We start from the raw sequence: 144179 nt of genomic DNA, 5'->3' as shown, positions 1-144179 counted from the left end.
AGCTTGCAGAGGAGGGCCGGGCCGGGCCGCACCAGCTCCGGCCTCCTTTCGTTTCCTTGGCTCATTTCAGCCTGCGGTCGCAGGTTCTGCCCAGCCAGATAGCTCCCGTCCTCTTATTTTGTCTGGATTTCACTTTAAACCAACCCCACATTGCGTATCCGAGTATCTATTTGAGAAGGACGCGCAGAACCCCCGGAGCTCGCCGCAGACTGGGGGGCTGGGGCGGGACGCGGCTCTGCGCGTCGCCGTCGCCGCGCTCCTTCTGCCCGAGCTGCGCCCGCCTCGCGCCGCGGCCCGTGCGTCCCCCCGCGGGCGCGCGGCTCAGCCCTGCGCCTGGGCCGAGGCGACCGCACCGGGCCCTCGCGGCTCGCTGCCTCCCCCACTAGCCGGCTTCTGGAGAAAGGGGCGCGTGGCCTGGATTTTATTTATGCCTCGCAGAGCTTACCGCAGGGCCCGGCACTGTCCGGGGCTCTTTACAAGTGAACCCGTTTAATCCTCTTTTACACCTCCGAGTTCTGCGGAGGAAACAGATGAAGACTTCATCTTAAGCCCACAGAGGAGGAGTAACTTGTCCAAGGTCACACGGCTGGTCAGAGCCAGAGCTTGGTTTTAAACCCGGGCAACCTGGCCCCAGAGCCTGAGGGCATAATGCCATTCCATGCCCAGCTCAGCGGTGGCAAAGAATAGGTGCCGAGAGATGTTTGTCAATTGATTAAACAGCACAGTGATGACAGTAGCTAACAATTCTTGGAAGATTTCTGTGATGTGCCAGGCAGACTCTGAGCAGGAGAGGAATCTCAGCGGGGGTGAGGGGTGGCAGTCTGGCCCCCTTGCCCCACTCTGCCGCTTCTTAGAGGGGCACTTACCCCAGAGCATGGTGAGCAGTGAGGAGACCTCACAGGCTGGACACCCAGGGCCACCCTGGGCTGCACACCCTGCTTGCGCCCACAGCTGCATGGCACAACGGTACGGATTATTGCCTAACATCTGTGGCGCTGACTTAGTGCCAGGCCCAGGGCTAAATGCTGACCCTGCAACTCTCATTCTGTCATTTTCCAAGGAGGAAATTGAAACTGAGAGAAGTTAAAAACATCCCCCACCTAAGGCCACTCCAGTAGTGTGGAGTGGGGGAATCTGTGCTTGAATCCAGATGGTTCCACGAGAGCCCTGGCTCTTTAACCCACTCTCCGCAGTTCCCTGAAGACAAAATCTGCCTTGAAGCCGGGACAAACCCAAACCCCTGCCTGGCCCAGCTCCCTCAAATTGGGTTCCCCAGGGACAAGGCCTGCAAAACTGCATTTGTAACCAGCTGATTCCCATCATTTGGCAAGCTGGAGAACCACAACTCAACCTGCAGCTCACAGAGGCCCCAGACCCCGGGGGCTCCAGCTCCTAAGGGCCTGGGAGAAAACGGAGTCAGGTTTCCCCTCTCCAGAGCCTGCCGTCTGCCCCAGGGTCTCCCTGTGCTTGCCACGATCCAGTGGCTGTGGCCCTGCAGGCTCAGGGAGTAAAGGCAGAGGAGAGAGTGGAAGGGTAGAGGCTGGGGGTTGAGAGAGGGACTCTGGGACACACCTGTCCTTGCCAGAGGGACCACAAAGCCCTCCCTGGGGCCTCTGGAGCCCAGGTCCCGCCAGGGCTGCCTTGGAGAGAAGAGGAATTTGGAGAGATTATTCAGAAGGTCCGTTTGTTCTGCCAGATCCCAAACTCTGCCCTGGGCTCCCACAGGAAGGGGAGTAGGGACGACCAGCCCCATGGGGCCACAGCCTCTCTGCGTGAGCTCACCAAAGCCTCACTGTTCCATTGGGGACTACACTTCACTGAAAGAAGGGAGGGAGGCTTGAAAAGGGTTTGGCACTTGCTCTGTTCCTATGGTTAGGAAACTTCCAAGTCGAGTCCTAACACCAAATTCTCTTCTTTCCAGTCCACTCCCCAACTACCCCCACCTGTCCTGAACTCCAGCTTGGCAGAAATCTCACTTGGTTCACATTAGCTCTGGCCACCCTCACCTCCCTCCTGTGTCCTCAGCCTTTCGGGGGAGATCTTTAAAATAATCAGCCCCGTGGAAAGGAGTTCTCATTGTCAGTGAATGCAACTGTTGTTGTTCACTATCGCTCTTATGTGGGCTTCGTACACCCTGCAGTCTCAACAATAGAACACGTGTCTTGCTGACGACCTTAGTTTGGCTTTCTTCTTACAAATTAAAAAGACTAGTTCCCCTTCTGGCCAACTCCAGGCAACTATGATTCTTAATTATCATCATATTCGTGCTCACTGGTGGCTACTCGACTGCTTGTCTCCATCAGGATTCCCTAACCACCTACTGTAAATACCTCAAAAGCCTTTTGGAAAGATTCAAGGTTTAAAACATGTAAATAGAAAAATGATGGTTTAAAATGTCCCTGAATGTTTTATAAGGTCAGCATAATCTCAAAGTGCTAATAGTTCATTTGTGTATGCCGTACCTTCACAAGCTGATTAGAAAACTCATGTATAAGTGTAGAGGTCTAAGAATAGCCAAGACATTCTTAAGTAAGGAAAATGAGGTGGTTGAGGGGGTTCTTTCCCTATCAGACAACAAGGCATGTGAACCTGTGGTAGTTAACACAGTGTGATACTGGCACAAGGCAGACCAATGACCAATGGAACAGAATAAGGTGCCCAAAGCCAGAACCATGCATACACAGTCCACAACAGAGGTATTTTTCAGGATCAGTGGAGAAAGGGTGGACTTTTCTACAAATGGGTTTCCATAAGACAAAAACCAAATAAGATTAGATCTCTACCTCACACCATTCACAAAACCAAATCAAAGTTAATTAAAGATCCACCTGTGAAAGACAAAACTATATAACATTTAAGAGACAATGAAGGAAAATATTTTTATGACCTTATGGTAGGAAAGGGTTAAACATGACACCAAAAAGCACACAGTTTAAAGGAAAAGACATTAACATTTAAAACCTATCCTCCTCAAGACATCGCACATAGAGTGAAAAGACAAGTCAAGCCACACAGGTGAGAGAAGATATTTGCAATACATACAGCCAACAAAGCAGTAGTATCCAGAATATATAATGAAATCCTAGGACTCTTCCTTGCATAGCACTCTAGCCCCTCTGGCTTTCTTGCTGTTAGTTGCACAAGCCTAGACATTCCTGTCTCAGGGCCTTTGCATTGGTTATTCCCTTTACTTGAAATGCCCTTACCCCAATTATCTGCCTGGTGAATGCCTCATCTGTTTCTAGTCTTTACTCAAATGTTGCCTTATCATGAGGCCCATTCTGAGTACACTACTTTAAATTGCACACCCACACATGTACTCCTGGAAGCCCCTATTCTGCTCTGTTGCTGTTTTTGCTTTAGCCTGTATGATTTTCTAACATACTGTTTTGTTTGGTGATGTATCCCAAGCACCAAGAAGATGCCTGGCACTTTTGATGGTGAATGAATGAATGAAAACAAATTACCCAAAGGGAAAAAGTGGGCAAGAGAAATGAATAGGAATTTCATGGGAAAGGAAGTACAAATGGCCCTAAAATGTATTAAAACATTGTCAATCTGCCGGGCGTGGTGGCTCACGCTTGTAATCCTAGCACTTTGGGAGGCCGAGGCGGGCAGATTGCTCAAGGTCAGGAGTTCAAAACCAGCCTGGAAACCAGCCTAAGCGAGACCCCGTCTCTACCAAAAATAGAAATAAATTAATTGACCAACTAAAAATATATATACAAAAAATTAGCCGGGCATGGTGGCGCATGCCTGTAGTCCCAGCTACTCGGGAGGCTGAGGCAGTAGGATCGCTGAGCCCCGGAGATTGAGGTTGCTGTGAGCCAGGCTGATGCCACGGCACTCACTCTAGCCTGGGGAACAAAGTGAGACTCTGTCTCAAAAAAAAAAAAAAAAAAAAAAAAAAAAAACATTGTCAATCTATTCATTACTTAGAAAAACAAAAACTCATAAGATAATATACTTCACCCACCAGATTGGCAAAACTTAGTCATCACTACCAGGAATTGGGAGAGAGTAGGCATTCATGGGAACTCATCTTGTAGGGGTGTAACTGGGTACCAAGACTTTGGCACAACTTAGTAGAGTTGAATATGAGCCTGCCCTAGATCCAGCAATTCCACTTCTAGAAATATCCACCAGGGATATTCTTGTATATGTGTACCTGAAGATACATGTAACTCTGTCGAAAACAGCCTTGCATGTCATAGTATGGAGTGGAAATAACCCAGTTGCCTAACAGTGGGATGAATAATTAATTTGTAGGAAATTCACACTGTGGAATATTAGACAGCAGTGAAAATGAAGGTACCACAGCCACACTCATCAACATGAATCAATCTCAAAGATGAATCAATGCTGGAAAGTGAATATGGGATATAGGCAATATGATTGCTTTTACATAATGGTCAAAATAGGCCAAACAAAATGCTGTATTAATCAGGAAGGTGCACCTAGGTGTCAAAACTATAAAGAAAAATAAGGGAATGATTAACTGAAAATTCAGACAGTGGTTGCCTCTGGGGGAGAGAAATAGGAATGCAGTGGGAAGCACTTTGGGGGGGCACGGTCATGACCTATGTCGTGGTCCGGATGAAGGGCATGGGTTCTCATGGGTTCATTTTATTATTCTTTAAACTATACATATGCATGCTCTTTATTTTATTATTTAACTTTTTAATTTAGGTATAGCTTACACAGTAAAGTGCATAAATCTTAAATGTTCAGCCCAACTTAATTTTACAAATTGTAATATTCTTTTCTGTATGTATGTAGCCTGTTTTACTGCACAATTTTAACATGCATCAATCATGGCACTTCACAACTTTGTCTTAGAATCAGAAGTCTCCACCGAAGATATATTTTAAAGGGAAAGAAAGCAAGGTGAAAACTGTGCTTCTGGTATGACCCCAGTTATTTTAAAACAATCTATACTTGTAAATTATAACACCTGACATATGAATACTTCATGTTTTGTAATCACCACCTTTCTAGCTATCAAATATTTTTTATTTATTTATTTTGGGACAGGGTCTCGCTGTGTCACCCAGGCTGGAGTACAGTGGTGCAATCATAGCTCACTGCAGCCTCAAATTCCTGGGCTCAAGAGATCCTCCTGTCTCAGCCTCTCAAGTAGCTAGGACAATAGGCATGTGCCACCATGCCTGGTTAATTTATTTTATTAATATTTTTATAGAGACACGTTGATCAGGCTAGTCTTGTACTCCTGGCCTCAAGCAGTCCTCCCACGTCAGCCTCCCAAAGTGCTGAGATTACAGGTGTGAACCACCACGCCCGGCCTCAAATATGATTTAGACTGCTGTGTGCTGGGCCCCTTAAAGGCATATGCCCATTTGGAATATGCCCAAAGGAATATTCCCAATAATTCCATGAGATGGATCCAGGTACTGTTTAAACTGAGGAAACTGAGATAAAGTGAGTCACCTGAGTCAGGAAGCCTGAGACCCCAAATAAGACCAGATTTAGATCTCCCTCCCTGCTTTGTGGGTGTTCATGCCGTCACACCCACATGACCTGGGCAGGGGCTGGTGGAGGGAGGCCGTGGAAAGGGAACACGCCGGCATGTGTCTGGCCAGCGGTGATCTTGAAATGTATACCCAGAGAATCCCCTTAAGACCTCGAATAATTCAAGCCTGATTCGCCAGAGTATTACACGGAAAGTACAGGTCACGTGATGTCACATTTACACTCAAAGGGAAATGACCCTTTTGGTATTGCACTACTTCAAAAGGCTATGATTGAAATTTATAAACAATACTGAATATAAACTCTAATTTCTCTATATTCCATGTCTTCTGCAATGAGCGTCAGAAACAAGATCAAAGTTGAAAAATATAAGTATATGGAGAGAGGGCTGTACGTGGAAGATCTTTCACTGAGAGGCCTGGAAACTAGACGTCAGGGCCCGAGGAGAGAAGCCACCGCTTTATCCTTCAGGGAAACTGTGGTGCCGTTGCTCAGTGTCTCCATAGCAAGGGCGGAAGGTCCATGAGGGCAGGGACTGTCTGGACAGCTCCCGGCGTGATGTGGACTCAGCGTTGATCACGTGTGCTCAGTCTCGGTTTCCTCGCCATAGCCGTGATGCTGAGCCCCGGCAGAAACGTGATCTCCAGGCGGCTGCCCCAGGAGTCGGGTCAGCTGGTCTTCCAGGGAGAGGCCCCAGAAATCAGGCTGACCCACTGGGTTTGGGCAACACTGCTTATTGTGCTGAAACCTGGAAGAATATTTTGGGGTGTGACTCCTGCTTCCAGGGACTTCAGCCTTAACTCTCCTGGAGGCGGGGATGTCCGGCCTTGGGCACGCCCAACAGAAACGGTCTTTCAGAGGAAGGGGAGGAGACTGAGTTTCAGGAGAGTAGTTCAAAAAGAAAAACAACAACCAAAAACTGCACCAGGCCCTCTATGTCTGAGTATTCACTAAGCAAATCATTTGGCCTAGTTTCTGCAGGAAAATAAATGTTCTCATAAAATAAAAAAATCGCTAATGAGCTGACCACTTAAGAAAGTTGGCTTCGCTTAAACAGCAATTCCATGCCTAGGTACATACCCGAGAGAAACGCTTGCAAGTGTGTACTAGGAGATCATCTTAGCCACAGCCATTCACCCAAGGTGCTTGTCCCAAGTAGCCTCCCGTGACAGTCCCTCAGCACAGTCAGCTCCACAGAGCCACACAGCTGTCAGATGAAACCAATCTCGTAAAAGATGCAGGATTTCAATTTTTAAATGGGCAAACAACTAAAATAGACATCTCTGTAAAGAAACTATACAAAACAGCCAATAAGCACACGAAAAGATGCTGAACATCACTAGTCATCAGGGAAATGCAGATCAAAACTGCAATGAGATACCACTTCACATCCATTAGGATGGCTACTATCAAAACAACAGAAAATAGGAAGTGTTGGTGAGGATGTAAAGAAATTGGAACCCTTGTGTATTGCTGATGAGAGTAAAATGGCGCAGCTTCTGCAGATAATACTATGGCAAATCCTCAGATACTGAGATATAGAATAACCACATCATCCAGCAATTACACTTCTAAGTATATTCCCAAAAGAATTGAAAGCAGAGACTTGAACACATAGTCGTATACCCATGTTCACAGCAGCATTGTTTGCAATAGCCAAGAGGTGGAAACACCCCAAGTATCCGTCACCAGATGCATGTATGGATAAACAAAATGTGCTATATCATACAACAGAATATTATTCAGCCTTAAAAAGAAAAGAAAGCCTACCACATGCAACAATGTGGATGAAACTTGAAGACATTATGCTAATTAAATATGCCAGACAAAATAAATACTGTATGATTCCACTTATATGAGGTACCTGGAGTAGTCAAATTCATGCAGCCAGAAAATAGAAGGGTGTTTGCCAGAGGACGGGAGGAAGAGGGGAGAGGGAGTTTTTTTTGTTGTTGTTGTTGTTGTTTTTGAGACAGAGTCTCACTTGTTGCCCAGGCTATAGTGAGTGCCATGGCATCAGCCTAGCTCACAGCAACCTCAAACTCCTGGGCTCAAGCAATCCTCCTGCCTCAGCCTCCCGAGTAGCTGGGACTACAGGCATGTGCCACCATGCCCGGCTAATTTTTTTTTATATATATATATATTAGTTGGCCAATTAATTTCTTTCTATTTATAGTAGAGACAGGGTCTCACTCTTGCTCAGGCTGGTTTCGAACTCCTGACCTCGAGCAATCCGCCCGCCTCAGCCTCCCAGAGTGCTAGGATTACAGGTGTGAGCCACCGCGCCCGGCTGATGGAGTTATTTTTTTTAACAGGTCTGGAGTTTCAATTTGGAAAGATGGAAAGAATTCTGGAGGTGGATGGAGGTGATGGTTGCACAACAGTGTGAATGTACCTAATGCTACTGAACTGTACACTTGCAAGTGGTTAAAATGGCCAATTTTATATCATGTATATTTACCCACAATTTTTAAAAAAATAAATCTCAAAATTAAAAAAAAAAGCAACAAGATGCAGGATTTCAGGAAGCTGAGAAAAGTATTTGGTTATACCCAAGGCAACAGCAGCTGAGACCTGGCAGGGTGAGCCCAGTTATTTGGAAAGAGGGAAAAGTGAAGACAGGAGACATGGTCCATGGGGAATGACAGAGTATCCAGAGTGGAGCGCCATCTTGCGAAGATGGAGGAAGGTCGCAGACACACGACCTATATGACAGGTCTGTGACAGTGAGCGTGAAGACGTCTTGTGCTGTGATAGAACATTGTCAGGGAAATTGTACTCCATGTGCCTAATCAACTCGTAATCCACTTTTGTTCCTTTTAAGAGTTAATACATTCATAAATATATTTATAACCAAATTTATGGAATAAAATAATTTACTCAAATTTTCATCCTTATTTTCACATTCCATGGCCTTCCCCACCTCACCCCCACCCTGACCACTGTGCTCGGAAAACAAGGGCTTCTGGTTTGTGACATAGTAAAAATCCACTAGGCCAGGGGTTCTCAAACATTTTTGTCTCAGGAACCCTTTTGACTTTTTAAAAATTATTGAGGGCCACAAAGAGCTTTTGTTTTGGTGGATTATATGTCTTTAGATTGATCATATTAAAAGTTAAAAGTGAGAATCTTTAAAATAGTTATTATATCATTTAAAAATTGTAATAACCCTATTATGTGAAGTCTGAGATGGAAGAACAAATGAAGAACAAGAAAGATGATGTGTTAATAAGGAAGTGGAAACACCCCAAGGATCCATCACCAAGTTAACAAGAAAGAAAGATGTGTTAATAAAGAAGTCAGCAAATGTAAATAAACCTTGCTAGTGAAATGTAGGGTTAAAAAGGGGGAAATTAGAATGAAAATACCAGACAATAAATTGCAATTCAAGAGGAGTTAAATGGAGTTAAAGTGTGTGAGACTCCAGAAAGAGGGTGGAGGTTTTGATTCATTGTAGATTTTTCTAGAAATGTGAATATTTCTTGGTCTAGCTGGCCATTGCATGAGTGTGTTACTTTATTACTCTAAATAAAAATGTGAATATGTGTCTTTGCCTCATTCTGTATGTATATCTAACAGTTAAAAAAATGTTTATAAAATTTTTACAAAGCACCAAAGGACATACAAAGTGAGAACTTCCAGAGGTACCTTATGCGTAAACAAGCAAATAGAGCTCTTTTTCTTCTTTGCCCTTTTTGCATAATACCAGATTTTAGTCGTACTGTTCTGCACTTTGCTTTTTTTACTGAATGTTTTTGGAGATGGCACCAGATCAGTTTACAAAGAGTGCCCCATTCTTTTTATTCTAACTACATAATATTTCACTGCATGGATGTACCATCATTTATTTAACTAATTCCTTGTTTACGAATATCAAGATGTTTCCAACGTTTTGTTTTGTAAATGATGCTACAATGAATAACTAGTAATGACATTTTGTATGATTACAAGTGCATCTATAGGGTAGATTATTTGAGATTTTTAATGATGATATTCTGCAATAGTGCCTCAAAAAATTTGTTTTACTCTGGCAACTCTCATATTAACACAAAACATCTCTTCATCATGTGCTTCAAGAGGGTCTTTCAAGTTATGCCTACAAAAGCGTATGTTTCATAATGACAGAGTATTATAAGGCCACATTTTGAGGTTTTTAAATTTGTAATATCTTTGATCATTTATCTACAGTTATAAGAAATGAGGCCGGGCGCTGTGGCTCACGCCTGTAATCCTAGCTCTTGGGAGGCTGAGGTGGGAAGATTGCTCAAGGTCAGGAGTTCAAAACCAGCCTGAGCAAGAGCGAGACCCCGTCTCTACTATAAATAGAAAGAAATTAATTGGCCAACTGATATATATATAAAAAATTAGCCGGGCATGGTGGCACATGCCTGTAGTCCCAGCTACTCGGGAGGCTGAGGCAGAAGGATCACTCAAGCCCAGGAGTTCGAGGTTGCTGTGAGCTAGGCTGACGCCACGGCACTCACTCTAGCCTGGACAACAAAGTGAGACTCTGTCTCAAAAAAAAAAAAAAAGAAATGAAATGGTACTGGCTTAAGGCGCTACAGTAGCAGATGACAGAGCCTCACTCTGGCTAAGGACACAAAAAAGAGGAATTCATTGAGCAGAGCTCACTCAATCCAGAGAGGGGGATCCAGACAGTAAGACTCAGGAGGCACAGAGTCAGCACAGCCCAGAGGCCTCCCTGGGGGAAGGGTTCACCACCGTCCTCTCTACGGGGCACCATTAAAGTCACTTGCGCTAGTGACCTCAGCCTCCGAAGCTCCACTGGTGGCCAGGTAACCAGGAGAGAGAGGCTGAGGGGCTTAGCTTGGGTCCGGTGCTCCCCCTGGAGCAAGCAGCTGGGCCAGAGCGGGGCGCGGGCCAGCTGGGCACTGGAGCTGTTCCCTGCCACTCAGTGACTGCCACCACCAAGTGGAGTGTGGGGAGCCGAAGGAGAGGCTGGCAGGGACAGTGCTTTCTTCTTAAAAAACAAAAGTGCTGGCCGGGCGCGGTGGCTCACGCCTGTAATCCTAGCTCTCTGGGAGGCTGAGCCGGGCAGATCGCTCAAGGTCAGGAGTTCGAAACCAGCCTGAGCAACAGCGAGACCACATCTCTACTATAAATAGAAAGAAATTGATTGGCCAACTAATATATATAGAAAAATTAGCTGGGCATGGTGGCGCATGCCTGTAGTCCCAGCTACTTGGGAGGCTGAGGCAGGAGGATTGCTTGAGCCCAGGAGTTTGAGGTTGCTGTGAGCTAGGCTGACGCCATGGCACTCACTCTAGCCTGGGCAACAAAGCGAGACTGTCTCAAAAAAAAAACAAAAACAAAAACAAAAGTGCTCAAATGCAAAACACTGACGATAACAAGTGCTGGCAAGGATGCGGCGCAACCTAGCCCGGGTGCAGAGTGGCGCGTCCGCCTGGAAGACAGGCGGGCAGTTTCTTGCAGACGAAGCCTGCTCCTGCCGCACAGCCCAGCGGCACGCTTCTTGGCATTCACCCTAGGCGTTGACAATTGTCCCTACAGAGACCTGCATACAGGTGTTTACAGCAGCTTTATTCATAATTGCCAAAAATGAAAAGCAACCGGGACACCCTTCAGTAGGCAGGTGGGTAAATAAACTGCGGCACCTCCGGACGATGGACTATTACTCAGCACTAAAAATAAAGGAGCTACCAAGCCATAGAGAGACAGGGAGGAACCCTAAATGCACATTACTAAGTGAGAGAAGCCGTCTGAAAAGGCCACACACTGCATGACATCATGGAAAAGGTGACACTGCGGAGACAGCAAAGGTCAGTGGCGGCCAGAGGCTGAGGGGAGGGCGGGAGCTGGTGGCACTCGGGGGTTTAGGGCACCGAAATTATCTTGTGTGACACTGTGATGGTGGACACAGGTCCCTGTACATTTCTCCACACCCACGAAACACACAGCACCAAGAGTGACCCTAATGCAGCCACAGCTCCGGACTTTGGGAGACGATGATGTGCCCATGCGTGTCCGTGACTGTCACAGACCTCCGCTCTGCCGGGCGGCGGGGGGCGGTGTCGGGCTGTGGGAGCTCCCTGTTCTTTCTGGTCAACTTTGCTGCGAACCTAAGACTGCTCCAAGGAAGCCTAGTTTAAAAAACAAAAAGTGTTCCTTATTACGAAATGAGTACATTTTATTGCAGCAAATGTAAAAAACGCAGAGAAGCAAAAATTGCCCATGATGCCACTCAGAGAGAACCAGGCAACGTTTTTCCCTTTCAGTGTTTTTTCTAGGATATGCCTTTTTTCTTTTTTTAAAATTTTCTTTTTCTTCTATTTTTTTAATTTTTTTTCTCTTTACTACATAGTAGGTATCAAAAAGGATATGCTTTTTTTTTTCTTTTTTTAAAGAAAAAAATGAAAACCAGGCTTGTCCTTTTGCTTAACGGTGTGTCCTCAATGTCTTGGGGAGTCCGGAGCCCAACGCTGGTCTCAAACCCCAGCTCTGCCACTAACGGCCGTATGGCCTGGGGCAGCCTACTTAACTGAGCCTCAGTTTCCTCAAGCGTAAAAAGGGGATAATAACAGTACCTAGCTCTTCAGGTTGTAGGGGGGATCAAATGAGTTATTTAAAGTGCATCAAATGTGCCTGGCATATAGCAAGTGCTCACTCTTGTCATCTTTCCATGACAATGTTCCTCTATAACATGATGGGACCATTTTTATCAGCTGAATGCAATTCCCTCATTCAGATATAGCATAATTTGTTTGACTCTTTCCCTAACCTAAAACATTTGGAGCCCTTTGGTTTCTCTTACAATCAGTGCGTGATGAGCAATTTTATGGCCACTATGAAGTAGAATTGATGGGCACAGTTTGGGGACCGGAGCTCTGTGTTGCCATGTTGCCCTGGAGACCGTAGTGCCGGGTAATGCGTCCCCGAGCAGGGGGAGGCCCCTGCACCATCCGGGGCATCAGCACCTGTGAATACATTTCATCTGGACCCACCTGGCAAGCAGCAGTCACCGTGACTCCTCACTGTTTGCAAGTCATCCTTCCAGCAACTTCTTTTCACCTGGCTCCTGGGGCCCCCTCAGTCTGCGCCAAGTGAGGGATGGAAGCCAAACCACTCTCTGCCACACCCTAGAGTCCTTGTGCCCCTCCTCACCCCCCCCTTTTTTCTCTGAGATGGATCTCATATATTGCCCAGACTAGCCTCAAACTCCTGGGCTCGAGCCATCCTCCCGCCTCAGGATCCCGAGTAGCTGGGACTACAGGTGTGTGTCACCACGCCTGGCTCCCTCTGCTCTTTAAATCCAGGCCTGAATCCTCTTGAAAACTTCTCCCAAAAAACAAAGACCAAAGAAAATACTCTTCCATGTTCCAACCAACTGACACGCTCCAGCATCAACTCTGGTTTTTATCATAATAAGACCCTCTACGTTGACAACTAATGCTATCTTATCGCACATGTGTGCCAATAAATGGGGTGGGGGCAAGGTTGTTTTCTTCACGCTGTGACAACAGCTCCCAGCGGGGAGGTGCCCCTTGCCGTGGCCCAGGGGCTGCTGTGGCCCTCGTGCTGGGTGAGGAGGCCTTCCGCCTTCAGCCCACCTGTGCCAGGGGTCACACGGGGACTTTCCATGCCGTTGGGGGCCTCTTGGACTCCACACAAACATCCCATGGGGCATGTATTATCATTTCCTATTAAAATTTTCTTCTATTTTGATAAAATATACATAACATAAAATATACCATTTAATCATTTTTAAGTGTACAATCAGTGGCACTAAGCAAACCTACAATGTTGTATAAATGTTACCACTATCCATTCCAGAAAGTCTGTACCCATTAAAAAATAACTCCCATTCTCTCCTCCCCTGTAGCCGCCATGCTACTTTCTGTCTCCGTCACACAGCACTTGTCCTTTAGCGTCTGGCTTGTTTCACCGAGCGTAATGTTTTCAAGGTTCATCCACGTTGTTGCATGTGGCCTAGTCTCCTTCCTTTCAATGGCTGAGTAATAGTCTGTTATAAGAATCAACCACATTTTGTTTGTCGGTTCCCCTGTTGATGGCCACATGGGTAGTTCCACCCTTTGCCTGCTGTGACAATGCTGCCAGGCACACTGCTGTGCCGGCGTCTGTTTCAGTCCCTGCTTGCCATTCCTTGGGTACGTACCCAGGAGCGGAATTGTTGGATCATATGGTAATCCTGTGCTTCCCTTTTGGAGGATGCTGTTCTTATTTTACAGATAAGAAACCCGTGGTGGCTCAGGAAGGTGAGGGACTGGCTGTACTCCAGAGTGGGGTGCGGACTCAAACCCAGGCCTGTCTCTCGGGAACCCACGCTGTATCTAGCACACCCCATGTCTCAGAGCTGAGAGGTGGGGCTGAGATGTGGACACGTGCACGGGGCAGGTGTCAGTGGATCCAGTTCGGTGACTTCTAAACGACATCGCACATCTGTTCACTCTTTTCTATTTCCACTGCCACTGCCCTGGCCCAAGCCACTTTCGGGTCTCGTGGGGAGTCCAGACACAGGCTCTAGTCTCTCTGCTCCCCTCTGCCCCCTCCAGCAGGTGGAATCTTACAAAGACACAAATCAGGCTTGGCGTGGTGGCTCACGCCTGTAATCCTAGCACTCTGGGAGGCCGAGGCAGGTGGACCACTTGAGGTCAGGAGTTCGAGACCAACCTGAGCAAGAGCGAGACCCTGTCTCTACTAAAAAAAATAGAAAGAAATTAGCTGGACAACTAAAGATCTATATAGAAAAAATTAGCCAGGCATGGTGGCACATGCACAGGCTACTCGGGAGGCTGAGGCAAGAGGATTGCTTGAGCCCAGGAGTCTGAGGTTGCTGTGAGCTAGGCTGACACCACAGCACTCTAGCAGGCGCAACAGAGCAAGACTCCATCTCAAAAAAAAAAAAAAAAGACACAAATCAGATGGAATAAGGTCACTCCCCTGATTAAAGCCCTTTTGTGACTTTTCCTAAAACTTAGGGCCACAGTCCGGGGTGCGCTGGTGCAGCCCCTGTCTGCATCAGCTTTACCTGAGACCATCCCCTTCCTGCAGGAGGGACAAGGATCTGCGGTCTGTACCCTGAACCAGTGAAGTCTCTTCCTGCCCCAGGGCCTTGGCCTGTGTCTTCCCTTTGCTGGGAGCCCCTTCCACGCCCTCGCTGCCTGACTGGCCCCTTCTCAGCCTCCAGCGGCGAGGCCCACCTTCACCTCCTCTGTAACTCCCACCCCGGCATTCCATGATTCCCAGATAACAGTGGGCATCTACCTTCACATCCACCTTTCACAAAGGAGGAGCCTAAGGCTGCCTGGGCCGCCAGCCACCTTGGGGTGGAGGGAAGACGGGGAGGGGTGACAGCTCTTGCCTCAACCTGGCTGAGACCCCAGCCCTTCCCTGTCCCCTCCAGTCCACTCAGCTGTCTCAGAGGAGCAGATTTCTGAAGTCAGACCTGACCAGGTCTCACCCTGCTTAAATTCTGGGCTCCCTGCTGCCCTCAAAGTTAAGCCAAGCACTGAAGCTGCTTGAGCTTGCCACTCTCCGTCCCCAGGCTCTATGTCCCTCACCCCCTACCACACCCTGGGCCCTTGTACCCAGCAACTACAGCGGGTCTATAGACAGTTTCTACTGCACAGCAGGTCAGGGAAGCAAAAGTGTCATTAAGAACCTGACTCAAGTATCCTCCCCGCCTAGCGCCATCCCTCCCCACCCCCAAGTCCAGGCATTAATCTCGTGTATGTCTTTGTGAGTCTGCTGACAAGTGTCTGATAAGCTGGTGCCAATACCGTGCAAATCGAGGGCAAAATGAGAAGATGAGTCTTGGAAAAGTTGCAGGAGGTCATGAAGTCAAGGACCATGGCATCAGAGAACCTGTGGATCCCAACTCAGTCATGGGAGTGGCCAACCGTCAATGAAGAGAAAAACCACAGGGAGAATGCTGAGAAACAGGCAGGTTCATACCAGAATGAGGTAACACCCCGGAGGAGAAAGAGGCTCCAGGAACCTTAGTACCTGCACTCTGAAATCAAATGCAAAGTGCAGGCGTGGCCTGAAGAATGACACCTTTCCCCAAATCAACATTGGACTCCGTTTTGATTTGTTATAAGGATTATAACCCTACTGTAAACATAAAAACTTTTGTTGACTGTAAGACAAATTTGTTTTCATAATTTTTCATTTCATTTTCTTCAAGACAAGGTCCCAAACTAATCTCCCCTCCCCCAAATTTGTTTTTACCTTTTGGACTCCATTTATTTTAAATTGCTCCTTTTCTGGCATAAGTTTTCCTTGGAAAATAATGCTCCCCCGTTCTCATTGTCTCAAGGATAGAACTTTCTCTGACATACACTCATACACTTCTGTTTGCATTTCCCCTTTCTACACTGAACTCCTATTCATCCATCAAGGTGCACAACATATGGCCCACCGTTTCTGAAAAGCAACCCTCATTGTTGGAGAATTGATTTTGTAACATGGCAATTACCGATGTATCTGATTCCTCTCTTGTCCCCAGTGCAATGCAGAACACACAACATAGGAGATGCTCACATGCAATGAGTGAATGAGTGACTAGTGAATGAATGAAGCCCGTGTGTAGGAAGCAGCACAGCTGCAAATTCACAATCTCCCATATTTCTTTTCTGTAGCTGTCATGGTATTTGTAAATCATGTTCTGATTCTGTCTCTGCTGCTAAATTGTGAGCTCCATGGGCAACCATAGTGTTGGCACACTCACCCTGCACAAAGCCTGTCTCACCGCAGGACCAAATATGTACTGCCTTGGCCAGGCTCGGTGGCTCACGCCTGTAACCCTAGCACTCTGGGAGACCAAGGCGGCAGGATGGCTTGAGCTCAGGAGTTTGAGACCAGCCTGAGCAAGGGTGAGACCCCATCTCTGCTATAAATAGAAAGAAATTAGCCAAACAACTAAAAATAGAACAAATTAGCCGGGCATCGTGGCATGTGCCTGTAGTCCCAGCTACTTGGGAAGCTGAGGCAGTAGGATGGCTTGAGCCCAGGAGTTTGAGGTTGCTGCGGGCTAGGCTGATGCCACGGCACTCTAGCCCAGGCAAGAGAGTGAGACTCTGTCTCAAAAAATAAATAAGGGGCCGGGCGCTGTGGCTCACGCCTGTAATCCTAGCTCTTGGGAGGCCGAGGCGGGCGGATTGCTCAAGGTCAGGAGTTCGAAACCAGCCTGAGCAAGAGCGAGACCCCGTCTCTACTATAAATAGAAAGAAATTAATTGGCCAACTGATATATATATAAAAAAAAAAATTAGCCGGGCATGGTGGCACATGCCTGTAGTCCCAGCTACCAGGGAGGCTGAGGCAGAAGGATCACTCGAGCCCAGGAGTTTGAGGTTGCTGTGAGCTAGGCTGACGCCACGGCACTCACTCTAACCTGGGCAACAAAGGGAGACTCTGTCTCAAAAAAAAAAAAAAATAAAAAAAAATAAAAAAAAAAAAAAAAATAAATAAGGCCGGGCGCGGTGGCTCACGCCTGTAATCCTAGCACTCTGGGAGGCCGAGGCGGGCGGATTGCTCAAGGTCAGGAGTTCGAAACCACCCTGAGCAAGAGCGAGACCCCGTCTCTACTATAAATAGAAACATATTAATTGGCCAACTAACATATATATAGAAAAAATTAGCCAGGCATGGTGGCGCATGCCTGTAGTCCCAGCTACTCGGGAGGCTGAGGCAGGAGGATTGCTTGAGCCCAGGAGTTAGTTTGAGGTTGCTGTGAGCGAGGCTGACGCCATGGCACTCACTCTAGCCTGGGCAACAAAGCGAGACTCTGTCTCAAAAAAAAAAAATAAATAAATAAATTAATTAATTAATTAATTAAAAAATTAAAAAATAACTGCCTTAATGAAAGGATGGATTTATTTATTCTGAGTTTTGATATAAAAAATGCATTTCTGGAGACAGAATTTTTAAAAATGTGCCTGTTTGTAATTTACTTGTCACCTTTTCAAATTCTCCTCCTCTGCTCCTCCCTGGCAGTCCTGAAATGTGTTCGATACATATTTATTAAACATTCACAGGGCACTGGGGACCTGACAGTGAGAAAGGTCCCTATCATTGTGAATCTTAGGTTCTGGCAGGGGAACAGACAACAAACAGATAAACAAATACATAAAATAAGACCACTGGAAATAGTCATAAGTGCTGAGAAGAAAATTCAGCTGGCTGATGTGACAGAAGGAACCGGGTGTGGGGGGTGGGCTGCGTTTAGGCTGAGCGGTCTGGCAAAGCCACTCAGTGGAGTGATGTTTGAGTTAATTGCTGAACCATTACACAGAACGGCCATGGAAAGATCTAGGGAAGAGAGTTCAAGACAGAGGGAGCAGCTTGTGCAAAGGCCCTCAGGCTGGTATGGCCTTAACACGTTCAAGAAACAAGAAGTGTGGCTGGAGCTTAGTGAGCACTTGGTGGCTGGTGGGAGGGCGGAAGAATATGACATTTGTAGGCCTGGGTGGATGGATTCGTGGGTCCTAGGTCTCCACTCCCCTAAGAGCACTCACACCCATACATAGACTTCCCTGCCCCCGCCCTTGACTGGGGCTTGCCCGTGGCACTTGCTTTGGTGCATAGGATATAAGCAAGTGTGACCCAGGCAGAGGCCTGACACATGCTTTCATGGTGGTTTGCTCTCTTGGGCTCCTGCCGTCACCGCGGGAAGAACCGCTTTGCCAGCCGCAGGTGCAGAGCAGATGAAGACGCGGGAACAGGCCTGGACCGAGCCGGCAACGTCGGCGGACCGGAAGATGTGTGAAAGAGAAAGACTGGTGGCTGTGAGCCGCCGGACCGAGGGGAGGGCTGTTCCACAGAGTTTTCGTGGACATAGTTCACCGACGCAAAGTCACGGTAGGAAGTTGGGGTTCTCTCTCAAGGGGCATGAGAAGCCAGCCACACGAATGCGGCGTCTGATGACCCTTAGCTCTGACATCTCCATAGCACATGTGGTGGGCAGGAGGGCGGGTCATACTCTACTTGTTCTTTTAGGGGACAGGGGCCATGATTTCATTTCCCCACTGTGAAGCAGGTTCACGGTGCACAAGCTGGCTACCAACCCATCTCAGCCTGATGAGACAGAGCACACCCACAAACTGTCTGAAGCGGATTCGTTGCTCATGGATTGGCAGCAAGGGACATCAGAGTTTAGGATTCGCTGTGAGCCCGTCCCCCAAGAGTCAGGAAAGCTGCCGAGAAGCACGGAATCTCACCTGTGCGTGCACCACCCGCACTGCCGCTGAGGGACCCTGTCAGGCAGCCTGCGCGGGGTTTTACGCCCTGGGGCGAGGTGACACACGGGGCTGGCACACTGAGGGACATCCTGTTTCTCCAGGAGCACTGGAACAGAGCCTGGCGCGTTCCCAGCACATTGGACAATTATTGTTGAGAACTACAAGTGAGAAAGGAGAGGGAACTGTCCTGCTCCCATCCCGGAGAGTTAGCCTGGCTGTGTGACCTGCGGGTAGGAAGTAACGGTAGTGTGTCACTTCCATGGAAGCCATTAGCCAGAACACGCCCCACCTCTCGGTTTCCCTCTGCCAGGGCAAGACGAGTCTCTTCATCCTTTCCACTTCTCTCCACTTCCGCTGCTCCCTCCCTGGTCCAGGCTGCTGGCATCTCCTGCCTGCACGACCACAGCCACCTCCCAGCCGGCCTTGTCCTCTCACGCTTGCTCCCTGTGTTAGGCAGAATGACGGCCTCTGCTGACGTCCACACCCTACCCTAGAACCTGTGAACGTGCTGCTTTATTTGCAGGGAAAGCTTTTGCGGATACGATTAGGTTAAGAGTGGAGGTGGGGGAATATTCCAGCTTACCCGGGTGGGCCCAATGTCGTCACAAAGCGCCAGCCATTGTGTCTCTCTTAAGAGACAGGAGGGTCTGGGTCCGAGCAGGGCTGCAACGGCGGCAGAGGTTGGAGCCGCGGCGGGCCGCAGCCTCTAGGAACAGAAAAGGGCAGGAAGAGGTTCTCCCTGGAGCCCCCAGAAGGAATGCAGCCCTTGCGCTCAGGACTTCTGACTTCCAGAACTGCAAGATAATGCATTTGAATTGTTTCAGGCCACTAAATGTGTAGTGACAGAAAACAAATGCACCTCCCTGCAGTCTCTTCTCCACTGGGCGGGCACTGACCTTCTGCAAACCGGAAGTGGATGCCGTCACTTCCCTGCACAAGGCCCTGCAGGTTCCCAGTTGCTTATAGCGGATTCTGAACTCTTTCCCCAGCAACGACGCCCTCCCCAGCCCCATCGGCCACTGCTGGTCACCAGCTCCAGCCACAGTGGCCTTTTCTCGGCTCCTTCCCGTGGATCTCGTCCTTCTGCTACACTTAGCCTGTCCCTCCCCCTCCCCCCAGGACTCAGCTTAAATGCTGCTTCTCAGAGAGGAGGTTCCTGAGCCCTAGTCTTTCCTGAGCCTTCTACCCCATCACAGCCCGTGACTACACACCTGCAGGGTCATTGGTGTGTCACCTTCCCTTCTAGACTGTGAGCACCGCGGAGGGAGAGACTATGTCATGACAGTTAATCCCTCTCGAGCAGGTACCAAGCGTCAGGCTGCACTTGCAGCATCACATTGAACCCACAGACAATGCCATTCATCCCTTCATTTTGCAGACAAGGCCCAGAATCGTAGCCCACAGGACACAGAGGGGAGGGTGGAGCCGGGGCTGGCCCCAGGCAGGCGGCGCTCAGAGCCCAGACTCTACCCACTGGACTCCAAAGCCTCCATGCGGTCCCCACTGCCTGGCACACAGCAGGCGCTCTAGATACGCAGGGAATGATGGGTGTCGTGTAGAGGTGCAGTTCCAAGGCTGGGGACGTGGTGTTTCTTACGGGAAGGGTGGCGATGCAAGAACACAGCCACTTGGTTGAGATAAAACACAAATGAAAATCAAAAGATAACAACATCAAACCATTTGGGGCTATCTGTGGCCCAACCGCCCGTCTGCTCCCTGTGCCACCCGTCCCCATTAAGCGCATAGCTCAAGGAGTTTTGTCTTGTTAGAGCTGAAACCAAGTCCCTCCTTAATAGTGTTTACAGATGAGGATGGAGCCCCCGGGGAACGAGAGCTTTAAACCTGACAGTGTTTCCCCTCAAGGAAATGAACTTGGTCCTGCAGGAATCATCTTCAAAGGCAGAGGACCTGGGTTAAGCACGGCATTTAGAAAAAGCTAATTGTGCCCCACCCCCACCAATCAGAGGGGCCTGCTCCACACAGCTGTCCCGGCTGTGGGCTGAAATCAAGATGCTGGAATTCACCCTCGCTGCTCTTTCATCCCGCAGCTCTGGGGCCTGCGGTCCCGAGTCAGGTGCGGCTGAGCCAGGGGCTGTGGCGGGTGAGGCCTCGCAAGCAATTAGCCCCCAGGCCTAGACACTTTTTATGTTCCTAATCTTTTTACCAGAAACACTACAGGTTTTGTCCCGAGCTGTGCTGGGGAGGAACGTCACCCTCTCGGGGCACTGGAAGTCGTGTTCTCACCGCCAAGGCTCCATTTGAGAATCGCCCCACTCTGTATTAACAAGTTCCAGAAACCACCAGGCTACTAGGGAAATGAGCAGACTGACAGCGCACCCACAGACAGCAGGTGAAGAATGTGGCAACAAATGCAAAAAAGATAAGTTGGACTTAATCAAAATTAAAAACTTTTGTGGATCAAGTGAACTATCAATGGAATGAAAAGGCAACCTATGAAACCGGACAAAATATCTGCAAATCAGATATCTGAGAAGTGATCGGCATCTACAATATATAAAGAATTCCTACAATTCAGCACAATTAAAAAGAAACCTGACTTTAAAAAGGGCAAAGGACTTGAATAGACATTTCTCCACAGAAGACATGCAAATGGCCAATAAGCTCATGAAATGATGTCAACATCACTAGTCACTAGGGAAACACAAATCAGAGCCACAGTGGGGTACCATTTTATACCCATTAGGATAGCTACTAAGAGAGGAAGAGAAAAAGAGAGGAAAGAAAGGAAGAAAGGAAGAAAGGAAGGAAGGAAGGAAGGAAGGAAGGAAGGAAGGAAGGAAGAAAGAAAGAAAGAAAGAAAGAAAGAAAGAAAGAAAGAAAGAAAGAAAGAAAGAAAGAAAGAGAAAGGAAGGAAGGAAGGAGGAAGGGAAGGAAGAGAGGGAAAAGAAAAGAGAGGGAGGGAGGAAGGAAGGAAGGAAGAGAAAGAAAGAGGAAGGGAGGGAGGGAAAGAGAAAGAAAAGAACATGTATCAGGCAGGCAGTAGAGAAACTGGCACCCTTGTGCCTTGCTGGGGGGCATGTAAAACGGTAGCTGCTATGGAAAAACTTAGAGTAATTCCTCAAAAAATGACAGAGTAACCATATGATCCAGAATTCCAGCTCTAGGTGTATGCCCAAAAGAAGTGAAGCAGGGGCTTGAGCAGACACTTGTGCACCGACGTTAACAGCATCATTCACAAGAGCCCAAAGGTGGAAGCAGCCCGAGCATGTGTTGATGGATGAATGAATAAATAAAATGCAGTATATACATACAATGAAATATTCAGCCATAAAAGGCAGGAAATTTTGACACATGCTAAAACATGGAGGAACTTTGAAGACATTATGCTAAGTGAAGTAAGCCATTCCCCAAAAGACAGATACTCTATGATTCCACTTATATGTGGTACCTAGAACAGTCAAGTTCATGTAGGCTTGAAGTATAATGGAAGGGCGGTTTCTAGGGCCTGGAGCGAGGAGGGAAAGGGAGTTAGTGTGTGATGGGCGCACAGTTTTAGTTTGGGAAGATGGAAAAGTTCTGGAGATGGACGGTGGTGATGGTTGCTCAACAGGGAACTTCACTGCACCAAATGCCAGAGAACTGTACATGTGAAAATGGCTAAAATGAAAATTTTTGTTGTATATATCTTATCACAATAAAAAAGAAAGAATTGTCCACCGAGTGATTGAACCATAGGATCACCCTTGGCATCAATCATTCTCCTCTGCAACCCCAGCAGTGACCCGGAGAGGGCCGTGGAATTCCGTGGATTCACATCCTTGCTACTGTGGTCTGTTGATTACAAGATGGCCCTGATTACCTGCTCTCCCATCCCCATGCCCTTCTAGAGCGTGGCTTTGCTGCTCCTCCCAGGAAGAAGTAGAGTCTATTTCTTCACCCCTGGAACCGGGGTCGGCCTTGTGACTGTGTTCACCAGTAGGGTGTGGTGGAAGAGCCCATGTGCCAATTTTGAGCGTAGTCAAGACACCTTGATTCTGCTTGCTGTCCTGGCACCCTGGCGCAGTCTTTAGAACAAGCCAGAGTTAGCCTGCTGGAGGGTGAGAGACTATGTGGAAGAGAGCCCAGGTATGGCAGCTGAGGTCACTGTAGACCAGCCGACAGCTGGCCTGTCCCCAGACACAGCAAGAGGCCCACCAAGATCAGCAGAGCTTGCGTGGACAACACGGATATGCATGAGTAGGCTCTGTCTAGGCCAGAAAAACTGCCCAGTTGACCTGTAAACTCAAGAGCAATGGCAGATGCCTACTGGTTTACACCACAGTGGTTTGTCATGTAGCAATGGCAACCTGATACAATATACTTCTCATCCATCCCCTCATCGTTATCACTGCTAATAACCTACTTTGGGCCTTGTTTTTTTTTTGTTGTTTTGTTTTGTTTTTTTTTGAGACAGAGTCTCACTTTGTTGCCCTGGCTAGAGTGAGTGCCGTGGCGTCAGCCTAGCTCACAGCAACCTCAAACTCCTGGGCTCAAGCGATCCTCCTGCCTCAGCCTCCCGAGTAGCTGGGACTACAGGCATGCACCACCATGCCCGGCTAATTTTTTGTATATATATTTTTAGCTGGTCAATTAATTTCTTTCTATTTTTAGTAGAGACGGGGTCTCGCTCAGGCTGGTTTCGAACTCCCAACCTCAAGCAATCCGCCCGCCTCGGCCTCCCAGAGTGCTAGGATCACAGGCGTGAGCCACCACGCCCGGCCTTGGGCTTTGTTTAATTTGTGCATTTTTCTTTATTAATTCCTACTTCTGTGTGAATTAAGCTTATTCTTTATCCTCTTGAGTTGGAACTATGGAATATTGATTTTATTTTTTATTTAATTTTTATATATTTTTTGAGACTGTGTCCCACTCTGTCACCCCAGCTAGGGTGCAGTGGCATCATCATAGCTCACTGCAACCTTAAACTCCTGGGCTCAAGCCATCCTCCTGCCTCAGCCTTCCAAGTAGCTGGGCCTCTAGGTATGCACCACCACACTGGGCTAATTTTTCTTTTTTTTTTTGTAGAGATGAGGTCTCACTATGTTGCCCAGGCTGGTCTTGAACTCCTGATCTCAAGCAATTCTCCTGCCTCAGCCTCCCAAGGTGCTAGGATTACAGGTGTGAGCTACTGTGCTCAGCTGGAATATGGACTTTAGTTTGTTAATTATATGATTCCAATCTTCTATATATTTTTTGTCTACTCTGTTAGACAATACCAAGAAAGTTTTGTTAAAGTCTTTCATGACAATTATGACTTTTGCCAAATTGTTTTTGTATTTCTAACAATGTTTCATATTATTGATTTAATGGCTTGTTCTTTGGCACATAAAGATTTATAAATGTTACATACTCATTTATTTATGTCCCAACTTACTAGGTGCCCGACAAGCACTTTATATCAGTTAATTAGTGTCCCATTTTATAAGTGGGGGAGGTAAGGCACAGAGAAGGTAAGTAAACTTCCATGGTCACACAGGTTGGAAGTAGCAAAGCTGGGATTTGAACCCAGGCAGTCTGGCTCCAGAGCCTGCCTCTTAACAACTACATGACATTGTCTCTTGTTGTGGTAGATGCTATTAGTATTTATCCAAATAAGCTTTGTTTAGCTTTGCTCTGTATTGCCTTGAATCTAGTTTGTCTGATATTAATGTGGTGACACCAGGACTCAATTTGTGTGCATTTCCCTGGTGTCTTGGCCCAGTTTCTCAGACGGCAGAGCCAAGGCAAGAGCTCACCGCGACTGCTCTGCAGTAGGATAGCAGGGCAGCAGGAGCGGGCAGAGGGGAGGAGGCCAGGCAGGAGAGGAGCCCACGTGGAGGTGGGTTCCCGAGCCGCGCAGCCTGGTGTCCGGCACACCCGTGCGCGGGCCTGGGGGAGCCGTCCCCCAAGGCCGTGTGCACGACTGCTTCCCCGGCCAGCCAGCGCGGCGGGCAGGAAGGGCCGGAAATGATCTGCCAGCCCCCACCTCCCTTAGGTGGGGGGTTTGCCCACGAGGGAGGACTATCCTGCATTTCCAGGTATGGCATGGTGGGACCGGGCGGCCCCTCGGCATTCGCACCTCACGGCAGCGGGGAAGCCCTAGGGCCGGAGGTGGGAGGCGCGGGCGGGCCCGGGCTGCGCCGTCCGGCTGTGCCCGCGTGAACTTGGACGGCACTCACGGGGCGGGGGGCACAGCAGGGGCTGGGGTGACCTAAGACAGGTGAGGCGCGTGAGATGCCCGCCCCACCTGCTGTCACCCGTCTCCACCTTCAATTTCCCATGCCCTTTGATCAGCGGCCCCCAACCTTTTGGCACCAGGGACCGGTTTCATGGAAGACAATTTTTCCACGGACCCGGGCTCGGGGGTGGAGTGTCGTGGGTTAGGGGGACATGGTGCCGAGCTCAGGCGGTGATGCGTGGCCCATTTCCTAACAGGCCACAAACTGGTACCAGGCCACGGCCCAAGGGTTGAGGGCAGCAGGCTTCGATGATCTGTCACCGTGTTTATTATTTATAAGGGACTTTGTGGACAGACGGGGCTAGAACAGCCCCGAGGAAGGGAGCAGACCACCACAGCGGGAGTGCCAGCAGCCGAGGAGCAGGGCCAGGCCGGCCTGCGCGACGAAGAGCAGTCCCTGGGCCTGTGCACAGTCTGTGTGTTTGGGAAGTGACTTAAATGGGCACTAGGAAAATCGGGCATACGGGGCGACGTTGCAGTTATGGGATAAAAGCTGCTTTCCCCTAGACTCCGAGGTTATAAATCTGGACCGAAGTGTCCGGCTGTCACTCCAAGGAGCCTCAGAACAGCTCCATCCGCACGGCGAGTGGGTGACGTCCTCCCTCTGAGGGCAAAGGGTGGGCCCTGAGCCAAGCGCCCCCCCAGCGCCCAGCCCCTCAAGCTGCTTGCAGAGAGGATCCCCTCCCCCACTGTGTCGCCCCGTCCCTAACAGCCACACCCTGGCCTGGCCTGTCAGCTGACCTTTAGGATTTTTATCCTTAAATGGGGCTGGAAAGCCTCCTCAGGCAGGCTGTGGGCAGCGAGGGACTTGGTGTGCGCAAACGCCGGCCAGCGCCCGCAAGCGCCAAGCACAGAGAGGAATAAGAAACCACAACCGACAGGCCCGCGGCGGGCCCGCCTCCTGCCGCGTCGTGTCTGCCGTGTGCACTCACCACTTGTGTTGTACTGACTTTATGTTTTTCTTCAAGTTCACGTTAATGGACTCACTGCTTCTACTCACCTGACCCTACACAATAATATCTACGGGATCATGGCTTTGATATGCCAGCAATTTTTCCCAAAGCACTTGAAAAAGAGTACAAAACTGCATGAAAGTCACATGCCTCCTGTGTATGTCTCTCGTCCCCGGGGCTGGGGGATCCTGCCCTGGGCGATGCTGCCTCCACTCAGCCACTCAACCGAGCTCCAGTTCAGCTTCTGGGCGGGGTGGCGATGCCTCTGGGTACGTTGCCATAGGTCAGGCACGGGGCCCTTCAGTGACCTTGACGTCCCACCTTGAGCTGCTCAGGCGGCAGCTGTTTGGGCAAGGAGGGGGCGTCGTCTCTGTGGCTGCTGGGCTGCGTTAGGCGCCGCCGAAGCCAGCTTTTCCTGAGAGGGATGAGCCTTAGGCGAGCAACTGCCGGCTCAGGGCCAGCATCCCCCAACCGTCCCTGGCCCGTACCGTGGAGCCCCTTCCAATAGCACTGCCAGCTGTGCGTCACAGACAGCCGCAGTGCTGGACTCGGTCTGGCCTCTCTGTCCGCACGGCCACCACTCCCTGCTCCGGCTCCATCGCCTCCCGCCAGCCGGGACACCCGTCTCTCGCCCTCCAACCCACTCTCCACACTGTTTTTGTTTTTTTTTTTTTTGAGACAGAGTCTTGCTTTGTTGCCCAGGCTAGAGTGAGTGCCGTGGAGTCAGCCTAGCTCACAGCAACCTCAATCTCCTGGGCTCAAGCAATCCTCCTCCCTCGGCCTCTCGAGTAGCTGGGACTACAGCATGCAACACCATGCCCCGCTAATTTTTTCTATATATATGTTAGTTGGCCAATTAATTTCTTTCTATTTTTAGTAGAGACGGGGTCTTGCTCTTGCTCAGGCTGGTTTCGAACTCCTGACCTTGAGCAATCCTCTCACCTCGGCCTCCCAGAGTGCTAGGATTACAGGCGTGAGCCACCGCGCCCGGCCTCTCCACCCTGTTTTGAAAACACAAATCTCTACCCTGATGATCCCATCCAGAATGCTGGCATGCCTCTGTCACTAGAGCCTTGGTGCTAAACTGTTTTGGTTTGGGCCACACAGGGTTAATTTTTTTCAAAATGAACACAATGTATACGATTTTCATGAGTATTTATGAACAACTGCAAAGATTATGAAGATCATACCAGGAGCCCAGAAACTGGCGGCCGGCCCGGCGCTCTGGGCGGGCTCTGGGCCGGTCTGGACCGGCTTCTCTTCCGTCCTCCGTCGTCTTGGCTCCAGGCGGCCGGGCTTGTGCTGGACCCACTGCTGTACGGAGGACCCGATCCACCGCCAGGCCCCCGGACCCAGCCCTTCCTTCTGAGGGCTCCGGGTGGGGCTCTCTCGGGAGGCTCTGTGCTGCCCCGCTGTCGGCGCTAAATCTGAAAATCTATATTATGAAACTCTCGCAAAACTGGGCTATCTGCCCAAGGAAGGGGCTCACGTTCCCACGTGGCTGCAATTCGAGAAGCCGAGTAGCAGCTTGACCTAAGGCACCTGCACCCCAGCTCCGCACAGGCCCCACGGCTCCCGGCTACTCCCCAACAGCAAGGGCGCCAGAGTCAGGAACAGAGGAAGGAGTGTGGCGTGCACAGCTCGCAAAGTTGGGAAATCTAAAGATAGAAGGAGAGGGTCCTGTGCTCCAGGAACAGGAAAGAATGCTGCATGTTTTTTGGTAAAAAGAAGCACGCAGCCTGCCTTACTCCTCCCCGTGGCCTGCCTGGCCCCTGCCTTTGGGTTGCAGCCCCCCATCTGGGGATAAAAATCTAAACTCTGCAGGGTATAAGGAATTTGCATGATGCAATGCCTAGGATAAAAGTTAGGCTGCTGTAACAAAGAGTCACCAAACTAGAATGACTTAAACAAATTAGAAGTGTATCTCTTTCATGTAAAGTTTGTTGCAGTTTGTGGCTGGATGGTGTTGGGAATCCAGCTCTTCACGTCGTGTTCTGCAACTCATTCCTAACGTGTGGCAGCCACCTCCTGGTCTGAGATGGCTCCCCCATCCCATCCACATTCCAGCCAGTGGGACTAGGAACGGGGCACTCTTGTTCCTTAAAGGTCACAATCCAGAACTTTCATTCATAGCATTATCTGAAATAGTCACTTGACCATACCTACCTAGCTGCAAGGGAAGCTGACAAATGTATTAAACAGGTTTAATTGTATACACGTTCATATCCATTTGCAAATAAGTTGCCATATAAGGAGAAGAAAATGAGCAATCTCTGCCATGGGACTGGTGACCCCACTCGTCCCTGCAGCCTCATCTCCCACCTGTCTGCCTCCAGAAGTTTACTCCTTGGCAGCACCTAGTTGTGGTTCCCCAGCAGCCAGCTCTGTCTCACCTCTGTGCCTTAGCATATGCCATTCCCTCTATGTGGAATGCCCTTCCCTTATTGCCTGGTAAGCCCTCCTCATGCTTTGAGTCTCAGGGCAACGGATGCCTCTTCTATCATGCCTCTGCCACCTGCCCCAGCTGAGCTCAGCATTCCTTCTCCTGGGCTCATTGTACACCTGGCAGGAGCTCAGACTTTGGGCCAGACAGCCTACATGGTGTCCCAACTCTCACACAGCCATGTGACCTGGGACCAGTTGATTAGCTTCTCTGGACCTCACTGCTCTCATCTGTAAAATGGGACTATTAGAACTTACATCCCAGGGCCATTAAGACAATTAAATGAGAAAAAGAAGTAAAGCTCTTAGCATAGTGCTTTAGGCACATAGTAGGTGCTCAATAAATACCAGCTGTTACCATCACTATCCGTTGGGTAATTATTCTGCGTCTAGTCCTGTGCCAAGGACAAAGAATCCAGCAATCAATAAGGGTCCGATTGGAGCTCGTGCTGTGGAGGGGTGTGTGGTGCATCAGTTTACCATTCCAACATACTCGTTCTCTTCCCCTCACTTCCATGAGCAGAGCGTGTATTTCCGCCCTTGGTGCTGGGCTCAGCCATGTGGCTTGGGGTGTTGGCAGTTACGTGGCAGCAGGGCCGGGATGGTGCTTGCAGGGCTGGGCCTGTGTCCCTCAACTTCTGCCTGCCCGTGAGGACGGTGGCCGGGCCAGCCTGCTGGTGCTAAGAGGCGGGAGAGACCCGTGGAGCGGAGCCCGCCGACCCGCGAAGCCACAGGGCACGCTTAATGCTCAGCGCCGTGTGTCACCCAGGGCCCTGCTGCCGCCGTTGTGCGGCATTGTCGCGCCATGGCTAACTGACACCCATAGGAAGAATCATAAACACGTGTGTAACATGACATGGCAAACACCGTCACAGCACCAATGACCGCTGGAGAAGCAGAACATGAACCTGGCGGCCTGTGCCCTCCCTCTCCCCCTGCTTGCTCCCTGCCCTCCTCCCTGCCCCAGCGCCGGCAGACACTCAGAGAACGGGGAGGTCCAGCAGCGAGTCCCCGTTGGAGGCCCAGCACCGGCTCTAAGGCGTCTCCTCCCAGGGCCGGTCAGCCTTCCCTGACATCTTCACAGTGTCCTCACCCAGGGTCCACACACGTTCTCCACTCGGGCCTGGGCCACATGAAGTCTGTTCCCGTCCCCAAATGCCACTGGCCCAGCCCAGCAGTCACTACCCTCTTATTTCCCAAGAGTGCAGCCCTGGGGCGCGGGGCCTGGTCACATCCTACGGCCACAAGGAAGCAGGGCGCGAGGCTGGCCAGTCCTGGAGCAAGAAGCCCCGGTGGGGCAGACGGGGACCTGCTGTCTGGGGGAGACAGGGGTGGCACAGGGAGGTCCTCTTCTGGACGAGACCAGGGGTGGCTGCAAAAGCGCTGGCTTTAGCACCCCTGGCCTAGGTTCTCCTCAGCTCTGCCGCCGCGAGGCCTTGTGCACCTCGCTCCTCCCCTCCAGGCTTTCACGTCCTCGACTGTCACAGGGGACTCATGAAGCCGTGTGCCCTGTCGCTGGAGGTATACAAGGGGGTAAGGCAGGTTCTCAACGAATGTCGCTCCCTGCCCACCTTGCCCGAGGGTCTCAGCCGCAAGCAGGCAACTAGGCCGGAGGCAACTGCAGACTGAGCCCAAAGCCGGGATTCCCGGGCCCCCGCAGGCGGTGCGGCTGGGGGCCGAGGGCGGAGTGGTCAGGGCGCAGGCTGTGGACGCGGCAGCCCCGCGCTCTGCCTGCCAGCCGCAGGGCCTTGGCACCACACTCCACGCACTGAGCCCCTGGCTCCTCTCGCGCATCACGGGACGACGATGGTCCCGCCGAGCACGGCTGCTGCGAGTGGCCAGTGCCACGGGGTGCACCCACCCAACGGTGGCCGGAAAGGTTTGGGAACGCTGAATGGGGTTTGCACGCTGTGGTCTGGACAGAAAGATGCCGTAGCGCTTGCTGTGCTGTTCCTCGGCCAGCAACCGGCCGTGTGGCTGTTTCTCCCAAGGAGCGCTGCCAGGCGCAGGTCCGTCTACTCCGCTCGCTGTCCCTGGGCACCGCGGCCTCGTTCAGGGCGCCAGAACGAGCAGGCGCGGCGGGCCAGGCGGCCTGGAAAGGGGCTTGACAAGCTCGTTCCGTCAGACTCGACCACCCCCCGCGGGAAGGGCCGGCGGGCTGCTGCTTTCATGTGGTTCTATATTTGCCTCGCACCGGCTGCCTGTCGCCGGGTGTGCGCTGATCCCTGCCCCGCGCCCCCGGCTGCCGGGCGCCCTTATCACTGGACATGGCGCTTTATCTCCCGGCTCGGCCCAGGCGGCATTTCGCTTTCAGTGGAAACCTCCACAAGTCAAACTTCACATGCTTTGTACGGACGGGCTGGGGCTGCAGCCGCTTCCCCGTCCCCTCGGCTTCGGTCTCTGTCCCGCCACCGCGCTCAAAGGGAGCTTGCTAAAAACTTTCTTCCTGCCAGCAAGTCACTCTCCTTTCATTCATTCATTCATTCATTCGCTGGATGTTTATTGGGACATTGTGCTGGGTGCTGGGCATATAAGAGCTAGTAAGATATATAAGAATCCCGCCCGTCCTGGAGATTATAGTGCAAGCATAATGCCATGTGGTCAAGAGTGCTACCATATGAAGAGAGATGCAGAAAGAAAACAAAAGGGGGCCACCTTCAGGTGGGGCAGTAAGCTCATGGCTCAGTTGATGCACTGGGGACCCCCTTAGGTCCCCCAGGTGGGGCAGGGTGGGAGCCCCCTACCCTGGTAACCTAGTGAATTCCCCCCGCTCAGTGTCACCCATGTCCCGTTGGCTGGGAAGTCTTTGCTTAGTATCCTGGGGACAGATCCTGGTCTGAGGGTGTCTGTCATCCAAGCTGTTACAGGTCGCACTGTGTCCCTCATAAAGATATGTTGAAGTCCTAACACCCAGTACCTCAGAATGTGACCTTAAGTTAAGATGAGGTCATTGGCTGGGTGTGGGGGCTCATTCCTGTAATCCCAGCACTTTGGGAAGCCAAGGTAGGAGGATCACTTGAGCCCAGGAGTTTGAGACCAGCCTGAGCAACACGGTAATACCCTGTCTCTAAAAGAAATAAATATAATAATAATAATAATAAAAGATATGTGCTCATTAGTGTGAGTCCTAATCCAATATAACTGGTGTCTTTTAAAAAAAAAAAAATTGGACACAGAGGCAGACCTGCACAGAGAAAAGACACAGGAGGGAAGGTGGCCTGTGACAACAGAGGCAGAGATTGGAGTGACGCACCTACAAGCCAGGCAATGCCAGGGTTTGCCAGCAGCCACAGGAGCCAGGAGAAAGGCGAGCCATGGGTTCTCCCCAAGAGCCCCTGGAGCAAGTGTGGCCCTGCTGACACCTTGACTTCAGCCTTCTGGCTTCCAGAACTCTGAGACAATATTTTCTGTTGTGCTGAGACATGTAGTTTTTGGTACTTTGTTATGTGCAGTCCTAGGAAACTAACACAGAAGCTCTCAGGCGGATGCAGAACACCTGATGTCGCTTTCTGATTGGCTGCGAAAAAACGCAACGTCGCATGAACTGAATCAGCTAGCGCCGGATCAGCAGATCCTCTCCCTGAACACACGCCCCGTGGGAGGCGATTCCTTCACGCACCGGCGCGTACTGAGCGACTCCCGCGCGCAGGCTCTGTGCTGCGTGCTGGGGACGCACCTGGAGCCCGGGAGGCAGGCCGGCGCCAGGCCCGGGCCAGGGGCGGCATGTCTAGGGCGTGTGCAGTCCTGGAGGGGCATTTGTGGGTGAGACCAGCCCAGAGCAGGGAGGGGAGGACCCACTGCCCCTGAGGGACAAAGCTGGGTACGTCAGGGAGGCCCGGGCAGCCCTTCCTACGCTCCCGCTGAGCTGGCCAACAGCTTGCTCCCCGGACGGGCACAACACAATACGTACGTGAGGCTTCTGCCTCAAGAACCAAGTCCCGTTCCCGCAGCCTGGCCTCCCAGGGCTTGTCCCAGGTGATGGTAGTTGCAGTTGGGATGTCCCCGAACTCTCCATTCATATCTACCAAGGTGCTACTGCTCTCATCCACGTGTCACAAAGGGCTCACTCAGAGCCACCAGACAGTGTCCTGTTTGCACTGTGCAGTGTCCTTGCCCCAGGTCCCTCCACCCCTCATTACGCCCCATTCTCGCATTGTCATCGGATGCCCTGCCCAGAGGAAAGCATCAGTGATCTCTGCCTTCCTCGGGTCACTGGCGACATTCCAGTTATCTAATGCTGTGTGACAAACCACCCTAAACTCAGTGGCATAATACAGCTACCATTTTCGCCTTTTGTGGATCAATCACTCAGACGAGGCACCGTGCGGATGGCTTGTTCCTACTCCACAATGCCCGCAGCCTCCACCGGGAAGACCGGGATGGCGGGCGCTGGAACTGTCTGGAGGCTTCTTCACCCACTTATCTCGTGCCTGGCCCGAGATGACTCAAAGACTGGGCTCCCCTGGACCTGTCCTCATGTGGCCTCTCCACGTGGCTTGGGCTTCCTTCCTGCACGGCAGCCTCAAGGGAAGCTGGACTTGTTACATGACAGCCCAGGACTCAAAGGGCAAGAGTTGCAGCAGCAAACCGGGAAGAAGCTGTTTAGCCTTTTGTGGTCGTCTTGGAAGCTGTGTGACATCACGCTGTTGTACCCTATTGGTCAAAGCAGTCTGCAAAGCAGTCCCAAGCCCTTCCAGATTCAAGGAGAGGGACTTTGAGGGCAAGGGACATAGACATAGACTCATACTCCACAGGAGGAAGGTCTAAAACCATCACAGTTGATTACTAGTAGGAAACCAGACTTCCCTCAGATCTGGTTTGGGGGTGCACCTCCCTGACTGCCCACACTCAGCCCTCCCGTCACGTACGGGACGAGGCCCAAACCCTCCGCATGAAAATCAACGTCCTTCACGGCCGGGTCCCCGCCTGCCTTCCCGCCTTTTCCTCTGGCTCTCTGAGCGCCCCCAACGGCCCAACACGCTCACACGGGCTGCCACCCACCGCCACGCTGTGGCCCTGGGGACCGTGGCCTGCAGAGGGACACTCTTTTCTTACCAAAGATGCATGGAGGCTGGTAGCGTCCAGAATTCTTCTTCCAGAAGTTCAGAGATCCCCACGGGGACGCTGAAAGCCCATCTGGAGCTCTGGGGTTTCGGCTGAAGGATGCCTCCCCTTGTCCTCCACGGAAGGTTCCGCCATCTGCCCCCCTCCCCGGCGCTGCTCCCCGCAGGCCGCACTGCGCCCAGCTGGGGCTCCCAGGCCCGGCAGACGGAGGGGCCCTACGTGCAGGAACCACAGCTGCTTGGATTCTCCAGGGTCTCACCCAAACTCGTAACCACTCACAGAGTAGTGTCGGCCCTTGAAAGGGCCACCTCTGAAGCCAGCAGTAGGGCACCGACTGGCCTCCAAGGCAGGGACCTGCAAGGGCCACTCTGTTCACAGAACCCACGGCCCCTGCCCGGAGGACTGGAGGGGTGACCAGAGGACTGCACTCCTGCTGGCAAGGACCTCTGACCCCCACCAAAACAGATGACGAGGGACCCAGGGGACTGGAGGTCCGGGAACAAAGCCCCTTCTCGTCTCAGTTGACGAGCTGTAGCCAGTTCTCTCCTTCCTCCCTCCCTCCATGCCTTCGCTCATCCCTTTGCTCCTTCAGTTGTTCAGCACGTATTCACTAAGAGTCCGCCTTACACAAGGCCCTGCTGGGCTTGGCCCTGGAGGTTACCAGGTGACCAGGACAAGCCCCCGCCCCGTCCTACAATCATCTGAGCAGCCTGAGTCCATGTCCTGGCCCTGCCACTTCCTAGCCGGTGTGGAGATACGTCTATGTCAAATCTCTGGCTCTCGTGACTATGTCCTTATTTGGAGAAAGCGTCTTTGTAGATATAAGTTAAGGATCCTCAGATGAGATCATGGATTATCTAGGTGAGCCCTAAATCCGATGACAAGTGTCCTCATAAGGGACACACAGCGGGAGATTCGAGACACCCAGAGAAGGAGACCAAGTGAACGTGGAGGCAGAGACTGGAGTGACATGGCCACCAACCATGGGACTCCAGGAGCCACCAGGAGCTGGGAGAGGCCAGGAAGGATCCACCCTCAGAGCCTTAGGAGGGAGACGGCCCTGCTGACCCCTTGACTTCTCACTCCCGACCTCCAGAACTACAGGACAACACACTGGTGTTCGAGCCACGCGGGTCGCGGTAATTTGTTACGGCAGCCACAGGTACCTATGCCACGGGACAAGCCTCGCACCTTCCCAAGGCGTGCAGTGGAGACGGGCCACCTGCGGCCCGGCGAGGATGGGCAACAGTGCGAGGAGGGGGTGGCCGGCCCAGCTGGCGTGTGGGGAGCACAGGAAGTGCCTGGGCTGGTTCGCTCTGAAGGAACCTGGCTCTCCAGGAGTTTCTAAGTGGGGCCCTGAAACGGCAAGACATGGAGTGGATTCTGACACCGGTCAGAGATTTCAAGGGGCCGCTGGTGCCACTGCCACCCGCGGGGCATTATTTGAAGGTCTTTGGGCTCCTGGATAAGAATGAATTCTACAGGGATCAGACAGATCACATTCCTGGTCACGTAAGGTAAATAGCGGGAGCGTGTGCTTAGTAGGCTTGTCCCCTGAATGGGGCTCGGTGAATCGAGCCCAAATAAACCACATCCCAGTGTCCAGTTGTGAGGACGTCTTTTTAAAATTATATTCATCTGCAGTAACTCCTAATGTGTAGGGTTCTTAAAAAAATTTTGTTTGGAAATAATTATAGACTCACAGGAAGTTGCAAAAATAGTGTGTAGGGTTCTGCAACTCTTCATCCAGCTTCCCCCAACAGTGGCATCTTAGACGGTTGTAGTCCAGCGTGGGGAGGAAATTGATGTGTTTGATACTGTGAGCTAGACTACCGACCTGTTCCATTCTCTCCAGTGTTTACACACATTCGACTGTGTGTGTGTGTGTGTGTGTGTGTGTGTGTGTGTGTGTGTGTGATTCTATGTAATTCTATCCTGTGGATAGATTTGTGTAGTCACCACCAGAACCAAGACACAGACCCATTCCTTCCTCACATAGGGACTCCTCGTGCCACCCCTCTGTAGTCGCACCCTTCCACACCCTTGTCCCCTGGCAACCATTAATCTGTCCTCCATCTCGGTAGCTTTGTCATTTCGAGACTGTTACAGAGATGGACTCCTATGGTACGTAACTTTTTGAGACTGGCCTTTTTCTCTCAGCACCATTCCCTGAGCTCCACCCAAGTCATGACACAGATCAGCAGCTGGATCCTTTCTATTGTTGAGTAGTGTTCCATCGTGTGGATGTCTCAGTTTATTTAATCATTCACTTGTTGGACATTCGAGCTGCTATGAACATTCGTGTATAGGCGTTTGTGTGACACAAATTTTCATTTTGCTAGGATGAATACCCAAGGGAATGCTTAATTTGAAGCTGCTCTGCTATCTGGCATGGCTCTGCTAAGAAGTTACTGCATGCAAAGACTTCAGAATGATTTATGTTTTAAGGAACCACGTAGTCAGTCACTTTTCTAAAGGGAAATCATCTTGTTCTAACATTGGTTTTGTAAATGGTACCTCTATATAGAATTCTCCTGTGAAAGAATATTCAGGTGTCAATTTTAGCCAAGGGATAATCTAGGTATTCTCGCAACCCAACTGAAAAGTAGAGAAGAGATAGGCATTGTACTGCCATTCCATGTAAAATGACGTGGAAATCAGTGATTTAATTCTGCCACGTCTGAACTATATTGGCGGCCTACCTGTGGGCTTTCAGTGGGATGCCCGAGAGGGATACAGAAGATAGGACCAAGCAGTGTGGCAGTCCTCCATTAGAAGGATGACAATGACAAGGGTCCAGGAGTTTGGATTTCTAGACCACACTTACGAATGAAATAGTTCAGACATACTATGAGGTATACAGCAGTCTCACCATTGAAAATGGCAGTTACACTAGGAGCAGTGGCTCACGCCTGTAATCCCAGCACTGGGAGGCTGAGGCAGGAGGATTGCTTGAGGCCAGGAGTCCAAGACCAGCCTGGGCAACATCATGAGACCCTGTCTCTACAAATCATATATAAAAAATATTAGCCAGGCACAGTGGCGAGCACCTGTAGTCCCAGCTACTCGGGAGGCTGGAGGGTCACTTGAGCTCAAGAGTTCGAGGCTGCAGTGAGCTATGATTATGCCACTGCACTCCAGCCTGAGCAACAGAGTGAGACTCTATCTCTAAAAACAAGAAAAAAGAAAAAAAAATGGTAGCTTCTATGATAAACTGCTTAAACAAGAGGAGTTTTAGGCATGTCCCTATGGGGCTTAGTGAAAAAATTCACCACATCTTCAAATTATATAATTCTGGATAAATAATACAATACAAAGAGTAGAAAATATAGTTGATGTGAAATTTGAATAAAATATTTCAAAAAATCTTAATGAGAATTTATTTCCATAAACGTAACTTTTACGTCAGACTCGGGACTTGTGGCCACTGCAACCCCCCTGCGTTACCGATGAGAACTTCAAATTCTTAATAATCGTCATTGCCAAGAAGAAATTTTGCTGTCGCAAGCCAAGGGGATGTTTGAAAATTTATAATGGATGAAATTACATGTAGATAATCACCCTTTCTTTCCTTAGCAATCATGAGGTAGGAACTTCTTGACATTTCTAATCCACTTCAATTCCTCACACTGTGCATGTCCGAGTGACGGTGACGCTCTAACCTGTAGCACACCTGTGCGTGGCTGCAGCGGTTGCCTGCAGGGGGCGCAGTTGCCCTGAAGGGGGCACATGAGCCTCACAGGAGCATCTGTGTAGGGACTCAAGGCGGCAGCCTGGAGCTGGGCTGCCCAAGCACCTGCTGCCTCCGTCCCTCCCAACGCCACAGGCCCCACCTTGGGCTGTCCCCGCTGCTCGTGAGCACCTGACACACAAGCCTCCATGGCCCTTTCCCCAACCAGGCAGCAGGACACTCGGCAGCTGGTTCCTGTCCTCCACATCCAGGTGGCGGCTCCTCGTTGGCTGCAGCCAGGACCCCGTCCAGGTCAGGGCGTGCTGCTGAGGCTCAGGTGCTCCCGAGGCCATCAGGGCACCTGCTGGAATGAGGACGGTCTGGCTGCACTGGGACCAGTTGGAAGCTGCAGGAATGACCCCCCAGGACAGACGGAGGCCTGAGGTCAGCAGAGGCTGATGTAGAAGTGGGGGCCTTGGAGACTGAGCAGTGAGAAGAGATGAAGACGAAGGAGACAGGAAGAGGTTGAGTTTCTGGCTTGGGCACGGGGCTGGGTAGCCGGGGGGGGGGCGGGGGGGGAGGGAAGCTTCCAGGTGATAATCAGGTTGCAACCGAAACAGGGAATGCAGACGGTAGAACTCCCGTGGGGTTGGTCAAAGCTTTGATGTCCAGCTTCTTTATTCTTGGTCACTGGCCCTATTCAAGTAGGCATCCTTCACTGATCTCTGTGCCCAGGTGGCACCTGGTCTTGGGTGACAGTCCCATGGTGGAGCCAGGAGCAACGTTAATGTCAAAAAGGCCAAATCCCAGATTTGGGAGCAAGGTTTATTCCAGTTCCCAGTCAAAAAACTGGTGGTCTGGGCATGGTGGCGCACGCCTGGAATCCCAGCTACTCTGGAGGCTGAGGTGGGAGGATCGCTTGAGGACAGGAGTTTGAGGTTGCTGTGAGCTAGGCTGATGCCACGGCACTCACTCTAGCCTGGGCAACAGAGTGAAACCTCATCGTTATAAAAAGATTTAAAAAAATAACTGGAGATAAAAGTAAGCCACAGGAGCCAACGTCCTGCACTGGGGCCTTGGCAGAAAGAGCTCTGGATGGGAACTTTTATGCTTTGACCAGACTGGTGTGTGCGGCTCTTCTCTGGGAGCCTTGATGGGGAGGACGGCTCCTGCCAGCTCTGCCCCTCTTAATCTTTCCCTCCTCAAATTGGGCACACGGGGGCTACCGTAATAAACTTTGAGTTCCAAGGGACAGAAACCCAAAGTAAAAGAAGTTAATTTTTGGCTGACCTAAATAGCAACACCAGAAACGTGGCTGGTTTCAGGCATGGCTGGATCCAGAGGCTCACATTATGTGACTAGGATGCTGTCTCCCTGCCCCTCTGTCTCTCAGCTCTGCTCTCCTCTGGGACAGGCCTCCCCAGAGGTGGCCCCCCAGTAGCTTCAGGATCCCTTCCTGCCAGCTTGGTGTCCCCAGAGAAAGAGAATGCTTTTTTCCTCAGAATTCCAGCAAACATCCCAGGCTTGATGCTCGGTGGCTTGGGTCATGTAAGCCGGTCACTCCGACCCTGGCTGTCCAGGCCACATCTCCAACCCTGGCACTGGGGCTTGGGTCGGCTCCATCCTGCCCACTGAGTCGGCGAGAGGTGCGTCCTTAAAGGGTATGGGGGAAGGGGTGCGGGGCAGACAGGCACGGGAGATGCCCACCACGGGGCATCTGCCCCTCAACCCCGAGGCCGGGGCGAGGGACATCCCTCCCCTGTCCGAGGGAAGGAAGCGAGGGTCCCTCTCGCAGGCCGTCCGCTGCCATAGCCGAGCAAGCTCATCTCTGCCTAGCTAGGCCCACTTCCCCATCTCAAAAGGAAGGAGGGAACGCTGGCTGCTCAGGCCCCTTACACTCTGCCTCCCACCGTCCCACCAGGCGAGGAGTTGCTGTGAGGCATGGGGGAGGAAGCCGTTTGGAAGGTGCTAAAATGCATGAGAAAAAGCATCACCACGGGAGAGGCATCTCCACGCCAGAAGGGGCCGGAAGTAAGTGCTGTCAGACGCTGAATCGTCAGCATTATGGGCACAGGAGCACCCCTGCTGTTCCCTTTCCAGGTCCGGGGGTCAGAAAGTGGTTGCTAATCTGCGTTTGGCTGCCACGCTGACCTGCCGCGTCCCTGGGGCCCGGGGACTGACCGTGCATTTGTTCCTGAGAGCGGCGGGCGGCAGTGCCGAAACTCGCTGCGCAGAAGCGCTTGAAGCCGGCGTAGCACGGCAGTGAGATGGAAACGGGACAGAGGAAGCTTGCCGTCCTGCAGAAATCCATTCTCCAGAAGGGAGATGTTTGCAACCTCTTTTCTCACCTGCTGTGTCCTCCGGGTGAGTCGGCACTCCAGGTGGGAGGAAGCTGGGAGCTCTTGGAAATGCTTTTCTGCCTGCGAAACACTAAGGTGTGAGCTTCCGAACCTGAGGACGGCTTGTCTGAGTCTAATTTGCTATTTTCCCCCTTTCCTGTCGCTTGACACAGCCAACTCTGGCTACTCTAAACACCTGCAAACAGCCTAAGTGTCCACCCGGGGGGGGGGGGCAACCAAATACGCTCCACTCATCAGGTTCAGCAAATATGAATTGAACACCTATCATGTGCCAGGAGTTATCTCTGGGTAGTGGGTTTTCAGGTGATCTTTTTTCCTTCTATAGAATTTTTGAGTGTTCCAAATTTTCTAAAATGAGCACATAACACTTCTATCATCAGAAAAAAACCCTGATCTCATTCAATAAGGACAAAATCAACAAAAGGAACCCGTATTCTGAGAGTGGTGTGGTAGTATGTTCCAGTTATCGAGTGCTGCATAACAAATCGCTCCCAAACTTAATAGCATCAAAGAACAACATTCGTTCATTATTATTCTCTCTCATGGTTCTGGGGATTGGCTGGGCTCAGCTGGGCGCTTCTTCCTTGTGGTCTCTCACACAGTTGCGTGTGATGGTGGCTGGCGCAGGAGTCGTTGCGAAGACTTCCTACTCACGTGCCTGCCGTTTGATGCTGGACCTCAGCTGGGCTAGAACACAGGCAACTGGCCTCCCTGTGCGGCCCGGGCTTCCTCACAGCATGCTGGCTGGGTCCCAAGAGCAAGTGTCCCGAGAGAGAGCCCGGTGGAGTTGCCTTATCCCCTGGTCTCGGATACCACACAGCGTCACCGCCACCAGCCTATTATTGAGAGCAAGTCACTAACGTCGATCCATATTCAAGGGGAGAGTACTTAGACTCCACTTTTGGATGGAGGAATGTCAAAAAATTTGCAAACACCATTTAAAAGGAACACATGGTGTTTTACTGCAGGAAGGTTCCCAAGAACCCCAGCGGCACTGACAGTACCCAGCCATCCGACCCACCGCCTCCTCAGTCCCGGTTGTGTGTCTTCGCAGCACTGAGCTGCACCTTGGACCCTCTGCCCTCGGCAGAAGACCTGCTATCCCCATGAGAGGGAAGCCAGGTCAGCAGATGCCCCCTCTGACTGCCCTTAGAGCTGAACTTGAAGCTCCTTCCTGTGGTGACCCCTCCAATGGGTGAGGAGTCACTCCCCTCCGTGACCTGCCGGCCCGTCCTTCTTGTCCTTGCTCCCCCTGGCCCGCGCGTGCTTGCCGTGTCTTAGGTTTCTTCCCCCTAAATCCATCCGTCCCTCCAGCCTGGGATGGGGAGAACACTCAGAAGCTTGTTGCAATCGTCAGCCAAGGTCAAATCGGGACAGCAGCAAACGGGAAGGCTAAAGAAAAGTTCCTTTGGGGAACAGAGTGGTCATCCCCCTGGAGGGGAAGGTATGGGGGACGAGCGAGGCTCAGATGCCACTGTGAGGGTTCCAGCTTCGCCCCGTGCCCTTCCCCGGGGTCTTTCTTACTAGGTCTGAGAGCTGACTCCCTCTGTCCTCCTAAGTCCCAGAGCGCCCCACGGCCACGCTCCGGCCCTGCGGAGGCTGAGAAGTCGAAGCTGCTCTCGAGACGCGGAGACGGCAGGAGGGCGGGCAGAGTCCCTGAGGTGGGACCCGGCCCAGCGCTGTCCGGGCTCCGCCACTCTCCCTTTAACCTGAGAGCCCTCTAGGAGGTCTCCAGAAATTCTCTCCCACCGAAAAAACTGTATTGCAGCAAAACTACATAACATAGTATTTATTTACTGCCCCCAGTAGACAGACTTTAGTACAGAGAATGCGTCAAAGCGCGATTGGGAGGCCAAAAGGCAAGCCGAAGTGAATGCTGAGTGAGGCGACGCAGAGAGGGCAACACAGAGAGGGCGACACAGAGAGGGCGACACAGAGAGGGCGACACAGAGAAGGGGACACAGAGAGGGAGACGCAGAGAGGGGGACACAGAGAGGGCGACACAGAGAAGGGGACACAGAGAGGGAGACACAGAGAGGGCGACACAGAGAGGGCGACACAGAGAGGGCGACACAGAGAGGGCGACACAGAGAAGGGGACACAGAGAGGGAGACACAGAGAGGGCAAGCGCAGGGGGCAGCTGCCGCCGGTGAACAGAGGCGAGGAGCCGGGTCACGAGGACCCCGTGGGTGGCGCCTGGGGAGGGGCACTGCCTGGCTGGTGCCGGTGCCTGTGAGGAACATCTCGGGGCCGGTTCTGAGAATGTGAGAACAAACTGGAAACCAGAACCAATTGCAGCTGCAAAGTTGGGCATCTTCACCATTTTAAAGTGTGCAGCCCAGTAGTCCAGTGCACTCGCATTGCCGCGAAGCCATCCCCACCACCGTCCACAGAACTCTTTTATTTATTTATTCATTCATTTATTTTTTGAGATAGAGTCAGTGGTGCGATCACAGCTCACAGCAGCCTCAACTCCTGGGCTCAAGCGATCCTCCTGTCTCAGCCTCCTGAGTAGCTGAGACCACAGGTGTGTGCTACCATGCCCGGCTAATTATTTATTTATTTTTTTAGAGACGGGGTAAGCCCGGGTCGGTCTCAAACTCTTGGCCTCAAGCGATCCTCCCACTTCAGCCTCCCAAAGTGCTGGGATTACAGGCATGACCCACTGTGCCCACCATACAGAATTCTTCATACTTGCAAAACTGAAACTCTGTATCCATTAAATGCTGACGCCCCATTCTCCCCTGCCCCAGCCCCGGGTAACCCCTATTGTACTTTCTGTTGCTATGACTTAGACCTGTGGTCCCCAGCCCCGACCCCGTCCATGGAAAATTAGTCTTCCATGAAACTATGACGCTTAGGAACGGGTGGGGGTGGGGGCCGCACAGCAGGCGTGAGCGGCGGTGAGCCAGCGAGGCTTCATCTGTATCTACAGCCGCTCCCATCGCCCGCCTCCCCCCCTGAGCTCCGCCGTCGCCCCCACATCCATGGAAAAATTGTCTCCTGTGAAGCCAGTCCCTGGCGCCGGAAAGACTGGGGACCACAACTCACACTGCTCCAGACACCTCACATAGGTGGGACTATGCAGTGTTTGTCCTTTCGTAGCTGGCCTAGTTCACCTGGCACAGTGTTTCCAAGGTTCACTATGTTGTAGCGTGTAGGGTCACAGTTTTCTTCCTTTTTAAGGCTGAATACTATTCCACCGTGTGGGGCGCACACACGGCCGCTTCCGCTGGGCCGCCGTGGACGCTGCCGCTGCGAGCACGGAGTGCAAGTGCGCGCCTGGTCTAGTCTCTGCTTCCAGTCCGTCGGGGTGCATCCCAAGAGGAATTGCTGGAACTTTCATAATTCTGGGTTTTTGTAGGAATGGCCGCCCTGCCCGCACATCCTTCCGTGCTCTGTGAGGCGCAGGTCTCCCGCCGGCCCGGCTCTGGAGCTGCCCACGGATTAGGCCACGGACGCGCCTCCCCTCGCCGCCCGCCCGCCTCCCACCCACCGAGACTGCCGTGGGCGTCAGCCGGGCACCCGTCTGACTGCTGTCAGCCCTCTCCGCTGCCCTCGGCCTCCTGGGCCTCTCCTGACCCTTGAGCCACGGAGCTTCCCTCCTCCCGCTTGCCTGCTGGGCCGCCTGCCCGGCTCCCTCTCGGGTTAGTCCCTGCCTTCCAGCCCCTTCTCTCTGCCCCAGAGGTAGCTGCAGAGCCTTTCTCTGCCCCCACACTCTCCGCAAGAGACCCCATCCCCGCAGGCCCTGGCTGGGCCCTGCAGGTGCGGACACCTCCCCACCCCCACCCCAGGCCCGCAGGGTGGCGTTAGGGACCAGCTAGCTGAGGGCCCGCTGGGGGGGGGGGACCACAGCGTCCTCTCTCGACCCTCCCCACAGCCTGTGAGGGAGGCACTTGCCCCTATCTGGTTTGCTTTATTTTTGTATTTGCCTATTTGTTAGCTTATTTGAACAAAATAATGCGTGTATCCATGATCGCTGTGACACATCACCCCTCCAGCCCACCTCCCCAGAGAGCACCACTGACGTCAAGTGGCTTCACGTCCTGCAGCCCACCTGACACACTTACACACGTGTGCACATGCACCCATATGGAAACGTGCAGCTTCGTTTCAAATGTGTACGACTTTACATAAATTGCTTCATTCTTGAAATCTGGTCCTGTGTTCACGTTGCCATGTGCCCCGCAGGGCTTACCCCTGCTGCACAGACAGCCCCTCCTGCCGTCCCCTCTGCCATCCCTACACTAGGGATGTCTCCACAAGTGTTGAAGGACTCCCCAGTGTCCCCAATTAACGGACATCTAAGCCGTGTCCAACTTTGTGCCAGTATACCATCGCACGTGCCTCTCCTGGCGCAGGTGCAGACATTTCTTTGGACAGACGCCTGGAAGTGGAATTGGTGAAAAGAATGCACACTGTATATCTCAGTAGTTCTTGCCAAAGTGTCCTTCTTAGAAGTGATATCAGTTTATCCTCACCTAGAGGAGAATGAGGGTGACAGATGTCACTCTCTAGCTGAACAATGGCTGTGACGGCTTGCAAAAATCTTTACCCAAATGCACTATTCACTCTGATGAAGGCACCAGCAAAGACACGGAGGCTGTGCAGGAGTCTAGGGGCAAGGGTGCGGAGTGGCTCTCACGTCTCAAGTCTTCAGGGTGGGGCCGGGCGCAGTGGCTCAGCCTGTTATCCTAGCACTCTGGGAGTCTGAGGTGGGAGGATTGCTTGAGCTCAAGACTTTGAGACCAGCTTGAGCAAAAGTGAGACCCCATCTCTACTAAACATGGAAAAATTAGCCGGGCATGGTGGTGCGTACCTGTAGTCTCAGCTACTCAGGAGGCTGAGGCAGGAGGATTGCTTGAGGCCAGGAGTTGGAGGTTGCTGTGAACTACGATCGGGCCACTGTACTCCAGCCTGTGTGACAGAGTGAGTGAGACCCCGTCTCTAAAATAAAGAGAAAGAAGGTACTAGAAAACACCTAAATATCCATCAGTAGAGAACAGAGCAAGTCATTTACCGTGTGTCCGCACAGTGGAACGGTACGCAGGCATTTGAAAGAATGAGGCAGCCCTGGGGGGAAATGGAAGATTTGGTTCACCAAGACACATTGATAACAATGCAAAACTGTATTCGCAGGATTCTTCCATTCGTATGATTTTATCTACTTATACGTGTAAATATATTTATACATCTATATAAACTCGCACATGCATACTTGAATATAGCGGCAAAATATTTAACATTGGGTAGGGAAGGGCATCGCCATTTACAAAGATGCCGGCAGATAAACTATGCTGCTGCATCCCAGCTGAATGCTAAACCCGCGTCTGTGAATATATAAGAACATTTTGGAAGGAGCTATAGGAAGCTGATGGCAGTGGCTGTGTACTAACTATGAAGCTTTCGACTGAAAATAGAGATTATGCCCAACTGATACTCAACGATCAAATCAACAATAAGAAACCAATCCCCCCCCATGGGCAAAATATTTGAAAAGACACATCTTAGCCCATTCTTCAGGCTGCTACAACAAAATGCCATAAACTGAGTAGCTTATAAACAACAGAAATTTATTTCTCACAGTTCTGGAGGCCAGGATGGTCAAGGTCAAGGCACTGACAGGTTTGGTGTCTGGGGAGGGCCCCTCCTAGTTCACGGACGGCGCCATCTCCTTGTGTCCTCACGTGGTGGAAGGGACGATGAGTCTCTCTCGGGCCTCTTTTTTTTTTTTTTTTTAACTGAAAGAGTTGACAATTTTATTTTCACATTTCACAATACAAATGAAGACTGCCCTTTTTTTGGTTCTACTTCTTCCCTTCAAAACTATTCTCTCTTTGATAGCAAGGGGGAGCAAATTTTCCTTATGTAAAGAAAACACCCAGAGTCACAGCACCATGATCTCCTGGTGAAGCAGAACAAGTAATATAAAACTGACATAAAGAGACCTCCCTCTATCCTTATCTGTCTGGTCGAGTCTTTCCTGGCCGAGTGGGCACCATCATGGGACGGGCGGGAGGTCTCATCATTGGGGGCCCAGGCATCATTGGCATGTGACCTCCCATGGGTGGCCTCATTCCAGGAGCAGGTCCCACTGGCATCATCCCAGGAGGAGGAGGGCCCATCATTGGCATCATGGGAGGGCCCCCATATGGGGTGCTGGCATCATGCCAGGGCGAGGAGGACCGGGAAGACTGGGGGGAGGTGGAATCATCGCCCCTGCAGGAGGAGGAGCAGAGAACGGAGTAGGAGGTATTTTTCCTTGTTGAAATGCAGCCGTTGTTTTGTCAATCAGGCTCTGGGCCTGCTCTTCCATCCATTTCTGGTAGTAGTCTTTCACATTTTCTTTGTGTTTCCTACCACTGCAGTGTGTCTTTCTCACAGATGGAGAATCATGGGTGAGGTACGTATCGCAGTAGTCACAATAAAACTTGGGCATGTTCTCTCCAGGCCATTGGCTACTCCGTTCTCTCGGGTCTCTTTTTAAGGGCACTAATCCCATTCACGATGGCTCCACTACCATGGCCTAATCACCTCCCAAAGGCCACCTACTAATACCATCATTTTGGTAGGGTTTCAACATATGAATCTGGGTAGGGCACAACACTCAGACCATAGCAAGACACTTCACCAAAGAAGACGTGTGGATGCAAATAAGCACGTAACATCATTAGTAGTTAGGAAATGCAAATCAAAACCACAATAAATACCACTACATATCCACCAGAATGGCTAAAATTTAAAAGGCTAACCATACCAGTCCGTAAGGATGTACAGTAACTGGAACTGTCTCACTCTGCTGGTGGGACTGTGAATGATGTGACATTTTTGAAAACAGTTCGGGAGTTGTGGTTTTTTGTTTTTGTTTGTTTTTGGGGTTTTTTTGTGTGTGAAAGGGTGTCAGGGAGTGAGAAGGGGAGTCAATTTCTTTCTTTCTCTCTCTCTCTCTCTCTCTCTCTCTTTCTCTCTTTCTTTCTTTCCTCAGTCTCACTGTGTCAGCCTGGGTAGAGTGCAGTGCATCATCATAGCTCACTGCTGCCTCCAACTCCTGGGCTCAAGCGATCCTCCTGCCTCAGCCTCCTGAGTAGCTGAGACTACAGGCAGGCGCAATGACACCCAGCTAATTGGGAGTTTCTTAAAAAGTTAAACATACACTTATCATATGACCCAACCAATACACTTCTAGATATTTTACTCAATAAAAACAAAAACATAGGTCCAAAGACTTGTTCATGAATGTTCCTATGAGTTTTACTTGTAGTAGCAAAAACTAGACATAACACAAATGTCCATCAACAGGTGAATAAAGAAACTGATATAGTCATGTAATGAAATGCCACTCAGCAAGAAAAAGGAATGAATTATTGATAAACTCAACAACATAAATGAACCTCAAATAATCACAAAGAAAGAAGCCACACCCCAAAGCTGGTATGTACTGTATGATCCGCGTACATGACATGATAAAAAAGTCAACTAGCCTGTAGTGATAGGGAGCAGGTCTGGGGGCTCCCAGAGCCTGTGGGACCGTGGGGGACCGTGGGGGCAAACTGGTTCCAAAGGTGCCAAGAACACTTTGGGGAGTAGTGGATAGGCTCATTCTCTTGATTGTGGTTCACATACGTCAAAACTCATCAAATTGTACAGTTTAATTATGTAAAGTTTATTACACAAAAATTGAATCTCAGTAAATGTATTCTTTTTTTTTTTTTTGAGACAGAGTCTCGCTTTGTTGCCCAGGCTAGAGTGAGTGCCGTGGCATCAGCCTAGCTCACAGCAACCTCAAACTCCTGGCTCAAGCAATCCTCCTGCCTCAGCCTCCCAAGTAGCTGGGACTACAGGCATTCGCCACCATGCCCGGCTAAGTTTTTGTATATATATTAGTTGGCCAATTAATTTCTTTCTATTTATAGTGGAGATGGGGTCTCGCTCTTGCTCAGGCTGGTTTTGAACTTCTGACCTCGAGCAATCCGCCCACCTCGGCCTCCCAGAGAGCTAGGATTACAGGCGTGAGCCACCGCGCCCGGCCAGTAAATGTATTCTTAAAAGCAAAAAAAGAGGCTGGGCATGGTGGCTCACGCCTGTAATCCTAGCACTCTGGAAGGCTGAGGTGGGAGGACTGCTTGAGGTCAGGAGTTCAAGACCAACTTGGGTAGGAGTGAGACCTGTCTCTACTAAAAACAGAAAAATTAGCCGGGCATGGGGGTGCGTGCCTGTAGTCCCAGCTACTCAGGAAGCCGAGGCAGGAGGATTGCTTGAGCCCAGGGTTTTGAGGCTGCGGTGAGCTATGATGACACCACAGCACTCTAGCCAGGGCGACAGAGAGAGACTGACTGCACACACACACACACACACACACACACACACCCCCCTAATATGTACAGTACAATCCCACTTTTATTGAAGAAGGTGGGTTACAAGGAAGAAAGGAGAAAAAGATATAATAATCCACCCCCAACTGTTGACAATTTTCTCTAGATGAGATTGTGGCTTCTTCGTTTATCTTTTGGGGGAAGAGTTTGTTTTGGTCAAACATATTTCCTAATTTTTCTGTAATTAATTAAATGCCTTAATTTTTTTTCTTATCACGAAAGCAACTGCGCAGTAAAAAGAAAAAAGAAAAGAAAATCCACCATAATGACAGCAGTAGGCTCCCTGATACAAACGAAGCATCCCCAAGGCCTCACAGATGGGGCTGAAACCCAAGCAGAGCGGGGGCCGCCAGGAGCCGGCTGCACCTGCGGGTCACCAGCCCGGTCGCGCATCCCTCGTCCCTCCTCCTCCCTCCTCCTCCTCCCTCCTCCTGCTCCAGGCTTCGGCCCTCGTCCCTGGTCCCTCCTCCTCCCTCCTCCTCCTCCCTCCTCCTCCTCCCTCCTCCCTCCTCCTGCTCCCGGCTTCGGCCCTCCTCCCTCGTCCCTCCTCCTCCTCCCTCCTCCCTCTTCCCTCCTCCCCCCCCCCCGCCCTCGTCCTGTGGTTGGTGGAAGAGTGCCGGGCACGTGACCGGGCCTGACCCATCGGGACGCCCGGCCTCCCGCCCGGGGACCCTCCAGAGGTGGCCCTGGGGACTTTCGGGAACTCTCAGGAGCGTGCTCTGCTTTCCTCCGTCCGAGCGAGCGCACGTGAGCCCGGGGCTGTCGCACGGAGGGGAGACCTGCCCCTGGAGCGGGGACGCAGCCCCAGCACCCCGCAGACGGCCGTGGCCAAGCGTGCCCGAGGCCCGCTGCTCCTGGCCTGCCCACGGCGCGGCCGGAATCCCCCCGCTTCTGGGACAGCCCTGTCCTGACCCGCCATCCCGCCGGCCGGCAGGCCCCTCGCACGGGGCGCCCCAGGCCCTCCGTTTACTGCCATACGCTTGCTGGGGCGTCCGCTTTAAGGCGGAGAGGCCGGTCCCTGTGACCCTAGAGCTTCGGGGGCCTCACTCTTCTTGCTGCTGAGAGAACCCCAGGCACTCTGCAGCTCAACTGCCTGGCTTCAAAGCCCAGATCCACCAGTAACTAGCTGTGTGACCTTGGGTAAGTGTCTTGACCTCTCTGGGTCTCAGCTGCCGCAGCTGTAATAACACTACCCACCTCATGGAATTCCTGGATTAAGTGAAACAGTGCACAGTCTCTGGCACATAATAAGCACTCAGTAAATTTATTAATGTCATCATCACATACTTAAACACACGACCAGATTTTGCTATTGGATCTCATTCATCATTGCTTATCATTAATTCTATTTTCAGTATCATCTGTTTCTAAGCTGTGCAAAAGAGTTGTCACTTTGGGCTCCCCAGGGTCCCTGGGGCCTCCTCTAAGGCACCTCCCACCCTCTACTGTATCCGTGTGGCTTCGGGTCAGTCCCCAGGAGCTGCTGGTCCTGCAAGGCAGGCGGGATCTCGCCCTCCTGTCCCAGCCCCAGCCGAGCGTCTCGGTGAGACTTGGGGTTGTGTGGGTGGCAGTCAGGAAGGACGCCAGGAACCTGCTGCGCCTGACAACGCCTGCCCTCTCGCTCCTCTAACCCTTGGTCCTGCACCCTGTTCAGGTAGAGGAGGGACGTCATGGAAGAGCTGTTTTGTGCAAACCAAGAACACCTTTCCTAGGAATTATAAAATTTGTCAGGAGCACTCTTATATTTCATACCAGTAAAGCTATCAGATTAAAGCTGATTAGCCGTTTGCAAGTTTTCAGTCCATATTCATTTGCTACTCCATGGGTTTCTTGTGTCTAAGAGCTCTCTTGGCCAGCAAACAAGTTTGCAGGGGAAAGGGGGAGAGCAGAGATTTAAGAACAATATAAAAGGAGAAAATTTCACATTGAGCTAACTTTACCCATTAACTTTCTTTTTTCCATGGGTTATTGGGAAAGATGGCCAACTTGCGTGGCCCACTCTCAGCCCTTTGCTACTTGAGAAACTCTTCCCCATCCTGGAGTCCTGACTCCTGCCAACCCCAGTCCCCTTCTTTATCTAAGTGCTGTTTTTGTAAAGTTCAGACCCAAAGAGAAAGGGGAATGAGGCCATTTCCCTTTTGTTCTAGAAAGAATGTGGCAGCCTGTGGGGGTCAGTGTGGGAGGGGCGCTGTGTGAGCTCTTGGTGTATGTTTTGTCCTTCGATCCTCCTAGCACTGCTAAGAGGTCGGGACTGCGAGGCTGTCCCCGAGTTGCACATGACAACAGAGGGGACAACAGAGGAGGCCATCCCTTGCCTAGGGCATAAGGCCAGGGAGAGTACAGTGGGAACCCTGGCTTCTCTGCCACCAAAGGCTTTGCCCATGGCACTTTGGCCCATTCCAGATGCAAGTTGAAGGCCAGGCACAGTGGCTCATGCCTGTAATCCTAGCACTCTGGGAGGCTGAGGTGGGAGGATTGCTCAAGGTCAGGAGTTCGAGACCAGCCTGAGCAAAAGCAAGACCCCATCTCTGCTAAAAATAGAAAAATTACCCAGGCATCTTGGTGGGTACCTGAAGTCCCAGCTCCTCAGGAGGCTGAAGCAGGAGGATGGCTTGAACACAGGAGTTGGAGGTTGCAGTGAGCTATGATGACACCACTGTACTCTACCTGGAGCAACAGAGCAAGACTCTCAAAAAAAAAAAAAAAGAATGAAAGAAAGAAAAGATGCAAGTTGACCAATACCGTGACCCTGGGGCTCCCCGTGTGTTGGCTGGGCCTGCTGTTGGGGACTGGAGGGACAAGGGGGTGATAACACTCACCCCTCACCCCCAGGCTGAGCCCTTCATTCCTGACAACACTGCAGAGACTCCTGTCTACTATCTCTTAGATTAGCCACAGCTATTTTTATCCCACCCTCGCCTAGGGAAGAAACCCAGCTTGGGCACACCCTCTGGCAGGGCCCCCCGGGAGACCACCATTAGCCAAGGAAAAACGCAGAACTTATTTTACTGTCTTTTTCATAATATAGCCTCTTTTCTCCTTAGAAGCATCTCCAAATCGAGTCGCCCTGCGATGCTGCCTCCCGAGGGGCATTTGGGGCCATCTGAATGCACCGACAATGTACCGACCCCTTTGGGGACAGTGTTGGCATGAATCTGTTGAAATGAAGTGAAGTCTCATCTCCTGGTTTGGTGGGAAGGAGGTTTCAAGGTCATGGGCTTGGAGAAGGGAGAGGGGACCCAGGAGGCAGGAAATGCGGAGTGTGCTCAGGAGGCCCGGAGTGTGCTCAGGAGGCCTGGGGAAGGGCCAGGCTGGGGGCGGGCGGGAGTGGCCAGGACCCTGGAGGCTGGGGAGCCTCAGAGACAGGGCGTGGGGACGGCGAGGGTCCGGAGCTCACGGAGAAGTCTGCCCCACAGACACGCCGAAGCTGCGGGACTGGCGACCTCGGCGGCTCGAGGGAACATGCAGAGGGAGCAGGAGCTGCGCCCATTATGGCTGCAGAGCCCGCGAGCCAAGAAGGCGGGGAGTTGCCAGAGGAGAGGGAAACCAAGAGAGTGTGGTGCCACAAAGCCAGGCAGGTTTCTGGAAGAATCAGTGTCCAGCAGGGCCAACGGCTGCTGCCAGGCGAGGTAAGCGGGAGTGAAGACGTCCTCCACAGCCTGAGGTAACTGGGACCTGCCCCTGCCACCCTGGCTTCCTTGCATTCCTTGAATATGCCAGTCTGCCTCCGCCTGGACCTCCGCCCTGCGCCCGCCCCTGCTCCAGCCTCCCCCTGGGACCAGCCTGGCCACTCTGCTTAAGACTGCAGACTCCCGGCTCCTACACCCACACCTCCACTCATCTCCACTCTCCCCGAACACTGATGTTCTAACATCATGAACGACTTATTTAGTACGTTGATTGTTTATCATCTGCCCACCCTCCCCCAAATACCGTATGCTCCATGGCGCCAGGGAATCTTTGTTTTGTTCACTGCGTCTAACACAAATGCCTGGCACAGAGTTGGTGCTCAGTGATTACTTTTTTTTTTTTTGGTAGAGACAGGGTTTTGTCATGTTCAGGTTGGTCTCGAACTCCTGGCCTCAAGAGATCCTCCCACTTTGACTTCCCTAAGTGCTAGGAGTAAATATTTCTTTCTTTCTTTCTTTTTTTTTTTTTGAGACAGTCTCATTCTCTTGCCTGGGCTAGAGTCCTGTGGCGTCAGCCCAGCTCACGGCAACCTCAAACTCCTGGGTTCAAGCGATCCTCCTGCCTCAGCCTCCCAAGTAGCTGGGACTACAGGCATGCACCACCATGCCTGGCTAATTTTTTCTATTTTTGTTTGGCTAATTTCTTTCTATTTATAGTAGAGACAGGGTCTTGTTCTTGTTGAGGCTGGTCTCTAACTCCTGAGCTCAAGTTCCTCCCGCCTCCCAGAGTGCTAGAATTACAGGCGTGAGCTACCACGCCTGGCCCTAGGAGTAAATATTTCTTGAATGAAAGAGTTCTTGATGGCTGCTCTATAATTTTAATTCCTTGACTGTCAGCTAATGAAAATGTAGCACATGAGCCTGACTTATTAAGAGTGAAAATTAAAGCCACTTCTGAAACATATTTCAAAAACAAAATATAGGTAAGCCTCATACATTTATGTTTTTTTAAAATTTGCTATCTTTTAAAAAATATATTCACGTGAGCATTTCCAATGGACTGGTGGAATTAACCACACCCAAGCCAGACTGCAGAGCGAGTGCGGACACTGCCCCCTCACGGCTGAGCGAGGGGGCTGCTCTCTGCACAGCCCGGCTGCGAGGACAGCCCCGGGGCTGGTGGGGGTTGCAAGGCACTGTGTTATCAAAGACATTTCAAAATGGGTCAGATTTGACCCTATTTTAAGCAGAAGGCAAGTAAAAGAGGACTAAAGTGTCAAAGCATTTTTAGGGAGTACAGAGCCCCTGAGTTTCCCTATTTCGAGGAGGATGTTGACAATTAGCGGGAAGTAGTAAAGAAAAATGTTAAGACATGAAAATCCTCACGTGACAACATCCATCTGCTGCACGTACAGCTGGAATCTGAGTGGGAATTTCCCATCTGTGCCTTAGTCTCAGCTTTAATTTGACTATAAATAAGACACATGTGCGCACAAATTGCACTTGAGTGTCTTTTTGGAGCCAAGAATTGTTTAAGGATGATATATAGCTAGAAACTAGAAACTGTGTGTGTGTGTGTGCACACTTTAATTTGGATTACTCAGCAGGCTAGTCTGAGGGGTGCAGTCTGTTATACTTGGTCCCATGATGATCTGTCACTTCGAAATTGAGTCACTCTTGACAGCCTCTGCTCAGGCAGGTCTATACAGAGCTGCCATGCCTGGCCAGCTTTTCCTGAGGCCCTCTGGCTGTTTGTTGCAGGAAACCTCAGGGCCCAGAGCCCTGGGGGTGGCAGCATTTGGGAAGGCCATCATAAGGAACTACACTTGCTACTTTATAATCTCTTTTGATTCAAGTTGACTCTACAAGGGTCTCTATGAACTATCACCTCCACTTTACAGATGAGGAAACTGAGGCTTAGCAACATAAGGTTACTTGCCCGTGGTCATGTGCTCCATTCACAGCAGAGCCAAGACTCAAAACCAAGTGTTTGAGCCAAGGTTCAAAGTCCACATTCTTTTTACTTTCCCTTCTGCCTCCACAGGGTCCCTCCCAGGTCCTTAGGGGTTATAAATAGTGGGGGAGGTGGGGTTTCAAGCTCCAGGACAGCCAGGCCTTAGGCCAGAAGACACTAACACTTCCAGGGCCGGCCTAGCTGGGTCCTAGTCCTCTGTCATCAATAGAACTCAGGCCCACATGGGCCTTAGCTTCTCACTAGCTTCTCCTTCCTTGGTTATACTCGGCTCTGGACCTCAGAGAGAAGGCTTAGCCAGCCCGAGTCACGACACGCCTGGACCTGGCCAGACTGCCGTGTAGAGGAGCAAGGCATCCCGCGCAGCCTCTTCAGGTGCTGGTGTGCACACTCCCAAAGCGGCTGCACTCTCCTTCCTAACAGTCCGCGAGATCTTGTTTCTGTTGCTCCCTGAGGAAGGAGCCAGTCTGGTTTTGCCAGTGTACTTGTAATGCTCAGCAGTGTCTGTAACACTCTGTGAGGCAGCTGCTTAATAATTCTTTGTTGAGTAAATAACTAAATAACCAAGTTAATGTCCTACAAATCTGGACATCAAGAGAAGAGGCACAAACAGTCCCAGACGGATACCTTATAAAACCAAATGCATTTTATTCTGTTAAATACAATCAAGTTTATTCAAACTCATGGCCAACCAATGGCCATGAGTTTTCGTCATCCTTCTTCCCAACTCTTCTTTCTTCCCTCCACCAGATCTGGCACTGAAGGGCTCAGAGGGACAGGGAGAGAGGAAGATCCCATCCTGGCTGCTGGGCTCTGAGTGCTCCACGCGGCAGCACCCACAGTGCACGAGGGGCTCCTGTGTCCTGACGGCGTCCCAGTGACAGGCCTGCGCGTTGCTCGGCCCGCCCTTCACAAGCCCCTTGCAGAAACCGGGCCACTGCCCTCCCGCCTGACCTGCTGAGCCACGGGCGCGAGCGCGGCTGGGGCTGGCCTGGCGGCCAGGCTGGCGCACGGGAGCTGGACGGACCCTGACACAGGAGCTGGAAGAGCCAAGCTGGCAGCTCTGGGGTCTCACAAAAAAGGAAAGAGCCGCTTTTTCACAATATAGAGGACTGTAGCAAGAAACAGGGCCAGAGCAAGGAAGATGAGAAGCTTGTCCGTCAGCTCCCGGCGGTTGTATTTGGTGATGAGCTTCCGGCCCAGCTGGATGGTCCCGGACATGGACTTAAATTCTTCATTCGCGTCCAGGATTGTTCGTGAAGAATTGACTGAAACAAGAGGGAGGGGCCTGACTCAGACTGTGCAGCACAAAAGCCAAAGGCCTTGCCCCGCAGGCCAGGCGGCCAAGCACAGCCTGCATTCCCAGCGCGCCTCCAGGCCAGGGCCCAGCCTGTGAGCCGAGACCAACCGGAGGGCAGAGGGGAGGAACGACCACCAAGGGGAGGCTCACCAAGGGGAGGCTCACCAAGGGGAGGCTCATCAAGGGGAGGCTCACCAAGGGGAGGCTCCCAGGTCCACCAGCCCCAGGCTGAGGCGGGCTGTCTGGGAGTCCTCAATCGCGGATGTCACTAGGGACAAGGTCCGACAAGGCCCGCGTGCTGCACCCCCACCTCAGCTCTCTGAAGCAGACCGTGCTGCTGAGAAGAGCCTCCAAGCCACAAAACCACCAGGCCTCACAGGCAGGCCCCGAGAGGCCTGTGCTGGGGCGGCAGCCAGGGGGCAGCAGTGCTCCCCTCGGAGCTAGACGTCAGCCAGTCAGACCCACTCTTTGCAGGAGCCCGAAGGTCAGGGTGGGCTGGGCCCTGCCGCAGCCCTCACACATACCTGTCCTTCAGTCCTTCAGGCTTGGGACACAGGCTGTAGCTTCAAAGATGTGACACCTGTGTGACACCTAAGGAAGGGCCCATGTCCCTTATGGGATCATTGTGCCCAAGGTCAAATGTATTTGCAAGTATAGGTTTCTGGGCCTGATACTTGGGGTAGGTTTACCCGGCAAGCTTCCCCTACAAAGCATAATAGGGTATCATCAGAACATCCAGAATAAGATACGTTAAGTGAAAAGGCAAAGTGTAAAAGGGCACATGTGAAATGTTTCCACTTATGTAAGAAGGGGGAGATAAATAATATTCCACCTGCCTATGCTGTATAAGCTTGGAGGATCTCAGAAGGATATAAAAGAAATAGGTCACAGTGGGTGCCTCTGGGAGTGGACAAGTCAAGGGTCAGAACAGAGTGTTGTCTTGTGTCCCTTGTGTACTGTCCAGAGCTGTCCTGGCCAATAAGACCAGGTGGCTCGTGAGCATGTAAAACGTGGTTAATCTAAATGGAGATAGATGTCTGTGACTATAAAACACATGCAAGATTTCAAAGGCTTAATATGAGGGGAGAAGAGGTATGTCATATATTCCAATAATTTTTAATATTAACTGCACATTGAAATTATAATATTTTATACAATGGCCCAATGGGTTAAACAAAATATAATATTAAAATCAATTTATGTTTCTTTTTCCTCTTTTTAATGTGCCTACTAGAAATGTGACGCATGGGGCTCCCATTATGTTTCTACTGGACAGCGCTTGGCTACAGGTTTTTTCATTAGCCATGTTATATGTGCTACCTCTTCACAAAATTAAAAGCTAGTAAGTAAATGAAATAAATTACCAGAGGAAACACAGCAATAAAAATGACAGATAAAACAGGAAAACAAACATTCACAGAACAAGAATCCCTCCTGGCCCTCTTGCTCCATGCCTGCTGCCATTTCAAAACCCGGAGTAAAATAAGAACTTGTTAAGTGAAAACCTAACAGACCTTTCCTTCTAAACTTTATTACTATGAAGAATTTTGAACCATCACCACAGTAGCCAGCACATCACGAGATGCCATGTGCCCATCACCTGTCCCTAAGAACCACCAACCCCGTCATCCTAGCCCCCACTCCACACAACTCCCCCACTCCTACGATTTTGCAGCAAATTCTAGGCATCGTATCTCTAATAGGTTTTTTTTTCTTTTAAACTGTAGTCCTTATAGGCCTTTAAATCCAGCTGAATTTGGGGACATAAAGAAAGGATTAAGAACTGCACTTTCCCCTTTCTTCAATAGCTATTTCTTCTAAAAGTGTGCCCCGAGAACAACCCTCCCATTGGGGGCCCCTTATCACCCCAGAAAGCACCAGCATTTGTGTCTCCTCATCGCTAGAGGGGTGTCCTGTCACCCACATCAGAGCACCAAAGCGGAGACTCAAAGGCCATGTTGTCTCATTCTTTCTCCTTCCCGAGGCCCTGCCGTGCGCAGGCGTACCCGGAGGCGGCGGCTGGCTGGTTCTGGGCCTGAAAGCTCAGCTAACTGCAAACACAAGGTGTGGCCGGGGGTTACTTGCTTGCTTTCCTTTGCTCTGGCTGTTTGAATGGTGCACTGAGAAAAAAGTGGTTCAGAATTACAGATAATTGCTAGGGGTGATGATGGTATTATAGTTATGGGATTATTTTTGGTTTTTTCCCCAAAGAGTCCCTTATCTTTTAGACAGACTAGCTGAGATATTTGCTTCAAAATAATCTGCTTCAAAATAATCCAGATGGGGTAATGGGGTGAGGGTAGAACTGAAACTCACTCACTGGCCATGAGCTAATAGTGCTGAAGTGGGTGACACGTTCAGGGACTCAAGACACCATGCTCACTACTTTGTCTATGTGTGAAATTTTCCAAAAGCATTTCAAGGAGTAAACGCTGTTTTCTACACGGAAGGGCCCTGGCGAGGGCTGCGTGCGTCTCTTCTGTGTCACAAGCCAGATGCTCTCAGTCTCTCCCATAGCTCCTGACGGGGATCTTTTAAAAGGAACTCACAGGAAGAATAACGACTGGGGGTATGACTGTAAACCAAGGTCCTAGCAGTCTTACCAGCAGCTGACACTAAACTGCTCCTGGGGTGACAATTACCAAACCTGCCTGGCCATACGGGGCCCGAGCCCTCACTGAACGTTAGAATCCCAGGCCCCCTGGCCAGCCTGCTGACACCCTCTCTCCGGGAGAGGCCTGAGGGTCTCTGCTCTTCACATGAGCCCCCGGGAATGCGTCCACTGGGAAATGCTGCCAGGCTATGGGGTCATCTAGTACAATAAAAGAGGAACAAAAGCAGCACATTCCCACTCCAGGTAAGAACCAGCTGTCAAGCTGAGTCGAGTGAGAAGCCAGAGTTGGTGAGCTTCGGCTGGGCAGCGGGGGGATGCCCAGGGTGGAGGGGGCTGGCGAGGGCTCTGGAGCCAGTGCCTCTGGGAGAGCTTCCTACTCCAGGCCTGGCTTTACCTAGAGTCTGCATGGCCTCCTCGCTCTGCTGGACCTGCTGCGACATCATCCTGCTGATCCCCATGAGGCTCTCTGTGATGGTGCTGGATGTCTGGGCCAAGCTTTCTTTGGTGGTTTTCCTAAAAGTCCAGAGGAGGGGGAGGAGGAATGTCAACAAAAGCCTCACTGCAAGCAGGCCCCATATTCAAACGAGAGTCCAGTTTTTACCTATCAAAGTGGTGCAGATATTTTAAATGACCATAGTCAATACTGTTAACAGCAAGGGCGTGCTCAGCCCCATACTCTTGCACCTGCTAGTAGGAATATAAACCAATGCTACCTTTTGTAAAGCAATTTGCCAATATAGATCAGGAGCCTTAGAAATGTTCATTCCTTTGACCCAATAATCTCATCCCTGGGAATCTCTCCAAAGGAAATATCCAAAATGTGGATAAAGCCTTTATGTTCTAAGATATGCCCTGGTGTATTATTAACAATACTGAAAAACTAGAAATGCAAATACACAGGGGATTGTACTAACATACAATCAACATACTATGCACTGTTTAGGTTTAAAAAATGGGCAAGCTGTGTGCTGAAAGAATAGGATACTAAATTTTATATATGATATGATTTTGACTTTGTGAAAAATATGGAAGAAGAAAAAATGAGGAAATAATATGCCAAAATGCTCACAAGTAATAATACTACAGCTTATTTTCACTTTGTAATTCATACTTTTCTTTATTTTACCAATTTACTACAAATAAGTATGCATTTCATTCAAACCTCAAAAAAGTTTATTTAGATAATAAAATTAAATATCAAACTAAAAACAAGTGGAGGTTTCCTGCTATGGGTTTTACATCTTGCCAGTTGTTATCTGTTCTATTATCAAAGCCCAGAAAGACAAAAGAACAGGTACCTTTGCCTTAAGAGCTCTCCTCCCCGGAGAAGTTCTGCTTTCTCTAGATTGTCGATTGCAATTTTGCAAGTGAGATTAGCTTTCCTCCATGAGGTCTGATTGCTGGAATCAGAAGGGTCGCGGGTAAGTTTCTGTCGACTCCCCGAGCTCCTTAGTTCTAATCACTGCAGTTCCTTCCAGCAAAGGAGCAATAGGGAAGGCCCCCCAGGTGTAGCCCGCAGACTCTACCCCACCTCCTGCCACTTCCTCCTCTTGGTGCCCAGCAACTGCCCTCGCTCAGACCCGACACCACTCAACTGGACCTGGAGGCCATTTCGGGATGCTCTGTGGCTGTCCCTCTCCCCTCATGGCCACTCCCTGTGCACAGCCCCACAAGGGCTCCAGACTTAAGGGCAGCATCCAGACTTCCCAGCTGGGCACACGTGTCCTGGCTGGTGCTGTTACTTAAGAACTATGACTCACTCATCTCTGTATCTCCAGTACCTACAGCATCGTTCCTGGCCCCTCAGCTGCTGGATTAGTATATGTGGTAGGAAGTAAAGCAGATCACAAAAAGCCAATTATTCTCAATATTTCTTCAAGGTTTGTTGTTCTTTACATACTACAGACCAGTCGTGAACAACACAAACATATTGTATTAGCAGGGCCCTGACTGACGTGGTTTATTTAATACTCTTTACCTAAGCTCCCTTGTGAGTGACCACTGAAATGTAATAGCTAGCTCCCTGGGTTTAGCAATGCAGCCTTTGTCAATAAATTATAAAAAAGCTAACTGCGTCCCTCTGAGAATCATACCCATGCTCCAGAACTCTTATGCAGCCGGCTTAAACCAATTGTGCCAATCCCTGGAAATACTCTAAAATTAGAACAGAGTACATGAGCTGACAGGGTGGTCTTCTAATAGCACCTTTATGCTGAAGGTCCTTAAATGGGCTCTCTGATGCCTAAACAGCATGTGCTCTGCTAGTTCACACTTGCCATTCTAAAAGAATCAATTACATTCTCAAACTGTTTGCAAGGGAGTCCTGTGGGGCCCTGGGATGCAGGGTGGAGGAGCGGCAGCGTCTGCCTGGACAGGGCTCACGTTTACTGGGGAGAGAGACAAGCAGACAGATGCTTCGTGTATGGTGTGACAAGCACAACGACCAGGCAAGCACAACACAGCTGACAAAGTACTAATTTCACCACTTTATCTCCTCTGCCTGTAACTCCCACTTCATGGATGGCCATTCCCAGCTCTAAACCCATGCTCGGCTGAGTGTCTTTATGACTTACTGTGCCTTATACAAGGGCTCCTCTGTACTCGGTGTTTATAATCTGAGTACGCCTGGTGGCTCAGAAAAGCAAAAGCCATCATAATACAAAGTGATCGCTAATGAGCCAGGCACTGGAACATCGCCTGCCACTCACTCGGCCTCTCTCCTGACACTGGGCTCACCGGGCCGTGTCTTGGCCACACAGCGGCTGTCAGGGAGGATGGCGCTGTGGAAGTGCTCAGAAGCACAGCACAAATGCAGATCTGGCTGAGGTGGACCAATGAACAGGGGCAAAGAACTGTGGCGATGATAAGAATGAGGAAGAGAATGATCTGGACTCCAGACAACCGGGAAAGCTGATGGAGCCCTTAGATGTATTTGGAGCAACAACTTTCTTTATAATTAGGTACAAAAAGTCAAATGTGATGACAGTAAAGATACTATTTCATGTTGTCAGGCAATTCTGTTGGAAAAGTTATACCTCTCCCAATTCAGTATCAAGAAACAGCATAACTTCAGGCCGAGTGTGGTTCCTCACCCTGGATTGCTCAAGGTCAGGAGTTCAAGACCATCCTGAGCAAGAGTGAGAGCCTGTCTCTACTAAAAATAGAAACAAATTAGCTGGACAACTAAAAATATATAGAAAAAATTAGCCGGGCATAGTGGTCCCAGCTACTCGGGAGGCTGAGGCAGGAGGATTGCTTGAGCCCAGGAGTTTGAGGTTGCTGTGAGCTAGGCTGACGCCACGGCACTCTAGCAGAGGACAGAAAAAAAAGTCTGTCTCAAAAAAAAAGGAATGGGGCCGGGCGCTGTGGCTCACGCCTGTAATCCTAGCTCTTGGGAGGCCGAGGCGGGCGGATTGCTCAAGGTCAGGAGTTCAAAACCAGCCTGAGCAAGAGCGAGACCCCATCTCTACTATAAATAGAAAGAAATTAATTGGCCAACTAAAATATATATACAGAAAAAATTAGCTGATGCTACGGCACTCACTCTAGCCTGTGCAACAAAGCGAGACTCTGTCTCAAAAAATAAATAAATAAATAAATAAATAAAATAAAAATATAAAATACAGCACAATGTTAAATATGCTTCTGTAAACTATGCACAGCTCCACCTGCCCACAGGGGCCCTGTTTATCCCTGCCCCACTGCCCCGATTTAAGAATTACTGATCTAAAGAGAACATTCCGCCTGTGTATAAATGATATAATTAAGTACCCATTAAACCAGGTTTATTAGGCAAACACACGCACAGGCTTCACAGGGAACAAGTGACCCAGCAGAGGCCACTGGCAGGAGGCCAGGCCCTGCCTACCTGAGCATCTGCTTTTTGTGATTCTCTACTTCCTGGAGTAGAAGTTGCTTCTCTGACTCTTTGTCTTGCTCTTTAGCTGACTGCTCAAGATCCTGTGCAGAAAAAGAGCTCTATGTTAAAATGATTTTAAACACCAATATGAAAACAGAAAAGCACTTCTATTTCTGGCAAAGGCGTACAATAGCACTTGAAGCACCCTTTGAAAACAGAACACCTAGGAATGCTAGGTAACATATAACACACATCCTTTTAAATATATAGCTACATCTGCAACAAAGAATCCCTAGGGCATAAAAGGGAGAAAGGAACTGAGAGCCAGAGCAGTCAGCCTACGAGTGAGGCATGGCTGCCCAGTAGTGGGAGTTGCTGCTCTTATAATCCAGAGCATGCCAGAAAAGAAAAAAAAAATGACAAAATACTAGCCCACTGATCCCACACTTAGATATCATGGGACTACCAAACTGCTGTATGGGGAAGGGGAGGGGGGTATATTCACACCTAATGGGTGTGGTGTGCACTGTCTGGGGGATGGACACGCTTGAAGCTCTGACTCAAGTGGGGCAAACGCAATATATGTAACCTAAACATTTGTAACCCTGTAATATGCTAAAATAAAATAAACAATAAAAACCCTACTGTATGTTTCCACATAGTCACTCTCAACTTCATTAGCAACAAGGTTTGAGAGATCATATAGGAATAGAAAAATGAACCCTCAAGCCATCTGAGGCTGAGCCCAAAAACTGGAACTGAGAATGACACAAATCCAGGACTCAAAAAAAGGTTATGCCCTTAGGGAAAAGTTCTAGGAAAATGTCTGTCCATCAGCAGAGCAAAAATACCTTATATTTCTGCTTTAGGCTCTGGATAAGATGAGTTAAAAAAAAGAAATCTCCCCTGAGAATTTATAAACAGGGAGCTGCCCTCACACTGATCTGGGGTTCAGTTTATCTTCTCTGAGTCGCTCAAGAAACTCCATGAAGAAAAATTGACATAAATAGTGTTCTCAGGCTAGTGATCAGCCCAGGAGACCTGGCAGAAGCAAAGACCTCTGAGAGACTCATCCTCCACCCAGGCTGCACAAAGTCCCACAGGTAAGGTCTGCTGAAGATGAATGCTCACAGTCCAAAATAACCAAACACCAAGGAAACGATCCACCTCGAGTGAGAGTCGGCAGACATAACCAGTAGTATTAAACCTCCAAGAACTTCAGATAATGGAATTATCAGACTATAATAAAGATTTCTTTGTTTATAAAAAAAGTCAAGTCTCACGTCATATTTTTTTCTTTACAAATTAAAACAGGTTCCAACTCTAATCAAGCTATTGATCTAAAACATCACTGTATTTGCTCATTTAGATATTAATTTATTTACTTATATACTATTTGCACATACTGGTCTGGAACAAATGTGTATATCTACCATTTCAGAAGATCAGAGATGACTTTCCATTTATGTCTCTAAATATTGCTGAGGTAGAGAGCAAAAAAACAATCAACTGTGAATTAGAAAACTTTTGCAAATGTATTCAGTTAATTATTCATATAAAATCTATATTCCCTACTAGAATGTAAACTGATGAATAAGCAGAGCTTTATTTAGTGCTATTCACTATGGATATCCCTTGTGCCTGGCACATATTAGGCACAGAATCACTGAAAGGAAGAATGGATGCAAGGGAAGAAGGGAAGGAGGAATGAAGGAGAAATGTACAATTTTCTCAGGAAAGGTTGCCTGGAAGCTCTGTCACAAAGAGCCAGTGATAGTTCTGGAGAGAAGAAAGCGGGTAGAATAGTTCTCAAATGCCAGTTTGAGAATCATATATGCAAAAGCAGACACACAGATACTTACAGACAATCAATGCCCAACATTTACTATGTGTAAAACAAAATATTTTGAGGATGAGGCCAATTTTCTGCCAGTATCACACGATCTTGCTACCAATACACAAAAATACATTGGCATAAAAGTTAAAAACATCAAACAAATAGAAATCTTGTATTTATTTCCAGGTATAAAAAGAGTATATAAGGCCAGGCACAGTGGCTCATGCCTATAATCCTAGCACTCTGGGAGGCCGGGGCAGATGGATCATTTGAGCTCAGGAGTTTGAGACCAGCCTGAGCAAGAGCGAGACCCCGTCTCTACTAAAAAAATAGAAAGAAATTAGCTGGACAACGGAAAACATATAGAAAAAATTAGCCAGCCATGGTGGCACATGCCTATAGTCCCAACTACTCGAGAGGCCGAGGCAGGAGGATTGCTTGAGCCCAGGAGTTTGAGGTTGCTGTGAGCTAGACTGACACCATGGTACTCTAGCCAGGGATGGGGTTATTCATTTGCTGACCATGTGCTTATTAGGTCCTTACTAGGTGCCAGGAATACCTCAGCTCAAGGTGTTGACATTATTGGGGATGTGGGGGCAAAATAATATATATGTAAATGTACTGGTAAGGTAATTTTAATTAGCGAAGGAAATAAACACTGGGTGAGCACCCCGATACTTAAACAAAAGAACAGAGAAACACTCACACTGAAGGTGGTAGGTGTAGTTGGAGAGTTGAAGTCATACTAAGTTGAAGAAAGGTCTTTTTGGGAATAAGTTAGCTTTAAAAAGCAAAAAACTGTGGGAGCAGTCCAAATAAATGCCCTTTGATAGAGAATTGGCTAAAAAAAGATTACAGCTATTTAAAAAGAATGAGGAAGGTCTCTAATTACTGATATGGAAAGATTTCCAATACATACTGTTAAGTTTTAAAAAGCTGTGTTTCATGCCGGTGCAGTGACTCACACCTGTAATCCTAGCACTCTGGGAGGCGGAGGCAGGAGGATCACTTGAGGTCAGGAGTTCAACACCAGCCTGAGCAATAGCGAGAACCCATCTCTACAAAAAATAGGAAAAATTAGCTGGGGGTGGTGGTGCACACCTGTGGTACCAGCTACTTGGGAGGCTGAGGCAGGATGGCTGGAGCCTGGGAGTTTGAGGTTGTAGTGAGCTATGATGATGCCACCGCACCCTAGAACAGGCAAAAGAGCAAGACTCTGTCTCAAAACAAAAAAGCCTTGTTTTAGTATGCTACCTTTTAGATGAGAATTGGGGAAGAAATAACAAAATATATTTGTCTCTTAAAATATGTGAGTAGAGAAACTCTGGAAAGATACATTAGTAACAAAAGTGGTTACCTGTTTGGAAGAGGGGAACAGAGAACAAAAAAGAGACATAACTGAGATTTTTCACTGTATGTCTGTATTTACATACACATTTATCAAACATGTAAAAGTAACATCCTCCCCAAAACAAAAAATTGAAATGATTAAATCAGTGCTGGAGATGGAGGCCGAAAGAGATCAGCTAGGTATGGTGACACTGCTGAAAGTCTATAGTTAACTCCTATAGCAAAAACTGCACATTTTCAAAACTGCCCTTGAAAATCGCTTAGGAAGCCAACACATAGGACATAGACACACTGTTGCACAGGTGTCCAACTGGCCAGCTTTTCTACCAGCTTTGAAACAGACTATCTTCTTCTGTTAAGCAACAATAGAGTTGTTGGCCAGCTTTTGAAGTCATGTTATATGAAAAGCACAAGTCTTTAAACCCCAGTACCATATGCAATGAGATCAGGCACCCCAAGACCCATCCAGGGATAGGCAGATTCATGACACCCATCTCTCCCTCACTACTTCTCATTCTCTAGTGTTTGGGATTTTTTTGTTTTAAGAGACAGGGTCTCACTTTGTTACGTAGGCTGCAGTGCAGTGGCCTGATTGTAGCTCACTATCGCCTCAAACACCTGGGCTCAAGAGATCTTCCCACCTCAGCCTCTGAAGTAGCTAGAGCCACCGGCATGTGCCACCATGCCCAGCTAATTTTTAGAATCTTTTCAGAGATGGCTATGTTGCCCAGGCTGTCTCAAATTCCTGGGCTCCAGCAATCCTTCCCTGTCTGCCTCCTGAGTTACTAGGATTATAGGTGTGAGCCACTGTGCCTGGCTCTCTAGTGTGTTTGGAGATGGCTCACATACCACAGTTGAATTCAGGTGTATTAAACATGCACATGATGTGACTCTTGACTACAGAAACAGAAAGGAAGATGCTAGGCAAAGTGACAGCATGAGAAAAACCCAGGAGACACTGGTGATGGATTGAGGTGAAAATGAGTGAACAGGCTGGAGAGGGTGGCAGAGAAGAGAAAGCAGTTGAACTGGCCTCAGGGTTTCAAATATTTCAGGAATATGGCTGGGCCTAGTGCAGTGGTGTTTACAACTAATTGATCACAACCAGTTACAGATTCCTTTGTTCCTTCTCCACTCCCACTGCTTCACTTGACTAGCCTTAAAAAAAAATCCCAAAGATAATGGTATTCCTGTCATCCACTTGTTGACACAGCTGACAGTATTCTGTATTCAAAAGTTTCTCATTGTTACCTGATAAACAGGTTAGTACAAAGTCACCCTTGCTGTCTAAAAATGTTTGCTACTCCCTCCAGCTGGTATCTGAAAAAAACTGGACAGCTCTAAAAGCAGAGGCTATAACCAGGACTGAGCCCCCTTTACTGTTACCCATTCTCAGCATCTCAGATCTGGGAATACCCACCTGTATTCTGTAACGTAACTGTTGAAATTTCTCTTTCACTTTAGTATTCAGTTCGGTAAGTGCACTTAAAGGTCCCGAACAATCACGGATATCCTAGGAGACATTGAAGAGATGAGAGGCCTTTCTCGAGGCAATGAAATGAAATGACACCATGTGTACAGTAAGACTGGCCTACTGACTGTAACTCATCCTGATCTTTGCTATTCACCTCTGCAACACAAGCAAAACCATTATCATTTACATTTTTACATGCCTCTTTAATGTTAAGCAGATAATTTCTGCCTTGACCTACCTTTTAGTTCCTAAATTTGAACAATACATATCACCTGGCCAGTGTGAAAAGCGTAAAACAGCTTGTAAGTCCAACAGAATGAACATGCAAAAGTGATACTATAACTTTAGAACTTTAGATCCTTTAGATTTAATATCTGATGCTTAAATACCTGGAATCAAATGAAAAGATTAATTTCTTCAGTCTGATTTTACAAACCATCAGTTATAAATCAGAGTGTTTACAGAAATGTTTAAGGGTAGATTTAGAATTTGTTGCAGGACATTCAGAATTACTAGTGCTGGGTTTCAGAACAGGCTCTGGAGCCTGACTATGTGGATTCAAATCCTGGCTATAGCAACTTATTAGCTGTGTAACCTCTTAAAAAAGTTACTTAAGTTCTCTGTGCCTGTTTCCTTATCATATTACCTACCTCATGGATCATATATGTAGGTAAAGCACTTAGCAGAGCAGCTAGAACACAGTTTGAATGCAATATATCTAGTTCTAGTCAATCTTCCCCATCAGCAATCACAAGAATGCAAATGTTAGAAAAAGTACAAAAAGGGACCTAAGCAATTTAGATTATGTGAAAAGGTAATTTCATTTATATGAATCCTACGTTTATTTTTCTAGAATTTTTGTAGTTTATGTGTCAGAGAAGTGAAGTTCAAGAAGTTTAAATGTTTGCATCAAGTTTCTTCACTTGTTCTCTGGCTTATTCATTAACCCACATTTCTTTGCATCATATGATAAAACACTAATTTGGTTTATTCTGCACCTGGTTTATCTGCACCTATTTTCCTTTCCTTTCCTTTTTGGCAAACTTTGTCACAAACTCTGAGTCTCCATCTAAGGTTTAGTGACATCTGTTGGAAATGGAAATGATTTACTTTTAAAAACCAAGGTTTAAAACTCTTGGTTTCTTTTTGCTAAACTCATGGAACCATTTCTACATTCCTAACACTGTCTAGGCAAACTGATTTATTGCACTTCTGCCTTTAAATACCTTAAGGCAAAGCACTTTACTTTCCCTGTCTGTTAAAAGGAACAGAGACTCTTAAGGTGCTTTTCCTGGACTGAGTTTCCCAGTCCGGGTCCTGGTTTTGCCACTGCCTGACTTCTGACTTTGGCCTTGGTGCTTTACTCGATGTCCTCACGTACAAAAACACAACTGCGGTCTAGGTTACGTTCACTTTACCCGATCCCTCCAGTGCCAGGTGGCCTTGGGAGCTAGCGGAGCTGTCTGGCAGGGGGCTGGGTTCATGGCCAGCGGGACTCTACCAGGTGATGAGGAAGGTGTCAGAAGGCGGTGCCAAGTAGGATGACAGGTAGCTTGTGAGGTGGTTCACGGGCGGGGCGACAGCCGGGTTGTGGGTGGGAGGGACAAAGCGGGGCCACGAAAAGGTGGCCGGGTTAGGAGCGGTGGACAGCGAGGTGCTCTGGAGAAGGGGCACCCAGATGGAGGATCAAAGCCAGCAGTCACGGGGGCAGGACCAACTGGGGACAAGAGGGTAAATGGTCATGGGGCGGGGCCAACGGCCTGGGAGACCAAGTGGGGAAAGTTCAGGAGTGAGTCCGCCGAGCTCACAGGCCAGCGGAGCTTGGGTTAGGGCTGCTGGAGCCCGGCAGGGGTCCCGGGAATCATTACCTGGATAAGCGCCTTCACCTCCAGGTCGAATTTGACAATTTCTTGGTTACAGATCCGGACGTGGACATCTTGGGGAGCCGCCATGTTGGGGACGCCGGCTACGGGCAGCGGCGGGGCCCAAACTAAAACGCATTTTCGCACCGCCTTCTTTTTGTCCCCCCCCTCCGTCTCGGGCCAGCGCCCCCTACAGACCGGTGTAAATGGCAAGCGAGGGTCACTGCGCCGAGTTGTGGCCACTTTCTCTGACACGTGGCGGGAAATCAGCCTCTCCTCTTGGTTTGGTCCTGATAAAACGGAAAGGAAGAGAAGAGGGAATATTAAGAAGGGTTGGGCCGATCGGGCGCGGTGGCTCACGCCTAGCACTCTGGGAGGCCGAGGCGGGCGGATTGCTCGAGGTCAGGAGTTCGAAACCAGCCTGAGCTCCTGAGCAAGAGTGAGACCCGTCTCTGCTATAAATAGAAAGAAATTAGTTGGCTAATATATATGGAAAAAATTAGCCGGGCATGGTGGTGCATGCCGGTAGTCCCAGCTACTTGGGATCACTTGAGCCCAGGAGTTTGAGGTTGCTGTGAGCTAGGCTGATGCCATGGCACTCACTGTAGCTTGGGCAACAAAGCGAGACTGTCTCAAAATAATAAGAAAGAATGCTTAACAGTGATCTCTTTCCACCTTCCACCTATCAGTGATTCTAATGACTACAAATTTTTTGCATAGAAAAGGACTGGAAGAAAAGTATCAATTGGGAAGTCTCTGGAAGGTGCAATCAACAATTGTTTATGTTTCTTTAAACTCTTTTATTTTATATTTTCTACAGTGAATATAAATTGTGAAGAAGAGAAAATGATAAAACTTTTTTGTTGTTGCTAATGTATGGAATTCAAGACAGGTCACTAGAGCGTCTCCTATCGGTTCAACACATGGTCCAAGGGCTCTTTCTGAAACAGAACTGATCAAGTCACCAGCCTGCATCCATCCCTTCTATGGCTCCTGGCAGCTCCCTTTTGTGTACAAATGGATTTGTTAAAACTACCTCACTGGTGTAGTTTTTTTGTTTTTTTTTATTTTAGTGTATCATGGGGGTACAAGTGTTAAGGTTACATATATTGCCCATGCCTCCCCTCCCCCCACTGGTGTAGTTTTGATGGAGTCATATCATTTTGATGGAAATGTCATAGCAAAGTCTCAACAAGGGGTGGCTCTTTCATTTTATTTTTATTAAATAGTCCAAGTTTCTTGGCTTGTCCTCAAGGCCATCAGTCACCTCATGTCAACATGCCCCCTTCCTGGATTCCTTAAGCTCTTTCCTTGGAATGTGGCGTTTCCTCTTCCTAGAACGTTTCCTCACACACCCCTAACCCATCTGCATTTGTTCAGGTCACTTCCTTGAGCATACATTGTGAGGACCTGAATGCCTAGCTATAGCTATGTTCATCTCTCTTAATCCTCACAACCACCCTTGAAATTAGGACTAATGTAGTTTTACAGATCAGGAGATAGGGTGAAAGTAAATTAAAACCAAACAACCCTACTCCAGAGTTACCCAAATTGGAAGGGAGAGAACCTGAACTGAAAGCCACCTCTTCCCTTAAAAACCCAATGGCTCCTTGTGTGTGTTGTACAAGCAGGGCTATGTGCTCACCTATCTGTGTTCCTTTAGCAGTCTGCACATTTAAGGTGTTCATCATCCCACTGCACCTAATAATGAGGCTTCTGCTCAGGCTTCAATCCTGCTCTGGAGCCCACTTCACATCTCTGTGCCTTAGTCTTTTCAGAGGCTAACTGGTGATAACCAATGGCACCCAATTCAGTGTCTGTTGGAAGATTAAATGAGATAATACATGAAAAGGACCAAGCACAGTCTGATAACATGGCATGTGCTAAGAATTCAATGCCTATTAGCTGCTATTATATTACTAGCCAACATTTTGGGAAAACTTATGTGCCAGGCACTTTGTACTAAGTGCTTTATGTGCGTTATCCCTCTTAACTCTCACAACTCTATGAAGTAAAAAACAAGGCAGGGAGGAATAATGACTTGCCCAGAGCAAATGGAGTTTCCAGGTCTAAGGATGTATGGTTCTTAAAATTCTGACATAACTGCCAGAATACTCTTCATAGGGCCATGTCAATGTGCACTCCCACCAGCAACATGGGCCAAATGCCCATTTCCCATGACCTTGCCAATGCAGTGTGTTAATAAATACTGGGATTTTTGTTCATCTGATTAGGTGAAAAATGCCTTATCTTATTTTGCATTTCTCTTACCATGAATGAGGTTGAGGGTCTCTTCCTATGTTTCAGAGATATTTGTATTTACTTTATTGTTTGCTCATTTTTTTCTATCAGTCTGTTGGTCTTTTTCATACCAGTTTCTAGGAGTTCTTTATATATTAGGCACATTATCCCTTAGAGATGAGTTGCAAAGCTTTTTTTGTAAAGTATATAGAATTTTGACTTGGCTTATAGTGTTTTAGCCTTAAAGATTTAAACATTTTTGTTTTACAATTTATCAATGTTCTTTTCTGATTCCCAGATTTGAGGACCAAGTTAGAAAGGTCTGCCCCACTTCCAGATATTTAAACAAATTGTTCACATTTCCTTCTAGTGTTTTTATGTTGTCTTTTAACATTTAGATCTTTATCCATTTTGAAATATTTATCAGCTTATGGTGTAAGCCATAGAACCAACCTTACTTTTTCCAGGTTACCTAGTTGTTCCAACACTATTTACTGAAGAGTACACCTTTTTCTTACTGGGTCTGAATGCCACATTTACTGTACTAAATTGTCATATATATTTGAGTCTATTTGTATACTTTCTATTCTGCTTTACTGGCCTGTCAATTCATGCACCCAAAAGGGTATTACTGGTACTATAGTACTATTGGAATAGGTTATCTTGAGAAGTGGATAACTACCTAGGTAAGCAAGAGAGAAGGAGCAGAGAAAGAAACGCAAAAACAAGAGGCAAACAATTCGGAACCTTTTCATCTTTTTTTATTTTAAATTACAAAGGATGTTGCATACACTGATGAATCTGTATCTGACTAGAAGTGCTGAGGGGTTGGAAGGTGACAGAAAACAAAGGCAACATTTGCATTGCCTTTCTTCTGAAATGAAAAACTGCACAACTATTAACCAACATTTAATAGAATAATTTTTAAACAGCTCATGCGTCAACAAGATAAAATTCTTTCTAGACAAGAGACAAGACTGAATCCAATAAAAAGTGTCATCGCTCCAGTTAGGAGGGAAAGGAAAAAAAAAAACAAAACTACAGAATATTTAATGATAGCATTACAAACAGGATCCTATGCAGCTATGCAAAAGAGGTTGCCACATCATATGAACAAATGCTTTAAATTCTTGCCCTTCCGCTCTTCTCTTGTGACTTCTGTGCTGTCAGCCCCAGTATCACTGTTAACCATAAATGCTAAGCTATAGGACAAATCCTAGGGAAAGAAGGTAAAAAAGCAGGCAGTGGAATACAGTGTCATAAAAATGTGGTGGAAAGGCAGATACAGTACACACACACACACACACTTCTGTTATTTGGTTCCGAAAAAAACAAAGGGCGAAGGGCAAGACACAGTAATCAGTCCCGCTCCTATCTACCCAGAATTTGATTAACTACACCATCATGTGTTTACATTGTTATGAAAGAGGCAAACCTAGTTCACCCAAACTTGGCACACTGAAATATCCAACTCTGATATTCTTCATTAGTCACCAAGTCTTCAATTCCAAAATACTATTTGGAAGTAGTTTTAAGGTTCTATCCCCTCACTACTACTTCCAAACCTCTCTTTTCTAAACAAAAATGGCAATTTGGCATAGTTCCGTTTCTAGGTGTAATTTCTACAATTTCAGTCAGTTTGCTGAGCATGAGGACTATGCTTCAACACATAATCCCACGTGCCTATGGAAGTGTATAACTTTCAGTAGTACATTTTCATCATCTTTCCCAACATGCTTATTCCTTAAAACGAAACAACCATTCCTACAGTTGACATTCATTGTTACATCCCAATGTGTTTGAAATATTAAAAAAAACATGGAGTCATCTTCTCGTAATGCCCTTATTAAGATTACAAAGATTACAAAAGAATCCACAAGTATTACGGCACTGTGTGAGACTTATTTGTCATGATCCGAGGGAAGAACAAGACTGCAGTTCTGTGCAAAGTTGTGGAAACGGCCTCAGTTCCATGGGAAATGGTATTCCACAATAGACTTCACTAGAAGGATAATTGAAACCTTTAACACTGAAAGCATGATTCAATGCATTCTCAAAATTCAAGTTTCAAGATTTGGAGAGATGCTAACATTCTGTTACATAACTAACTAGAAAATATTTGAACAGAATTTTAGGAAGACTATATAAAGAAAGGGAACATAAGTTTTTGTTAATTCCTGCTGAAGGCAACTTGAATTCATTTCTTAGAACATTAACTAAATCTTAGCAGCTAAAAATTTTTTAATGTATGGAATAAAGAAAAGCACATCCATTCTTGACATTTTGGTGAATAAACTAACAGCTTTATTAATGAAGGCAAACATCAGATCATTTTATGAATATTATATATAAAAAAAGAAATCCAAACTAACAGCATTGTATTTCAAAAGTACTGTACTTCTGTTTCTTTTAAAGAGACTTGTCATCTGTTTTATAAAACAAACAAAATGGGTACTCTTCTCCTAAAAAATTCTGGAAAAATGAAATAGTCAATTTCAAGCTAATGAACTGAACACATCTTTCTTTAAATGCAGACTATTGCTAGGAAGCAAATCAAGTCAAGCATCAGAAAGAAGATGTATGACAAATTCATGAAAGTCAGAGAAAAGGGATGTAGTGAAATTACTGCTTATCTTTCCCCCTCATATTCAAAGACCATTCAAAAACTGGTCTTTCGTACAAATATAAAATAACTATAAAGAGAGGGAATTTACAACAATACCCATCTGAAATCCTTCATGATGCTTTTGTTATAGTTCTGATTCTCTTACCAAAAAGGTCAAAGTTAAAGATTTAGGAAGTGGAAGGGAATGAAGACATTTAGTTTTAAATGTACAAGTAAGGCACAATATAAAGCCACATCATAATCTGTCATGAAGGATATAGGAAAGGACAAGAATCATACATGGTACAGCAGAACAAGCAATCATACTGACTGAAAAAGTGTGGCACCCAATTCAAGACTCAGACAAGATCTTTACAAGAGCAACTGGACAGCATGCTTTCATGTGGAGACAAACTCTATAAAGAATCCAGTGTATCTGAAACTAGGAAGAAAGTTTTTTGTTTTTAAATCATAGTAGTACTAGAGTCAAAGTTTATAATTGCTTTTGGAACAATGGGTTTATTTGAGGTGAATTCACAATGCCTTTACTTAAAGTAAGAGTCTGGACTTCATTATGAGTTATCTGTATACCATGTATGAACACAGAAAACCTTTAGAGAGCTCTTCTCTAATGATCTTCACCCAAAAATACATGCCACAATTTTCAAAAACAGAACATGTACAATTGTTGGGGTTTTTACATTACCCTTGTAAGATCTGTTTGTGTGATACACTAAACGTATATATTTTAATGACAATAGAGGAAGCAGATTATTACTGGCATTAAAGTACAACCATTTCTAGACGGTTTTAAATGCCACAGAGTCCCCTGGTTAAAATGTAAAGCTGCACAGCTTGCCTATGTCATCTTTATGAAAAAGTTAAAACAGCAAGAGGATTTAACTTTCACTCTACATTTTACTGCCAGGTTTTTATTTAGATCAAGTATCGCTGCAGCATTCTGACCAGCCCAGATTTAGCAGCAAATGGCAGGAATCATATAAAATGCAATTTTTTTTTAACAAAGTGCTTTTTCTAAGATATACATACATATATAAATAGGTACAAAATAAAGTGTCAACATTAAAAAGCTCAACTATTTAAAAGCTTTTAACTATTTAACTTAAGTAGTACATATAAAACACTGAAACACAAGGATATGGAATCTACTAAACAGATTCAAAGTCTTTTTTTTTGAAATGCAAGACCAAAAAATCAAATTCTGGTTTGCAGACAGGAGAAAAGTATCAAAAAACCAGAATTCCTAACAGAGCAGCTAGAAAGGGGCAATTTTATAAACCTCATCAGCTGAATCTCTATCATGAGGTGATTTTCACCTGATTGCAAAACTGCCATATTTTGGAACACTTTTCAATTTACCAGACACACTGTCAAGACTTCATATACTTCCCAGTTGCAAACCTGTGCTTTGACTTCTCCCACCTAAAAAGGAAAAACTTTAAACAATGAACTTATATTCTATTAAACCGTTACATTTGAGCTTATCATCTGTTTAGTGTGAATGCACTAACCAGGTACATTTCCACCAAACACACAGAAAAATCTTGTGCATCACAGTTCAGCTAAGGTGTTAAGACAATCCTTCTCAGTTTTTTTCATGATGTCAAAGAAGCACACAAGCAACACTGTTCAGTTGTTATTGTGTGTTCTAGAATCAAACCTTTATAAGCTATAGCTTTCATGTGCTATAGCTTACAAAAGGGGGGGGGAGAAGGAGAGAAAGTAATAGAAAAGGAAACATTTTATAAACAAAGTATAATTAAAGAATAAATTCTACAGAGGGTAATGGAGAAACAGATAATTTTCCCAGCAGCTAAGTCTGAAATTTTTGGTATTTTTTTCTTGCTAAATAGATACGTTTTTTCTTTTTTTAAGTTTTTAAGCCACCAGTTTCCAGAGTTCAAAACACAAGATTTGAGAATAAAACAGAAAGAGAAAGAGGATGGAAAGATCTGTGGGAAAGGTTTATAATGCTGCCTTGACATAAGAAATTTCTCTTCAAGAGGTAAAGCTTGAACACAGTTAAAACACTGACTAATGAAGCTGTTTCATATGAGCAAAAAAGAGCACCTAAAAACTAAATGTGTTAATGTTTCTCAATTCTAGAAACTATAGAAGAATAAGTCACATGTAAGTCTGAAGAAGCTAGTTTGAAAATACCTGTACAAAAATATAAAAATCTATAAACTTTTTTGTTTTCGTTTTAAGCTTGTGTTGATCTTTGAAAATATTACATGCACAATAATACATCAACTGGAAAAGTGGCAACTAAAGAATTAGATATTCTTAGCTTTTTTCTTTCTTTACATATATATACATAATACGATAAAAATAATCTATTTTGGTTTGGTGGAAGTATACTACAATAAGCTAAATAAACTTTTTAATTTTCAAAGTCAAAAACTATTTTACCAATAGCTTACTAAAATGAAATATATTAAAATTTCCTACAATAAGGGCAGAAATAAAAGACAGACATCTAAATGGCCACCACTTATCTACTATGGAAGCAAACTAGAGGAACAGCAAAATAATATTTGTATGTATGGATGCTCCTTCTGTAGATAATTGGACCCAAACAGAAATAAAATTCACAGTTCAGTAAGATCCCTAACCCTGACCTTTTAATTTTTTTCTCCTTTTTTTCATACATTCATACAGTATCGTGTAAGCTGTGCAAAACTTTACTTAGACTGGCAGTTTGCCATATCAGTTGCATTTGTCTTTGGTACAAAAAATAAAACAATCGCAATAATGTGCAAGTATTTGTCTTCTTCCGGTCAAGTACCGAAATATGAGTTTTCTAGAGCCATCTTTTTTTTTGTTGTTTTTTTTGTTTTGTTTTTTATACAATACACAGACTCTGTGGCATATATCTACATTTCAACGTAGTCCTATATACATTCAAAAAGTTTGAAAAAGAGTTGGAACAAAAAAACATTTAAACCCCATAATTTTTCCATCTATATATCTTGTTTTTCCTCATTAGGGTTTTCATCATACAAAATATTACCAGTTTTATAGTTTCCCCAAAATACAAGGCACAAAGAATATGCTTTTTTTCTTACTTGCACAGACAGTTTTGTATATATATATTTATATATATATATTTATATATATCATATTAAGCTCTGACAATGAACATCTAATATGGCACACAGGCACGAATGCTGGGTGTGCCACATACAAGTGAGATTAATAGTTGTGAAAAATTAGAACAGAAAGCGGTAATTCTAAAAACAATCTAAACTGACTGTTTAAAAAAATGCTTCAATTTTTTTGTGTGGTTCAGAGCATAAACCTGCCACAATACTTGGCATTTTACCATTTTACTCCTTCAAAATGTTTTGCTTTAACAGATTTTTGCAATCTGTACCTAAACGTTTACTTAAATGTATGAGCTGCAATTCCGATGCCGGTAGCAGTTTTAACCACGGTTTATGCTCTGAAAATGCAATAATCAAGTATTTTGGATCATGCTTCACCTTATGCTACTTAGTTCTTAAAACAATGTAACCTAATTGTAAATGTTTACATAATGCTAACTGACATGCAGAACAGAATGAAAATTTACAATGGATAATGTGACAAACGCAGACATTTCTGACCAGTGGTCCCATGAAGCTGATTACACTTTTGATGTTGGTATCCTTAGTCCTACAAGGCCTCCAGTGGGATTGCCTTCTGCAGTCTTCTCTAATACCTGGTTAACAAATTCTGAGGTTTGCCCAGCAACTGGGAGACCTGAAGAGAAGAATAAAAGGCACATTTAGAGACAAAAATGGAAAGGCATTAAGCAAAGGGAAGGAGTAGGAAACATGTGAATGTTAGGGGTGGCCCTCAGCTTGATACTGGTCCCAAATGAGTACTCTGTTGTTTACTACTGCAGTCCAGAAAATAATTCTATCCATCAGATTAGCAGAGGTCCTTTTTAAAGGACCAGTTCACTGTCCCTCAGACTGTTGGAGCGCCACTGGAGAGTGCAGCACACATTCCACACATGCGCACTGTGGGCCCGGGACGAGTCGGCTGCTAAGCAGGACAGGCAGTGGCAGCAAAAACACCTGATGGGCCGGATAAATGTCCTAGTTTGAGGACATCTGGATTAGAGTTTACAATTTTAAGATTAGAAGAGTCAAACCAAGAATAATCATAAAGAATGGTTAATCAAAATATTTAAAGTGGGGTAGATGAGAAATAATAACAGTCCAAACCCAAACTCACAGCCTGTGAAACATGTTTTTCCCTTTCTCTCTTCAGTCTTTTTTACCTGCTCAAATCTCTTCATGTTTCATGGGTGGGTTTCAGTTTCATGCAACTGAAATGTAGATCTGAAGGATGTTTTTAGTTTTTTTAAAATAAATATTGAATTTTATGTTCCTTTTTCTCCACTTTAAAGAAAAGTGAATGAATAAGAAATGTTGGAAGAGAAGAGGGAGAAAATGTGGGAGCAGTGTAAGTATGCTGATTTTCTCATCTTCCGTCATCTCCCACGGTGAGGTAAAAAAATACTTAAAATAGCCGGGCGCGGTGGCTCACGCCTGTAATCCTAGCACTTTGGGAGGCTGAGGCGGGCGGATTGCTCAAGGTCAGGAGTTCGAAACCAGCCTGAGCGAGACCCCGTCTCTACCAAAAATAGAAATAAATTAATTGACCAACTAAAAATATATATACAAAAAATTAGCTGGGCATGGTGGCGCGTGCCTGTAGTCCCAGCTACTCGGGAGGCTGAGCCAGTAGGATCGCTGAGCCCAGGAGATTGAGGTTGCTGTGAGCCAGGCTGACGCCACGGCACTCACTCTAGCCTGGGCAACAAAGTGAGACTCTGTCTCAAAAAAAAAAAAAAAAAAAAAAAATACTTAAAATCAGTAAACCAATAACAAGAGGTATAAGTGCATTTTTTCAAGTATTAAGAAAAAAGGGGGAGAGTGGATATAGAAATATACTTATTTAGCTTACTCACAGGAAGAAGTCAAAAGACTCAAAAGATACTGTAAGAAATAGTGACACTTGCCAGGTGCAGTAAGTGGCTCATGCCCATAATCCTAGCATTCTGGGAGACTGAGGCAGGAGGATCGCTTGAGGCTCAGTCTGGGCAACATAACAAGACCCTGTCACTACAAAAAATGCAAAAATCAGCTGGGCATGGCAGCTTTTCACCTGTGTACCAGTTACCTAGGAGGCTGAGGCAGGAGGACTGCTTGAGCCCTTTTTTTTTGAGACAGAGTCTTACTCTGTTGCCCAGGCTAGAGTGCCATGGGGTCAGCCTAGCTCACAGCAACCTCTAGCTCCTAGGCTCAAGCAATCCTTCTGCCTCAGCCTTCCAAGTAGGGACTACAGGCATGCACCACCATGCCTGGCTAATTTTTTTTATATATATATTTTTTTAGTTGACCAATTAATTTCTTTCTATTTATAGTAGAGACGGGGTCTCACTCTTGCTCAGGCTGGTTTTGAACTCCTGACCTTGAGTGATCTGCCCCCCCCCCCTTGGCCTCCCAGAGTGCTAGGCTGCAGTGAGCTATGATCAGGCCACTGCCCTCTAGCCAGGGCAATAGAGAGAGAGATCCTGTTTCAAAAAAACAACAAAAACTGATACCACCTTAACCATGTGATCAAACTTAGGATGACCAATAATGGGACAAACTGATATTATGTGCCTTGATTGATGAAATGAGGAGGATATGTGCTGCATTCTTGCAAAAAAAAATGTAACCGTATCTAATCATGAGGAAATAGATTAAATCTAAACGTTATAACTTTTTGCAAAATCAACTACCTGGTTTTTTCATTAAAAAAAAAAATAAAAAAAGACTGGCAGGCTGCCATAGATTAAAAGAGACAAAAGAGATATAACCAAATGCAATGCATGATCCTCCACTGGATCACAAACAAAAAGGCTACAAAGGACCTTACTGGGACAACTGGGGAAATTTAAATATGGATTCCATATTAGATATTTTATCAATGTATAAAAGTACCTGTATTGTGGCTGACTAGGAGAATGTTTTTGCTTTTAAAAGATACACGCTGTGGCCAGGCGAGGTGGCTCACGCCTGTAATCCTAGCACTCTGGGAGGCCAAGGGGGGGGGGGGGCAGATCACTCAAGGTCAGGAGTTCAAAACCAGCCTGAGCAAGAGTGAGACCCCGTCTCTACTATAAATAGAAAGAAATTAATTGGTCAACTAAAAAAATATATATATAAAAAAAATTAGCCAGGCATGGTGGTGCATGCCTGTAGTCCCTACTTGGAAGGCTGAGGCAGAAGGATTGCTTGAGCCTAGGAGCTAGAGGTTGCTGTGAGCTAGGCTGACCCCATGGCACTCTAGCCTGGGCAACAGAGTAAGACTCTGTCTCAAAAAAAAAAAAAAAAAAAAATACATGCTGACATAGTTACAGATGAAGAATCATGGTATTTGCAAGTTAGCTTCAAATATCCGTCTCCCCCACCACCAAAATAGGTAGGTAGAAGCAGAAATAAAGCAAATGTAGCAGAATATTAACAATTTGTGAATCAAGTTGAATGAAATGCAGATAGATGTTCACTGTACTTTTTCCCCTACTATTCTATAGGATTGAAATCTTAAATGAAAAATTGAGAAAAAAGATTAAATATACATTTTATGTTATAGTTAAAAAGGCAACCTACAAGACAAAAACACAAAGTCTGCAAATTATCAGAGGACACAAACGAAAGTGAAACCATAATAAAGGATCATATATTAAATGATTTAAAAAGGCAAAAGACCATATAAACATATCCTAGCAGATCTTTTGATGACAGAAAACCAAACATAGATCATATCAATATGTAAAAATGAGCTAAACTCACCTATTACATAACTCCAAAAATGAATAACAAAGACAATCTAAATACATGCTATATGTGAATATATAAAAATAGATTTTATGGCATGTAAATTATTCAAATTTTAATTTAACTAAAATGTTTTAAAAAGACATAATATAAAATTATTCAGAGGGACTGAAAATAAAAGCGTAGGCAAAGGGATATTCCAAAAAATAATAAAACAGCTGCATTTATGATCATGATTATAATACTAGACAAGACTGAATTTACAGCAAAAGCTGTAAATAAGACAAAATCATAATCCATATGAAGATCTTGTAGTAATAAATTCTATTCATACATCCCGGCATTCAAAAGCAAAAACACACAAAATATGAGACAGAGTTTAAGCACATTAGTGGGAGACTTTCTCTATTTTACACAGAGTAAATGGACCCCTCCCACAAAAATAAAATAAAATAAAAAAGAAAACCTAAGTAAGAAAATCTAGTTAACATATATGGGTATCTTAATATTAAACAGAAAATACATCTTCTTTTCAAATGCCCACAGAATATTTAAAATTGTAATCATGTATTAAGAAGCTAAGAAAATATTAATAAGTCACAAAAAAACTAGAGATTAGGACTAAAACTAGAAAATAATAATCCCTACCTTCTGGGAAATTTTAAATCTCCCTCAAAGAATTCTTGGCTCAAAGAGTAAATCAAACCTAAAATTTCAAAGTATTCAGAAAACAATGAAAATTTATGTAAGAATTTATATCGGCTAAGCTGGGCGAGGTGGCTCACGCCTGCAATCCTAGCACTCTGGGATGCCGAGGTGGGACGACTGTTTCAGCTCAGGAGTTTGAGACCAACCTGAGCAAGAATGAGACACTGTCTTACTAAAAATGGAAATATCAGTCTCTACCAAAAATAGAAAAATTAGCCAGGTGTCATGGCATGCGCCTGTAGTCCCAGCTACTCAGGAGGCTGACGTATGAGGATGGCTTGAGCCCAGGAGTAGGAGGTTGTTGTGAGCTACCATAACTCCACTGCAGTCTACCCAGGGCAACAGAGTGAGATTCTGTCTCAAAACAAAAAACAAAACACCTGACCCTAGAAAAGGTTGTAATCTAACAGAGATTTTAAGATTTAAGAGAATTTAATATTTAAGAAAGAAACTCCAGGCTGGGCGCGGTGGCTCACGCCTGTAATCCTAGCACTCTGGGAGGCCGAGGCGGGTGGATTGCTCAAGATCAGGAGTTCAAAAACAGCCTGAGCAAGACCCCCTCTCTACTAAAAATAGAAAGAAATTAATTGGACAACTAAAAATATATATACAAAAAATTAGCCGGGCATGGTGGCACATGCCTGTAGTCCCAGCTACTTGGGAGGCTGAGACAGGAGGATCGCCTGAGCCCAGGAGTTTGAGGTTGCTGTGAGCTAGGCTGACGCCACGGCACTCACTCTAGCCTGGGCGACAAAGTGAGACTCTGTCTCAAAAAAAAAAAAAAAGAAAGAAAGAAAGAAAGAAACTCCAAGGTATTTAAACTGGTCCAGGGGAAATTCTGAGAAGATGGCTGTATGGCAACATAGATTTTTAATCTCCATATATTAATAAAAACAGAACAACTAAATGGTAAAACTATAAACCCATGGAAAACATTCACAAGCAACAAGGTATCCCCAGGAACCCCAACATTCAAAAGGGTGGGAAAAAACTATCAAAAACTATAAGAACTGCACAATATCAGCATTATCAGTATTCATGTAGGATGAACCAAAAGGAGTGATGGACCTGCGAACAAAAGAAATCTAAAATAGCCAATAGGTTACTCAACTGGAAAACACAGGAGGCCAACTTGATAACCGCAACTGCAGCTATGAGAGATTTTCTCTAACCTAATAATGAGGATAAGGTTAGTGCAAGGGGCCCCTAGTCTAGCCTCTGGGAACTCAGAAAATGGAGCAACTAGGATTCTTATAGGACAAGAGCCAGCACTGATAAGAAACCTCTGGAGTTAGAATTAAAATTGAGCAAAAAAAGACAAAAGAAAGAAACGGTCCAGATAAAATGAGGGAGGGAAGCAGAACAAGAAATCTCAGAAAGCAAGCTGCCATGTCTTTTAAAATTAGCTGAAAAGCAGAGACTTTGAAAAGCTAGAAAAGCTATTTTATTTTATTTTATTTTTTTCTGAGACAGGGTCCATCACAGCTCACTGCAACCTCCATGCCTTGGGCTCAAGTGATCCTCCTGCCTCAGCCTCCTGAGTAGGTTAGGTTACAGGTGTGAGCTGCTGCAGTCAGCCTACAAAAGCTATTTTAAACCAACCCTTTTTTAAAAAGTTTAAACCAGATGCAGTTCCAGCTACTCAGGAAGCTGAGGCAGGTGGATCACTTGAGGTCAGGAGTTCAAGATCAACCTAGGCAAGACAGTGAGACCCTATCTCTAAAAAATATTTTTTTAAATGAGCAACAGAAAAATATCATAGTCAGAATTCCATAAAAAGTTTTTCTAAGAAAAAGAGAATAAGAACATTTCTACAAACAATGAGAACATACCTAAAGACATGACCACAAAATGGATAGAAACAGGCTACTGTTATTTCAAAATGAATTATAAAACATTAAAAGCCACAAGACATGAAAGAACATAAATCAGAAATACAAAAACTCAGAAATAAGCTGACAGAACTCAGAAAATAATTAGAAATAAAAGAAAAAATTCCTGAAATTAAAAGGAACACAAGAGCAGCAAATAATGCTTTAAGAGAAACAGAGGATGAAAAGAAGAAATAATTTAAAAATAAAAAAGAAAAGAAGAGATAAAAAAGATTTGAGAAAAAGTGACAAATACTGAAGATGGGCAAAGAAGATCCAACCTGTAGATAATAAAAGTCTTTGTGGAAGAAAAGCAAAGGAAGGGAATAGGTCAAATACTAAAAAGATTTGAAACTACATATTGAAAAAACACAAAGTGTACGTGAAAATATTAACCTAAAATGACCAACTCTAAGACAAAGTATAGTAAAAATCACTGGCATTTAAAGAAAAAAAATCCTCTTAGCGCTTAGGCAAAACCAGCACATTATTTACAAGGAAAACATAATTAGGCAATTACTGGCTTTTCAATAGGAATGCTTTCTGCCAGAACAAAATGGAGAAAAACATTCAATATACACTCAAGGAAAGAAAATGTGAGTCAAGGATTTTCCATCTGGTAAAACTGACTTTCAAGCTTATCAACATACAAGACTTTAAAACAAAAAATAAAAAGGTAAAAATAATTTTTTCTTATATTAAATTTCCCCCTATACCTAACAAAGGAAGACTGAAAATGCTTTTAAAGAGAAAAGAAAGAAATGCTTTGAAAGAATACATAAAACATTAAAAATAGCACAAATCCATTTGAAGAAAAAGGCAAGCACTGAATTAATCTACACTGAAGTGGGAAATAAGCGATTGTTTTAAGAAAATACTGATGTTTAGGGTCTACTATTCAACTAAGACTGTTTTCAATATAAACAAAGTTTTCTTCAAGATAAACATTTGACCTTTTATTGTGTTAATTTAATTTTTGGATTTTCAAAGAGTGTATTATGCTGTGATGCCCTTGGGATGCCACTGATCTGTAAGGTGATTTGCTCCTATGGCAGCAAAGCTGTTGTGCCTCTCGAGTTCTCATGTCTAGCCATCTCTCTCCTCCCTGTCAGCTGCCAGTCTGATTGGCTTCTGGATGCCCGCCTCTCTGATCCTCCCCACATTGTGCTATCTATTCAGGGATGGGAAACTAGATGGCCAAGTTTGTTAAAATCATGTGAAATGTACTACTGAGTAAAACAAATATGAATCTCTACTAAAGTGCAAACTGCAGGCTTGACAGCTCAGGGACCTTTTTCCCCCTATAGAAGCTTAGAGTTGCTAGAAGTCTGTTTTACTTCAGTTAAAACTGTTTAATGATTAAGTCTAAATTACAAATTATGGTAACCAGCAGTACATGTTTATGGACAATAAATCTCAAAATATAAAACTACTCATAAAGGAGAATAACTACAATGAGAACATTTGACTTTTTCCTTAAACTAAAAGAACTTCTAATATTCCCTTGAATTATAATTCTATGCTACATGTTATTATTTGTTTATGAATTCTTCTTACCAAGAGTATCTTTAATGAGGATTTCAAGCTTCTGGCCCATGTTGGGTCCTCTTTCCTCTCTTGGATTCTGTACCCGGTTTACAATCTCTTGTTTGATAGAGTTGATTACAAACAATAAATTATCTGTAAGACAGAACAAAACACTTGGAATATTTCATTAACATGGAAGAATTTCCTTTAATTATGTAATAACAGATACTCAATTAAAAATGGCGAACATGTAAGAACATTAAGTAGTGATAGTTATATGCTTTCTATCTAAAGAGACTAACTTCGAATGATGTGGCTTTTTTTTCTTTTCTAAAACTGCTTGTTTCTACAAATGTATTTTTTGTTTTTACACCCTAATATCATTGAGCATTTTTGATAACACACTGTAGCTGGACATAGTGGTGCGCACCTGTAATCTTAACTACTCAGGAGGCTGAAGCGGGAGGATCACTTGAGGCCCGGAGTTTGAGACAGTTAGTATGCTAGGATCACACTTGTAAATAGCCACTGCACCCCAACCTGGGCAACACAGAAAGGCCAATCTCTAATTTTAAAAACAATTAAAAAAAAAAGATAACACATTGTTGACATGCATCAATGTCCACTACCCTGTAAGCAACTAGTCTTCACTGCTTTAAGATTGATAGCGCCTACTATATCAAAGCACAGGACCTTGGTAAATAATAAACAAGTCCTTCAAAGACAAGAGCTTTGAAAACAAATTTTCCTACCTTAAGAAGCTTAAAAACAAACAAACAAACAAAAAGTTTAAAGTTGACCTAAATTAAATAGAAGGGCGACAATAAAAAATATAAATCAATGCAACAGAAAAACAAATATACACAATAAAGAAAATTAACAAAACCAAAATCTGGTTCTTTGAAAAGAACAAAAAAAATTGAAAGGCAAAACAAAATTGACAGTCCCTCCTCCCAGGTAGACTGATCATGAAAAATTAGAGATAACTCTAATCACCTGTATATGGAATTAAAGAGAGGTTATCACTTTAGAATCTATAGACAGCAAAAGGATAATAAAATATTATGCTAAAAAGTCAAGAACTTGGATGAAATGGACAAATATCTTCAAAATGCAACTTAAAATTGACACGAGAAGAAATAAAAAAATCTCAATAGCCTATTTCTAGTAAAGGAATTGAAGTTACCAAAAATCTTCCCAAAAGAAAATTCAGAGAATTTTAATGTCAAATTCTATCACAGATACAATGAAAAAATAAAATTGATCTTATCAAACTTTCTCAAAAAGTAGGAAGAAAAATCATGGCCCAATTCATTCTATGAGGCCAGTATAGCCCTAGGACCAAAACCTTACAAAGATATTACAAAAAATAAAGAAAGAGGCCGGGCGCGGTGGCTCACGCCTGTAATCCTAGCACTCTGGAAGGCCGAGGAGGGCGGATTGCTCGAGGTCAGGAGTTCGAAACCATCCTGAGCAAGAGCGAGAGCCCGTCTCTACTATATAAATAGAAAGAAATTAATTGGCCAACTAATATATATAGAAAAAAATTAGCCGGGCATGGTGGCGCATGCCTGTAGTCCCAGCTACTCGGGAGGCTGAGGCAGGAGGATTGCCTGAGCCCAGGAGTTTGAGGTTGCTGTGAGCTAGGCTGATGCCACAGCACTCACTCTAGCCTGGGCACCAAAACAAGACTCTGTCAAAAAAAAGAAAGAAGGAAAAGAAAGAAAAGAAAGAGAGAGAGAGAGAGAGAGAGAGAGAGAGAGAGAGAGAGAGAAAGATCACAGACCAATATCTCTCTTGAATATAGACACAAAAGTCCTTAAGAAAGCATTACCAATGGAATCCAACAAAACTATTAGAATAGAATACTATAAAATATTAGCAATAGAATCCAACATAAAAAGGAAAATGCATCATAACCAAATAGAGTTTATTCCAATAATGCGAGGTTGGTTAACAATCAAAAATAAATTAATGTAATTCACTACCTTAACAGGTAAATATGTGATATATTAACAGAACAAAGGAGAACAATACATGATTGTTCTAATAGGTGCAAAAAAAAAGCATCAATACCCATGCATGATAAATGAAACTAGGAATATAAAGGAACTACCTTAAAATGATAAAAGGTATGTCATCTACAAAAAAGCACATAACCATAATCATACCTACATGTATGTAAAAGATTTCCCCCTGAGGTTGTAAACAAGGCAATCACCACTTTTATTCAACATTGTGGCCAGATGTCTTAGACATTACAATAAGGCAGAAAAATAAAAAGGATAAAGATCAGAAATAAACCACCCCTATTAGCAGATAGTGACTGCTGAAGTAGGAAGCAAGGAATCTACATATCCGCTATTGGAACTAATAAATACACTTAGCTATTTATTAACTAATAAATCACAAGATACAAGAGTAAATACACAAAAATTCATTTTTATATATTAGTAGCAAATAGCTCAAAAATATAATTTCAAAAACAATCCCATTTATAGCAACACTAAAAATATAAAATGCCCAGGATTACATCTAACAAAAGATGTTCGAGCACTCTACACTGAAAACTATTAATATAAAACATAGCAGAGATAAATTAAAGATTTAGCTAGATGGAGAAAAATACCAGGTCCATGGATTGGAAGACTCCATTTTAAGATAGTAATTCTCTCCAAATTGATTCACAGATTCAAAGCAATCCCAATGAAAACTCCAGTAAATATTCTGGAAAAAGTGATTAACTGATTATAAAATTTATATAGACATGCAAAGGACCTAGAATTGCCAAAACAACTTTGAAATAAAAGAACAAAATTGGAGGAACTAGAATAATAGGAACTTGACTGGGCCCAGAGGCTCACGCCTGTAGTCCTAGCACTCTGGAAAGCCGAGGCAACAAGATCAGCCTGAGCAAAAGCAAGAGCAAAACCCTCATCTCTACTAAAGATAGAAAAAAAAACCCAGCCAGGTGTGGTGGGGTGTGTAGTCTTAGCTATTTGGGAGGCTGAGGCAGGAGAATTGCTTGAGCCCAGGAGTTTGAAGCTGCTGTGAGCTAGGCCAATGCCACAGAACTCTACCCAGGGCGACAGAGTGAGACCCTGTCTCCAAAAAAAAAAAAAAACAAGAAAGAAAAAAAGACTGATGTTAGAATAACAAGAACTAGCACTACCTGACTTCAAGATTTAGTATAAACTACTATAATCAAGACGGTTTTGTATTCAGATAAAGACAAACAGGTCAATGAAAAGAATACAAAGTCCAGAAGTAGCCCCATATATAAATGGTCAACTGACTGAACACAGGTGCAAAAACAACGTAGTAGGGAAAGTCTTTTCAATCAACGGTGCTTGATCAACTGGATATTCATGTGGAAAAAATAAATATCATCTATTACCTCACACCATACACAAAAATTGACCTAGAATAGATTATAAGCCTAAACACAAAACTTAAACTACACAAATTCTAAGAGAAAATATACAAGAAAGTATTTGCAATTTTGGAGTTGACAACAGTTTCTTAGGACACAAAAATCATGAAACATGAAAGGAAAAAGTGACAAATTGAACTTCATCAAAATTTTAAATGTTTGCTCTTTGAAAGATACCAAAACAAAAAAGCAAGCCAAAGACTAGGATAAAATAATTTCAATACATATATCAAATAGCTTGTATCCAGAATAAAAAAGAAACCTTTAGAAGAGAAATCAATTTTTTTAAATGGCAAAATATTTGAATAGGCTGGGTGCAATGGCTCATGCCTGTAATTCCAGGGTTTGGGAGCCCAAGGCAAGGATCACTTGAGGCCAGGAGTTTGAAACCAGTCTGGGCAACAGAGCAAGACCCTGTCTCTACAAAAAATTAAAAAAAAATTAGATGGATGTGATGGTGCACACCTATAGTTCCAGCTACTCAAGAGGCTGAGGTAGGAGGATCGCTTGAGCCCAGGAGTTAGAGGCTGCAGTGAGCTATGATTGGGTCACTGTACTCTAGCCTGGGTGACATAGCAAGGCCTTGTTTCTAAAAAAATAAAAAATAAATAAATAAAATAATTATGCTGAGTGAAAGCAGCCAGGCAAAAAAGAGAACATTAATGATTTCATTAAAATAAAATTTTAGAAAGTGCAAACTAATCTCTAGTGACAGAAAGCAGATTGTGGCTACTCAGGGATGAGTATGGAAGGTAGGATAGCTTACAAAGGGTCACAAAGAAACTTTTGGAGGTAACAGAAATATTCATTTCTTGGTTGATTTCACATTTGTATGCATAGGTCCAGACTAATCAAATTACATTCTTTAAATATGTAGAGTTATTGTACTTCAATTATAACTCAATAAAGTTAGGGGCAAAACACATTTTTAATTTTCATGAACAGAATTCCTATGGTATGAAATAAGTCTCTACCTCTTTAGAGACTGCTCTGAAACCAGTGATTTGTTATTTCTCATCATCTAGTAATACCAAGAAATGGCCAATCTAGACTGAGGTTGAAGAGGAAAGTGAAAAACAATAGGGAAGTGGGACAATTGACAAGTATATACAGGGCCAATACATGAAAAATGTATCATTAAACAAGGAAAGTAGAGCTAACTTCCTAAATCACATGAAACAAGAAATTTGTGCTGCTCCATAAATACTTGACAAAGAACACTATTTACTAAAGGACATTTACATAAGGGCTGGACTTATAGAAAACAATGAGGTTCTCCCACACTCAACAGGTTAAAAGTAAATAAGGTTACTGTTTTTTTTTGTGTGTGTTTGTTTGTTTTTTAAAAGACAGGATCTTGCTCTTGTCACCCAGGCTAGAGTGCCATGATCATAGCTCACTGTAGCCTTAAACTCCTGGCCTCAAGTTATCTTCCTGACTCAGCTTCCCAGAGTGCTGAGATTACAGGTGTGAGCCATCTCAAGGTTCCTTTCAAAAGAAAAAAACCCACCACTATAAAATCAAAATTAAAACAGAGCAGAATAGTTCTTCTCAAGCCTTGAGGGAGAGGAAAAGGAACACTAGTAGGGAAGGGAGAGTAAAGGAAAAGTGCTCTCATGCTACCACAAACCTCTGGTTTGGGAAACAGAAGCATCTGGCTCTCAGAATTTGAGTCCAAACATTAAATCCATTAACAGATCCCCCTTCTCTGATACCATGTTTATCTGGGAATTTTCTGATTTTAATTTTCCCCTATAGGCTGGGCATGGTGGCTCACGCCTGTAATCCTAGCACTCTGGGAGGCTGAGGCGGGCAGATTGCTTGAGGTCAGGAGTTCGAAACCAGCCTGAGCAAGAGTGACAACCCGTCTCTACTATAAATAGAAAGAAATTAATTGGCCAACTAATATATCTAGAAAAAATTAGCCAGGCTTGGTGGCACATGCCTGTAGTTCCAGCTACTCGGGAGACTGAGGCAGCAGGATTGCTTGAGCCCAGCAGTTTGAGGTTGCTGTGAGCTAGGCTGACACCACAGCACTCACTCTAGCTTGGGCAACAAAGCGAGACTCTGTCTCGAAAAAAAAAAAAATTTCCCCTATAGCTTGTTTAGGGACAAAATATATCAGTGGGATTGAAAGTCCGATCCATTTAACAGTTCTATTTCTCCTTCTGAGTCAACAAATTTACATGTGATTCACACAGCAGTCTCTAAGGAGATTTGGTAGTAGGAACCAATAGAATAAGGAAGTTTGGTGGTAAAGGATGAAATGAGTAGTATTGTGGGTCCCTGAAGCTAGTCCTTGGAACAATGCCAGTTCATGACAAATTAAAAAGCATAAGGACAACAGAGAATGTTTTACATAAAGCCAAATTTAATAGGAGATTATACCCTTCTCAATTTTTAATACTAAAATATCCTTCCTTGATTAAATTATAGTTGATGTTCAATGTCCTCACTTGGCCTAATATAAAGCTGAGAAGTCTGTGTTTTCAAGTCCCAAAATCTATTTCAAATGTCACTGATTTGTAAATCACAAATTCTAGAAACCAGTGGGTTGACAGGTAATGAATAGTGAGTGACTTCCAGATTACTAGGAGGTCGCAAGGGTGCCACTCACAGAGCTTGAGGTCAAAATGCTTCAACAGCAAGAAAGAATAGGCAAATGGATAGATTTCTATTTCAACAAACCATTTTTTTTTAACCTAATTCATTTACTGCATGGCCATTAATAAATAAAAACATCAGTTCGTTTCACAAGTTGTTAACTTTACAATCAGAAATTCTCTTTCTGCTCTCACAAAAGGAATCAAGATAAAAGATTAAGAAAAACTGCACAAAGTTTTATTGAGCACCAGACATCACACTAAACTTAAGAACAGTTCTCTAGAAACAAGTAACTGATCATTTTGCATAGTTCCACTTTCAGATTCAACTTGCCCAAGAGCTACATACTGAAGAGGACAACTTTAGAGGAAAAGGAACATACCAACTCTTAGACCAGGCTTAAACAGATTAAGGGAGAACGGAGAGTGTAGTTCTTATCACAAGATCAAAACCAGAGCATCTAAAAGGGTTCCAGGTATGTGAGACAACACAAGGGCCTCCTCCCGTGAGCAGCCTACTCTTGTTATATTCCAAGATGCCTTAGAGATGAGAATTGTCTACATGTGCCATGATGTGAATGACTGAGAATTATTTGGTTTAGATCAAAACCAATGGTTCCCAACTAAATACCAGGCTGGTTGCATAAAAACAAGCTGGCAAGTGCTAAAATTATGGATTCTTGGGTTCTATTAGATTCCAACTCAGAAGATCTGAGGAGAAGCCTAGAAATCTATATTTTAACAAGTACACAGACAATTCCAGTAAGTGATCAAATTTGGAAAACACAGAGCTAAATTATCCACACAAAAGTTAAAATATTATTATTCAATTTAAGGGAAATATTAAAATAAGTCAACAAAACTGACTAATTCAGCAACACAATTATAAAATAGAAGAAATAACTATGGTCATAAGTGGTTCAGCTTGTTAGCATAGAGATGAGATTTGACTTAGGGAGCCACAGATACAGACACTTATACTAAAAGAACAAGAATGAATGAAAGTGAACATGTGGCTTACTGAATGGATAAACAAATAGGAGGCTAGCCCAAAACTGGGCAGAATGCAGGGAAAGCAAATAACAAAACCAAAGAAAAAGAGAGTGGTCAGCAAATAAGGGGAGGTTAATCAAATTCTTAAAAGTTTAAGTTTACCATATTCTGTGTTGAGGCCCCATAATTTCACTTTATTAGCTTCATACTGGGCTTTTTTCTTTAACCGACAAGCTCTGTGAAAGGAAGGAGCAATTAGTTCACTTTCTTAAGTAAATATTCAGAATATTATTTTTTGCTGCTGTCAGACATTTTCTCATAGCACCCAAAAATCACTGCCTACTGATGTTTATCAAAGAATTGAGTTACCAAAAACACAATACAATTATTTATTCAAAATAATATTTGAAAATTTAGCACACATTTCAAAAATAAAACTATGACTAGTATAAACCTATTGTAGTGGCTAAAACAAAAATAAACAAAAACTGAGAATGCCAAGTGTTGTAGAGGATGTGATGCAAGTGGAACCCTCACATGTTGCTGGCAGGAATATAAAATAATACATATAACTACTTTGGAAAAGAGTTTGGCAGTTTCTTATAAAGTTAAATATATATGCTTGAGTATTTATCCAAGAGAAATGAAAACTTATGTTCACACAAACACTCGTAAGTTTATGGTGGTTTTGTTCATAAATGCCCAAAACTGGAAGCAGTCCAAACATCCCTGAATTGGTGAATAAATTGTAGTATAGCCCTACAAAAGAATACTACTTGGCAATAAAAGAAACAAACTATTACTACTCCACACAACACTAGGGATGAATCTCAAATGCATAATGTTAAGTGACAGAAGCCAAATTCATAAGGCCACATACATTATATTCCATCTACATGACATTCTGGAAAAGGCAAAACTATGAGGACAGAAAACAGGTCAGTGGTTATGAGGGGCAAAGAGTGCAAGAAGGGGTTTGCTTTTACAAAGACGAATGAGGAAACTTTTTAAGGTGATAAAAATTTTCAATATCTTGATAGTAGTGGTGCTTATATGATTGGATATGTTTGTCAAAACTCAAAAAGTATACATTAAAAGGGATAAATTGTACTGTAATTATACCTCAATAAACCTGACTTAATAAAAAAGCAAACAAAAAATAAAGCTATGTTAACATTTTTTATTGTTATCCTATAATATAATGCACTTGAGTCCATTTACCTCTCCCTCTTAAAAACTTTTCCATAAAGCATAAATACCATCTTTTACTTTTGAAGGAAAAATTATAATATTCTCATTGTAGTCTTTTAAACATTTTTTTAGAGATGGGGTCTCGCTCCATCACCCAGGTTGAAGTGCAGTGGCATGATCATAGCTCACTGCAAACTCAAACTGCTGGCCTCAAGCAATCTTTCCACCTTGGCCTCCTTGAGCAGCTGGGACTACAGGTGTGTGCCACCATGCCCAGCTAATTTTTTCATTTTTTTTGTAGAGATGGGGTCTCACTATGTTGCCCAGGCTGATCTGGAACTTCTGGCCTCAGGAGATCTTCCCTCCTCAGCCTCCCAAAGTGCAGGGATTATAGGCATGAACCACTGCGCCCTGCCTCATTGTGGTCTTAATAAAAGAAAAATATAGTTTCTGAATAATGTTTGAAGGTCACCTCTTCTATAAAAACTCACTTAGGGTCTAACCTCAGCTCCTAGACTTTATTCACCTAAGTGAACATTATTAGCATTTACCTGGAAGCCAGCTTATTTTTTTCCTTCCTTGACCTTGGCCGGGCTGTTAAGGGAAGCTCACTGACTGGAGTCAGATCACTTATCACCTTATTCAGCTTCCGTAGTTCATTGCCTATCTGGAGTAGTTTTTTGGGATTTGGAGTCAGGTCTTCCACATCAGTTCTCCGGGACTTCTTTACTGCATATTTTCCTGTAGTTTAAAATAAGTTTAAATTAGATCATTTTAAGTAACAAGAGATACATTTTCCACAGCCACATTTTAAACCACTCACTCCCCACCACCTTTTCTTTTCGGAAGTCTTGGCATGTTTCAGAAGTCTCAGCATGTTTAACAACCTATCCAGGAAGGGCTAGCCTCCTCTCCTTATCACACTGTGGCTGCAAGAAATGGGAGTGATAAGGTAGTTCTAACCTTTTCAAAGGTTCTTCTCTACCCTAGGGTTTCTGTCCCAGTATGATAGATTCTTAATTATTTGCATGGCAGCACTAAGCATCTCAAATATAAGGAATGGAGTACAAATTCAACTGCATGCAAAAATCAGGGATAGGGTATAACATGTGGTCAGAAGAGAGTTTGGAGATTTTACCCAAACGAAGATATCCTAGGTTCTAAGTCTGAAAATTTGTCAGACATATACATTTTTCTGTTGGACTAAAAAATCCAACAAGTAAGGATCACCTTGTTTGAAAGCTCTTCTTTGGTTGCTTCAATAAATAACATTATAGAAGACTCAAGGGGTCTTGCCCTATCATTCCAAGTAAAACTGATGAGAATGGCTCTGTTTTCTCAACTTGCACAGCATCCTGAACAACTTTCCTAGTACTAATAATGTGATACTTGGAATTATTTAGTGGGCTTATCTTTTAATTTCTGGTAGAAAATTGATCTGAAGGCAAAAACTCAGTAATTATTCACCGAAAGACAGTAAACTACAGACCTGGGTCTAGTGGAAAGGGAAAATGAGGCACAAGTATATTTCAGATCCAATTTCTGTCCTCAAGAATCCTTAGCAACTTAAATCTATAGCATAAGTGAATACTAAGCTATTTATTAACCATCAAGCTTACTAGTAGTAAGCTTACCTGTACTAGTACAAGGTTACTCCCCCTTTTTCGGAAAGACTTTGGATTAATGTAAAAATAACATCTGTGCAGGAGAAATTCTGCTTAACCACAGCTTCCTGAGTTCATAATTCAAAATTTAACCTACCTAAGATTATAAACTTCTCCTGATTCCTACTACAGATATTCAACTCTTCTCTACTACTACTCCTCTTCTCCATAACTACAGCTTCTTTCTTTACTTTCTCTCTCCTTTTCTCCTATCACTCTGATTCCCATCTCCCCATTTGCATTTAGGTCTGGATGAGAATGGAAAAAAGAAACGCTGAAGTCCATTCACTTTCTCTCCAACCCTTGTGGTTATAGGAACTGTGAGAGGTCAGGAACCAGAAGCTTCCTGGATGGGTAAGTAGAATAAGAAGGGATTAGAGCCCAGGTGCAATAGCTCACACCTGTAGTCCTGGTACTCTGGGAGGCCAAGGTGGGAGGATCGCTTGAGGTCAGGAGTTCGAGATCAGCCTGAGCAAGAGCGAGACCCTGTTTGTACAAAAAAATAGAAAAACTAGCCGGGCATGGTGGCATGCGCCTGTAATCCCAGCTACTCGGGAGGCTTAGGATCACTTGAGCCCAAGAGTTGGAGGCTGCAGTAACCTATGGTGACACCACTGCACTCTAGCCTCTAGCCTGGTAGGACAGAGCAAGACCCTGTCTCAAAAAAAAAAAAAAAAAGGGACTAGAAATGAAATAGTGTTTATAAAGTCCTTCCTCCCTGCTTGGGTGAAGAGTCTCAATACTGGTAAAAAGCTATTTGTAAGCAAAAAGCAGTCATACAAATACAGAAGCTCTATATTTCCCCTCTCCAATTTGCCAGGAAGGGTTGCATACCTAGGTACACTAAGCATTATGGTTTAGTATCTCTATTTAAAGTGACCCTAAATATATGACTGCAATCCCCTCTTACCATGATGTAAGCCATTTTTCTGATACATGTTACTTGGCAAGGTATCTCGGTTCCACTCAGAGGGCCTCAGCATTCTCTCTTGCTGTGATGGTGTAAGTTGTTCACTATACTCCCAGAAGTACCTCCTTTTACCTCTCTTCCGAGAAGATATTGAAGTCATCTCCTTCAAGTCTTCTACAGAATCATTTTCATAGCCTTGGAAAAAAAGCCCCCAATTTTTTAAGATCAATAATTTCAATAAACCAATCAGGACAAACAAAAAGATCCCTTCTATTTGTAACTTTTTTGGATGAAAGGTACATTCTTTTCATCTGGAAACACCATTGGCATGTCAAGGATAATAAACCAGGCTTATAAAACAACTTTTATACGTAAATCCTTAACACATAAACTATTCAGAGATTATAAACATAGTTTATATTGCTTGGGTTTCTCTTTGGTTTTTGTAAGTTAGCATATGATACTTTTTTTGGTGTCTTCATATATTGTGACTTTTAAAAGTTTTCCTTCTAATAGTTATGTATCTAAAACATCCCAGACAGAAAATTGTGTGTACTTCTATGATGTTGTCCTACTATGGTAGAATTTTTTGAGGCAATAGTGGTTTTCGTCATAACCTCCCACCCTACCCCTTTTGGAAAAGTACAAAAGATGACAGTTTTCATACAGGCTAGCAAATAAAAACTTATATACCTATTCTAGCTAATATTTTACTAGAAGCTATTTGTATTAACTTCACTTTTTAAGAAGGGAGTACTTTCCCTACCAATGGAATGTTTCAGAAAATATTTAATTCTGAGCTGCTAGAGCTCTTGATCAGACTCAATGCAGTATGACATATAAATCTAAAATATCTTAAAAGAATGGCTTTCCTGTAATCCTAGCACTCTGGGAAGCCGAGATGGGCGGATTGCTCGAGGTCAGGAGTTCGAAACCAGCCTGAGAAAGAGCGAGAACCCGTCTCTACTATAAATAGAAATAAATTAACTGGCCAACTAAAAATACATAGAAAAAATTAGCCGGGCATGGTGGCACATGCCTGTAGTCCCAGCTACTTGGGAGGCTGAGGCAGGAGGATCCCTTGAGCCTAGGAGTTTGAGGTTGCTGTGAGCTAGGCTGACACCACAGCACTCTAGCCTGGGCAACACGGTGAGACTCTGTCTCAAAAAAAAAGAATGGCCTTCTTAGATGTATTCCACATAACTAATGCTAGGTACATGGGCCATGCACAGACTATACATAATCCCAAACCTGAAGTAACCAGGAAAAAATGGATAAAAACCACAAAATGGTTATTATCTCTCCTAAATACATGGCTCTTATGAACTGTCACTAAGAAAGTGATGACAGCCGTTCGTTTGGGGGAAAAGTTTGAATTTAGAATTTTAGCAAGTTTTCTTCAGAGTAAGAATCAACCAGGAGTATACTTCCATTTATATGACATTCTGGAAAAGGTGAAACCTTTTCCAACCACCTAGACACAGTGGTTGCCTAGGGATTAGGGGTAGAGGAAAGGGATGACTATAAAGGAACACAAGGGAATTTGGGGAAGCGATCAAACTATTCTGTATCTTGATTGTGGTGGTAGTTATATGACTACATGATTTTGTCAAAACTCACAGAAGTTTACACTGCAAGAGGGGTGAATTTTGCTGTATGAAAATTGTATCTCAATAAACATGACTTTTAAAAGAAAGAATCAATTTGGAAAGCAGAATGATTTCTGAGCAACAGTCAAGACAAGTCTTTGAGGCCAGGTGCAGTGGCTCACACCTGTAATCCTAGCCCTTTATGAACCCTAGGTAGGAACATTGCTTGAGATCAGGAGTTTGAGACCAACCTGAGCAAGAGTGAGATCCTGTCTCTACAAAAAAACAGAACAACTAGCTGGGCATGGTGGTGTACACCTGTAATCCCAGCTACTCAGGAGGCTGAGGCAGGAGGATCTGTTGAGCCCAGGAATTGGAGGTTACAAGGAACTATAACACCACTGCACCCTAGCCTGAGTGACAGAATGAGACCTTAAAAAACGACAAGCCTTTGTAGCACTGCTGGTATTAACATCTTTATATTAGTGCACATGTGGTACTTTAAAACAATAAGGCAAGCAATGTGACAATGAACCTTAGGTGGTTCTTAAAAAACGATGCACAAGTTGAGTGACACACTCATGTCTAGAAGTTTAATTTTTTTAAAACTGTAAATAAGAGAAATAAAGCAATAGCCTTGGCCTATTTGTTTGTGCTCACATTTCATTTCAAATTAAAGGATTTCATCTTGTTCTAGTTATCAACGGAGGTTTGGAAAAGATGCAAGAGCCACACTGTGTCACTAGAAATGGTTCTTTTAAAAAGGCCCTTGTTCCACTAGGGTAACAAAATTACTGGCTCACAGAGATTACCCTAGTTTGACTGAGAACACCTGAAAACAGGCAGATGCACCAACCAAAACACTCTAAATTCCTATCAATGTCAATACCTGGTGTTACACACTTTAAGCCTCCCTCCAACCCAAAACATGAGGGAAAACTTTGTATATACAGCTTCTTCAGGCAACTTCCCCCCAATACTTTATTTAATATGCTCCCTTAGCTAGCAACTACCTTTGCCTATCCCCAGATGGCCTGGATTTCTGGCAAAACATTGTCCCCCTCACATGATACACTCACATATTTCATGTGAGACTTTTAAGAATCTGGTGAGGAATAGATTATTAACCCTATCTATACAAAGTAAAACGCAAATGGAGGCTTGACATGATTTGGCACAGCTGAGACTGAGACAGGCCCCAGGACTCAAAGGGTCTAGCTCCAAGTGGGCTTCCCACTTTGCTTGTGCCTAACTAGTTAAATGGTCTAAATGCATTTTTTTCACATATATTTCATGTAGAGTTTAAAGAGTCCTCAAGATTATTTATTTCCTCTGTCCTACCCCAATTAGTTACTAATTTGACTTACCAACATTCACAGCCTTTTTCCAAAAAGTATTTAAGGGCCATCAGTTTTCTTTGACCTAACATATTAACATTTTCTAATAGCATACACCATAAATTCACGATCACTCCCTCACACACACACATACACACGCACGCACGGGCACATACACACACACACAGAATTTGTTGGCTAAAGCCATCTACCTTTCAATAAAGAGTTTATCATGATCAAGTAGAATGCAGAAAAATCACACTGCTAAATCACTGGTCTAACATTTAGGGTCATTAAATATTTCTCAAAGTATGCTCTGAAGGACACTATTATCATAAGATATGGCTTCAACCCCAAGTAAATTCTGTGGTCAAATAAGTTTTAAGAAATTCTTATCCTGAATACCTCTCTTGCCAAATCACAGTACACACAGGCATATTAAAAGACTAAGAAATCATAACAGTAAATAAACCCACTTAACTCTAAGTTCCATGAAGACAAAGATCATGTATGTATGCTTTGTTCATATCTGTACAGCCAATAATACCTAATACACACAGTGCTTGATGCAAAAGTAAGCACTCAAAAAACTTTTTTTTAACAAATCAATGATTTTGTTTTAATACAACCATTCCCATGGAGCCCTTTCCCTTTTCATCTTACCATATTGATCTAACTCATTCCTTCCTGATAAGATTATCAAAGGAAGTAAAAAAGACCACATTTACTGCCTAAAATTCCAATCACACATCTCTGGTTAGTGCACACTGCTGCCTTCAGTAAAGTTAACTGTGAAAACATTTAGTGGACATTACAAAATAAACTCTTATTCTGGGAACCCAATTCTTAGTCTTAGAACCATGTAATTTCACGACCCCAAACAGTTCTAGCCTGTTCACAGAATAGGCTCTATTAAAACTTGGGAGCCAGTCCAGAATAGGGACTAAAACTTCATTTTGCACCTTTCCTGAAACTCTGTAGGCTCATGAACTGTTGTAGCCATTTGCCAAGAAATAGCATCAAGGGAGCTAGTCATCACAAAAGGGCCATTGTAAACTGTCTGCTATAAATCAAACCAGTCAACCCACCCTAAAACTAGCACTCTGAAGGAACTATAGCTATCTTTACTCTTTAAATTCAAAGAAATTCTGTTTTTCACCAAAAACTCACTTTTGCATTCCTGAAGTCACTTGTGTAACTTTTTCTTCCAAGAAAAGGAGAAATCTTTATTAGCAAATGTGAATAAAGCCCAAAATGATACTACAAAAGTGTCTTAATTTTGTAGTTAAAGACTGTTGCTCACTAACATTTGTGAGAACTGTCCAACTAATACTAACCAAAAGGGTTTCACTTCAAGTCAACTGGAAGTGAATGGCTTAAATGCCATCCAGAAATCTAATGTCATTGTCAAATAGGTCCAAGAAGAGAATTTGACCCTACCAAGTGCCAGCTAATGCACAAAGCCATTGCCTCTTAAACAGCTAGTAGTTCTAAAAAAATAAGGGGAAAGAAAAGAGAAAGGAGGGGAGGGGAGGGGAGGGGAGGGGAGGGGAGGGGAGGGGAGGGGAGGGGAGGGGAGGGGAGAGGAGAGGAGAGGAGAGGAGAGGAGAGGAGAGGAGAGGAGAGGAGAGGAGAGGAGAGGAGAGGAGAGGAGAGGAGAGGAGAGGAGAGGAGAGGAGAGGAGAGGAGAGGAGAGGAGAGGAGAGGAGAGGAGAGGAGAGGAGAGGAGAGGAGAGGAGAGGAGAGGAGAGGAGAGGAGAGGAGAGGAGAGGAGAGGAGAGGAGAGGAGAGGAGAGGAGAGGAGAGGAGAGGAGAGGAGAGGAGAGGAGAGGAGAGAGGAGGAACTAAAGCCGTTGCCTGGTTATGTAAGACCAAGAAGGTAACAAAAAGGGATCTTCTAAAAGGGACAAGGGAAGATAATGTGGAATGACAGGACAACACCAACTGTAACACTAGTTCCCCCTCTCTGTGAGAGTCAAAGGGCTGAGAAATAAAAATAAGGATCAATTAACCATGTGACCTCTCTTTATGAACCTCCTTATATTACATCCAGATGGAACCCAGCCAAAGGATCAAGGATAAATTTCAAATAGAGTTAAAAGTCAAAGAAAAGCATGAGACCCCAAGATGGCCCCCATCATCCCAAAGCTAGCCATCACATCCCCAGGATGGCCCCCACAGACCCAGGAGGCCTATTGTAGCACCAGGCAGGTCCCTGCAGACCTAGGTACTAGGTCTAAAAAAAATGACAGAAAATTTCCTAAATTTAGAGAGGGAAATGAACATCCAGATCCATGAAGTTCAAAGAACCTTAAATAGATTAAACATAAAAAGATCTTCACCAAGACATATTATAATCAAATTCTCAAAAGTAAAAAAACACAAGAGAATTTAAAAAGCAACAAAAGAAAAGCAACTTGTTACAAACAAGGAAACCCTCATTAGACTATAGTGGTTTTCTCAACAGAAATCTTGGAGGCTAGAATAGAATGGAATAATATAGTCAAAGTGCTGAAGGGAAAATAAAAACCCTGCCAACCAAGAATACTATCCCGAGAAAATCTGACCTTCAGAAATGAAGGCCAGATAACCACTCCCCCGAAAAAAAAAACAAAAGGCTGAGGGAGTTCATCACCAGTAGGCATGCATTATAAGAAATGATAATGGAGTTCTTCAAGCTGAAGGGATAACTAACAATAAGTAAATCTATTAAAGTATAAAATTCACTGTATAAAATTAAGGACATAATCAGAATGCTCTAATACTGTAATGGTGGTACGTAAAACACTTTTAATTCCAGTATAAAAGTTAAAAGACAGGCCAGGTGTAGTGGCTCATGCCTGTAATCCTAGCTCTCTGGGAGGCCGAGGCGGGCGGATTGCTCAAGGTCAGGAGTTCAAAACCAGCCTGAGCAAGAGTGAGACCCCATCTCTACTAAAATAGAAAGAAATTAATTGGCCAACTAAAAATATATAGAAAAAATTAGCTGGGCATAGTGGCGCATGCCTGTAGTCCCAGCTACTTGGGAGGCCGAGGCAGGAAGATCACTTGAGCCCAGGAGTTTGAGGTTGCTGTGAGCTAGGCTGATGTCACAGCACTCACTCTAGCCTGGGCAACAAAGTGAGACTCTGTCTCCAAAAAAAAAAAAAAAAAAAAAAGTTAAAAGACAAAGGTACTAAAAATAATTATGTTTACAATAATTTGTTAATTGATATTAAAAGATGTAAATTGTGACATCAATAACATAAAATGTAAAGGATAGAGTTCTTATAAACAGTTAAATTGTTAACACACTGACTGCCACACTAGAAGAAAAAAATTTTTGAGGCCACAGTGTTTTATTACGAAAATAGAATAAAAACTTTAAAAACAAAATAATCCTTTCTAATTTATTGAAAAAATTTGTTATTTTTTATTGTTTCCTGTGTGTATTATATGCAACTTGAAAAACAGTTCACAAGGCTCCCAAGGTAAAGAGATGTGTGAGTTACATATGCCCCAGGCTCAAAACTAGCATGAGTTAAATACAATTCACATGGCAGTTAATGTGTTAAATGTTCTTACCACCAAAAAAAAAAAAAAGGTAACTATATGAGGTGATAGATATGTTAATTATATTGATTATGGTAATCATTTCACAATGTATACATATATCAAAATACCATGTTTCATGCTGTATATCTTAACATGTACAATTTTTGCTTGCCAACTATACCTCAATAAAGTTGGGGGGAAAAGTCAAAGAAAAGCAAAACTACAACAAAAAGTGGGATAGATAATATAGTCCTTACTGCCTTGGTGATGGTAGGATTTACTGACTCCCTCTGATCTATATATTCCTTTAAGTACCAGCTGGCAAAGACATTTCCTTCCCCACATTTTCCATTTCTTTACGTTATTACCCACCCCCTTTCTGTCTCAATCTTCCCCTACCCTCTTACCCTAATCCTAAATAGGAGACTAAAGCAATAGCCCTGATATCAGACTTGAAGGACCACTCAGGGACAGCACTGTGATCTTCCAAGGGGAGGTAATAAATTTCACCCACCTACAAAGACAAGTCTCCTTCAAACATCTTAAAGCAGATTTTATTAATCTGCCCCAAATTTTCCTGTTTAGTGAAAAAGACAATTATTCTATCTAGACTACATAGAGTTCTACAGCAAACCAAAGAAAAAGGCACAAACTCTTTTCCTCCATATTAAAGTGCCTTTTGCTGACCTGAAACTCTACCCAAATCAAACAACTAACTTATGTCAAATGCATAAATTTAAGCACTTGTGTAACAGAAAGATTTTACCAAATGGAGAAAGTCTTTCAACAATAATAGTGCTTCCCTGGCTACAATATAGCTACTGTGCCTTAAACACCTTCCAGAATATTAAATATCAATGTTTATGCTGCCTGAAATTCTAACAATCATCACTATTGCAAAATGGCTCTTTGATAATTTATAAAGATTTTTTCTTAATAACTTAGTTACTATGCAGAATTATTAGTATCAACATTATTTTTGAAGAAAACTTTTAAGTCTGAAGATCTTCATTTATTTGTGCATTTTTAACTGTGTGCCACTTGGCAATACATACCATTTTTCATAAATAAACCGCACAGGCCAACAGTGACAAAAACCCAAGCATGTAAATGCTTAAGTGAAAATGCCAGTTCCCCACAGATTTCATTTTCTTTGTCCTTTCTATACATATGCACTGTATATAAATAAAGCAGAGTCTCCCTCATGCTCATCAAATTATAGTATGTATTTTCCTTAAATAGGAAAATACTCTGTATATAAAAATGCAGTAGACACACGAAAAAAGCTCTCTTTGGGCAAGGTGTGGTGGCTCATGCCTGTAATCCTAGCACTCTGAGAATCTGAGGCAGGAAGCTTGCTTGCACTCAGGAGTGCGAGACCAGCCTGAGCAAGAGTGAGACCCTGTCTCTACTAAAAACAGAAAAATTAGCTTGGCATCGTGGCACGCACCTGTAGTCCTGGCTACTCGGGAGGCTGAGGCAGGAGGATGGCTTGAGCCCAGGAGTTTGAGGTTGCAGTGAACTACGATGACGCCACTGCACTCTACCTGGAGTATAGAGCGATAGTCTCCAAAAAAAAAAAAAAAAAAAAAAAAAGCCAAAGCTCTCTTTTACATTATTTAAGAAGGCTTTGTTGCTTATAGGCATGAGTAATATAAACCATTATCATTTGGTTCACCATTCTAGATACTCCTAACTTATCTCAAGTACAATAGAGGGACACAAGCATAAACAGGAGTATTTTTTAAACCAATAAATTCCTGGCATCTTTGCACAAATATCAAAGAGAGTGACAAAGTCACTTAACATAAGATAAATTAAGAATAAGCCCTTAAGGAATCAGCATGAACTACTACATGAGAAAAATCATCATTTTAGAGCTGAAAAAAAGAATTATAGAAAAAGAAAAAAGCAATTACATACCCAAGCCAAAATATTAAGTCATTTAATTCCCAAACTAAAATAAAGAAATCATCCAAACAAAAACATTCTACTTCAAAACAGTAATAGAAAGTCAGCTTGGTAAGCATCCAAGCATTGTAATACCTGGTTCAGAGAAAGTATCACTAATATCATCATCCTTGTCATCTTCATAATCCTCTTCTTCCTCTTCCTCCTCCTCATTTTCAGACAGTTCATGCTCACTGCCAAACCCTTCATCATGGTCCTCATCATCAACATCCTCCTCGTCCTCCTCATCTTCTTCAGGACTGCATTTGGTTGGCTGTTCACTCAAGTTGTCAGAGACAAAAAGAGAATAATTGTGCTCTTCTTTTTTCTGGGATGAATCTGAGACCAATGTGCTTGCAGAAAGGCTGCTACTCTCTCCTGCTGCAATTGACCCAGGACTCTCCTGGGGCAGGGGACTGAGTAATAGTTCCTGGGTTTCTTTAAAAGGCAAAGCAGGAGTGGCATGACCCTGAAGAGTCTCCAGCCCTTTTCTCTCTTGTCTCTTCGCTACCATACCACAATAGCAAGTGTTCTCCTTTGCTGCATCTGCGTGAACCTGGCTCAAAAAGGGCCGGCTCTGCTGCACTGGGTTGATCTTTACCTTTGCCTTTTTCACATAGTCCTTACATTCAACATGAAAGTTCACCTTTTCATTATGATACAGGTTGGTCTTCACCATGATTTGTGTGCTTGAAGTGGGTTTACTTGCTTTTTGGACACAGTCTGACAAAGGGACCTCAGCCAGTAGAGTCTTAGAAGAACATACAGGGGCAGCTGCTCTGCTTGTGATCTTTTTACTGGGGAATGAAGAGGGTAAGGGATTTTGTTTGACACTGAAAAGTGAATCAGGGTAATAAAGGGAATCAGAAACAGACTGTGAGTCCTCACTGTTAAGCTGGGCTAGAGTTGGAGTTTTACTTATAACCTCTTCATCCTGGTAAGGACTAGAAAAGTCATCAAGACCCAAGTAATCCACTTCTTTTGTTCCCCAGATGTCACAGCTGGTTAGTTTGGTGTACTTTGTTAAGTCTTCACAGTATGTATCCCACTGTTCCCAGTTTGCGGTTAAAGCACCCTCGTTATCCAGGACATCTGTGAAAGACTCCAGATTTTCAATGTCTTTGCAGTCCTCTAAAGAAAGAAAGTTGTCTCTAGGATTCTGTTGGTAGTTCATCTCTCTATCCTGAGAAAAGTTTAAAAAAAGAAATCATATACCATATTTTTGGAAGGAAACATTTACCTCCATCCTCACTTCTATATATGAAATTGATAAATCAGTACTCAACTTTTGGTCTGTTTTAAGATAAAGGTTACTGACATGACACTTTACCATTCCATATAATGTCTTAATTTCTTTGGGCAAGGGAAAAAAACGAGGGAAATATGTCCCTTGAGAGGCTTTGGTAGATCTAAATACCAAGTGCTCTTGAGCTTTACCATAAACACTCTTCCTGAAAAAAAGTTTACACTTTCTGATCTTAGAAGCATTTGAGGATCTCCTTAGAAATAAACTTCAATTAAAAAGCAAATAAAGACAACCTTACCTTCACTACAGAAGAATATGTCTTTTAAAATGGGAACTTAAATACAGAAGCAATGAGCAATCCAAAGAAAGTTGATCTCAAACACATATTATAAGATCCTTTGTAAGATGTTATAACAATGCTTGGGCATGTGGAACAGAAAACACTCCTCATGTGTTTACAGATGTGATTTTGAAATATCAGTTAAGTACGACACTGCAGCCATTGAAATGAATGAAGTTTAGCTCTAATGTCCCTACAATATATTTTTATGTTAAAAAGAGCAAGTTACAGAATATTGTATATATATTATCCAATTGAAAAACATACACATATATCTATATATGCATAGAAAAAAATGTTAGCAGCAGTAACTTGTTGGGAAAAGGCTTGGAGGTGGAGGCTCAGGAAGGAAATGAGGAAGTTTTCAGTTTTATTTGTTCATTTGGATTTTTTTGTTTTGTCTTGGCTTGTATGTGTGTCTCTGTGTGTGGTTTTTCTGGTGCTTTTGCTTTCGAGACAGCGTCTTACTCTGTTGCCTGGGCTAGAGTGCAGTGGCATCATCATAGCTCATTACAACCTCAAACTCCTGGGCTCAAGCAATCCTTTCATCTCAGCCCCCTGAGTAGCTGGGACTATAAGCACACACCACCACACCCAGCTAATATTTTAAAAAATCATTTGCAGAGATGGGGGTTTCCCTATGTTGCTCAAGCTGGTCTCAAACTACTGGCCTCAAGTGATACTCCTACCTCAGCCCCACAAAGTACTGGGATTACAGATATGAGCCACTCTGCCAGGTCCTCTACATGTTTTAACAGATAGTTAAACATATAGTTACATACCATGAAATTCACCTGTATTAAGTGTACAATTCACTGGTTTTTAGTAAGCTCATAAATTTGTGCACTCAATTCTCCACTTTTTTGTGTATTTATGTGTTATTTATACTGTGTATAATTAAAATTCTTTCTAAAAGTTTTTCTGGGCCAGGTGCAGTGGTTCAACATCTGTAATCCTAACACTCTGGGAGGCTGAGACAGGAGGATCACTTAAGCCCAGGAGTTCGAGACTAGCATGAGCAACACAGCAAGAGCCGGTAGTCTCTACAAAAACAAAACAAAACAAAACAAAAAAACCAAAAATTAGTCAGGTGTGGTGGCACGCACCTGTAGTCCCAGCTACTCAGGAGGTTGACGCAGGAGGATCACTTGAGCCCAGGAGGTTGAAGATGCAGTGAGCTATGATGACGCCACTGCACTCTAGCCTAGGCAACAGAGTAAGACCTTATCTCAAAAAATAAATAAAATGTTTTTCTTAGGAATTTTAAGTGTCTATTTACCTCAAGAATAAATGGTAAGTATATTCAGATATTGCTTAGAATTGCTATTTTTGTGTCACATTCTCTACGTCATATGCCTTGCTCAATGCTATCATTCCTTATTTTTTCAGCTGCAAAGCCCTTCAGCAGTTAGGCATAGTTTAAAAAACAGATAGTTTCCCATTCTCCTCATCAAAACTGGACTTGAAGATATTTAGATAACCTTTGCTCTCATTATTTTTAACAGGCCAGGCATGGTGGCTCATGGCTGTAATCCCAACACTCTGGGAGGCCGAGGCCAAAGGATTGCTTGAGAACAGGAGTTTGAGACCAGCCTGGGTAACAGAGTGAGACCGTATCTCTAAAACAAATTTTTAAAAAACCATCCAGGTGTGGTCACATGTGCCTCTAGTCCTGGCTACTTGGGAGGCTTGGACAGGAGGATCACTTGAGCACAGGGAGTACCAGCCTGGGTGACAGAATGAGAACCTTTCTCTAAAAAAATTAAATTAAAATTAAAAAAATAATTTGGCTGGGCATGGTGGCTCACATCTGTAATCCTAGCACTCTGGGAGGCCAAGGTAGAAGATCGCTTGAGGTTAGGAGTTCAAGACCAGCCTGAGACAAGAGCAAGACCCCCATCTCTACTAAAAATAGAAAGAAATTAGCTGGGTGTGGTGGTGCATGCCTGTAGTCCCTGTTACTCAGGAGGCTGAGGCAGGAAGATCGCTTGAGCCCAGGAGTTTGAGGTTGCAGTGAGCTATGATGATGTCACTGGACTCTACCCAAGGCGACAGAGGGAGACTCTATCTTAAAAAAAAAAGTTAATGGGTTCACACATCTTTCTAAAATTATTAGACATATAGTCACAAGAATCAAACTTGGCCCAATCACATCTTTTTTCTTTCAAGCATTTATAAATTAAAAACTCTACAACACACGTTTACCCTAAATCATTCAGCACTAAAACCAAAAAAAAAAAATGTTGCTTACCAGTTCATACATGAAATCTGGATCTGAACTGTTCGCTAAGAGATCTGTGCTCATCAGAGTTTGTTCCGAAAAGGTGTGGCTTCGAAAGGCATCCCCAAAAGGCGGATCCATTCCGCTTACACTAGGCTACAGTAGAGTGATTTCATTTTAGAAAGTTAAACACTTCTTCAAGGCCAATCTATTACACAAGTCTCACCCCACCCCCACTAAGTATCATTATTTTCAGAAAACATTTCTCTTTTTTCTACCATATAGTACATTTAAGAGCTTTAACTAGCATTAAATTGTAGACTTAAGTTAGAAAAACACCTAAGATGCATTAAAAATAGAAAAAATATAGAGCAGCAACTGTTAATAATATCTTCTAAAAACTAAAGCTTACTTAGCCACCAGATTCAGAATGCAGCATTTAATGAGTATTTTTATTTAGCTATATAACATTTCTTCAAATCCTTCTCTAACAGCAGTCTCTGTTTTAACTACCGACAGCAGGGAATTCCCTGCCATTTCCTGGGGTCTACAGAGGTAGCAAATCAGTCTCACTCTGTACTCCTAAATGAGTCCAATGTCTTATTTCCCAAAGCAAGCTGTAAGACAATTTGGGTGTCTCTAGTCCAGTAAATGCCTGCAGGAATGTAATGGAAATAGAATCAAGACTAGGAACTTGAGCCTGAGCTCTGTAGCCTTAATCCTGATTCCTGAAAAGGGAACAGGCCATTCTATAATAAATAAACAGAAAAAAGGACCAAGTGTTAATAATGCTCCTTGTTTATTCTCCATCCTCTTTTTACATTTTAACATCTATACAAATCACTCCCGAGTCAAGTCAGAGCTCACCCTCCTAAAGAGGCTCAAATAATAGAAAAGCCTCACTTTGAAATCTAACTTGGATGAAGGAAGAGAATGAGAAAGAATAAAAGTTTTCTCTTTGTCATTTAGTTCTTCTGCACGTTTCTACAGAAATTTTTAAAAATGGTATTAGTCTATTTGCTTATACTTTTCTAGTCATACACCTTCTATGACAAACTTTTCTTTTCACATACTTTCTCATCATATTTTTCTTCACTGGTACTTCCCATTCCAATTTTTTCCTTTATTTTCCCTAACCCCTCCAGGCCTGCAAGACCTTTCTCCCTAGAAGAAGTTAGCTTGAGAAAATAGGTCTTACAGCCCTAAATTCAAATATTCAACAAATACCGTGTTTCCCCAAAAATAAGACCTACCCATAAAATAAGCCCTAGTAGGATTTCTAAGCATTTGCACAATATAAGCCCTACCCGGAAAATAAGACCTAATGATGGGCGTGGCAACACAGTGTATCTGCACAACCCATGCATTTCGCCGTGGAGGGGTAAAGAAGACAAGCAGACCTTCTCATCTGCCCCATTGTGACAGCTACTATCCCAGATGTGACCAGAAAGGTGCAGGCAGCCCTACCAACAAGGTCGGCTCCCCTTGTCAGGTCCAGGCCAATGGTTCTAAAGGAAATAAAGTCCCAAGAAATTCAGGATGGAATTCGGGGTTTGGAGAGTTATGATGATGTTCCAGAAGATGATGACTTAACTACATTTGAATAAATGTAGATTGTTGTACTGTACTTAAAAAAAATAACACGTCCCCTAAAAATAAGCCCTAGGGTATCTTCTTGAGGAAAAATAAATATAAGACCCTGTCTTATTTTGGGGGAAACATGGTATAAAACTAAGCCTCAAATGGGCAAGAACTCTAAAAAGGTATATATATGCAGTCCATCTGGTCCAGTGTTTAGGGGGGAGGTAGGCCTCTGTTCTTTTTATTATCAGTTAGCAAATCCCCTTTCTTCCCCTCTGCTGCCTGCCCCCTTGAGTCACCAGACAATAACAGCAAATTGTTGATTTCCTATGCTCAAGGGATAGCTCCGTATGGCTCTAGATAAAACCGTAACTGCCTGCTCATTATTTCTAGGTTTCTCCCCAGCACTGAAACACACAGGGGGAGCTTACCACTGGAGGGGGAAGGGAAAGAATTTGGATAAGCAAAATGGGAACTAACAGGGCTTCATTTATTATTTCTGTGACTTCCTCAAACCCAAACTGACCAATTCAGAGTAGCTGCCATTAAATGAACAGATATAATAATCATTCTTAGATATGTTTTGCAGGAGGTATTTATATGTGCATATGTGGGTATGTGTATGCCAGGGGAAGAGGAAAGGAAAAGGGGAAGGGGAAGGGGAGGAGGAGAGGAATTGAGATTGAAGTCCTTCACTGTTTCCTCTTAACTACTTCTAAATTTAAATGGCATAAATGAAAGGTAAAAGTTGGGAAATAGGAAGACAAAGGAGATGGAAATGGGATTTCTATGGCAGAGTAATCTTCAGGGGATTTGGTTTAGCTCCCATGAAGCCAGCAGATCTGCCTACCTTCTACCTATCCACCATGTTCCCTATGTTCAGCTCATTAAATTTCAAAGCTATATAAAAGGCAGAAATAGAAGGCAATGGAAGCAAAAACATACACTCAAAACTAGCCGAGATCAGAAATAAGATATCTTAAAAAGGTAGTATGCCAAGTTGTGTTAAGATTCTGAGAACTTGCTCAGAATCCTGCTTGATGTAAGTCCAAAGAATAAACACAAAAAAAAGAAAAAGAAAAAGAAAAAAAGATTCTGAGAACATACAGAACCAATGGTATTACTTTCTGCAGTGGGAGAATATAAAACTTTGCACCTACTCTGAATGATTTACCTGAGGCATTTCCAAGCCCAGATCTTGTGAGTCCAATTCCAAACTTTTTTTTCTCGTTTGTAAATTCCTTTCCAGCTTTACTTTTAATTCCAAGGTCAAAGATGATTTTCACTATAAACAGCAGGTTTCCCCAGAATGTCTTCACTTCAACTGCTTGGACCACTGTTTTGTTTTTTTAAATAATTTTGTGCAATTCTGTCAAACAACACAAAGTAACTTCATTCAGCTCCATTAAAAACAAGTTGACCTTTCAAAACTAACATTAATAAAGAATACAGTGCTTTAAATCATTAAGTCTTATGTTGCATTTTCAAGAATTTAGTCATGTCTTAATACTTACCATTCTGAAATTCACCATTCCTCCTGTTTGTTTCTAAAAATAGGGTCTGTCATTTACCAATTGGCAACATTAAAAAAAAAAAAACCCACCCTGACAAAATTAACATAGCCTCATCTCTCCTGTGATCTGAAAGAATGTATTATGCTGAATCTTAAAGTCAAGCTCTGATTTACTTTGTTCTTATGAGAAAGCATATTTCAATATTTAATTCCATCTATTATATGATCATTACTGCTAATTTACATTTTATATTTCTCATAAATCAACAAGAAGAGTAATGAATACATGTAACTTAACATATCCTCTACATTAAATAAAATCACATTCATAATGGTATATGCAAACATTATTCTCTAAATTATAAGTAAAAGCTGTTCTTGAAGAAATAATTATTCCAGCAAGTTTTTAACAGTTGTATATTCAGAGGGTAATGGGGATGAGGAATACTTTGCAAAGTGGTTTCAAGGGTTAAGTTAAACAATGGTTGCAAATCATCTGGCACAGGGTTTTGACATGGTAGAGAACTAAATGACAGTTCCCCTTCCCTTCTCTGTGAAGACCTTAATCAGAAGGAACTATACAGCTATACCTGCTTCATCTTCTTGTCCTAGATGAGTGGGTCTCAAAATGTGATCTCAAGACCAATGGCATTCACATTAGCATCAATCTGAAAACTTGTTAGAAATGCTAAATCTCAGATCCTAGCCCCAACCTACTAAAACAGAAACTCTAGGAATGGGCCCAGCAATGTGTTTTAGTAAGCCCTCCAGGTCATCCTCATCTCCTCCCTAAAGTTTGAAAACAACTGCCCTATCTATCCTTGATGTCAGTGTAGATACAGTATGATCTTAAACTGATATAAAAAGCCAATTTAAATTTAATTGCCCTCTGTAGTTAGCACATTCTCTGGGTTAAAAGGTGAGAATGGTACATTATTTCAATTTCAAAAACCTTTTGCTAAACAAATAGTCAAGAAGGGACTCAATAATTTTTCTACTTAATTAGATTAATAAACTGACTACAATTTGAATTTCCTTGATCTTTGCTGTGCTCTCCTGTCTGGTGGGCTGTCATTCCTAGACCACTGGTCTAGCCTAGGGAACAATGTCAAGGGCCCAGCCCAGCCCTTTTCAATCCAGTGCTACAGTCTCAGTGGACTGATCCCTGCTCCTGCCAAAGGCCAGTTCTCGCCCAGCTTCTCTTTATGTGACCTCATACCTCCTACTACTGGTACATAGTCATAGGCCTAACTCTGCTTCTGACTCCTATGAGAGAGGTCAGTCACCTTTTCTATAACTATCCTTTAGACCCCCAAAAAGCATCTAATTCATGTCACATATTCAACAAAGTAGATCAATGTAATCCTGGTCTAAAACCTGAATATAGGAGAAAAGTTTGATACCATCTAAAATCTGAAAAATCACCCTTACTAGCAATTCAGTTGAAGACTCAGGAAGAGATTGAATTCTATTCAATATGTACTTACTGGCATCTACTAAAGATACTATTTACCAACAGCTTGGTTTATCAGGGAAACACTGGACGAAAAAGGACTAAGTTCTAGTTACAGCTCTCACAAACTATACAACACTGAGTAAGACCATCTTTCTAAGCCTCATTTCTCTGATCTCTAGGGGGAAAAAAAACCACTACTACTCTCTCCTGAATACTGAATTTTCTAAGCCATAAAGCTTTAATATGAATACAAGTATTTATTTAAAATTTTATTTAGGCATATCAAAACAACTTCAGGTAAGGCAGTTAGCAAAAAGAGCAACTGTTTAGGAGATAGGAGACCTGGATTTCAGTTTTGATCCCATAATTAAAGATAAACAGCCTTAAGAATTAGAGCAAGTTATTTACATTTATGCCTTAGCTCCCAGATCTGAAAAAACAACTATTCTCTTTTTTAACCATGTAATAAGCATATAAGAATAGAATGAAATTAAGACATAGTAATAAAATAAATTTGGAAATTTCCTATCATCAATAGGTATATTTTGCTAATTTCCTATCATCAGTAGGTGTATTTTGCCAATACTTTCTTTGTCCCACAGCTAGTCCAGCTCAGAAATTTAACATCTGTGACAGCTGTTAGGAGTGAGGCTGAATGTTTTAAAGGCACTGATGCCTAAAGAGAGGGTATCCACCAAGTAAAGGGTTGAGCTCTTTCACCTGGGTGTCTAAGGTCCTTAGTTGTTTCTCCCAGTCTCTCAAGTAGCAACAAATAGCATGCGGGAAGGGCCAATTCTACTCCAAGTGGTGGGACTCCTTTTCAGTGATAAACTCTCCCCATCTCTAAAACTAATGATACAAGTTCACAACAAACTATCAATGTTTTGCACCCACTTTCCAAGAAATGCTTAATACTGTTTATTGTGAAACAACCATGAAGAACAAAATTCCCCACCCAAAAGTAGAAGAAAAATAAATAAAGGCTTCTACAGCAATTACCACTACACAGCATCTTCCATAACAATACATGGTTCCAAAGCTGTATCCTGTACCAGGGTCCATATACAAAGAGTGTATTAATGCTTAGACGGCAGAATAAAACTGAGGAGGGAAGGTGTTAACAAGTTGCTTTTCAGGGTGCCTTCAAACTTAAGACTTGAGAATATTCATATTTTACTCAAAGTTTTGGTATTAAAAATCAAAGCAATTGTTTAATTTTCCAAAGTATGACCTGATAAATATTTGTTCCAAGAATTTTTAAAAGATTACTCAATAAAAGGGCTGTAAGGTTTGTGAAACAGTACATTAAACAAAACTGTATACTCCCTTTACTACAGGACTTCTTGGAAACTTTTAGGTGCTAATGTGTATTGTAAATCAAAAGGTGAATATAGCAGATACTATTTCCCAAACTTATTTGATCATAAAATCTTTCACCTTGCCCTCAATCCTACTTGTAGATTTGTATTTCTTCCAGGAAAAAAAAAAACAACAAATGAACAGGCCAGGCACAGTGGCTCATGCCTGTAATCCTAGCATTCTGCAAGGCCGGGGCAGGAGGATAGCTTGAGGTTAGGAGTTCGAGACCAGCCTGAGCAAGAAAGAGACCCTGTCTCTACTAAAAATAAAAAAATTAGCTGGGTGTCCTGGTGCCTGCTTGCAGTCCCAGCTACTCAGGAGGCTGAGGCAGGAGGATTGCTTGAGCCCAGGAGTCTGAGATTGCAGTGAGCTATGATGATGCCACTGCAGTCTACCCGGGGCAACAGAGGGAGACTCTGTCTCAAATACAAACAAACAAAAAAAGGGAAGGCTAAATTCCCCTAGTTACTTCCTTTTATTCACAGCACTGGTATACCAGTTCCCAATACAGTTTTGTGGGTTTTTCAAGAAAGAAAGGACTGTAGTCCATCAGAAATATTATTTATCAATAGATTTTTGCACCTGAGCTCACTCAAAATATACTCAACAATAGTTCCTAGGCACAAGAAGATACTCCTATAACAGAACTAGATCACCAAAGCAATGAAGAGGGGCAAATGACTGATTTTTGAGCAGCAATGATACCACCTGAAGATAGCCATAGCTTCAAATTCTTTCATAGCCCTTTCTACCAGGTCCTACCGAAGGTTTTTTTGGTTCTCTATTTAAATGTATGTTGAGGCTTACTGTGTATGTTAGGCAAGGCAAAAGGTAAAGTAAGATAGTAGGTACAATCAAAGGACTTCTTATAAAAGCTCATCCCTAGGACTATCCAAACCACTAATTGTAACTTTGAAAGCCAAACCTAAGAGTTGACTGGTGCATCCCAGACAGCTTACACATATCCAAGAGCTCCTAAATTGTTCCCCCTCTGAATCTGAGGATTTCAGCTGATCCCTGAGTGCACAAAGTTCTCATCAAGAAACATACAAGCCTCCTTGTCAATGAAAATATAAGGAGATACTGTATATGATGACTAGAATCCCTGCAACTCCCTTTTTACGTGGCATTGGCTTAGGCCACTGCCCTCTTATAGTAAACTTGAGAGAATGATTCCTCACAACAGTAAATGGCCCTTCTGAGTCATCCGACATTCATCAGAGTAGATGCTAAAAATTTTTGACACACCCATTTAGGATGGCTATTATCCAAAAAACAGAATATAAGAAGTGTTAGTGAGGATATAGAGAAATCCAAGCCCTCATGCATTGCTGGTGGGAATGTAAAATGGTGTAGTTGATGTGGGAAACAGTTTGGCAATTCCCCAAAAAGCTAAACAGAATTACCATATGATCTATCGATTCCACTCCCAGGTATATACCTAAAAGAGTTGAAAGCAAGAACTCAAACTGATATCTGTACACCCATATTCACAGCAGCATTATTTATAATAGCCAAAAGGTGGAAACTGCCCAAGTGTCCATTGACACATAAACAGGTAAACAAAATATGGTATATATACACAATGGAATATTATTCAGCCATAAAAAGGAATTAAGTTCTGATGCATGCTACAACAAGAATAAACCCTAAAAACATTATGGTAAGTGAAATAAACTAGATACAAAAGGACTAATATTGTATGATTCCACTCACATGAGGTGCCTGGATAGGCAAAATCCATAGAGACAGAAAGTATACTAGGTTACCAGGCGCTGGGAGAATTATTCTTTAATGGTTACAGAGTTTACGTCTGGGATGATGAAATGTTCTGGAAATAGTGGTGATGGTTATAATATTGTCAATGTACTTAATATCATAAAACTGTATACCTGAAAATGGTTAAAAGGGTAAATTTTATGATATTTTACAATAGAAAAAAAGTTAAGTCTTTTAGATAAGGAAAGCCAATACATTGTGTGGTCAGAGGTATTGGTCCTCTTTCTGTTGTCTTAAACTGTACCAGATTAACAATTCTTAGAGGTGAGAACTGTCCTGACCCCTAATAAAATCATTTTTCCTCAGACTTAATCCTCCATACAGTTGAAAGAAAAAGGAAGGAAAGGAAAGAAGGAAGGGAAGAGAGGTAATATGGTTTGAATGTTCCCGCAAAAACTCATGTCTGAGGCCGGGCGCAGTGGCTCAGGCCCGTAGTCCTAGCACTCTGGGAGGCCAAGGTGGGTGGACCACTCAAGGTCAGGAGTTCGAAACCAGCACGAGCATGAGTGAGACCCTGTATCTACTAAAAATAGAAAGAAATTAATTGGCCAACTAAAAATATATAGAAAAAATTAGCTGGGCATGGTGGCGTATGCCTGCAGTCCCAGCTACTCGGGAGGTTGAGGCAGAAGTTTGAGGTTGCTGTGAGCTAGGCTGATGCCACAGCACTCTAGCCCAGGCAACAGAGTGAGACTCTGTCTCAAAAAAAACCCAAAACTCATATTTGAAATGTAATTGCCATTTTGGCGGAGCATGATGGCTCACACCTGTAATCCTAGCACTCTGGGAGGCCAAGGTAGGAGGATCACTTGAGGTCAGGAGTTCAAGACCAGCCTGAGCAAGAGCCAGACCCCATCTCTACCAAAATAGAAAAATTAATCAGGTGTCATGGTGCACACCTGTAGTCCCAGCTACTCCGGAGGCTGAGGCAGGAGGATCGCTTGATCTCAGGAGTTTGAGGTTCCTGTGAGGTAGGCTGATGCCACAGTACTCTAGCCCAGGTGACAGAGCAAGAGAGAGGGAGGGAGGGAGGAAGGGAGGGAAGGAAGGAGGGAGGTAGGGAGGGAAGGAGGGAGGGAAGGAAGGAAGGGAGAAAGGGAGGGAGGGAGAGGAGAGGAAAGGAAAGGAAAGGAAGGAAGGAATTTAATTGCCATTTTAACAGTACTGCGAGGTGAAGCCTTTAAGAGGTGATTAATGCCATTATCACTGGACACAGGAGTAGGCTCTGATATAAAGACTGAGTTCAGCTCAACTTCCTCTCTCTGTGTCTCACATGCTCTCACCTTCTGCCATGAGATGACCATTACCAGATGCCAGTGCCATGCTATTTCACTTTCCAGCCTTCAGAATCATGAGCCAAATAAATCTTTTTTTTATAAATACCCAATCTTTGGATAATTTATTATTTTTAATAATTATTTAATTTTTAATTACAAAAATTTATAATTTATTTAATTATAGCAACAGAAAACAGACTAAGACAGGAGGTAAAGGAAGAGAGGAAGGAAAAGAGGCAGGAAGGCAGGAAGGAATGAAGGGACAAGAAAGGAAGGAGGCAAGGAAAGGAAGTAGGGCAGGGAGGCAAGCAGAAAGGATGTCTGGACAGACATACCACTGACTTGGTAATTTAAAAGGTTATACAATGTGCATACCTCATGAGACTCCCTTGTTTCACAAGAGAAACAGCTTATCAGTTTGCCCAAGCTCTTTAGCAAACCAGGAGCCATCTGCCACACATTCCATCCCCCCCCCACTATAATTCATTTTCCACTTAACAATTCCTTTCCTTTTGAAAACTGCTCTATTCTGCAAGAGTAGAACAAAACAATCCTTCAGATGCTTACTATATCAAGCTACTACCTGTTTCATGGCATAGCAGAAATCAGAGATCTCAAAATATCTAAACCACTGAGGATGTAGAGGCTGCCTATGCAAGGAACACATTGTGGGGAGGCTGGGGCTCAAGTTCCCTGCTTTTTATGTATTATGAAGCCTGTAACCACAACTGCAGATGAATCACTATACTTCACCCTTCAAGAGAAGTTCTCTAGACTCCAAAATTTAAAAGCAGGCAAATAACTTCAAACTAGATGGTTATAGTTTGCATCAGGAATTATTAGTAAAAGACTCATTATTTATTCTCCATATTCTGCTGCTAGTCCTTTAGGAAGAAAGATGGGGAAAGAGGAAAGTAAGGAGAAAGAAGACTTATCTTTTCCTTCAGACTGCGTGAGAAAAGATTTTCCTAGCCAAAGCAGTACTTATCATGACCTTATAAGCAGCTGTGATACTTCCACCACACTACCTTGAGAACTCTTTATACGTCATCAATCCAATAGTCTTATATTTTCTCATAGAATTTAAGAAATACAGGGGTTGAATTAGGTTTGCCACAAAACTTTGATTAAAATAACTAAAACCACATTTTACTGAGAATCCTAAGAAGCTAAGAGAAGATGCTGAATCTCAAAAGTGCTCTCTCTTTAGAGTGCAGTCTTGGAGGAGGACACAAGACCTCTCAGTTGGAATTTTGTTTAATTCTTTTCCACAGTCTTCTGCTTAACTTTAATCTTTGGGCTACAGAGACAATATACAAGAGCTTAGTTAAAGCCTTCTGGGAACCTATAAGAAAGACATTTAAAGCAGGTCTCTGGATCAAGCTGAGTTGAATGGGAAGGACCACTTTTTATTTCTGAAAACCAACTACTGGATATTAGAAGCTTTCTGTAGTCTTACTGTCTGTCAATTAAGTTGTTCAGAGCACAAGAATAAGAGCATAGAATAGTCTTAGAACCAGAGAATGCATTTCTAATCCTAGCCAGCCTTGGTTACCACTGGGGACAAAATATTCACAGTTTATATTTGTGTAGCTGTTTACAGATTACAAAGCACATTGCTATGACCTGTCATTTGATAAAAACACCTTTGTGAAGTAACAAGAGCCAATTATTTTGATAAAGTATCCTAGTGATGTAGTCAGGATATTAAGATAACCACCATCTCCCACCACTATCCATCCCTTTTCACATTAAGAAAAAAAGTTTAGCAAGGATAAGAGATTTGTCCAAGGTCATTCAGTAAATGGATGCCTCTGAGCAAACCTATCATCACAGAGACTACCTCTACTCTCAACGCCTCAAATATCATGTCTAAAGGACTCCCAAATCTACATCTTCAACCCAAACATGTGAGTGCATGACCTTTCTACCATCTGAGATCCGGATATCTCCATGTTCACATCCCATCACCTCAGACACAACATGTCATCTCCCTATTCAAATGTTCCTATTCTTTCACTAGTACTATCACTCTCTGACAACCAGGCACAGAAGGCTGATTTCAGCCCTGACACTCTACCTCCTCCACCCCACGGCTTTGTTAAATCATGCCAATTCTCTTTGACAAAGATATACTGACACTTGAATTTCTACTGAACACAAATGCATCTGGTTTGACTTTGCCCTTCCCACTTTCTCAATACTTACTTGGCCCTCATCATCCTATATTTACCATTCTAATATTTTCCCTATAGTCTTCCTATCTTTAGCCTCTCCTTCTCTCCCCAGTTCTTATGCCCCACTTTAAAATTATTCTCCCTAACCCACACATCATAGCACCACTGTGCTTCTAAATCTTCAGCAACTTCCAAACATCTCTTGGATAATATCCGAATACTCAGGCACAATGAATGAAACTATATTTCTAACCCCATTTTCCACCATTATTCCATAAATAAACACTAATATTAGATTGATTTTACCCTTTCCCCAAATCCTTCAGGTAATTACAATCCCACTTCACTCCACTAAGGATCTCCAACAGTGAGACTCTGACCTTCATGTCTTTGCTCACATTTTTCCTATTGCTTCTCCCCAACCCTTGGCTTCCACTACCAGATTATCTCTTTGAGAATGACCATTTATTTCATGTCTATTTCACTACAGTGCCAAAAGCAGGCATCCAGACAACAGTTGGCTGACAATGAATGGGAATCCCCTAAAACCACATGTCCTTCTGGATAATCAGAGGAGGGACACTGAGGACACTACAAAGAAGTCATTCAATATATATTTATGGAGCATCTTTTATGTGCTCTGAAGTATCTTATTGTAGCTTGTCAATTTGAGTCTTGAATCATTTAGTATTACATAGTAAAAATATTAAAAACTGTACTCATTTTTTTTTCAATTTACAAGAAGAGTGCTATTTGAATCTTAGTCAATTTTAAAGGCCTGAGATAATTCTTGTCTAGGGAAGAAAGGGTAGAGGAAGATGAATGGTTATTTAAACCAACTGAATCCAGGCACTGGGCTGATATATGTTGCACCATGTTCTCTCTCTCTCTCTCCCTCTCTCGCCGTATTTTTTAATTAAAACAAAATATTTTATGCAAGTGTAAAAGATTTTAAAGAATCACATTGTTTTCTGAGATGTTCTGCAGAAATCCACAAAATGTAATGTGCAATTAAAGGCAGAGCATCTCTGTGCCTGAGGGCTAAGGAAAAAAATATTAATAAATAAAGGCAGCAGCATAAAAACAGGCAGCAGTGCGAGAATGCACTTGAACATAGAGCAAGATTCCAGTGAAACATCCATCACTGAACACTCTTCACACATCCTAACAACTTTGGTGCTCTTGGTATCAGGGATCTGAGCTCTTCAAAATTTACTGTTTCCTCTCTCCTTTCTCAGATTTGACACTTATTCAGAAATGTCATGAATATATACTAGAGACAATTTTCAAATTCCTTCCTAGTGTGTGCAATAGCCTATACTACTAGCATAAATTGTACAACAGCTGGTACAGAGGTTATGGACACAGCGCTACAAAGAGGTTTGGAATACGGTTTAAATATGGTTTCTCTTCTTTTTTTCTTTTTTCTTATACCTTAATAGCAGCAACATCCCAATAACATCATATACCAAGGAAAGAACCTGAGAATAAAAATAGCCACCACCATTTATTGAGTGTTTTGTGGGAGGGCTAGATACTTTACATACTGTATTGAGAATTACAGTATCTCCACAACGTAGAGGGGGAATTCTTTCATTTATATGTAAAATGTTTTTTATGTGTGTACGTTACGTTACACATAAAATGTTTTGTTTTTTGCAGTCATCTCTTTTAACCCTGAGAAAGGCTGGGTGCCTCTTTGGCTCTACTACTCCTAAAAGGCTTGCTCTATGAGGAGCAAACTCTACATAAAAGGCTCTGCTTTATAAGTAAATATTTGGAATTTCATTCCAGATTCTCATCTGCCTTCTTTTACATGTAAATGAAAGAATTCCCTCTCTAGGTTGTGGGGTTATTGTAATTCTCAATACAGTATGTAAAGTATCTAGCCCTCCCACAAAACACTCAATAAATGGTGGTGGCTATTTTTATTCTCAGGTTCCTTCCTTGGTATATGATGTTATTGGGATGTTGCTGCTATTAAGGTATAAGACCAAACTCAGAATCCTAGACTGCCTAAATTCCACATTTAATTATCACAAGAACCCAGATGGAACTACACTGAATAAGAGATATTTGGAGGCAGCCTCGGTGGCTCAGGCCTATAATTCTAACACTTTGTGAGGCCAAGGCAGGAGGATTGTTTGAGGCCAGGAGTTCGACACCAGCCTGAGCATCACAGTTGAGACCCCCATGTCTACAAAAAATACAAAAGTTAGCCAGGCATGATGGCCCACACCTAGTACCAGCTACTTGGGAGGCTGAAGCAGGAAGACTGCTTGAGCCCAGGAGTCTGAGGTTACAGAGCGCTATGACAACACCACTAAACTCTAGCCTAGGAAAGAGAGCGAGACCTTGTCTCAAAAAAAACACCAAAAAACACTAAACTAAAAAAGGGATACTTGGGCAATACAGGTCATTTAATACCCTTACCCTGAGCATTATGAAGGTGAATGTCAATTATGCTGGTTTAAGCAGCAAAAAAATCTTTGGACTCACAAAGTAATTCATAAAGCTGCAAAACAGCTGTCTCTAAATTGACATAAATTACAAAGAAAAAGGGCCTCTTCAGAGAGATTATATATATTGCTCTTATTGTTCAAACAAGTACATACAATTTATCACTTTTTCATAGTTATACTGGCTTCACCATAGACTGTGAGCAATTTGAGAGAACAGACTTCTATAAAATGTGTATGTATATCCATAAATATCTTACAGTTTCTAATAAACAGAACACAGAGTTTAATCTATACCACACTTGCCTCAAAAGGGCTGAGAATAAATCAAACAAGGAAGGCAGACTATTCCCACTGCTGAGAAAACATAGCATTGAATCAGCAGCTATCAGAGAAAGAGAAGTACAGAGAGTAACTGGAGCCTAGTTCCACCCCAATCCATCAGGCACACAATATTCTTAATATTCCTCCAATTTAAGGAAAGAATAAAACTCATTTGTTAGTTTTTAACTTGGGAGTCTGTACAACCAGCAAATTATTCTAAGCTATCAAACAAAGGTAACAGGGACTTAACAAGTAGACTCTACTAGGAGCATGTACATTTAAAAACAGAATACAAAATTAACTGAAGATTTAAAGCAGAGGTCTCAAACTAGACTGCAGCAAATCAATGTCCATAGATCAGTTGTTTAGACCACACATTAGTGTTTTTAAAGTTTAAAATTTTAATTGCTAGCACTTAACTTGGAAATCACATGCAAAATTTCTGATTCCTGGCCAGGCGCGGTGGCTCACGCCTGTAATCCTAGCACGCTGGGAGGTCAAAGCGGGCAGATTGTTGGAGGTCAGGAGTTCGAAACCAGCTCTGAGCAAGAGTGAGACCCATTCTACTATAAATAGAAAAGAAATTAATTGGCCAACTAATATATAGAAAAAATTAGCCAGGCGTGGTGCCATGCCTGTAGTCCCAGCTACTCGGGAGGCTGAGGCAGTAGGATTGCTTGAGCCTAGGAGTCTGAGGTTGCTGTGAGCTAGGCTGATGCCACGGCACTCACTCTAGCCTGGGCAACAAAGCAAGACTTTGTCTCAAAAAAAAAAAAAAAAAATCCAAAAAAAACAAACTTCTGATTCCTGATATCAAATACCACTCTCTTTGGGCAAAAAAATCAGATCTGACAATGATGGGTACTACATATTCCCAGTAAGATATCTGATCACTTAAACTAAAGTAAGAGTTATCCCTTTTAAATTGGTCCATGCTCTCTAGCTTGCACCAGTCTCCACCCAGTCCCATTTGACAGATGGGGAATCTAAACTAAAAGATGCTCAAAGTCTGCTAGCAAAACACCTGTTTGTGGCTGGGAATGGTGGCTCATGTCTGTAATCCTAGCACTCTGAGAGGCTGAGTCTGGAGGATTGCTTGAGGCTAGCAGTTCAAGACCAGCCTGAGCAAGAACAAGACCCTGTCACTGCAAAAAACATAAAAATTGGCCGGGCGCGGTGGCTCACGCCTGTAATCCTAGCTCTCTGGGAGGCCGAGACGGGCGGATTGCTCAAGGTCAGGAGTTCGAAACCAGCCTGAGCAAGAGCGAGACCTCGTCTCTACTATAAATAGAAATAAATTAATTGGCCAACTAATATATATAGAAAAAATTAGCCGGGCATGGTGGCTCATGCCTGTAGTCCCAGCTACTCGGGAGGCTGAGGCAGGAGGATTGCTTGAGCCCAGGAGTTTGAGGTTGCTGTGAGCTAGGCTGACGCCACGGCACTCACTCTAGCCTGGGCAACAAGTGAGACTCTGTCTCAAAAAAAAAAAAAAAAAAAACATAAAAATTAGCGAGGTGTGGTGGCATGCACACGTAGTCCCAGCTACAGGGGAGGCTGAGGCAAGAGGATGGCTTGAGACGGGAGTTTGAGGATGCAGTGAGCAGTGGTGATGCCACTGCACTCTAGCCCAGGCGGGCCACAGAGGGAGATACTATCTCCAAAATCAAACAAAAAACCCCCACAATAACAACAACAAAAACACTTGTTTGTGAATGTTGCTAACTCCAGGGCTTTCACTCTTAACAGCTCTACAACTAGACCTCCAAATAAAAGGTAGTTAACGTTAGAAGAGGTATTTAAAACACCTGTACATGAATGTTTATACCAGCTTTATTCATAATAGCCTAAAATCTGCAAGCAATCCAAATGTCTATCAACTGTTAAATGGATACACAAATTGTGATACACCCATACAGGTACAAAGACTCAACTGATAACACAACATGAATATCTCAAAATCATTACGTTAAGTAAAAATGTCAGACTCAAAAGACAACACATTTTCTGACTACATTTATATGAAATTCCAGAGAAGACAAACTATAGTGATACAAAGCAAATCAGAGATTGAAGCCAGAGAGGAGGGGAGGAGGAATGAGTACAAAAGAGACATCAGGGAACTCTATTTATGTAAATTATACCTCAATAAAGCTCAATTTTAAAAAGAAGAGCTTATAAAATATTAGAAAACTACAGAAAAGAATACTACCAACTCTACCTGGGAAAGTCTGGGAAAACTTTAGGAAAAAGGTGAATTATATCTCATTACAGAACAATTTATAGGTGCACAGGAAGTAGAAAATAGGACACATAAGTCACATTCTACACTGTAGCCTATGAAGAAGTGGCATCTTTCAATACAAAGGAAAATGTTTCATAAAAAGAAATTCATAGGGATGGATATTTAATATTTAAATAGGTATCAACGACTTGTTGATCTTGTAAGATTTCCCAAAAAAGGAAACTCCTCAAAGACACATGTTGCTATTTATATGCAAAATAAGCAGTGTGAACGAATTTGGTTTTTTGGTTTTGGGGGTTTTGTTTTGAGACAGACTTTTGAGACAGAGTCTTACTCTGTTGTCTAGGCTAAAGTACTGTGTTGTCGGCCTAATTCACATCAACCTCAAACTCCTAGGCTCAAGTGATCCTCCTGCCTCAGCCTCAGAAGTAGCTGGGACTACAGGAATGCACCATCATGCCCAGCTAATTTTTTCTATTTTTAATAGAGACGGGGTCTGGCTCTTGCTCTTGCTCAGGCTGGTCTTGAACTGCTGACCTCAAGCAATTCTCCTGCTTCGGTCTAGGACTACAGGCGTGAGCCACTGCACCTGGCCTGTTTTGCTTTTAAATAAAGGTAAGAGTCAAAGAGAAACCCAAAGGGATAGGGAGGTGAAATAAAGGCAAGGACACATAAGAGTTAGGAAGAGAGAAGAGGTGGGTCAGATCTTGACTAGAGACCAAATGAAAAACTAAAAACTAGAAGAAGACACCAATGAACTGAAGTCAGAGATACAGAGAAAACAGACCCAAGACACAACAGTGTACAACATGCCCAAAAGAATTACATGACCAAGTGAAAGCAAAAAAACTTCTTTCCTCCCACAAATCAGTTTCCTCCTCTTCCATTCTCCAACCCCACCTCTGCCTTAGCTCAAACTTCATACCCAAACCCATATATCCTACATGTCTTACATACTTTTATACTTCCTCAAATGGACTAGAATGCTTCCTTCACTAATCTTCAAAACTCAGTTTGAATGCCACCCGTTTTCTGTGAAGCTTCTTCAACTTTCCCAGGCAAAGTTAGCAGTCCCTTTTCCATACTTTCAGAACATTTTGCTCTGAAAAACTACCATAACAAATTGGACTGCAATGTCTGTCTCCTCTCCTAGTCTATGGGTAACTCTAGAAGAGGATTCAATCATAAGGATGAAAACCTTACTACAAGGCAGACTGTATAAGGCCAGCTCATTTTATACAACACAAATAGGATACTAGAAGTCTTCCTGTTTTAAAGAATTCTATAATGAATCTTTTGAACAAAAGTACACAAATCCTACCCCTAATTCCTGCCCATACCATCAAGGACCTTTTTACAAGTTTTATTTTTGTAGTGCCTTAAATTTCTCAATGAATGGCAAACCTATAACAGAGAAGGTGAAAATTCCATCAGGAATAGTGTATAGCAAAGAAGGAACTTCCTTTATAAAATGAGTACCATAAACCCTCAAAGACAAAACATTATACTTAAGAAAATAAGTGTACAACAAGAATCTGAAGAAAAATGGAAGACAAGAAATCAGCAAGATCTTCAGACTTTCATAGGAAATTGTCGAAGTTGATAATATACCTAAAGATAAATAAAAACATGACTTAGTAACAAAAGGTATACAAGTGGTTTGGGTGTTGAAAGAACAGAATGATGGGATGACTAGAGTTGCCAATAACTAGTAGGGAGAGTAATAGTTTAGAAAGCTGTTTAGGGAAGAGTTCCAATACAGATTTTGGAAAAAAGGTCATGAATTGGTAAAAATACATAAGGCTTGGCTGGTGATGGAACTGAATGGTATTGTATTCACAAAGTACTAATACCATTGCAGTACCCTGCATCGAACTCTTTCCAAGTCTAACCTACCCCACAGGAGAGTGAATCAGACTTATTAGCAAGAATGATTCTACAGTGCTCCCCTGAAAGAGAGACCCTGCTATATAGATGAACAATGATGCCAAACTTGTAAGAAATAAGAGATTCCATTCGTATTTGCCAAACACCCAGAAACAAAGTGTGCCAAGAACTAAAGACAAATCCAAAGAACAAAGCACAGCTTTTCTTTTGTACCTGGGAGGAGTATTCAACAAGTCTAACTAATGGAGTTTATCATGAAACAAATTAACAAATTAAAGGAATTTATAGACATCATCAAAATAGCTTCTCTACAAACTTTCTACCTACCTCAGCCTCCCAAGTAGCTAGGACTATAGGTGCACACCACCACGCCTGGCTAATGTTTTATTATTTTTCGTAGAAACAGGGGTCTCCCTATATTTCCCAGGCTGGTCTTGAACTCCTAACCTCAAGGGATCTTCCCATCTCAGCCTCCCAAAGTGCTGGGATTACAGGCATGAGCCACCATGCCTGGCCTTAACCATTTATTTACATAGTCTGCAATACTTTAACATCTAAGTAATTAAAACCCAGTGACGGATGTCTTAGAAATGGGGTTTATAAACTATAGCTGTGGAGGCACAATCTGTTCTTGTAAATAAAGTTTTATTGGAATACAGACCAAACATAGTTTCTAAGACATTTTCATGCTACAAATTGCAAAATTAGATAGTTGTGACAGATCCTGTACAGAAAGAAAAGTCAACCCCTGTCTTAGAATAATCAGAACTAACAACTTGACATATTTATGTCTAGTCTAAGAGTTTATCTTGAGCTACTTAATTTGGTAAAAGCATCAGTGAATTGTTTCCAAAAACATCCAAATAGAAACCAACATGAGGCTGGGCGTGGTGGCTCATACATGTAATCGTGAGACTCTGTCCCCCCCGCCCAAAAAAAAGAGTAAAAAAGAAAACTGTGTGTAAAACAAGCTGCTAATTCATTTCAAAATCATGTAACTGCCAATCCTGACTAAAAATTGGGCTTTAAAGCAAAAAGTGAATTTAGTTTTTTTGTGTGTGAGATAGGGTCTTGCTCTGTCACCCCAGCTAGAGTGTAGTGGCGTCATCATAGTTCACTTTAACCTCCAACCCTGGGGGTCAAGCAATCCTTCTGCCTCAGCCTCCTGAGTAGTGGGACCACAGGTGGGCGCTACCATGCCCGGCTAATTTTTGTATTTTTGAGGAGACAGGGTCTCACTCTTCCTCAGGCTGGTCTCAAACTCCTGGCCTCAAGCAATCCTCCCGCCTTGGCCTCCCAAAGTGTCAAGATTGGAGGCTGGGCGCAGTGGCTCACGCCTGTAATCCTAGCTCTCTGGGAGGCTGAGGAGGGCGGATTGTTTGAGCTCAGGAGTTTGAAACCAATCTGAGCAAGAGCGAGACCCCGTCTCTACTATAAATAGAAATAAATTAATTGGCTAACTAATATATATAGAAAAAATTAGCCGGGCATGGTGGCGCATGCCTGTAGTCCCAGCTACTCGGGAGGCTGAGGCAGGAGGATTGCTTGAGCCCAGGAGACTGAGGTTGCTGTGAGCTAGGCTGACGCCCGGCACTCACTCTAGCCTGGGCAACAAAGTGAGACTCTGTCTCAAAAAAAAAAAAAAAGATTGTAGGTGTGAGCCGCAGAGGCCGGGTGAGTTCTCTTAATCTTTTAAAAACTGTGCTACATTAACAGAATCAATATACAAATTCATTATACTTCATTGTCACTTGCATTTAGTTCGCCACCATCAGGACTCATTCTAGTTATTCCTTTACTCCTTACATTGGCGTCCTAGAAACCACACACATCCAACCAGTAAATTAAATACTGGTTTTTTTATTATTATTATTTTGTTTTGTTTTTTGAGACAGTCTCGCTCTGTTGTCCAGGCTAGAGTGCTGTGGTGTCAGCCTAGCTCACAAAACCTCAAATTCCTAGGCTCGAGCAATCCTCCTGCCTCAGCCTTCCAAGTAGCTGGGCCTAGTGGCACGCATCACCATGTCCAGCTAATTTTTTTTCTATTTTTAGTAGAGAAAGGGTCTTGCTTTTGCTCAGGCTGGTCTCAAACTCATGAGCTCAAGCAATCCCCCCACCTCAGCCTCCCAGAGCCACTGTACCTGGCCTAAACACTGTTTTGATAAAAGTTTGTTTTCACCAGCCATGACAGACAGAATGAGATGGTAAGTAGAGCATCCAAAATCTCTGGATGTAGTTAGCCAGCTGCTTCTATACTTCCTAATCTAAAAATCCCAAGTCCCAAATACCAGTCAGAGGAAAGAATTACATCCAAATAAGTTCTGTTGAATCTATTTGCCATTCTTAGAATCAGAAAATATATAATATGCTAATTGATTGCTTTTATCAACCAATGCAACAATGAAAACTGCCTTGAATAAGTATTTTAGGTCTCAATAAAAGTTTTTATTTTAATTTTAGCTATATTTCTCCATTATAACTAATTATGGCACTGTTAAGTGCTAGGGTTCAGAAAGTAACACAATACTATGTGATAAAATGAGAATGAGTAAAAAAGGTTAATATTTTTTATTTACTGTAAAAGTTATACTTAAGAACTGAAGGCTATCAAATAGCCAGGGATTGTATTTTCATGTATCATTCTTAACAGAACCGTCAGTAGTCATACCAAAATACAAAAATTAATAAATAATTTATTTACCAATTACTATTTTTCTCCAGTTAACAAAATAGAAGATAATGCAAATTCTTAAACAAATACAGCTAACTCTTGATTGGCCCCTCCACAATATATCTAAGGCATGTTTCTACCTCTAATTGCTTAACCAAAGATGCATCAATAGCCTTTGACGATACCAACAGAAAAACCTGTAGTCACAGGTTGCAGGCCTACATTAAGCATTTAACAAGGCTAACATGATGCCAAAATAATCACGATACAATTAAAGTTAAGTGACTTTCTAATTATTCATACCACCACTGGTGTATCTCCTAGCTATTTTGCTAAATAGATAAAAAATATTTAAAAGTACAATCAAGTGACAACCAGTTTACCACAGATCTCAAGATTCACAAGATCAGGTCTTGATCTTATTTCTCACCTGCAGGGTACTGGCAAGACAAAGTCCTAAAGAACCTTCAAACCTAAATAATTTTTTCAAGGCTCAGTTTTCTCAGGAAGTTAATTTATGTGAGCAAGAGGGGCCAATTACTACTAAGACTAGGACAAGCAGAGGGCCTGATCTTTACAAGGTATCCTGATGAAAAAATGGAAACCCCGCCCAATCCTCAACTTTCTTGGCTTTTCTAGTCCTGTTTTCTTTTACAAAATTCAGAAAAACAAAACTTCCCCCTCACTGCCTGCCTTTATCTGAGGCCTGATACAGAAATTCAGACCGCTAGTTATCCAAGTACCTCCTTAAGGTAGTCTTAAGACTCAAGCCAGAACAGAAACAGCAGAAAGGTTTGCTTTCTTGGGTTAAAGGAGGACGATTACAGGGTTTGGCGGCCAGGTTTGTCAGAGAGCGTAGGGCCGAGAAAGAGGGAGAATCTAAAGACTGAGCTCCATCTAGTCCCAGGAACCACCCCCAGGGGAGGCTTGACTGCCCTCGGTACTTCTCTGCCTCCTCAGCTCGTGTGAGGACAGCGGTGGGTCGGGGTCAGACTCCCCTGAGCTACTTCCTGGTCTGATCGGACTCGCCTTCGGACACCCGAAACGCCCCCGGCCCGGCTCCCTCGCCCTTTGCCCTGTCTCCTCCCCTCTCAGTGACCCAACACCACTGGTCCCCTCCCATCTAACATGGCCGCCCCGCCCGGCCCACCCCCGGCACAGCCTAACAACTTTGGGGGGCCACGGCACCGCCTTCCCCCGCGCCCATTGGTACTGCTGCCTCTATCCGCCTGCTCCATTGGACAGCATAACCTGCCACTCAGTTCCAAGGGCTCCGCCTCCGAGAGGCTTCAAGCTGCTCTGAGAAGACATATAAACAAATCCCGAGAGGGAGGCCGCTCTTGCCCGTCGCCTCTGGGGCGGGGACGGAAGGGGGAGCGGCTACCCCCGAAACACCCCTGCCTGGATCCCCCACCCCCCAGCCCGCGCCTCCTTGTCTCCTGCCAGCCTGGTTCCAACCTCCTCAGCCCCGGCCCTTCCTCACACGCCCCTCTCTCCTCCTCCCCCGCCAGCCTCGCCTCCCCTCCCCTCCCGGGCCCCTCCCACCCGCTCGCTTCTCTGACAGGCCGGTTGCCGGCAGCCGCGGCCCCGGGCTGAGAGGCATCAGGGAAAGGCCAGGCGGACACCCGGTGCTGCCCACCCCCGGCCTAGCCTGCTGCCTGCCCGCGGGTCCCATCTACGGCCGCCCCGCGCTTTTATATAACCGTCCCGGGCCAGGAGTGGGGGAGGGGAGCGGAGCCCCCGTGACCCACAGGCGGCGGCCCGCGCCCGCGTGCCGCCAGACCCGGCCCTGGTCCCGGTCCCCGCCCCGTGCCGGCCCGGCCCAGAGCCCCGGCGCTGCTGCCTCCTGGGCCAGCAGCTCTCCTCCGCCCCCCGCTCGGCTCGTCCCCCAGCCCAGGCTCCTGAGGGCTCCGGGCAGCCGGCAGCGGTGCTCACCTGTGGGTGTGGGGGCGGCTCAGGGGTTGGGTCCGGTTCCGCTGCAGGGGCCACGGCCCCTCTCCATGCTGCCTCTGGTTTGTTTTGTTTATGTCCTTCCTGACGGGTTCCCGGAAATCGCGTGACTCGCCCCCCTCACGTGGGCCGCGGCGAGGAGGAGGAGGGAGGCGGGGGCCCGCCGGCCTTGGGCCAATCGCGAGACGCTCTGTAGCTCGGCCAATCAGGGGCTCTGCCCGGCAGTGCACCCCTGTCACATGACACCGGAGGGGCGGGTTGCCGGGAAAAACCAGGAAGAGAAGGCGGAGCGGGGGCTCGGAGCCTGCCACTGCAGCGTGGGTGTGGGCGGTCTCTCCATACCCAGCCACAATCTCATGTTTGTAGAAAGGTTTTCATATTCAGCGTTTTATTTGATCTCAAAACTACGCGGTGAGGCCTGAAGTCTTGGTTTGCCCATTTTGTAGTTTAAGTTCACCGAAACTTGAAGGGGTTAAAGGAACATTTACTTAATTAGTAACGGGATTGTATCCACGTTTTATCTTCCCATCTGAACGTTTTTTTAATTATTTATTTTTTGTAACTCATACATTCATCCGTAATGAACGTTTTAATTCACTGAGAAACTGAGCTTGCCTTTAGTCGTTCATTCATTCACTGGTTCAGCTAATATTTATTGAGCACGTATTCCCAGGTACAGGGATCAGACTATGTGTACCTTTAAGAGAGAGACTTGTACATAATTGTACAAATAAAATGCTACTAGAAGCGCCAAGACAAACAAGCCTTCCTAACACACGGTCCTGAGGTTTTCTTGTGCTGCCTAATCCTATTTTTAATAGCAACCTTTTATTGAACATGTACTGTGTATGGTTCTTAATTGTTCCTCCTTGCAAGCACATACCCATTTTTTTAGACGGGCAATTAAGGCTTGGAGTTTAGTTAGCTGCCCAAGGTCAGTCAGCTAATAAATGACCCTGTTAGGACTGCAATCCTGGTATGTTACAACAAAACGCTCTTTATATTTCTTAAGGGCACAGACTTTATCTTCTGAGTACACAACAGAAATTTGATTTTAGTAAGCACAGGGAAAGGAGGATTGAGAAACAAAGACACCTGGCCAGATCCCTTCAAGATACCAGTTTTCTCTCAGGAATAATTGCCTTAGAAAACATGACTCCCCTTGGCACAGATTTAGGAAAGTAGTATATTGTCATTGTCAAAACTATGACTTTGGACTCAAAAAGACTTCCATAGATGATAATCTTAAAGACAGCAGGGATTGGCAGTGTTGTTTATCCTCTACTTCCATACTTGGCACAACCAGTATGCACTCATTGCATATTGGTTACGTGAATAACCTGGATTTGAATCCTTCACATGTAAACCAGCACAAAATACTTAACCTCTGTGAGGCTCAGTTTCCTCCTCTGTAAGTACTTTATGGGGTTGATGTAAGAATTAAGTGAGATAATTCATACAAAGCACTTACCATAATGCCTGGCATATAGCAAGCACTTAGTGAATGGTACTGTTATTAGATTGTTTCAAGGCTATCATTTGGAAGATCTCTAGACTTTAGCAGGTTAACAGCTACTAAAATAATACTTTTTAAAAAAATAGAGACAGGGTCTCACTATGTTATCCAGACTACATTGCAGTGGCTATTCACATACACTATCATAGCTCACTTCCACCTCCAATTCCTGGCCTCAAGTGATTCTCCCCTCCTCAGCCTCCAGAGTAGCTGGGACTACAGGTGCACACCACCATGCCCAGGTCTAAAATAATACTTTTGTACACAAAATTAATAGGGAGGTGTATGTAGACATTTAAGGGGAAAATAAAAGAGTAAACCTGTCCTCTGTATCCCCCACAATGCCAAGCACACAGTAGGGCCTCAATACTCAATGAAGGAATGAGTATTTTCCCTACTGCACCAGTATGTAGTGGGATTGTAATTATTTTCTTTTTCAAATCTAACAATAGCACATTCTAATTTTCCACATCAATTGGAGTTTAAAATTGAAAACGGAATAGAAAAACTAACTTGGGAAATTTCAGCCAGGTTCCCTCAACTTGTTCACATGAGATTCATGCATTAAGTCTTCATGGAGGCTGGGCGCCGTGGCTCACGCCTGTAATCCTAGCACTCTGGGAGGCAGAGGCAGGCAGATTGCTCGAGGTCAGGAGTTCAAAACCAGCCTGAGCAAGAGCGAGACCCCGTCTCTACTATAAATAGAAAGAAATTAATTGGCCAACTAATATATATAGAAAAAGTTAGCCAGGCATGGTGGGACATGCCTGTAGTTCTAGCTACTCAGGAGGCTGAGGCAGCAAGATCGCTTGAGCCCAGGAGTTTGAGGTTGTTGTGAGCTAGGCTGACGCCACGGCACTCACTCTAGTCTGGGCAACAAAGCAAGACTGTCTCAAAAAAAAAAAAAAAGTCTCCATGGAATACATTACAGACTATCCTCTCTTATAATACTATATTTGGAAAAGCTCCAGCAGATGGTTAGCTTTTTCACTGTTGTACTGCCCTCTGGACACTTTCTCCTCCTCTACTGGGCAACAGTTCCTTGGGGTCAGGAAGCAGCCAGGTTCATTTCCTAGCAGGAAGTCTGCTCATTGAAGGTATTCACTAGTGAATTACACTAGATTCCCACCTGTGCATCTTCCACTGTCTTGGAAAGGATGGAGTTTTGGCTAATGGAGACCTTTCAATGAAGGTTTGTTAATGACTATATTCTGCTCTGAAATGAATGAAATCACTGGCTCCTAATTGATTTGTGTTTCTCTAGGTTTTATCCTGCCAGATTCTGCCATAGTCAAAGTTGGCAGGAAGTTGGAACTCTGAAATAGCACTGGCTTGAGGTTTAGGAGGCTCTTCTTGTTTTAGCCACAAAGTAGTAACCAATTGCCGTTGCTACTTCCAATGTGTTTAACCTTGCCCCTGCAGAATGATTTACATACTGGTTTAGCTGAGTCAGGAAAATCTGTTTTATACATATGAGACAACGGGGAAACAAAGCAATAGGTACTTAGGACTCCACTGAAGTCTTAAAAATATTTATTTTTGATTAGGTAACATATCCATGGTACAAAATTCAAAAGGTACAAAAAGGTATTCAGTGAGTATTAAGTCTCCCTTCCACCCCTGTTTCGTGGCCACACATTTCCCTTTCTCAGAGGCAACCACAGTTACTGATGCTCTGTGAATCCTAAAGGTATTCTTTGTATGTGCAGACATTTCACCCACTTTAAACCTTCATTTGTTTGTAACACTGTTTTTGGAGCCACAACCCCAGTTTGAGACCTGCCGCTAACTATAAGATCCAGGGTGACCTCTCTGGGTTCCAGTTTCTTCACTATAAGGAATCTGGACCAAAACTGGATGTTTGTTTGCTCCCTCTAGCTTTAGCACTGAGCCTACATCTTGAAAGACTTAAAACAGCTGTTACAGGTCCTAATTTCCCTTATGGTGTAAAGTGTGTAAACCTTCGTTAACGTGGATTGAGCACTGCCTGCTGACCACACAGGGCCCTTTCAGTGAGTGCTGTCCTTTCCAGTCTAAGTGTTTCCTTTCAGTACCCCTCTGGACCTGTTTGAGTTAAGACTTCACAGCTTCTGAAGTGAGACTAATTAACTCAAAAGCTGGAAGATTTCCAGGAAAAGCTGTGTTCTTCTGATGCTAAAAACTGATTTTCTGCCTGAGAACACTAGAGTTTTGCTGAGGGTGAATTTAAAAGAGATACTGGCTGGGTGTGGTGGCTCATGTCTGTAATACCAGCACTCTGGGAGGCCAAGCTGGGAGGACTGCTTGAGCCCAGGAGTTTGAGACCACCCTGGGCAATATAGTGAGACTTCATCTCTACAAAAATTAGCCAGGCATGGTGTTGTACACTTGTAGTCCTAGCTACTTGGGAGGCTGAGGCAAGAGATTATGTGAGCCTAGAAGTTCAAGACTGCAATAAGCTATCATCATGCCACTGTATTCCAGCCTGGGTGACAAGGTGGGACCCTGTCTTTAAAAAAATAAATGATAATAAAATAAAAGAGATACTAATTGATGATTGGCAATTGACATCCATCTTTCATCGGTCTCACCTAATGAATATTCTTTGGGGGAAGAAGAAAGGTCAGTACTTGCCACTGCCTGACCTCTCAATAGGACACAGTGTTCTTCATGTGACAGCTCTGAGCCTCAGTTTCTTACTTCTCCTGGAAAGCACCAGGTTCAGTCCTAAATATCCTTCCCTACTCTATCATTTATTTGTTTTCCCTGATTCCTTACCCCACCCCATTCCCCATATCCAACATCAGGGCTACCATGGGATAGGAGCCTGTTTGTGGTTTGAATGAACAAATCCTATTCGTCCTCCATGGCTCAAAATGCCACCTCTTTCATGGAGTCTATTTCTGCTCTCATTAAATCTCCTTTCTTCTACTACCCAACCGAGCATTTAATGTATTTACTGCTTTGTATCATTCATATGCGTGTCGATATTGTTTCTTCAATGAAATCAAGTGAGCAATAAACCCTAACACATCCGTGGGGAGTGCAAAGCACTTCATTAGACCTCATATTCCAGCCAGTGTTTAGTGACAGTAGAAGGAAAGGCAGAGAAATAAAGAAACTGACATTTGTTGACTGCCCAATGTGTACACTGGAAACACAGTCCTTGCCCTGGAGGATCTCAGAACCTAGTGAAGGAGACTGACTTGGAAAGCTGATAGTCCCGCAGTAGAGTTGATCAGAAGGGAGGTCCTAGCATGGTTAAGAGCAGGACATTCCTGTGTTTCAGTAGCACTTTCTTGCTAGGAAAGCATACTTGCGTAAATTACTAACCTGTTTGTTCCTTAAATTCTGTTACAACTTGCCTCATTGATTATTTTGAGGATTAAATGTAATGCCCAATGTGTAACAGGTGTCCCTTTCTCTACCTTGCAGGGAGGAATGTGCATGGAAGCTTCTTAGGAGAGAAGCAACAAAGAAAGGAAAGTATGGCAAAGAGAAGGCAGCAAACAACTCATAGGGGTTTAGGATTCCATTATCTTCCAAGGCAGCATTCCTGTCAAAATTGTTCTGTTTCACTAGGACTGGGAACTTCTCGGACAACTAATAATTCCCATAGTTTCTGCTTTTCCAGTTTTGTTTTTTTGTCAGTGCTGAGCTAAACATACACTGTTAGTATCAGCAACTATAGCTGATAGTAAACCAGGAAGCCAGGGAGTGAGAACAATCTAGCATTTGTTGTAGGACAGACTCCCAAAGGACAGGTACAATAAGACATTCTGTTGACAAGGCCTGAAGTAGGACGATAAAGACGGAAAGTGGAGGAACAGACTGATAAGAAGCAGGAACCAAGACCTGCAGCCACGAGAACAGTTTGCTGAAATACAAACGCAGGCATGTGCCAAAGGGCCCAATCCAGGCTAACAATGTGGGGCTAGGTCCCCAAATGAAGGAAGTCAATAGTTCAGCGAGTTTTCTAAAGGAAAGAAAGAAAGAATCAAAAGTGCAGAGAACTGAAAGCAAAGTTATGGGTGTCCTGTATATCCAAAGTACTGTTTTTACCCACAAATTCACAAGGACATAAATTTCCCCAATGCTACAGCAGAACTTGGGACTAAGGCCACCAGTTTAAGTTTTCATCTTGTTTTCATGAGGCTCAGACTTCAAGATGAGATACATAAAATAAATGGGCGTAACATTGTGCAGCTGCAATAGTGGGACATAAAGTGCATTAACAAATCTCAATACCAACTGTACATGCTGTCCTGTGTTAAGAGAGGCAGTATCAAGAGAAACTATCAGCTGCCACAACTCAGCAGTACCGAGGCTCCTGCAGGGCTGTGTGACTTTCCACAGAGACCCTGAGAGCACCTGCCCCCTGCCCCTGAGACCCCATTCTGGCTGCGGGAGTCTTAGTGAGGGGCTACAGCCCTTTCCCAATGCCTGAAAACCCATCAGCCTGACATGAGGGGGCCTTTAGTCCACTTTTCCAAATACCTCTCCCCAGCTTGGCAAGAGAAGAAGCCACCTTTGGGAAAATTGAGGGTAGTGGCGGGAACTGAAGTGGGGATTTGGAAAAAGTACGGGGCAGTTCTCCTCCACTCCTAACAAAGGGACTAATGACACAGGTTTACTTAGGCTCCTATGAACACCATGGGAGGAGGGAGGGCCCAGTAGGTGGTTTTCTTCTCTTCTCTCTTGGTGAGGAACAAAGGAGTTGGGAGTATGAGAAAAGCAGGAAATGTGCAATACTACTCTCTGCCCTGCCACAACCCAATTAAAATCTGGGAAAGCTGGCCAGGCATGGTGGCTCACACCTGTAATCCTAGCACTCTGGGAGGCCAAGGCAGGAGGATCGCTCAAGGTCAGGAGTTCGAAACCAGCCTGAGCAAGAGCGAGACCCTGTCTCTACTAAAAATAGAAAGAAATTACTTGGACAACTAAAAATATACAGAAAAAATCAGCTGGGCATGGTGGCGCATGCCTTATGTAGTCCCAGCTACTCAGGAGGCTGAGGCAGGATTGCTTGAGCCCAGGAGATTGAGGTTGCTGTGAACTAGGCTGACGCCACAGCACTCTTAGCCCAGGCAACAGAGTGAGAGTCTGTCTCAAAAAAAAAAAAAAAAAAAAAAAAAAAAATGTCTGGGAAAGCAAAAGGCAATATGTAATGTCCTTAGGCCTGGCACACAGTATGCACTAGGCAAAGATTGGCTATTGTTATTATTGATAACCATGGTTCTGAACTTTTCTGGGGGTCTGATGAAAGCCATAGACTTGTTCCCCAGAAAAACATATACAAGTATACACACACCTAATTTTGCAGATCCTTTCAGGGGGGTTATAGGTCGTGTGGATCCCAATCAGGACCCACAGAGGTCAGAGGGACACACTCCAGTATGCAGGACCAGCCGCATAATTTGTGGAGCCAAATGCAAAATGAAAATGCAGGGACTCTTGTTCAAAATTAATTGATTGATTGATTGGGACAGAGTGTTGGTCTGTTTCCTGGGCTAGAGTGCCGTGGCATCAGGCTAGCTCACAGCCAACCTCAAACTCCTGGGCTCAAGCGATCCTGCTGCCTCAACCTCCCAAGTAGCTGGGACTACAGGCATGTGCCACCATGCCCAGCTAATTTTTTCTATATATTTTTAGTTGTCCAGCTAATTTCTTTCTATTTTTAGTAGAGACAGGGGTCTCACTCTTGCTCAGGCTGGTCTTGAACTCCTGACCTTGAGCAATCCACCTGCCTCTGCCTCCCAGAGTGCTAGGATTACAGGCGTAAGCCATCACGCCCGGCCAAAAATTATTAGGAATATCAATACAGCAAGAGAAGAGCATCAAATCAAGTGCAGGGAGGGGACTTCTAAGTAGGGGGCCCCGTGTGACTGCTCATAAAGCTGACCCACTAAGACCTTAGAGCTTGGGGTGAGATGTGCCCTTGCTTTAAACAAACTCAATACCTAGAGACTGGAATTTACAAAATTTGAAAGCTGATCTCGTAAAAGACTTTTTCCAAGCTGTCAATGAATGTACATTTATTGAGCACCTACTTTGTGCAAGATTGTAGGGATAAAACACTTGAAAAAACCAGGGATCCTGCCCAGCAAAGCTTCTGCAGCCTCTGGGAAGTCTTAAGAATTATACAGTAGTGATGATGGAGACAAGCACAGGTTGCTAGGGATCTCAGAGGGGCCACACCTCAGGAGGTGGCAAAGCACCTCCAGGACATGACTCTGGGTGTGTAAGCCGGCGATAAGAGGAGTGTAGTGTTCCAGGCAGAGGCAGGTAAGAGAGAGGATGATGTTTTCACAGGGACCTGCACTCTCTATACACATGTAATGTGATACTTGAAAATTCCATTCTGACCCCACTTTTCAGAGACGCCTGCAGAAGGCATGAAGCGCTGCAGCCTTACTCAGACAGCATGGGCTGCTCCTTTATGGCAGACACTATGGGAACTAATCACAGAGCCCTTGGGTAACTCAGGAAAATCAAAGCAGGCTCCTTATTTGCATGAGGGCTTTGAGGTGTCACAGAAGAAACACAGAATTGGCTAGGGGTGTTGCTGTAATACCAGCACTTTGGGAGGCTGAGGCAGGAGGATCACTTGAGCCCGGGAATTCGAAACCAAGGAGCCTCAGTGTCAGTTTGGAGCCTGGACTCTAAAGTAAGACTTCCCTGAATTTAAATCCCATTTTTACTTAACAGTGTTAAATAAAAAATTATAGAAGGCCACTGTTTGGGACTGAACTCTTTCACTAGGCCCCAAGAGACCAAAACTAAAAATCAAAATGGAGCCACTCAAACTAAAGTCCCAAGTTATCAAACCTAAACTAAGTCATCAGGAGAGAAAGAGCCAATTTCCTAAATGGGCCAGTTTAAGTCTTCAGTCAGCATAATGACATTCCCTCCATTTTAATCCTTACACAAAAAAGGTAGCCTAAAGTAACCTGATGTTAACTAATCAGTTATTTTACTATTCTATGTGCCTCAGTTTCTTCTGCAGAATGGAGATAATAGTATTTACCTAGTAGGGTTGTTGTGGGGATTAAACAAATTAACATATCTGAAACATTTCGAACAACAAGCCGAGTCAGGTGCAGTGGTGTGCCAGTAATCCCAGCTACTTGGAAAGCTGAGTTGAGAGGATCGCTTGAGCCCAATTTGAGACCAGCCTAGTCAACATAGCAATACCCTATCTCAAAAAATAAATAAATACACACACACACACACACACACTTAGAATGATGTCTGCATATAGAACTGCTTTGTTAAGTGTTAGCTATTACTATTAGACACAGGACTTACAACAATGAAGAAAAAACAAAACAAAAAGCTGAACGAGGCCCCTGGGATCTCAGAAATGTGCAGCCAGGTGTGGGGGGAGTGAGGAATTTCCAGTTGGAGGCCCCGTAACCACAGGTGAAGGGCAGCAAAACTGTTGGTGTGAGTGGGAGTTTGATGTATTGCTGATCTGTTTCTCAATCTGTAATAGAAGAATAACGTCCCACTTTGTTCCTAAGATCATGCATGTAAAAATTCTTAGTTGGGGCAGGGGGTGCCGACAGGTAGCCAAGCCAAGGTATTTACAACAGCTCTCTTACAGACTCCTCCTCCTCCTCTGCCCATCCCTTAAGGTGGGTGCTCCTCAGTTCTCCAACCTAATCACCTCTCCTCTCATTCTGCAAACTCTTCCTCGCCCCCATCCACACCCACAGCTTCTGTTGTCTCTTGTGTTGGGGCCTCATATTTCTTCCTTCAGCCTGGTCCTTCTTCTTAACCTCCAGAGCCATGTAACAATTGCCCAGTGGGTATCTGCATGTGGACACCTCAGGTACCTGTGAACTCCAATTGTCCACACCTGTACTCCACTGTGTCCCCACCTCGGTGAAAGGCTCCCCTCCCCACCCAGCCACCTAACTTAACCTAAGGAGTTAAGGAGACCCTTAACTCCCTGTCCCTTACCCCAGCCCCATGCAAACACTCAATGACATTTATCTGTATGAGCTAATAAATATGGCCCAAATGGAGCTACTCCTCTGACTTCACTTCTATTACCACAATCCAGGGCACTCACCTGTCCTGGACTTCTGCACGACTCTATCACTGGTCTACCAGAAAAACCTCAACCATTCCTCTTTGCTAAGCTCATACTCACCCTTTGGGTTTACCCTTAAAGGTCATTTTCTTCAAGAACCCTTTCTCCCACCATTAGTTTAGTGTTTCTAGTGCTTTTATCTAACAACCTATATTTCCCCAAGAGACAGCACCTTGCTACAGTGGGGTCCACCCACCAGGAGCACCAGCAGCACCTGGGAGCTTGTTAGGAATGCAGAATCATTGTTCCCACCCTGATTTACTAAGAATCTCTTTTATAACACTATCCCCAGGCGATCCCTACGTTCACATTTGAGAAGCACTGGTATAGCATAAATAACCCTTCATCATTACTGTTTGTTTTCACCCCTAAACCCTAAGCTCCCCAGGTCCCGGCCAAATCATTCTGCTTACCATTGTTTCAAGCCGCTAACAACAGGACAAAGAACAGGAGCTGAAAATAGCTGTGGAACCTGGCTGAAATACCTTTTCACCTTGTTGTTGAAAAGCATTGCAGCTTAGAAAGAGTCACACTTGGCTTCAACTCACGCTTCCTCAAATACAGGCTTACTTGTACAAGACATCTGCTCTGCTTGCTCCGTTTTGAGGTGGCAACCCACAGTAGTAACACGCTGTGGACAGTGTAAAGAAACTATGGAAACCATGTCAAAATCCTGACAAATTGAAATAGAATCCTGACTGAATGCATGGGGGTGGCAGCATTAGCTGCTGAGCATCCTCAGCTACTAGAATACACCCCTGTTCTGGAGTTGGCTTAGGGGGGAAGTGGGAGTTGGGAAAACAGAGCCAGTACATTTCTCAGGGCTGGGGTTCTAACAGAAGCAGTGCCACAGCCTGAATGAAAGGCCTGCTTGGAGCAGCTGGGAGCAGAACAGTGGGGCTTTTTCTAACCCATGTGGGGCCCGAAACATTAATACCCCAAGCTTCCACTTTTCTATGTGGGCAGAATCAAAATCAGCGCCCCCTTGTCATTTCCCCACGCTGTCACTGTAATCACCTGGACAAAAGGACGCTATGGTGTTACAAACTGAATGATCTGCACGCCATCCTGCACAATGCAAACAGCTAATCATAATTTCTGTGTGAGCTCGCTGACATTCATTGATTCAGAATAGCTTCAGTGTTTCAATAAACAGCTGATTTCACTTCCCCTGACCCTGAATTACTTGGAGGATGAAAAAGGATGTCTGTCATATAATGTTGGAAGTACTAACACTATTCTGACAATGGTCACCTGCCCTAAAAAATATACCTTATTTTTTCTGATGAAAAAGTAATACATGCTCTTTGTGAGAAACTTGGAGAATATACAAAATTGTAGAAGAAATAATCACTTTCAACATCTTGGTCTATCAGGTTTTTTTCTCTGTATGGAAGCTTAAAATGCTGTTTTTTTCCTCTTAATATTCTATTATTCTTTGTTATTAGAGTAACTTGCGTTTCTTTTTACTAAACTATTACATTTTCACAGGAGAAAATGCTGAAAAGAAAAATGAAAATTAAGATCATTTGTAATTATCATCCAGAGGAAGGCAGTGGTGATAGTTTTGTTGTCTGCCTTCAGGATCTGTTTTCTAGGCATATGTTTTGAAAGAAAATTATTTGCTATTCCTTCATTTGTATGCAGCAGCATGGCTTACTTAATCATCTCCTTATGTTGGGCTAATATTAAGGTTTCCTATTAATTGCACTGTGATAAATATCTTTTACAATGGTATTTTACATTGTGCTTTTTCCTTTGAAAACTGGATTTTCTGCAATTAATTTCAAACAGTCAAAGCAGAAATAAATGGGCTGGAGGAAAAGTAACACATGACTTTCGCTTTAGTCTCCATCTCCATTTTATTTATTTATTTTTTAATTTTTAAAAAATTTTTATTTATTTATTTTGAGACAGAGTCTTATTCTGTTGCCCAGGCTAGAGTGCCATGGCATCAACCTAGCTCACAAAAACCTCAAACTCCTGGGCTCAAGCAATCCTTTTGCCTCAGCCTCCTGAGTAGCTGGGACTACAGACAATTGCCACCATGCCTGGCTAATTCTTTGTTTCTATTTTTAGTTGCCCGGCTAATTTTTTCTATTTTTAATACAGACGGGGTCTTGTTCTTGCTCAGGCAGGCCTCGAACTCCTGACCTCAAACGATCCTCCCAACTCCACTTCCCAGAGTGTTAGGATTACAAGCGTGAGCCACCATACCTGGACTCCATCTCCATTTTAAATACAATGTTCTCCCAACCAAAAGAGGGCTTTTGCATAAAGAATAGAGTGATGAAACCATTCTAAAATGCCTAGACATGTATTTTAAAATATAATTTAAATTTTGTTAATACTCTAGCCACTTATGCTATGGAGCCGGGGGGGGGGGGGAGGGGCTGAGTGGTTTTATTTTTCTGTAAATCCCTTCCCTCAAGTATTATACAAATGATTAATCAAAAGGGTAACCCTATGTAGTTAAAAAAAAAAATGCCCTGCTAAACTTCACACTAAAAAAAATAGTCACATGTTGTCCCTCTCTGGGTCCTATCTTAATAGAAACATAGTATCAGTGTGCCCTGGGGATTTGGTAATTTCTTTCGAAAATACCCGTTGTGTATTATTGTGTTTACAAATCATCTTCACCACCGTCCTATTGTGTAACAACCTTGTATAGTATTAATATCATAGACAGAGTATTATGCCTATTGTATAGATGAAAATACTGAGGCTCAGAAATTAAATGATTTGCCCAAAGTTACATAGCTAGCAAATGATGGATTAAGACTGCAAACCTAGGACTCCTAGTCAGTCCAATGATCATCTCAGAAAAGGCTCTGAAACTGAGGAACATTTTTGGTATCCTTTCAAAGGCCTAGATGGAGCTCCTTCCAATCTGGGCCCCAGCATACACCAGAGAGCAAGGGAACTGTGAGAGAAAACAGGACTAACAGACATCTATCTCAGACCCTGGGTCATGTCGTAACAAAATGGTTCCATTAACAACAGCGAGGTGAGGGGAGAACATACACCTGAGTTTATACATTAATGGCACTTAACCTTCTTGAGAATTTCATAAATGAGAAAACTGGGGCTCAAGAGTAAAGTGACTTCCTAGGCGAAGGAACTTTCCCCTCACAGAATCTGAGGTGATTTCGTCATCCCTTCATTTTGACAACAGTAATGTAGCTAGGTGGTGGCATAGTCACAGTACCTGGCCTTTAAGAGCTTGTAATCAATCTTGGGGGCGGGGGGTGTCTCTGACATCCACTCTGGCTAGGAAATCAGCTCCTTTCCGGCTCACAGGCAGAGGTGGTCTCCTGCCTTATGCCGAGGCCACTATGGCCTCGTTAGGAGTAAGTTAGTCGGGTTTGGAGAGAACCCTGTAAGAACAGGCCTGAGCTGTTGCCTCATTAGGGCCTTTCACTTCCCTAGAAGGCTCACTGAGCACGATGTTCTCTAGTGGGGGATGATCAAAACCTTGCTGGTACAGCGCCAGACCCTTCTGTGCTTGTCTCCTGTGTCTCCCACTGCTGTTAGCACAGTCGGCACACAGATCTTCCTTACTCATGTCTGCAGGAACCGACTCCCACCAAACAGCAAGCAAGCCCAAGAGCAAACCAGTAAGCAGTGCAATCCAGTTTACTTCCCAATGTCTCATTTAATTCATTTAGAACAAGGGGAGGTATAAAAATGGGTAACTACAAAATGTAGAATAAGGCAGAACTCATGGACTCCAATCAGCCAAGAGCATGACCCTCTGCCTTCAACTGTGCCATTAAATTGGAAATGTGCCAAATCATCATCATTAATGAAAAGAGCCCCCAAGGCTACCCACCATCTCTACTGCAAGGCATGACACAGCCAAGGTCTGACGCAGGCACCCTATCAGCTAATGCGTATGCTGAAGTCAAGACAGGCAAAAGCCACGCTCAAGGGATGTGCTGCTACATTAAGGTCACAATGAGGCTCAGCTTGGAAAACACTGCTTTGAAAACAGTAGTCTGCTGGAAAGCAGTCTTGGGTGGCAGTTGGGAAGGTTTTAGACCGACCCCCAGTGATCACAGGCTTGAAGAATCCAGGGACACAGCTGCATTGGTGTCATACTTCCTCAAGCACTCAGAGCTCAAAGACTGTGGCATCCTTTTATGTACCCACAGTAACCACGAGCATTGCTTTCTTAGAAGACAAATATCGATTAAGGGTCACACAGGTTGTTTTGGTGGGAGGCAGCTTGGTTATTTGCAATGGCAGAGTTCTTCCCTCCCACCAGAACCAGAGTTGGCTCTGGGGCAGCACAACTCTGAGAGAGGCAGGGTGGCCAGTGAAAACTGCTCTAAAGTGAAAATTAGAAAATATTTTTTTATTTTTATTTTTGAGACAGTCTCACTCTGTTTGTTGCCCAGGCTAGAGTACGTGGCATCAACCTAGCTCACAGCAACCTAACTCCTGGGCTCAAGCAATCCTTCTGTCTCAGCCTCCTGAGTAGCTGGGACTACAGGCATGTGCCACCACACCTGGATACGTTTTTCTATTTTTAGTAGAGACAGGGGTCTCGCTCTTGCTCAGGCTGGTCTCGAACTGCTGAGTTCAACAGATCCTACCACCTCAGCCTCCAAGAGTATTAGGATTACAGGCATGAGCCACTGCACCCAGCCAAATTAGAAAACATAGATCCTACTTCCCAGTCTGCCTCTGACCAGCTGCACTGAACAGGACCAGTCCCCCGGGCTGGACTCAGACTCCTTACACACACATTGATGGTGCTAGCCTTCACCACCATGGCCCCTTCAGCTTTCAATCTTCAGTGCTTTATGGGCCTAAAGAGGCCCTTTTGCTGGAAAGGTAAAGTATAGAGTTGCCTAACTCTCACAACAACTTTAAAGTTCAAAATGAAAGTAAAGAATAGAAAGAAAAGAAATGAAAGCAGGAGAGTCACTTCACACTGAAACTTACTTCGGTCTTAAGAATAGCAAAGTAATGAGTTCAGACAGTTTGGGAGGAATAGAAAGTACAAACTGCAAAACAGGAAATCCATTCTTGGCTAGCATTCAAAAAGCCATGAGCTGGTGAAAATCTAGGACCATCTTAATTTTTAATTGCTTAAAACAAATAAAGCCCCCAAATTAGTGTATTGAGATACCTGCTACCAAAACACAAAATTACTGTCCCCTGTCCCAAGCTTTTTAGTCACTGCAGACTTCTTTAGTCCTGTTCTGAGGATGTGATGGTTCCACCTCAGCAGCATTCACTGCCTTGTCCCTGTGGCTGGTAGTCACCCTCGACTGGCTCACCAGCGTAACCAAAAGAAAATGATCAAATGTGGCCTAATATTATAGTTCTGTGTATACTGACTGACCTTATCTCTCTAAATAGCATATACGCTGTTTAACTTACAGGGAACCCA

The 144179-nt window shown here is 44.4% G+C and overlaps 2 protein-coding genes and 1 pseudogene across 6 annotated transcripts; all 3 read right to left on the bottom strand.

The window, feature by feature from the left end:
• Positions 1-45158: 45158 nt before the first annotated feature.
• LOC109729991 (U1 small nuclear ribonucleoprotein C-like) lies at positions 45159-45903 on the bottom strand (annotated as a pseudogene).
• An 8130-nt stretch (positions 45904-54033) lies between these two features.
• BNIP1 (BCL2 interacting protein 1) lies at positions 54034-68727 on the bottom strand. Of its 2 annotated transcripts, XM_012765504.3 has the most exons (6): positions 67712-67838; positions 65790-65882; positions 61192-61283; positions 58622-58723; positions 57718-57836; positions 54034-54677 (listed from the first exon to the last, which is right to left on the bottom strand). In XM_012765504.3, the coding sequence occupies exons 1-6, from the start codon at positions 67793-67795 to the stop codon at positions 54481-54483; spliced, it is 687 nt and encodes a 228-aa protein (XP_012620958.2). In that variant the 5' UTR covers positions 67796-67838; the 3' UTR covers positions 54034-54480. The 2 variants fall into 2 exon arrangements, with proteins under 2 accessions (XP_012620958.2, XP_075852411.1); XM_075996296.1 differs by lacking the exon at positions 58622-58723 and having other exon boundaries at positions 67712-68727.
• A 4316-nt stretch (positions 68728-73043) lies between these two features.
• CREBRF (CREB3 regulatory factor) lies at positions 73044-129317 on the bottom strand. Of its 4 annotated transcripts, none has more exons than XM_012765502.3 (9): positions 129171-129316; positions 109263-109457; positions 106538-106663; positions 102797-103883; positions 94291-94485; positions 92268-92457; positions 90688-90761; positions 83527-83649; positions 73044-76316 (listed from the first exon to the last, which is right to left on the bottom strand). In XM_012765502.3, the coding sequence occupies exons 2-9, from the start codon at positions 109269-109271 to the stop codon at positions 76201-76203; spliced, it is 1920 nt and encodes a 639-aa protein (XP_012620956.1). In that variant the 5' UTR covers positions 109272-109457; positions 129171-129316; the 3' UTR covers positions 73044-76200. The 4 variants fall into 4 exon arrangements, with proteins under 4 accessions (XP_012620956.1, XP_012620957.1, XP_075852409.1 ...); XM_012765503.3 differs by lacking the exon at positions 129171-129316 and adding an exon at positions 109603-114718; XM_075996294.1 differs by lacking the exon at positions 106538-106663 and having other exon boundaries at positions 129171-129317.
• Between the last annotated feature and the right edge of the window lie 14862 nt (positions 129318-144179).

This window comes from Microcebus murinus, chromosome 21 (assembly GCF_040939455.1).
Source record: "Microcebus murinus isolate Inina chromosome 21, M.murinus_Inina_mat1.0, whole genome shotgun sequence".
Classification (NCBI taxonomy): Eukaryota; Metazoa; Chordata; class Mammalia; order Primates; family Cheirogaleidae; genus Microcebus; species Microcebus murinus.
Note: the sequence above shows the minus strand (reverse complement) of the source record. Positions and strands in the feature narration are given on the sequence as shown.

Coding starts and splice junctions, on each gene's coding strand:
- BNIP1 (XM_012765504.3), bottom strand. CDS start 67,795: ATGGCGGCTCCCCAAGATGTCCACGTCCGGATCTGTAACCAAGAAATT. Junction 61,284..65,789: donor AGTTACGTTACAGAATACAG/GTGGGTATTCCC, acceptor TTTTCTGCACAG/GATCTTGAGCAGTCAGCTAA. Junction 57,837..58,621: donor GGAGAGCTCTTAAGGCAAAG/GTACCTGTTCTT, acceptor CTGGACTTTTAG/GAAAACCACCAAAGAAAGCT.
- CREBRF (XM_012765502.3), bottom strand. Junction 94,486..102,796: donor TGATACTTTCTCTGAACCAG/GTATTACAATGC, acceptor TTTTTTTCCAAG/GCTATGAAAATGATTCTGTA. Junction 83,650..90,687: donor GGGCCTCAACACAGAATATG/GTAAACTTAAAC, acceptor TCTGTCTTACAG/ATAATTTATTGTTTGTAATC.